Raw genomic sequence first — 120731 nt, 5'->3', positions numbered from 1 at the left:
ACAGACTATATATACACGAAAGTAACAGGAAACAGAAAACAAGGGGGTGGAGCTACACATGAACACAGGTGAAACATTTTGGAAAATGCAAACACAAGGTTGGAAATGAGAAAGAGAAAACACTGTGTACAAAGAAAATCCATCAATACTTGGCAAGGAGAAAGTGAAGTGAGGGGGTATATATAGCGGGTGTAACAGGTGAAGGTAATATTCAGCTGATTGATTTGAGGGAGCAAACATTCCAAAAACGATAAACAGTCCAAGGCTCATGCACTTCAGTCTTGGATTGAAGATACATGGAGGGCATTATTAGTATTATTACATGTTGGATAATTGACTTTAACTGTTACAATCTGGTGAAAATCTCAAGTAGGGGTGTTTCATATATCATTTCGTAAGCAAAAATATTGACAAATACACTTTAATATTCATTTTGTTGCAGTAGTGCATGCTTGAAATGACATTTTTTAAAAATTCAAAGTTTTGTCATATTGCCAAGAACATTGTTATCACAAAGAAAATTCCCTGAAATATTGTGATATTATTTTAGGGCTATATTTTGGCATCAGGGTACAACTTTCTTGCTGTTTTATACTATATTTTCATACAGGCCAGACACACAACAGACACACACAGATACCAAACACACAGTTACTAACAAAAGGGCATGGCTTACAGAGGCAGTAAGGGACAGGCAGGGTCAGTAACAGTAAGGCAGCAAATATAAACAACATACGAGAGAGTAATCAGGCAAAACAGGGTCATACAAGGTAAATCCAGCAGAAAAAGAACAAAGGCAAAATAAAAGTCAAAAATACAAAAAAAGATCGGCAACGGTATTATAGACCATAGAGAGGGCAAAGCAAAATCGGTAGTCAGACAAAGCAAACAGAGTGGTATTTATACAAGACAGACCGGGTGAAAGCAATCAGTAACTGGGCGAGCGGGAACGCCAAAGCGTCATGTAATCAGCAGAGTCAGGGAAGTCTGTTAAGAATGCATGCTGGGAATTGAAGTCATTGAGTAGTTCAGAATCTGCTAGAGACAGATTATAGATTATATCTGTCCAGTATATTTTATTTTACTTCAATCTTGAATTGAAAATATAAAAAGCGCATTATTAGTATTATCACATGTTGGATTTCTGTATCACTGTTACAATCTGGTAAAATTCTCAATTAGGGGTGTGCCATATATAATATATATATCATATTGTATGCAGTAATATCGACAATTACACTTTAATATTCATTATTGCTGCAGTAATGTATTTTTGAAATATATGTATATATACATTTTTTTTTCTAAGTTTTGTCATATCGCCAAGAATATTGTTATCACAAGGAAAATACCCTGAAATGGGCTATTTTAGGGCTATATTTAGGGCATACTGTTCTCCTATCTTATTATATAACATCTACTGGAGACAGATTATAGATTATATTGGTCCATTATCATTTATTTTACTTCAATATTGGATGGAAGATAAATAAAGTGCATTATTATTGTGCCATAAATCATATCGTATGCAATAATATAGACAAATACACTTAATTAACAAAATTATTTTGTTGCAGTAGAACATGCTTGAAATGTTGGCAAAAATATATCATTATCACAAAGAAAATAGCCTGAAATATTGAGATATATTTTTAGGGCCATATTGCACAGCCAAGCTGTCCTTTTATTTATAAATATTTACTAATTTGTCGCCATATAGATACACTTCTGTAGTAACAAAATACGTTTGACTGATATTTAATAGTTAATTCTACTGGAGGAAATGGAATAGGCTGCTGAAGAATGGGGTCAGGGCAGCATTTGGTTATTCAATTTATATTAAATTCACTTTAAAAGGTTTCAGAAAGTCCAGTACTGAAGGAAAAAGACTCTAAACACGGTGTAAAACAGTCATAATTTAGAGATTTCTGATTCAGTTTATGCAGTGAGGCCTTCTTAAAAAAGAATACACTCACCTGCTGCTCACTGCCACACTGCGCTCTGACTGTCAGACAGCGCTATCTTGTGGCCACGTATGGTACTGCAACACAAGAGCTCAGATTTCCCTCCAGCTTCATTTGTCAAAATCACTAATGTGTGTCTAGTGGATCCTGGTGATTAAAAAAAGTGTCTAATGGTCACTAATTGCATTTGGGTCTATAGCAATATAATATTAAATTAAATTGTGCAACATTATTCAATTAAATTCAATGTAACCTAATTGTTATTATACTAATACTAAAACTGGGTTATAGGGGCGTGCTATATCATAAAGTTATCCAAAAGCAGTGTGTACAACTGGTGGAGGAGAACATGAAGCCAAGATGCATTAAAAAAACTGTGATTCCTGCAAATATTGATTTCTGAACTCTTAAAACTTTTTGAATATGAACTTGTTTTCTTTGCATTATTTGAGGTCTGAAAGCTCTGCATCTTTTTTGTTATTTCAGCCATTTCTCATTTTCTACAAAAACAAAATGCTCTAAATGACTTAAATATTTTTATTTGGAATTTGGGAGAAATGTTGTCCGTAGTTTAAAGTCCTCCTTTAGAATAAATACATAAATAAAAACACAAAATATAGTATTTTTCGTGTTTATTGCAGTGGAATAATTGTTTGTATTCTGTGTTCTATAACTTTTATACAACCTTAATTTTGCAAATCATTTCTATGCATAATGGAAATAAATTAAAATAAATAAAAATTAATTCTAAGTTTCTATTAGTTCTATATTTTTCTGACATTTATAAGGATTTATATTTATGTTCAGTGCCCAGACTTAATTATTGTAGCTTAATATAGCAGATATTATTATAGCAGATATTATTATAGCATATATTAATATAGCAGATATTATTATATCAGATATAAGCTGCTGTTTGATAATTTTATGTCTATGAGAATGGATGCAGATTCTGAAAGGATTAATATCATTTCAGTGAAATCTCTAAACTCGCCACCAGAGGGCGCTTACCCACCCAGACGGTTACCATGGCAACTAGACGCCCAACAGCGGCAGTAGCAGTAGCAGAGCGAGGTGAAAATAGTGAGAATGGTGAGTGCGGGTTATTAATATTATTATTAGTGCTGTTTTATAGGATACAGTAGTTTTATAACTTTATATACAGGCAGTAATACTGTTCAGTACCTTAATGCACTTATTTGTTAAACCTGCATAATAATATTAGCTGTTTAGTTTTAGCTGTTATTTAGCTACCAAGCTAAATAACTTATCTATCATCGTGTTCTGATTACTGATAACTATCAATTAGCTAACAGATAGCTCTTTTCCACTCTGAAAGTACTGGCTCTTAAAATACCTATTGCATGAACGTTATAATTGCGGGAATTACAATATATTACAAAATATATGTCAGTTTAAACACTGGTTCCAGAAAAGAATAAAAAAAAAAAAAGTTTACGCTAACTTTAATTTTATTGACTGTAACTAATATATAAACGATCTCTTATGAACAATAGATGTCAGTATAATAATGTAGCTAAGCTACGTGTCCTTCACATTTAAGGTAATTATCAGGATTAGGGATCATAAAAAACAGAGCTGATGAAACTGGTGTTACTCAGAATAAGAGTTTAAATTGTCTTAAAATTTAAATGAAAAATAATTGACATGTTGTAATTTTTTGACTAGGATTACATTTATGCATGCTATGGAATATAACCTAGCTATAACATTAAGACAATTAAGGTTAGCTAGATAAGGTCCATTTCTTTCTATTCTTTCTTATACTAGTTCTTGTCATTGAAAATTTAACTTAGTTTATTTCAGTAATTCAGTTCAAAATGTGAAACTCATATATTATATCGATTTATTTTAAGCGTTTATTTCTTTTATTGTTGGTGATTATGAAGCTTACGGCCAATGAAAACCCAAAAATCAGTTTCTCAGAAAATTAGAATATAATATAAGACCCATTGATACTTTTGGCAGTAGTGTGGGCAGTGTGCCAAGTCCTGCTGGAAAATGAAATCTGCATCTCCAAACCACATATCATCTGCTGGTGTTGATCCACTGTGTTTTATTATTAAGTCTAAAGTCAGAGCAGTTTTGTTTTCCCGCAACATCTTACAGCACTTCATGCTTCCCTCTGCTGGCAGCTTCTTTCATGAAGATGTGAATTTCATTTTCCAGCAGGACTTGACTTTTATAATATTCAAATTTTTGGGTTTTAATTGGCTGTAAGCCATAATCATCAACAATAAAAGAAACGAACGGTTAAAATAGATCACTCTGTGTGTAATACACCTCTATAATATATCATTTTCACATTTTAAACTGAATTATTTAAATAAAGTTGCAATAGTGAATGTTTTTGTCATATAGCTGCATTTTCTTTGCTTTTCCCTCTATTTTTAAGACACAGCGAGGCTAGGTTGAGGTATGAGGGCTACTCGGAAAAAGAGAGTAAGTAGGAATAGGTCAGGTAGTCGTCCGTCAGTCAGGTATTGAACAATTATACAGTGTAATTTAACTAAATCCTTTACCTGTATTTTAATAATCTCCTCTCTCATGATTACCTCGGTTCATATGAATCAAGTCTGCCAAGAAGAAAGATGGCAGGACCAGCAAAGCGGAGAAAGAAAGGCTACAGAAAGAGGAAGAGGAGCGGAGGAGGAAGGAGGAAGGTATGAACGTACAGTGATGTTTATTGATAAAACCATTCTTTTTTTAGTGTTTTATCTTTAATACCTGATCAGCTGTTTCTGTATCCCTCTGTGGCAGAAGAGGCTCTTCTCATCGCTGAGCAGGAAGAGCAGGAGAGGCTGGAGAGAGAGCAGAGAGAAGAAGAGGAAAGACAGAGGCTTGAGTTAAAGGTTAGATCCGTTAGAAGCCGTTGAAACCCTGCGTCCATTACAAAATACACTGTATGAACATCATGTATTTTTTTTAGTTTATTATTCACTGGTAACTAAAACCCCAAAACTGCAAAGTACATATGGTTATTGTACTGTAACTGCACACCATCTTCATGGATCATAGGAGCAGTTTCAGTGGCAGGTTCCTGTCACAGAGCTGCTCTACAGACAGACTCAGGAGATCCTTTGTTCCGAGAGCCATCAGACTCTTTAACTCCTCCCAGTGGAGCCAGAAGAGAAGGAGGACGGATGAGGAACAAGTCTCATTTCCTTTTTAATCACAGCCTAATTTTATCTGTAGAATAACCACACTCTATACAACATGTACAGGGGTTGGACAATGAAACTGAAACACCTGTCATCATTTTAGTGTGGGATTTTAGGTTTCGTGGCTAAATTGGAGCAGCCTGATGTTCAATCTTCATTAATTGCACATTGCACCAGAAAGAGCAGAGTGTGAAGGTTCAATTAGCAGGGTAAGAGCACAGTTCTGCTTCAAAAAGAGGACAAATTGTTGGTGCAAGTCTTGCTGGAGCATCTGTGACCAAGACAGCAAGTCTTTGTGATGCATCAAGAGCCACGGTATCCAGGGTAATGTCAGCATACCACCAAGGAGGACCAACCACATCCAACAGGATTAACTGTGGATGCTGTAAGAGGAAGCTGTCTGAAAGGGATGTTCGCGACACTATTTACACTTAACTTAAATACAATACTTGCACTGGTTTATGTTCAGTATTTGTCGTATCTGCTGATACCTGCTATCTTCTATACTTAATTTATATATGTATATTATATTTCTATCTATCTGTCTGTCTATCTATCTATCTATCTATCTATCTATCTATCTATCTATCTATCTATCTATCTATCTATCTATCTATCTATCTATCTATCTATCTATTAATTACTATTCTTATTATACAGTAAAATGCTATAATCTCTCTGTGGTTTTACAATCCTTTACTGGGAACTTTTTTGCTGTAAACTTGCTGTAAAGATTTACAAGAAACTTTTTACAGTGCAGAATATATTATGAACCAGCCAATGAAACAGTAGCTTCGCTCCACCCACTGCTCTGGAAAAAAAAAAAAAACAGCAACTCACATATTAGAGTCTGGCAGCACTATAGGGCCAACGAGAAAAAGTGAGAGCTCGTTTTTATAACATTTATGTGATTTAAAACACATTTAACCATGTTTATTATACTGTTCAGGGATACTGTAGCATTTACACACTTATACACATCAGCACATTCACACTGTCATTATCATAATAACTAGAAAAAGACAAAAACAGAAACAAAGAGAACTCTGTAACTATTAAAAGTAGAAGTCTTATTTTCTTTAGAGAAATTACAGATACAGAAGCCAGAGAGCGGTGAGTACTGTTTCTACACCTTTAAATAAACAAAAGACTCTTGGAAACTGGAGAAAAAAACTGCTACAGGAAGACGTCTGGCTGACCCACATGGAAACAGCAGCTTTAGCCTTTTTTAACCGATAGTGTATCTATTCTAAATCATCGATGTCTCTTACGGCTCCTCTACAGGACAGAGATCGTAGGGAGGAAGAGCTTAATGAACTGCGTTTTAAGCTGGAGGAGAACCAGTCTGCAGTTAACACATGGGAGGCTGCATCCAGGGAGCAAGCAGAGGTAGGAGCTTTATAAAACTGACATAAAACAGTGTACATCATTAAATGGATTGACCATTTTCTGAATCAGTTTCTCTGATTTTGCTATTTATAGGTTTATGTTTGACTAAAATGAACATTGTTGTTTTATTCTATAAACTACAGACAACATTTCTCCCAAATTACTAATAAAAATATTCTCATTTAGAGCATTTATTTACAGAAAATGAGAAATGTCTGAAATAACAAAAAAGATGCAAAGCTTTAAAGTATAAAATAAAAAATATATATAAAACAAGTTCATATTTCTAAAGTTTTAAGAGTTCAGAAATCAATATTTGGTGAAATAACCCTGGTTTTCAATCAAAATTTTATGCATCTTGGCATCATGTTCTCCTCCACCAGTCTTACACACTGCTTTTGGATAACTTTATGCTGCTTTACTCCTGGTGCAAAAATGCAAGCAGTTCAGTTTGGTTTGATGGTTTGTGATCATCCATCTTCCTTTTATTTATATATTTATTATAAAGGTTTTCAATTTGGTTAAATTAAAGAAATTCATAATTTTTAAGTGCGCTCTTATTAATTTTCCAGAGCTGTATTATCACATAATGTTGTAGTAGAGCCTTATTCAAATTCTCAAGAACATTACATGTTATAAACTGTAATGCAGCAACAGCAACAGCTTATTTGCATAAAAGTGACAGAGCCCTTAAACGGCTCAGTCTGAAAGGTACTAAAACTGGTAAGAGCAGATCTGGGGAGATTTCTTTATGTAAGAATGATTTTGTGCAAAGAACTTGTGTAAAAAGAGGTATAATATGTTTCCCTTTACATTTTAGACCAAGATGATGAAGCACATGTTAAATCCAGCAGTATTTTTCTTTTTGATAAATACTAATATACTAATCCTGGTCTCTATAGTGGGATCAGTACATGCTTTGTGATGGCAATCCAAACCCTGCTGTGCAACCGGAGATCAATACCTTTATCAGTCTGTGGCAAGATGACCCAGAGCTGCAAATCCAGCCAATCATGCAACAGTGTGCTTTGGCTCTGCGGGTGAGTTTTTTAGTATGTACTGTACTATATGTAGTGTATATATGTATGATTACAGGGCAGAAATTGGGTTTTTAAAGGTATTTAAGTAATAATGTTAATGCATGCTGCAACTTACTATTGTGTTTAATGGGAATTGTGTAAAACAGATGTAGGGAAACATATATTTGGTGGAATAAACCGTTTTTTTTAATCACAGTTTTTTTTTTTCATGCATCTTGGCATCATGTTCTCCTCCACCAGTCTTACACACTGCTTTTGGATAACTTTATGCTGCTTTACTCCTGGTGTAACAATTCAAGCAGTTCAGTTTGGTGGTTTGATGGCTTGTGATCATCCATCTTCCTCTTGATTATATTCCAGAGGGTTTCAATTTGGTAAAATCAAAGAAACTACATATATACAGCCATTAATGTCTAAACAGCTGGCTACACAAATTAATACATCCCTGTACAATTGCATGAAATGCCCAAATTACGCCTTAATTTTAAAAATAGATGTATTATGCCCAAAATGTCATTATTTTTTGGTGGCCACCATTATCTTGCATCACTGCTTTAACTCTCTTGGGTATGGAGATCACTAGAGCTTCACAGGTTCCTGCAGTTCCTCTAGGTTCCTTCTACTCCACCATGATAAAATCACAGAGCTGGTGGGAAATGTTTAAAGACCTTCTGTTTGAGGATGACCCACAGATGCTCAATTGGCTTTAGGTGTAGAGAAACACTGTGTCCAGTATTTCACCATTATCATTAGCTTCTTCTGCAAGGATTTTTTTCATATTGGACGTGTGATTCATGGGATTGTTATCATGTTTCTGCAAGGAGGGAATCATCCTTTGCTTTAGAATGTAATAAAATATTTTTGGTCAAAAAGAAAGAGTCTCCAGCTGGATGTAAGTAAGTAAATGATGTTGGGTTGGTTGGTTGATGCTGCAGTTGGTCTGCAGGTTTAGGTTCAGCAACAGTATGTGCTGAAAGAATAAGGTCAGCTGACTATCTAAATACACTGAATATAGACTAGGTTATTCCATCAATGGATTTTTTTCTTCATATTCCAAGATGACAATGCCAGGATTGATGGTACTGGAATTGTGAAAGAGTTCAGAGTTCAGGGAGCATGAGATCATCATTTATCATTTTCACACATGGATTGAGAGAGAGTTCACCACAGAGTCCAGATCTTAACCTCATTGAGAATCTTTGGGATGTGCTGGATGGAGAAGAGCTGCTTTGAGCAGTGGTCAGACTCATCATCAATGCTGCTGCAAGATCTTGAAAAAATTTTGTGCACTGTTACTGTATGGTATCCTATAAAATTGTCTTACATGCACTTAAGTGACATCGCTTCTTTCTCCGTGTTTAGTTAACAGATGAATTGGGCCTGTTACTGAACCCTGAGCTTGAGTCCGCTGTGGATCAGGTCTATTACAGCACACTCCTCTCTCTCCAGAACCTCATCCACAATAAATACCTGCTGGCCACTGAGGAAATACTGAATGTAAGTATTATGTAAGTAGAATGGTAAATGAGCAGAAAATAAGTGCAAGATTCCCCCGAACTGTTTTACTAAAAGTAACTGTAGAGTAACTAAAATTTAACCAGTTAAACAGCTGAGAGTTAATTTTCACTTTCTAACAGTGTTATTTTAACTCAATCAAATTTAAATGGTATTCTGTGTTGGAGTTATTTGACAGAGTTAAGCATTTATATACATAATGGGCATGTCCCTCAATCCTAGCTCACCATCAGTTTGAATTTTTGCCCACCAGGGCTTCCTTCCATTGGGTTTTCCATTATATTTTATATGATGGTTGTTTGCCTAGCTGACATGTTATAGGTTATAAGAGCAAGTTACCATCATCTGTACTGTAAATACACTGGCATACATTTGTATTGAGTATGAAATTGTTACTGTAATCAGTAATGATGACTTTTTTGTCATTTTCTGCTAAATGTTCCAGGGTTTTAAAATATTTTAAGTGTATAGCATATAACATAAAATAACAAAGAAATAACAGTGTAAGTTATGTGTTTCAGAGAGCTAAAGCTTGTGTTGACAATGAAACTGGTAACATGCAGACAGTAGTGCAAGACGACAACATCACTCTGTGCCTGTGGGCCAACCTCAACAAAAAACCCAGGTTGGTGTGATTTCCCTTTTTAATAGTAAAATTTTATTTCTAGGCCCAATCCCATTTCTTTTTAGTAGCCCAACCCCTTGTTTTCAAGTGAAACCCTTCTTCCTGGAACATAGTTATAAGAGGAATAGATGAAATCCTCCCCATAAGAATTGGGAAACCCTTTAAGCTATATCTATAGCAGTGGAGCTCTAGCTAAAGTTCAGCAACCTAACTGCTGCTTAACTGCTAACTAGTTATCTTTAGGGTATATTTTATCATATGTTTTCAGACAGAGGGGAGGAGGTGCCTTAATTAATTATTATTGTCCTTTCCTTAATTCCTCTGTAATGGGGAGCTGCAATTACCTTTTATTAGCTTTTATTTTCTTTTAATTTTTCCATTCCACCTTAAATGCGGCAGCCTCTGCCATCTGTTGCACTATTTAAGGTGGAATGGGAAAGTTACTTAGCTAGTTACTGGGACAAACTACCGGCAATTGTTTTTGTTTGCATGTTATGAAGAAAACTGCTGTAGAACATTGAAACTACATATTATTGCTGTCCAATGAAAAACAAGTATCTCAATTATTGTGAATTTTTTGTTTACTACATAATGTGTACTACAATATGTCAACATTTCTTGATAGATAGATAGATAGATAGATAGATAGATAGATAGATAGATAGATAGATAGATAGATAGATAGATAGACAGATGGACAACACAATATTATAAGAAATATATTCGACAGAAATTAAGCACATAATAATAAAAAATACATAACCTGAAATAAACTCTTTTTACATTGACTTCCATTGAAAATTAAGAATGTTTTATTTCTCTCCTGTAAAGTTCGTTTTTTTTATGAAACTATTGTAATAAAATAGTTATTGTACATTTTAACCTAACAAGAATCAGAACATCCTCTCCCTAGGGGTAGGGCTAAATGGTGAAATGGGACAGGGCCCTAGTGTATAAATACATATGGCTGGGGCAGCACTGTAGCCTCTGTGCTCTGTTTTGCTGCTTTTCTAATGCAGGTTTAAAGGCTACCACTTTAAGGATGTGGGTCTCGGCTTTGAGCTTCCCAGGCAGCTGGCCATGAGTGATATCGCTGTGCGGTTTCTGCACACCAACTACGACCACCTGTCTCACCTGAGCCACAGAGCTCAAGAAGAGAAGAGGAAACTGGAAAAGGAAGAGGAGGAGAACACTGAGACCACCCTCACCCTGCCTGAGACCCCCAGAGCTCTTGAGGATGGAGAGATGAAGGGCGAGGAGAACGGGAGGACAAGTGCAGAGCAAGCAGACGAGGAGATCCAGTCACTTAAATCTGAAAGGAAGAAGGTAAACTCATAAAGTTATACTTGGAGTTTTTTTTTTATGTACACAGTATGCAAAAATACGCAGCTTAATATACAGCTTAATATGCAGGATGTGATTTATAAAAAAAAGATTTTAATCACTTCCAATATTGTCAATCAATTCCAATAAAGCAAAATCATATAGGTGTTTGAGTTTAACAGACCCATTTTTTTTCTTTATTTTTCGCCATTTAAACCCTTCAGGTTCAGTCAATAACTGGAAATGGTTCAAAATCAAGTGCCTCATTTTAAATGCCAAGGTTCTCAGAATCTGCCAATAAAGTTTGGAGCTACTTTGAGTTTGTTAATCATGTAAAAATGGCAATTTGCTTTTTTTACCATTATTTTAGCAGTTGAAATGTTTGAGAACCATTTCTCATTTACAAACATGACCTGGCTGAGAGACCCCAACAGAAAAACCTGGTGGACCTCCCATGTACGTGTTTTTATCAGACGTCCTCTGAGATAAATAAATTACAGGCTGAATTATCTACTGTTTTTCTCTGAACTCCGTGCTCCTCCGGTAATTTTAGTCCCGTCCGGACGCACATCTCTGAGTTTCGTCTCCTGGCGTTTATTAAAATAGATATTTGTCCACTGCTGCGCACCGTTATTACACTTTGGGTGCACCATGGTTTCCACGGAGATCCACGTAAAAAACACAACAGCGAGTGGAAATGGAGGAGCTACTGAACGCAATGTCATGTGACTGAGAAAAAAAAACTCATTGGTCGTCCTGTTTTTTCAACTGCAGTCCCGATGCAAGAGTTTCATCACTGAGTAGAAGTGTGAAATATTCTTCACAGACGTCCCCCTGAGAAACTAATCCCATCCAGATAGGGCTTATGTATGTTTAATTGGCTTTTGAAAGGTATATAAAAATACAGTATATTTGGTTTGTATTCTATAAAAGTGGGTTGTGACTTAATGATCGTGAGAAAATGTGGGTACCGGGCTGAGACCAGTTGAGAACCCCTGAATTAGATCATAAGGGGCATCTTACCATGAGAACAATAGGACTTTGCCGTGTCTATATGTTACTTTACAACATGTGTAATAATGCTGAACCTGCTAAGCGCAGTTCAGCCACTGATCTAGTCTTAGAGTCTCTGTAATAAAACGCCAAATCCACCGGAGATCCTATTTAAACCTATAGTCACTTACACACTAGAGGTAGGTAATCCAGGTCCAGAAAGTTAAAAACCCCTGGGTGGATTTTTACTTCTAACTAGTGTAAACAGAACTCTTCTAAACTGTTTTTACACACACCTCAATTGTAATTGGCTGGTGGTGTTTTTCCTCCATAGACAAATTCTAACCATTTGTCCATTAGCTCTGAATAATTACTGGGTAAAGTATATAAACACTGATGTGTTATTCGCACAAATAACACAGGAATGAACTGCATGCTGTTCCTAGCGTTGTTAGTTATCTCGTATCTGACGAGACGGCGTCGCTGCCCGGCTTCAGCTCTGCCTGTGGGCGGTCCCGAGCTGAGGTGGGCGGGGCCACGAATACTAATTCACGGGTTGACGTAGACACGGTGCTTTTCCTGATTGACTCCTTTTTCTGAATATTTTATTTTACTAGCTGCTGCAGAAAATGGAGGTTTAGGAAGGAAATTTCATGTGCAGCATCATAAACAACTCAGAGAGACCTACTGTATTTCACACAGAACAAGAACAAGTGGATTTTAACATAAGGACACCTTTAATATTGATATTAAACTTTGTGTATGTGCATCTCAGAGTGCTGCCAGTGTTCACTCTGCTAAGAAGGAGAGAAAGAGCTCATCACGAAGACAGAAGGAGGAGGGAGAAGGTCAGATCGAGATCGAGACCATAGTGGAAGGTGTCTCGACCTCTGCAGGAGAAACAGGTCAGAGCCTTCTCTCTCTCTCTCTCTCTCTCTCTCTCTCTCTCTCTAATGTTTAGAATGCATTAACCCTTTGAACTCTAGGCTGTTTTGGTGTGTTTTTTCTCTCTTTCAGGTCTTATAACACAGTAATTATATCAGACAGACACATGCCCTGATCTCTTTTACTCCAGAAGACATACGGCTGCTCAAAAATATTATCATTTAAAATGTAAAAGGAAGCAGAATTGATATATTTTCCTGGAACTGATCATGTTTGCTCAAAATTTTACCAAGCGCCTGTTTTTTTTTTTTGTTTTTTTTTTTTTTTGAATGTATAGACTTTAAATATGTTCACACCTAAGATATCTTTTCAAAAATGGTGAGACTAGAGTGTTTTAGAGAGTTTAAAAGCAAAAGAATATTGATGATTTGAGTTCATTACATGGCTTATTAATCAATTATTAGTTTGACAAAATATATGGAGAAACAGCATCAGACGGATTTATTCACCATATCTAGCTTTAGTTTGAGTAAAGCTCAAACACTTTGAGGACACTTTTGAGTCTTTATTTACTGATATTATTTGGTTACTGATGAAACATCATATAAATATGTTTGAAGCACTAAAGGTAAATAATATTGGTTGGGGAAGGAGATTTTTCACTTTTTTTAGGTGTTTTTTTCTCAATGGGTTTCTTGTAGATTTAGCTTTACTGCACTGGGATGTGATCACTATTTTTAGAAAGAGTAAGCTCCGCCCTTTCTAACCATATATGGATTATGTTTATGTGTGAAGGGATTCCTGAGTAATTAAGCTGAGAACACAAGGTGAGATTTTGGATGTAAAATCCGTCCGTAGGGTTCTAAGGGCTAACTCTATTAGGAAAATATTAACATTGGTAAGCTTTATCTGGCAAAGAGTGAGAGTTTCCTTTCATTAGATATGTAAGACTTTATTTAATATGCTTAAAAACACATGGGCTTCCACTACAAGAGAGTGTCGCCCTCGTGAGGTTGTGGATCTTCAGGATCTCAGCGCTGAGTGATATGTTTTTGATGGAACTGATCGGTCTTGGGTATGTTGGAGTGTGGCTTTTGGATCCAACTTAAAACCCTTAATTCCCACCAGATGAGGCCGACTCCGCCCCCGCAGTAGCCGTGCCAGTGACTGACAGCAGGGAGGAGCATGTAGTGGATCTGCAGAAGTACACGCCCCTGGGTGGAGTCTTCTACTTTGAGGTGTTTCACTTACCTCCACAGTCTTATACAGCCAGAGGCTGGGAGATCAGACAGGTAAATATCCTATATCATCAATCAATGCGCTTTCTTTATTTTCATGACTTTCTACATTTCCTATTTTTAGAACTGTATTTGTTACAGATGCATATTTATATTATATTTTTATGTCACATCAGTCACGTTCATAATCAGTGTCATTACACATTGCACTGTACTCTGTTAATTATTTAACCATTAGCAACATCTACTGCACTGCTATCTATCTATCTATCTATCTATCTATCTATCTATCTATCTATCTATCTATCTATCTATCTATCTATCTATCTACTTAACAGCAAAAAAATGTGAAATAAAAAAAAAAGTTTTATATTCTAGTTTCTTCAAAATAGCCCCCCTTCGCTCTGATTACTGCTTTGCACACTCTTTGGCATCATTCTCTCAATGAGCTTCTTTAAAAGGTGGCCACCTGAAATGAAAAGTTTTCCAACAGTTTTGAAGGAAGGAAGGAGTTCCCAGAGGTGTTTATTAGCACTTGTTGCTCCTTTGTCTTCTTCACTCTGTGCTCCAGCTCACCCCAAACCTGGATCTGGATTGGGTTCAGGTCCGGTGACTGTGGAGGTTCAGCTCATTTTTTATTAAGTACATAAAACTCCACATGTGTTCATTCATAGTTTTGATGCTTCAGTGAGAATCTACAATGTAAATATCAGTCATGAAAATAAAGAAAACGCATTGAAAAAGAGAAGGTGTGTCCAAACTTTTGGCCTGTACTGTAGATGCAGACTGTCTGACTCTCTGTATTTGTCTGTATGTGTTCTCAGTTGCTGGATACAGGACTCCAGGTGTTTCCATACCAATCAGAACCCTCTCTGGTCCAGATCGCTGTTTCAGGGAAGCAGGACGATAACAGTACACAGTCTGGAGCTGTAGGGGTCACTGTAATCCTGCCTGATTCTGTGATCTTCCTGAAGGAACCACAGGTGGCTCGCTGGGACGCTACTGGTAACTAAATGATTTTTTTTTTATCTACAGCTCTTTAGTTTCTGAATCAGTTTCTCTGATTTTGCTATTTATAGGTTTATGTTTGAGTAAAATGAACATTGTTGTTTTATTCTATAAACTACAGACAACATTTCTCCCAAATTCCAAATAAAAATATTGTAATTTAGAGCATTTATTTGCAGAAAAAGTGAAATAGATTAAATAATAATAAAAAAAAAGATGCAGAGCTTTCAGACCTCAAATAATGCAAAGAGTTCAGAAATCAATATTTGGTGGAAGAACCCTGGTTGGTTTTTAATCACAGTTTTCATACATCTTGGCATCATGTTCTCCTCCACCAGTCTTACACACTGCTTTTGGATAACTTTATGCTGCTTTACTCCTGGTGCAAAAATTCAAGCAGTTCAGTTTGGTGGTTTGATGGTTTGTGATCATCCATCTTCCTCTTCCTTGATTATATTCCAGAGATTTTTAATTTGGTAAAATCAAAGAAACACCTGCACACTCCAGTCCAACTAAGCTTCTTTAATATATGTACATTTACTGTATTGAAAATGTATACATTTTCATATATGTGCATATATGCAGCTGAAACAGGGAACAGCCTAGAGAATCCCAAATTATATTATCAACATTATCATTTTAATATTTTAACATTATAGTCATTATGCCTTTTAGAGAAAGTCCTAAGCCTTTGTTCTTTATGGCTTTATTTTTTTCTCCTTACATTGTATTTTACTTTTGTACTTTAAGTAGTTTTGAAACCAGTACTTTTTGACTTTTACTTAAAGAGCTTGAGTTAATACTTTTAAAAAAACCCTAGTATCTATATTTCTACCAACAGAGTAATGAATGAAGATACTTTTCACACTTTTTGGTACACAATCAACCACAACAACTTAGGTTCTAAACTGTAGCTCCTAAAACTTCTATAAACTTCTGTGTGTTGGTTGTAGGGCAGCACTGGAGAACAGACTGCATCATGGACACATCGTACAGTGCTGAGACTCGCAGCGTCTCCTTCAGGATGGAGTCTTTCTCTTCCTTCACTCTGCTTCAGGAGATATATGCAAATATGCCATTCCAGTCTTGGGAGCTGAGGCCGCTGGGCCAGGATTCAGTTCTGTTTACCCTCAACACAGCTCTCTCTGAACTCAGCATCACTGTCAAGGCAAGTCTCATATGGGGCCCTGTCCTAGTGATTGATTTAGGGTGAGTCGGTGTGTCTTTGCTATCGTAACGACAGGAAAAGTACACCTTACTAATTCTCTAAATTAATCATGGGTGTGGTTAATTTTGGACATAACATGAAATAAACCAATCAGTGTGTCACTTGCTCATCATTCCCTTTAAGAGCCAGGTGAGCTCTGACTCTGGCAGATTTGCTATTTTAACAACGCAGCACCTACGCGCTTCTCAGCAAAGGAAACTGATCTATCTATCTATCTATCTATCTATCTATCTATCTATCTATCTATCTATCTATCTATCTATCTATCTATCTATCTATCTATCTACAGGAGCAGCAATGTTATTTTATTTAGTATTTGGTTCATTGTTAATGTAAAAGTTGGCCTCCTGTGTTGCCAAGATAGCAATGAACGTCTGACTGTTGGCATCTGTCTAGGTTGTATTCAGTCAGTGGAGCACCTGTGTTTTCTGTTATCAAGATAAAGATAGCAATACACCAGAAATGTACCTGAACACACCTCATTTCCAGAACACCACACCCATCAGTGTAGATATATTCAGAAGCTCTGCTGCTGTTTAAACGATGCTGAAGAAAGCTGAAAATAAGACTGACGGGGTATAAGATGTGCACCTACAAGCATTATTTAGCTTTAAACTATACAGAGATATTAATTTGACTTATACAAAGCTGTGTTTTTATCTCAGGGGAACCAGTGTATGCTGCAGATGAAGGATGCTCTTGAACTGGCTCATATTCTGGGCAAATGGATGAGTCTGTCTTCTCTACAAACAGCCATGAGACGAGCTGGAGTCAACATATTTGTTAATGAATACTCGGACAAGTACGTCACTGTCAACAAAAAGGTAAATATATTTGGTGGCGCGGGCGTTGCTGTGGCAACTGGGTTGCAGCCCTGATGAGTGCCAGTTTCATCATAACTTTTTTGATGGACTTTACAATTGCATATCAGTGTCTAAATGTGTGTTTTTTATTAGGATCCTCTGATTGAGCATGCAGTGTACGAGCAGATGGCGTTGGTGTCCTCATCCTATGCTTTCTCTTGGAGTCAGTGGAACACACAGTGTGGTCAGGAGCATCTTGTCCTTCAGGTGCACTTTCTTCTCCTCCTCCTTCTCCTTTTCTTTTTCACACACATGCATCAGTTTTTTAAACAGTCATCATTCAGTCAAAAATTATATTCTATTATATAACAGCAAAATACAGCAGTGCTTTAAAGTTTGTGAACTCTTTAGAATTGTCTATGTTCTATATTTCTGCATAAATATGACCTGAAACATCATCAGATTTTTACACTAAAGTCCTAAAAGTAGGTAAAGAGAACCAAGTTAAACATATGACACCAAAATATTATACTTATTTATACTAATTTAATTATTTATTTATAGAGAAAAATTATCCAATAGTACATATCTGTAAGTATATCTGGCAAAAGCATGTAAACCTCTAGGATTAGCAGTTAACTTCAAGGTAAAACTAGAAACAGGTGATAATGAGCATTTTTGGGTTGCCTGAAATGTGTTATGTACGGAGAAAGAAAAACACTGCATTCCAGCATAAGAACCTTCTCACATCTGTGAAAGATGGTGGTGGTAGTATCATGGTGTGTGCCTTTTTTGATGCATCTGGGCTACCAAGGCTTGTCATCATTGATTAAAAAAAACAATGAATTCTGAATTATATATCTTATTTCTAAAGATGAATGTCAGGACATCTGTCCAGGAACAGTATCTCAAGAGAAGTTGGGTCATGCAGCAGGACGATGACCCTAAGCAAAGAAGCCGCTTTACCTAAGAATGGTTAAAATATTATGAATGGTGGATAATGTTTTGAAATGGGGCAAAGTCAAAATCCTGACCCTTAATCCTTAATGGAAATTTTGTGGAAGGAGCTGAAGTGAGCAGATAATAGATAATGTGAGGAAACCATATTAACCACCAACATCCCACAGTTAAAGCTGTCCTGTACGGAGGAATGAGCTAAATTTCCTTCAAGCCGATGTGCAGGAGTGATCTATAGTTACTGGAATGGTTTAGTTATAGCAGTTATTGCTGAAAAGGGAGGGAAATCATACCAGATACTGAAAACAGCTTTGAAAAAATAAAAGGCCACTTAAAAATTATGAGTTTCTCTGATTTTACCAAATTGAAAACCTCTGGAATTTAATGAAGAGGAAGATGGATGATCACAAACCATCAAACCACCAAACTGAACTGCTTGAATTTTTACACCAGGAGTAAAGCAGCATAAAGTTATCCAAAAGCAGTGTGTAAGACTGGTGGAGGAGAACATGATGCAAAGATGCATAAAAAAACTGTGATTAAAACCCGGGTTATTCCACGAAATATTGATTTCTGAACTCTTAAAACTTTATGAATATGAACTTGTTTTCTTTGCATTATTTGAGGTCTGAAAGCTCTGCCTCTTTTTTTGTTATTTCAGCCATTTCTCATTTTTTGCAAATAAATAAAAATAAATGCTCTAAATGAGAATATTTTTATTTGGAATTTGGGAGAAATGTTGTCTGTAGTTTAAAGAATAAAACAACAATGTTAATTTTATTCAAACATTAACCTATACATAGCAAAATCAGAGAAACTGATTCAGAAACTGAAGTGTTGAAGATCTGTATGAAAATCTAATGATGTTTTAGATCATATTTATGCAGAAATATAGAACATTCAATTTTCTTTTAACATTTTAATGTTATTGGTAAAATAAACTCTTCTGCCCTCCTTTTCTCACAGGTCTGTGAACAGTTATCAGCATCACCTGTACCTGAGGAGGCGTGGTCTCTGTATCTGCTGGGAGCTCAGAGGAGTCAGCGATTAAATATTTCAGAAAGGAGTGAAGCTTTTTCTCTGGATCTCGCCGAGGGGACGGAGTTTCACTCCACTTTACTGCACATGCTTAGAGACAGCATGAGCCCCGAGGGCCGGGCCAGAATCGACCACTCCCACTTCCTGTACACCAACACCGTGCAGAAACTGCTATCAGCCACCCGGGTGCTCACTTTCACACGAAGAGACGTTTACACTGCAGATAACTAGACCTTAGCGCATGAAAGTATCTGATTTTAATTCAATAAATCATATTATTGATTTAAAGAACTTTAAATCATTTTTCCCCCCATCTCATTTCAAATACAGGGGTTGGACCATGAAACTGAAACACCCGTCATCATTTTAGTGTGGGATTTTAGGTTTCATGGCTAAATTGAAGCAGCCTGGTGTTCATTAATTGGTGATCTTCATTAATTGCACATTGCACCAGTAAGAGCAGAGTGTGAAGGTTCAATTAGCAGGGTAAGAGCACAGTTCTACTCTAAATATTGCAATGCACACAACATTATGTGTGACATACCAGAGTTCAAAAGAGGACAAATTGTTGGTGCACGTCTTGCTGGAGCATCTGTGACCAAGACAGCAAGTCTTTGTGATGCATCAAGAGCCACGGTATCCAGGGTAATGTCAGCATACCACCAAGAAGGACCAACCACATCCAACAGGATTAACTGTGGACGCTGTAAGAGGAAGCTGTCTGAAATGGATGTTCGGGTGCTAACCCGGATTGTATCCAAAAAACATAAAACCACGGCTGATCAAATCACGCAGAATTCAATGTGCACCTCAACTCTCCTGTTTCCACCAGAACTGTCCGTCACCACAATCAGTTATTGTGCTCTTAAACAAGGTGTTTCAGTTTTATTGTCCAACACCTGTATATAATACAATAAGCACAAAGTCATTCTAATGCTTATGTCCAACAATAAGCCCAAAAATCAGTGATATTTGCTTGATTTAAGTCTTTCTTCTTCACTCATTCTTTTTTGTCCCTCTTATAATAACCAGTTTCCATCAAACAGTGGTCCTCGTTTAAGGGTGTTACCAATTTTCAGGAGTATATCACTGAATTAAAGTGGATTCTACTGCCAAAACTGATGAGCAATATCTTCAAGAGAGCTTTCAGAAGCATTGAACCCTAAATACCTAAAGAGGTATATGGTTTTAACCATTGTGAAGAATTCTGACAAACCATTGTAACCATTGAAATAAAATGATCAAGCTTGGAAAATGAAAAGGAGTGAGAGTCATATTATATAGATTTTTTACACACAGAGTAATCTATTGTTTTAAGCGTTTATTATTTCTTTTTATTGTTGATGATTATGAAGCTTACAGCCAATGAAAACCCAAAAATCAGTGTCTCAGAAAATTAGAATATTATATTAAAAGACCAATTGGTACTTTTGGCAGTACTGTAGGTAGTGACCCAAATCCTGCTGGAAAATGAAATCTGCATCTCCATAGATTTTGTGGGAAAACAAAACTGCACTGACTTTAGACTTGATAATAAACAAAGTGGATCAACACCAGCAGATGACATGGACACTTTTATGGAGATGCAGATTTCATTTTCCAGCAGGATTTGGCACACTGCCCACACTACTGCCAAAAGTAGCAATTGGTATTTTATAGTATTCTAATTTTTAAATCTGAGAAACTAATGTTTGGGATTTCATTAGCTGTAAGCTTCATAATAAATCAACAACAATAAAATAAATATACGCTTAAAATAGATCACTCTGTGTTTAATACATCTATATAATATATGAGTTTCACCTTACAGTTGAATCTTACAGTTTGTGGAACTTAAATATGCATTTTCCAGCTACAAGTCAACAGTTTTATATCAAGAGCACAGACGTTCTAAAAACCCAGATTTATTGGTGGGTATAAGTCACAGTACTTTATGCATCATGTACCAAACAAACACACAACCCTAGAAAATGTGCCAAGGTCTACTACTGCAGTTCATCATTCATCTAAAAGGCTCTTAGCATAATTAACATTCAGAAATGTACATTCTTATCTAGATTACTCTATAAAAAATATATATAGCAGCACACAAGAATTACAGCATTACATTAGACTCATTAGATTACCATAGTAGCAGGGTTTGTAGAGCAGAGCCACAGGTAGAGTTCACTTTTCAGATATTTCAGGAGGGAGTTCTGTGTAAGGCACTAATCCAACATTTGGAACGTTTTTACGTAGACGCAAGTACAGCAAGTTGTAATTGCAACTGCATCTGCATCAGTTACTTTTTATTGTGCCATTTTTTTTCCCCTCCCCCAATCTTTGGAACGTACAAAAGTGTTGAAAACTCATTCATAACACAAGTGCATATTAAAGCAAGAACATTCTGGGAGAAATAGAAGAAGAAGAAGAAAAAAAACAACAATATTTGTGCAAAACCAAAGATTATTAAGAATAATAAAAGCAAAAACACTCAGATATTCACAGTTTAAAGCAGTAAAACCTTAAAAATGTTGAGTTTTAGTAAGTGATGGTTTACTTCCAAACAGAACAATTTAAAGAACTCATTTTAAAACAGCAGTTCAGTAAAGTTCAGTACTCCTTCGGTTGTCAGTAAAAGCATTGTTGTGCCCTTCTGAATATTAAATATTAAAAAATAAAGAACAAAAAAAACAGGAAAAAGGAAAAAGGCAGCCTCCTCTTCTGGAAAATCTCAAGTGCTCAAGTTCTACTCTGTGTCCATAAACCTTTAAAGGGCTGAAGGGTTCAAGAAGTGCAAACCAGCCAAAATAGCTAAACCAGCCATATGCAAATTTTCCGTTTCCTGATTGGATACAACAGCTCCTCTCAAAAAGAGAAAAAAAACAAAAAAAAAAACCCTTGAAGATTTAAAGTTTGCATGATTGCATGAGGCTGATACAGTGTACAGCAGTGTGAAAGTCAGTGAAGACTGTGATGACTGGTTTGCTTTTCCAAAATGTCCAATAAATTATATCGCAATTGCATGTGATGAAAAGAAACAAAAAAAAAAAGATATATATACACACATCATAGGCAGGCAGGCTGTCAGCAGCTGTTCTTCAGAAACCTACGTTTTATGTTACATTTCGTGTCGTTTTGGTGCTTCAGTCAAATCAGTCTGTAGAGTACTTAGTACTTAGGCCACACATCCTCCACGCATCTCCATGTAGTCGGTTTCATTTTTTTAAAAATAAAAGTGTTCGATCTTAATCCTCCAGTCTGCTAGGGGGCGCTGATGGCTCCAGGCCGCCGGCTGGTCCAGCGCTCACACAGGGGGCTGCCCGTTGTGCCGAAGCCCCGTGTAGGGCCACAGAAGCTGCTGGATGGTCATCCAGGAGTCCCCGGTGCCCACGGGCGCCGCGTCCACAGCAGGCTGCATCACCAGGCTCGCCAACAGCGCCAGGAGAGCGGCCAGAATCACTAACATGGCCAACCACACCCACAGGCTCCTCGTCACCACGGCCGACCGCGTCTCAACCAGGCAGGGGGGCGTCTGCTCTGTCGGACTCGGGTTGTTCGGACTGAAAGATGATTTAAAAAAATATATTAATATTGAGTACTGTGAAAAATGAGTGTGAAAACTATAAAAAAATAAATAAATAAATAAATTAAGTGGAGAAGAGAATAGAAGAGGCGGTAGGTTGTTAGGCTGCAACAGAAAAAAAAGCAAGACATTTACTCTTATCTCCGTCAGCACTCTGAATAGAACTCATTCACATCTTACACTGATACACAACTTTCATCAATATACCTCTACAATTTTAGAAAGCCTGTGACTGTTTCAACTTTTAACAGAGTTTATTCTTTCTTTTATTATTTAAAAATAAATGCATTAAAAGTAAGAACAATAAAATTTATTCTTTTTTTTATGATCTTAGTTCAATATCACTCATCATTTTATTTATTATTTACTTTTACTATTATTTTTTTCTTTACTTTTCGCATGTCAATTTTCTATGGTCATTTTTTTTGTTTTAGATTTTCCTGTTTATATATATATATATATATATATGCGTGAGTTGCCAGGTACACATTGGAGGTGCGTTTTTTTTTGTTTTTTTTTGGCTACTTTTATATTTATTATTTATTGTGCTCACCGTAAAGCCTTAATTGAAAACAGTTTAAAATAAAAATATACTGTGGAAGCTTTACATTATAGGGATTCTGACGGGTGGATTTTTAACAGATCTTTGGAGAGGATTTTTTGCTGAACCTGGCAACCCTGACTGCAGCCAATTACGCTTTCTTGGACTCCAAACTAGAGCGCTTGGTTTTGGAAATGTATTTATTGAAGTTGATTAGTGTAAAATGCTAATTCTACCAAGTGCTGCGACAAACTCAACACATATAATACCACAATAAAAGCAAGGTTAAAGTCAAGGTTAAATTAAGTCAGCATGGGAAACGAGTGGAAGTAGAAAACTGTTTGTCATGATCCTGAAATTAAGCAGAAGAAATGTCCAACAATGAAATATGAAGATTAGCCTAAAAAGCTGTAAAAAAAACTTCATTAAGTACACAAGCCAATACTTACCAAAGCACTGTGGTTATTTCTCAATTTGCTGACTGAACTGGAGAATAATCAATATAAAACTACTAAACCATGCCTGAGAAGGCTTTTGAGAAATACCCAACAGCGCTGCATTGTGTTACTGTGGAAATCAAGTGTGTTTAGATGTGAATACCTGCAGGGGGAGCCAAATATATTAGAATTAATATAAAAAGGCCCAATCCCACTTCTCTTTTGTCCTGTCATCACCAACTGATACAGATATACAGTATCTATCTATAGCAGTGGAGCTCTAAAAGTTCAGCAACCCAACTGCAGCTGCTGATTAACTAGTTAACTTTAGGGCGTATTTTATCGTATGTCTTCAGAAAGACGGGAGGTTGTGCATCAATTAACTATTATTTTCCATTCCTTAATTCCTTTCTCTGTGATGGTGAGCTAAAATTAGCTTTTATTAGCTTTAATTTTATTATACTTTTTGTTCCACATTAAACGCTGCAGCCTCTGCTGTCTCTGTTGCACAATTTAACCTGAATTATGTTCCAGATTCAATGCCGTTTCTGTATGTAATGCATGTAATTAAAAAAATATATTAAATATATATTTGTTTTTTAATTATTTATTTAAGTTTATTGTAGTAGACTCATCTGTTTAACATTATTTAATTGTATAAAACTTTTTGATTTCACAAATTGTTGCTTAGCAGTAAAAACTCACAAAATGATGGGGGGAAAAATTGTTGCCATGATTTACTTCAATATGTGCAGATTTCAATGTTTCCAATGTTCTGTGGGCGTGATTAAGCTGCTGTTCGATTGGCTGAAAAGCGTCCATTCTCAAAGGTCATGAAAACACTGAAACTACACATTAATATGGAGTTCACTGATGATTATTGATGATTATTGATAATTTAGAGATTATTGTACTTTTTTACAAGGAAAATACTCAACATCGTGGTTTTCTTTGGTCACTTGTGCTCAAAACATCTCGCCCGTTATTCTCATAGTCCCCTTTTTTAGAGTGAGCCTCTAAAAAATCTCCAAACCTAAAAACCTAACCCTTAAACCTAACAAGAATCGATACACCCTACTTATAGAGGTGCTTTTATAGCGGTCTCGCAAAGGGGGTAGGTCCGAAGTGGACTAAAATGGGATTAGAAATCAGTTTATTGTGCTGCTCAAGCACATTTTTGGATGTCCGATTGAGCCAGTGACTAACACAGAGGTCTCTAGACCAATCACTGTGCTCAGTGGGTGGGATTTACCATCTAGATTGGTCATTTACTGTTTACAAGACGTTTATTAGAGTTACTGATAAAATTTATGGGTTTATTTGGTCGCTTGTGCTCAAAACATCTTGCCATTGATTCTCATAGACCTCTATTTAGAGTTAGCCTCTGAAAAAATCTCAGTTTAAAGGACGATGTAGCCCCAACACTTCATCCTAACCCTAAAACCTAACAAGAATCAGAACACCCTACTTATAGAGGTGCTTTTATAGAGGTCTCGCAAAGGGGGTAGGTCTGAAGTGGACTGAAATGGGATTATAAATCAGTTTATTGGGCTGCTCAAGCACATTTTTGGATGGCCGATTGAGCCTGTGATGAACACAGAGGTCTCTAGACCAATCACTGTGCTCAGTGGGTGGGATTTACCATCTAGATTGGTCATCTACTGTTTACAAGATGTTTATTACAGTTTATGCAAAAAAAATATGGGTTTCAGTGATTCTCATAGTCCTCTTTTTAGAATGAGCCTCAGAAAAATATCTTTTTTTGAAGGACCATGTATCCCCAACACTTCATCCTAACCCTAAAACCTAACAAGAATTAAGACATCCTACCCCTAGAGGTGCACTTGCACCCCTAAATCTGTAAAAAATGGGATTGGAAATCAGTTTATTGGGCTGCTAAAGCACAGAGACAAACAAACAGGTGCTCATTTACATCTTGATTGGTTAGCTACATTTTACAGCAATATGCTAAAATTTGTGGTTTTCTTTGGTCGCTTGTGCTCAAAACATCTTGCCAGTGATTCTCCTAGTCCTCTATTTAGACTGAGCCTCTGAAAAATCTCAGTTTGAAGGACGATGTATCCCTAACACTTCCCCCTAACCCTAGAGGTGCACTCGCAAAACCTCTTTCGCAAGGGTTAGGGCTGTAGTGAAAGTGGTAAAATGGGATTGAGCCCAAATCTACTGTTTATAACACTTGAAACCCACAGTTCTGCACCATTTACCCATTAATTAGTTGTACAGAAAGAACCGCAAGTCTTTAGCAGAGATGTTAACTTAGCACCTTAGCAGCTAATTGACATTTCAGCTCAATATTCCCCTCAGAGAGCTGCTGGTTCAGCCGAAAGCAAGAGAAAAAGAGAGAGTTCAAAGCTTCGGTTAAAAGACGCAGCAAGAAACAGCAAAGCGTGCGACTGGTGAAAACATCACACTAACGTCTTGGCTGGCATTATCAGTGAGGTGATTTTGTTGCCCAGCTCAGTAAGGCTGGACTTCCTCTCCTCCTTCGGCTTCTCCTTTTGCTCCCCCTCCGAGTGAGAGTCTGAATCGTAGGCGAACCTGCATACAGTTCACAAAGCTGAATCCGCTGCTGCTGCTGACTGGTGGCCGTGTTGAAGCTATGAGGCGGCACACACTGAGGAATACTTCATCTAAACATGCAAACTCTGATAAATTACTGCTGATAAATTAGTGAGACAGGTTTAGAGCCTGAATCAGATGTCCAATGTCCATAGGATAGTAGGCCTAGATGATACTCCATGTCCAAATGTGCGTGAACACCTTTTCTAATAAACACACTCACGAATTTTATGCAAAATCCTTCTAAAGTTTGTGTGTAAAGTCTAGTTAGTTTCTATTAACAGTCATTTGACTAAATCTGGTTGCACACTAACAACTAACTCATGCGCAAAGTTACCAGTTGTCGCGTGTACATGATTAAAACAAATGTATTGCATGGCAATCAACACGTTGCCATGGAAACGTCACTATCAATCAGCACAGATGTTTTTATATTTGTGAAATTCATATATTATACAGATGTATTACACACAGAGTGATCTATTTTAAGCATTTATTTTTTATTGATAATTAATTATGGCTTACAGCCAATAATAAAAAAAAAAAAAAAGTGTCTCAGAAAATTAGAATATTATACTTAAAGACCAATTGGTACTTTTGGCAGTACTGTGGGCAGTGTGCCAAGTCCTGCTGGAAAATGAAACCCGCATCTCCATAAAAGTTGTCAGCAGTCTCTCCAAACAATCACTGATCATCAATAATTTTTGATGATACAGCACTTCAAGCTTCCCTTTGCTAAAAACAACTTTTATGGAGATGCAGATTTCATTTTCCAGCAGGACTTGGCACACTGCTCACACTTTTTAAAGGGTTTTCATTGGCTGTAAGCCATAATAAATCAACAATAAAATAAATAAACGCTTAAAATAGATCACTCTGTGTTTCACACTTTAAACTGATTTACTGAAATACAATACATTTTTAATGATACTCTGCTTTTCTTGAGATGTACTACTACATAGAGTCTAGTATGTAAGCCATCAAACATTCTGACCTCATTAACACTCATATCATGGAATGCAATTAAAAACACACGTTTTAAGGTTTTAGCTAACAGGTCGGCATCATGAGAGAAAACTTAACGTAACACTAACGAATCCTCCTAGCTCTATTCCTCCTCAGCTACATCAGCACTTCAGATGAAGTATTCCTGTATTAATGACCTTTAATAAATGAAGAGTGGTGAGGAGCAGGCGGTGGCGGCGGTCACGGTCGGGCGGAGGTCTTACCTATTAATAAGAGCAGGCCCGTCAGTCTCAGCCCAGCCTCCAGAGCTAATGAAACGCTTTAGCGGAGGCCGCTGAACACTCTTCCCCACCACGTTCCTGTGAAGCGTCACACACACAGCTCGTCTCACAGTGCTGAGATGCGCTAAACGCTGGTGCGAGAGCACGGCCCACGGGCTTTAAAACACTCTTAACCTCGGGTCTGGAGTCAGACATCCATCACTCTCATATTACAACAGTTAATACTGAACACTACATCGTTTCAGGCTCGTCATTACACAATGGAAAAATCTTATTGTCTGTGATCAATCAGTTACAGATGCAGATTACCGTATTTTTCGCACTATTAGGCTCACTTCAAATGAAGCAGTAAAGCCACTCTGCTGCAGCACTGGGGCTGGACTAGCATTAGCATTAGCTGCTAACTCCTTTTTCCCTCGTTCAGAGGTGAGTATCATCGGCCTGTATCCTGCTCCTAACCCCTGGCTAGCAATGCTGGAGCAGCATTAGCATTACTCACTAACCACTCTTTCATCGCTCTTTCGTCGTTCAGAGGTGAATATATCAGACTGTAGTCTGCGCATTTATACAGTGTTAAAACAAGCTACATGTGACGTTAGCCGCTAATGCTAATGCTCAAACCTTAGTGCTGGAGAAATTCGGTAATCTAAGATCAGTAATATAAGCGCTTTACTCAGCCAAATAAACAGTTTTCAGGAGAGAAATGATCTGTGTAAATTAACACCCAGCATTTGTTTGACTTTAAAATAAAGTATTTATTTATTACAGTTTTGCTTACTCAGCTTAGCTTTACTTAAGTTAGTTAGCCCTTAGTTACCTCTATAGTGTCTCTTAAAATGTGCCTTATCATCTGGTACACCTTATAGTGTGAAAATAGACATTTAATGACAGTGCGCCTTTTAGTGCAAAAAATATGGTACATCATTTACCTAGGCATGTCACAATAATCATTTTCATGGACGATATATATTGTCCCAAAAATTATTGCAACAAACAATATAATTGTCATTTTGAAACAATCATTAAATGCTACTAAATATAATGAAAATAGAACAGCATAGCAAAGCAGTTATAGTTAGTTATGCTCTTTTAAAGCCAACAAACAAAAGTTTGTTACTTGTATCCCAAACAAGATCTCTGTGGATTCAAAAACAGCTGCAATGCAATAATACTGACAACATCCTGATGTGAGAGAGTGCTTTCTTTTTTCTATACATATACAAATATACATTCATACATACATATATACATATATACACACTCACCAAGGTGATCTACGGGACAGTCTCTCTGCTTCCGTCTCTGTGCCGTCTTTATTCTGTAAATCCAAAAATGTACAATGTCACTTCCTTGCTCTGCAGTAAATCTATTTGAAACTGAAGATAGAACTAAGAAAGCCGACTTTTTCTCTCACCATGTCAAAGTGCAGCGGTCGTGGGATGATGCCTAGACTGACCCGACGAGGAGCCGGCTACAGAAAATAGAAAGAACACAGTAGTCACATTTTTACTCAGTAGAAGGTAGAAGTAAAGATACTAGGGCATGTATAAAAGCTTATAGTTTTTATATAGTGCACTATAGTGCACTACCCCCTCCTCCCCAAACACATTTTACTAAAAGCCACAATGACTATACAGGGGTTGGACATAGAAACTGAAACACCTGGTTTTAGAGCACAGTAATTGATTGTGGTGACGGACAGTTCTGGTGGAAACAGGAGAGTTGAGGTGCACATTGAATTCTGCATGATTTGATCTGCCGTGGTTTTATGTTTTTTTTATACAATCCGGGTTAGCACCCGAACATCCCTTTCAGACAGCTTCCTCTTACAGCGTCCACAGTTAATCCTGTTGGATGTGGTTGGTCCTTCTTGGTGGTATGGTGACATTACCCTGGATACCGTGGCTCTTGATGCATCACAAAGACTTGCTGTCTTGGTCACAGATGCTCCAGCAAGACGTGCACCAACAATTTGTCCTCTTTTGAACTCTGGTATGTCCCCCATAATGTTGTGTGCATTGCAATATTTTGAGCAGAACTGTGCTCTTACCCTGATAATTGAACCTTCACACTCTGCTCTTACTGGTGCAATAATGTGCAATTAATAAAGATTGAACACCAGGCTGCTCCAATTTAGCCATGAAACCTAAAATCCCACACTAAAATGATGACAGGTGTTTCAGTTTCATTGTCCAACCCCTGTATATATTTTGTTTTTAAAATAATTACTCCAGTAAAGTACTTGTACTTCATTGGCACTGATCAGACACTGCTCAATGTCCACTCACCTTGTAGTACTGAGAGTTTGGCTGCTTTTTGTTCCTGAAATCGTCTGCAAAAGAAGCAAATCAAGCCACATTCAGACTCAACAAGAAGCACAAAATTAGCGCTGATGGTAAAAAAGCCAATAGCATGAGTGTGTTGAGAGGCTGGCTCTTGTGTAATCGCTCGCAGGAATGTGTTTTACCTCTTTCTGTGTGGGAGCCGAAGGACCTCTCGTTCTGCATGAGGGTCTCTCGGAGCTCCATCAGCTCGGCGTGCTCTTTAGTGTACGTCCTCCTCAAGTTCTCCACGTGCTGAATCATCACCTCCACCGCTTTCCCCGTGCGGCTCTCCTACGCAGCACCAAGCATGAGTAAACCACAGACATAAAGCATGAGTAACGCAGAACACAGCCACACTGTTCTATACACATTCTGCACAACGGGCGTGAACGCTTCTGAGGAACACCACAACTGCACATTTTTAGTACCAGTGCATCTCAAAAAACTAAAATATCATTGAAAAGTTACTTAAGTTATTTAAGTAATTCAGTATCTCACACAGAGTGATCTATTATGGCTTCCAGCCAATGAACCCCCCCCCCCCCCCCAAAAAAAAAAATCAGTGTCTTAGAAAATTAGAATATTAAATTTAATATAATATTTTACGAAATTGAAAACCTCTGGAATATAATCATAAGGAAGATGGATGATCACAAACCATCAAACCACCAAACTGAACTGCTTGATTTTTTTTGCACCAGGAGTAAAGCAGCATAAAGTTATCCAAAAGCAGTGTGTAAGACTGGTGGAGGATATATATATATATATATATATATATATAAACTGATTAAAAACCACCAGGGTTATTCCACAAAATATTGATTTTTCTTTGCATTATTTGAGGTCTAAATAATATTATATAAATATAATATTATTATATTTTTAAAATAATATTTTAAAAATATATTATTGTTATTTGGAATTTGGGAGAAATGTTGTCTGTAGTTTATAGAATAAAACAACAATGTTCATTTTACTCAAACATAAACCTATAAATAGCAAAATCAGAGAAACTGATTCAGAAACTGAAGTGCTCTCTAAATTTTTTTTCCAGAGCTATATAAAACCAATTGGTACTTTTGGAGCAGTGTGTGCAGCGTGCCAAGTCCTGCTGGAAATTGAAATCTGCATCTCTATAAAAGTTGTCAGTAGCAGAGGGAAGCTGTAAGATATGAAGTGCTGTAAAATTTTGTGGGAAAACAAAACTGCACTGACTTTAGACTTGATAATAAAACACAGTGGATCAACACCAGCAGATGACAGACATGACTCTCCATCAAACCATCACTTAATCAAAGGATCAGAGTCTGGAGAAGGAAATTACCATAAAATATTGCGACACTGACCTGATGAATGGAGCCCAGCATTTCTGAGCGGCTGGACACTCTGGTCATGGACTGGATGAGGATGTCCAAATTCTTCTGCAGCCTCTGGATGATCTCCATGGACTGGTTATCATCCTCACACAGGGGGATCAAGGCCTGAGTGCAAATGAACAGACAGTAAAATCTCTGTACTGTATTTTTAACCCATGTTCAACACACACACAACCACATGATTGAGCAGGAGCCCAAGATACTGTTTCCCTTTAGCTTCTGCAGACCATTTGAGGAAGTATCTTTCACAAAAGCTTATATATATATATATTTAGTTCAGGTAATGTGTTGTTGGTGTTGGAAAGTGCAGGGGGAACCCAAACTGTTCCTATCATGACAGAAATAAACTGATTTATCTAACAAAATCTGCTACAATCCTGATCCTGATTTAAAAGTATATGTTGTATCTGGTGTGATATCAAAAAAAAAAAAAAATTACATGAGTCTAAGTCCAAAAATAGTATTAGCTTTGCCAGGTTATTTAAAGAACAGCTTCGGTACAAAACTGCGGTTTGGGATGCAATGGATAATCAATGATTTTGGCATGACTATATACTCTTTTACAGGGGGTGATTTTATTCCCGTCCAGAACGATCGTGTAGGTGTTTTTCTCAGACGTCCTTTGAGAAAATTACAGGCTGAATTATCTACTGTTTTTCTCTGAACTATTTTCCGTGGTCCTTCAGTAATTTTAGTCCAGTCCGGATGCACATCTCTGAGTTTAGTCTCCTCGCATTTAATAGAATAGCTTTTTGTCCACTGCTGTGCACTGTAGTTACGCTTTGAACATGCGTTTCCACGGAGATCCACGTTAAAAACACAACAGCGAGTGGAACTGGAGGAGCTACTGAACGCGATGTCACGTGATCGAGAAAGCAGCTATAGCTGCACAGCCGCACCAAGAGGTGCAGCGAGGGTACGAGAGAGAAACACGCAGCGCTAATGCTAATGCTCATGCTCATGCATAAAAGCAAAAAAGATGCATGAATTCTGCATGATTTGACCGTTCACATTCATGTTGAATGTCCATGTATCGGATAGGTGTCCGATTTAGGACCACATATGAAACTGACTCAAATCTGATTTGGGGAGGAAAAAAAAAAATGGATTTGGCACGTTCACACAGCCATAAAAAAAAAATAAAAAATCAGATCTGAGCCACATTGAGGAAAAAAAAAAAACAGATTTGACTCACTTCAGCCTGGTAATGTGAACATAGCATAAATTTCAACCTAGTGGCAACTTTTCACACTAGATACTCAAACTAATATTTAAAAAAAATATATATAAATTAAACAAAAAGCCACACTATCTACCTGTAGTAAGCCCTGGCAGCTGGACACCTCCCTGCGGACGTTCTCCTCAGCCAGGTCTCGCGAGCGCTCCTCCAGACGAAACCTCTTCTCCAGAGTGAACATATCACACTTATAGCCCAGAGACAGACGGTGAAACTCCGTCTAGCACAAGAACCAATCAGAACAACACGATTAATACAATTTAACCAATGACAAATAACACACATTTAACACATTTATTTAGGCCTACAATTTAAAATACATAATTAAAAGACCCAAATCTTTTTAAATGCATAATTTATCCAACAGCAGTACATAACCATGCCAGCATCAGTTCATAATAACAGGTTTTTTTTTTTTTTTGTAATTTACATATATCCTTTATGGATACACAAAACATCTTTCTCCAAATATGTCGACCTCCAATTATTGCAAATATAGAACAAAATCTGCCAAACACACACACACACACACATAAAATGTTTATAAATTAAGAATTAATAAGAGTTTAGAGTCAATAAACAATTTTACCTCGATTTCTTTGTCACTTGGAGACAAGCTGCAGATAGAGAGGAGGTTTATTCATGAGAATGACCAATCACAGACAGTACATAGCTTATATAGATTAAATATTAAACAGTAATATATATTGTATATTCCTTTAAATACATATATATGAATATATGAATGACAACCTGTTGGATTCATCCTTGGTTGAATCGCTGGCATCTTCAGAAACAACAGACACGTCACCTATTTAAAGTAAAGAATAAAATAAAAAAGGACCATAAGAAACTTTAAAAACTTTCTGGTTTTTCCTAATTTTATTCCAAAATAAAATTTATTATTAATTTATTAATTCTATATTATTTTAGTTCCATTAGTAATTGCTTTTAGTTTACTATTTAGTTAATTTGTTTTTTAACTTTTTTTCTTTTCATTTTTTATTGTCTTTTTTTATATATATATTTTTTTACTTATATACCAGTGCATCGCAAAAAAAAATTGAATATCATTGAAAAGCTACTTTATTTCAGTAATTCAGTTCAAAATGTGAAACTCATATATTATATAGATGTTTTAAACACAGTGATCTATTTTAAGCATTCATTTCTTTTATTGTTGATTATTTATGGCTTACAGCCAATAAAAACCCAAAAATCAGTGATGATCCAGTGTGTTTTATTATCAAGTCTAAAGTCAGTGCAGTTTTGTTTTCCCGCAAAATCTTACAGCACTTCATATCTTACAGCTTCCCTCTGCTACTGACAACTTTTATAGAGATGCAGATTTCATTTTCCAGCAGGACTTGGCCCACTGCCCACACTGCTCCAAAATTACCAATTGGTCTAATATTCTGAGAGACTGATTTTTGGGTTTTCATTGGCTGTAAGCCATAATCAACAATAATAAAATAAATAAACGCTTAAAATAGATCACTCTGTGTGTAATACATCTATATAATATACTGTATGAGTTTCCAATTTTGAACTGAATTACTGAAATAAAGTAACTTTTCAAAGAGATTCAAATTGGATTGCAATTGAGATGCACTAGTATTATGTCGTTTTCTCTTTTCTTTTTATTGTCTTTGTATTGCTGTATCATTTTATGAATCTTATTGATTCTTACCATTTTAGAATCTTAATTCGTTTACCTTCTTTCTCTGTGGTCACTGAAGCTTCACTCTCTTCTTGTGTTTTCTGCTCTTCTATGGCCTCCATGCTGCGGGACATCTCCTGAAAATAAAAAGAAAACATGGGTTTCAGGGCTTTATGGAACTGATCCAGACTTATTTAACCTCAGAGGAGAAGATCACGCTTAAATACATGTTGTGCGATTAGTTAAACGGAAGTAATCTGAGTAATCTGAGCGGCGGAACAAGAAAGACTGGATTTTTGCTGCAGTCGTAAACGGCGATGATATGAATGGTGAAATACTGAAGTCAGGGACTCACCAGGTCTCTCTTGAACCTGCTCCTCAGAGCCAGAGGATCCTTCTTGGAGGCTGATGTTGGTGAACCGTCCTTTGAGGAATCTGGTGGTGGGTGGTCCTTCTGTGGGCTGGACTCTGGACTGTGGGCTTCAGTGGATTCAGCTGCTGTAACTGCGGAGTCAGAGCCTGGTACTGATCCTGCCTCTTCACTAGCTGTATTGGTCATACCTCATGGTGGAGGGGGTGGAGAACAGAGAGAAGAGCGGAGAGAGAGAGAGAGAGAGAGAGAGAGAGAGAGTGAGTGCACGAAAGAGAAAAAAAAAAGAAATGAAAGTAAGAGAAGCAAAATAAAAGCTGGCGTGAGCAAAGTGTGCATCGTTTCCACTCACTTGTTGAGTCCTTCTCTGCTGATGCCACCTGTTGACCTGCCTCTGGCATCGCTTCCTCTTCCTCTGCCACGGGCAACAGACAGCTCCTGAGTGCCCACATGCACATTCACACACAGCGCGAGAGAGAGAGAAAGAGAGAGAGTGAAAGAGAGAGAGAAACAGAGAGAGACACACACACACAGGCAGTTTTAATCAGATCAAGGAATCATAATCATACATAATGGAATGCAAACTTCCAGTCCCTACATGCTGAATAGGACCTACAGTAAAACCCAGGCCTCCAGTGCGATCACAGAGATACGCTCACCTGTTCAGGTGCAAAATATTCAAATAAGACACACAGGGGCAGAGTCTCTCACCTGTCCAACACAGACGGCACATCAGAAAGCTGCTCCTGTGTCAGTTTCTGAAAGAGAGGGAAGTAACGCAGCGTAAATGACCTGCTGACACAGTTGAGCAACACACACACATACACTTACACACTATCACACACACACACACAGTCGTGCACAGCTTCATACCTGTCCCATGGCATGACAGGTGAAAAGCAGAAGCTCTGCTCTGCTGCACACAGAGTGAGGAAGCTGTAAGTGATCATTTCTTATGTAATAATAATAGAGTGTGAAAGCCCCGCAGCCGCTTAACAGTGACACAGAGAGAGAGAGAGAGGGAGAGAGAGGGTGAGTAAGAGAACGAGGGAGAGAAGAAGAAGGAGGGAGACAAGCTGAGTGGGTGAGCGATAACAAGAGCTAGAAAGACTACAAATCATGCTCAGATAGATGGATGGACAGATTGATAGATAGATAGACCGATGGACAGACAGATAAATAGATGGCTGGATGGATAGACAGATAGGTAGACGGACAGACAGATGAACGGACAGATAGATGGATAGACCGATAGATAGATAGATGGATGGATGTACAGACAGATGGATGGACAGACCGACAGATGGATGGACAGTGATAGAGGAACAGAGACAGATGGACAGAGATATATATGCATGGATCGACAGATTGACAGAAATGGATGGATGGATGGATGGACAGAGATAGATTGACCGACAGATAGATAGACCGATAGACAGACAGACAGACAAATGGATAGATAGAGAGATAGATGGATGGACAGATGGACAGAGATGGATGGATGGATGGACAGAAAGAGTTAAAAAGGACAGACAGATGATAATAAATAGATGCCTGGGTGGATAGACAGATGGAAGGAAAGGCAGATGGACAGACAGATAGATAGATGAACAGAGATAGATGGATTAATGGATGAATAGAGAGATAAATGGATGGATGGACAGAGGTAGATAGATGGACGAATGGACAGAGATAAATGGACAAACAGATAGATGGGCAGACAGATAAATGGATAGACAAGGATTGATGGATGGACAGACAGATGGATAGAGAGATAGATGGACGGATAGACCGATAGATAGATGCTTGGACAGAGATAGATACACGGACAGATAGATGGTCGAACTGATATATAGATGGACTGACTGACAGATAGATGGATGGACAAGGATTGAAGGATGGACAAAGACAGATATACAGACAGACTAGTGTACAGAGAACCAGACAGAAAGATGGAGGGAGCGAGAGAGAGAGCGAGAGAGAGACTGACTGTTCTGGAGGTCTGATTTTGTGTGGGTGGAATACACTACACAGAAACTACTCCCACAAACACACTGGAGAATTAGTGCTTCCAAAGATCTTGAGTATTAATATATTCATACTTGTGTTATGCTTTAAAGCTCTAATCAAAATTATTTCATCTCAAAATCCTGAATATATTTTGTGTTGTAATGATTATATTTATATACTCTGTACGTTTATCTGTACGTAAACCGCTTTTATGTATGTAAACTGCCCAAGGACTCTGGTTTGTGCACCTGTAGTGTTTCTGGATAGAATCTAAACAGTGATTTTCTATGATGGAGTGGTGTTATCCACTACGCTGCTCAACCACTTCCAATACCAGAACTGAAATGCTTTTCAGTTGGAGTCATTTGGACTAAGAAAAACAAACTAAGCTAAAATCTTCTTTGTAATAATTATGGAAAACATCTTTGGTCATCTTACTTCTATTGGTACCATTTTTCCCAATATACAGTCTAATGTTATATATCTCTAATGCTGTATGACATTTTTTGGTGAACATTAGCTTTAGCTACTTAGCTAACCCAACCTATTCAATACCTTTTTTCCAATATAATATTGTTCTAATGAAAACTGCGAAAAACAAAATTTGTGTCTACACTTAAATTATATAAATTATAGGAACATTTAATGATATAAAATGCTATCATTTTTGTTTTATGCCTTCACCTGCCACAGTTCACTATCCGTGTATAGAAGCAGTGTTGTAAAGCATTGATCATTGTGCCATTGGACAAAATATTATGTCAATTTTTTATATAATAACAACATTACAACTTCATTTAATCGAGACGGGCCTAAAAGCATTCCAGCAATGGGTCAATAAAACTTCTCAACCTGGTTGTTTATAATGCAGATTTCTTTTGTGAACCATTCATTCATTCATTCTGGTGTAAAACCACTTAAACAACGCAGAATTAAACAGCATTTTTTCTCCAGATGCCCACAATACAGTAAAAACCAAACACAGCCAAGCAAAAATTAAAAAGGATCCCCATTTATCATTTTAAAAACTCATTTTTTAAACACATTCTGCTCGGGGTTGTGCGTCTCCACTGATGCAGGGTAAAGAAGGAGAGAGTGGGTGTTGATGGACAAGTTCATTCTTTTCTTTGCAAGAACATCCCATGGAAACAAAGCAAAAAATAGCTGCAGGCTTCACAAAAAAATAATAATTACTCCCGAGAGATCATAGCCAAGCTTCTGGACCTCAGCGGCCATCTCCACTGTATTACATAAGGGGCGCTTAAATAAAAAGTGCCCAGCTGAGGCGTAGGACTGATCAGCATTACCATAAAGAGGAAACTTCAGCAGACTGTCTTTCTAAAAGCGTGTAAAGGAGAACTCACAAGCCACCATGACCATGATCTGTGGTGTCTCAATACCAAAGCCTATTGCTCATACCCTGCACTAATCTCACAAACTGCAATCTCAATTTCCCCAAATCGTTTCTGCAAACATTAAACACCAGATTTGAGCTAATAATCACCCAGTCTGGACCAGTCTGATCTAAAGATGAGAGAAGAGAGTCTGTATAAAGTCCATATAGAGCTAAACGACTGGTGGTAATGCCCGAATACAAGAATCAGAACTTACTAAAACAGAAATATGTGTAAAATGTCGCTTTATGAAGTTTAATTATCAGAAACAAACCAACAAGCCAACAAATCTCTAGAGCTATAGACACTCAGTACTGCAGTTATAACACTCTCTAACACTACAGACTCACAGACAATTTATTAACAGGAAGTAAGAGAGCGAAAAGAGAGAGAGAGAGAGAGAGAGAGAGAGAGAGAGAGAGAGACAGAGACAAAAAGAGAGACAGAGAGAGATACAAACAGACGAAAAAAGAAACAGACAGAGAGAGAGATAGACAGAATGAGAAAAAAAATGAGAGAAAAAGTGAGAGAGAGAGATACAAACATAACCAAAGACAAAAAGAGAGAGAAACAGACAGACAGACAGACAAAAAGAGAGAGTGCAAAAAAGATACAAACAGACAGACAGAGAAAGAGACAGGCAGACAGAGAGAAAGTGAGAGACAGACAGGCACAGAGAGAGAATGAGAGAGAGAGACAGACAAAAAGAGAAAGAAACTGACTGAAAGACAGAGAGAGAGGGGGCAGAGAAAGAAACAGCACAAAAAAGATACAAACAAACAAACAAACAGAAAGACAGACAGAAAGACAGGCAGATGGAGAGAAAGAGAGAATGAGAGAGACAGACAGATAAAGAGTGAAAGAAAGAGAGGGACAGAGAGAAAAAGAGAGTGAGAGAGAGAGAAAGTGCAAGAGAGAGACACAAACAGACAGACTGAAACAGACAGACAGAAAGAGACAGGAAGACAGAGAGAGACAGACAGAGAGAGACAGACAGAGAGAGAGAAAAAATGACAGATAAAGAGAGAGAGAGAGAGAGGGACAAAGAGAAAAAGAAAGCAAATGAGAGAGAAAGTGAGATAGAGGGACAGAGAGAGACAGCGCAAAAGAGAAATACAAACAGGCAGACAAACAGAAAGAGACAAATAAAAAGAGAGAGAGAGAGATAGACAAAGACAAATAAAGAGAGAAAGAGAGAGAACGGGACAGAGAGGGACAGTGAGAAAAAGAGAGCGAGTGAGAGAAAGTGCAAGAGAGAGACACAAACAGACAGACAGAAAGAGACAGGCAGACAGAGAGAGACAAAGACAGAGACAGAGAAAGAGAGAGAGAGAGAGAGAGAGACAGAGAGAGAGAATTAAAAGAGGGACGAATGTAATAAAAGGAAGTTAATAGGGTGAGATAACTGACTGACCTGTGAGCTGCTCATGCTGGTGGTGATGTCCTGCTCCCCCTCCCGTCTTCCCTCTCTTCCCTCTGAGACTACAGTTCCCTCAGGTGACCTGAACCAGGACAAGATAGAGAGACAGACAGATACATGAATAAATAAATAAATAAATAAATAAATAAAATAACGAAAAGAAGGAAACTTCTTACACTCCCTCCCAGTCAGGATGCAGCTGGGCTCACACCACAGAGTGTGTGTGTGTGTAAGTGTGTGTGTGTGTGAGTTAGTAAGGCAGTGCTCTGTAACCGCCTCAGCAGCCTCGGCACACAGGTGCACGCCGGCCATGCAAAGCGAGGTTTCAGCCACTAGTGATAAAACTCACTTTTAAAAAGCCAGAGCAGGACAGAGAACTCACCGCCTGGAAAAATAAAAAAATACTAAATTTGACTATCAAATGAGAGGCTCTGGGTGTGACTGGGGCACTTCAAACTCAACCAGCCCAAACACTGATACTGGATTACTGCAGAACCAGCAGTTTATTACAGTTTATTACAGTTTATGACTCTGAGGCGGCGTAATCTGCTGTTTGCAATAAGAAAATGAAGTGCTATTCTGTGCTGTGAAAGTGTGGAATAGAAAGCTGCAGGCTGCAGTTCTCACCTCTGCAGAAGAGAAACCAGCTCCTCTGTTGATTGTTCAGGCTGGTCCGGTGTGGGAGGTCCCATTTCCGAGTCCTTCGGGGGCGTGGGGTCTTGGGATGAGGGCTCCTGGTCTCGGGGTTGAGCAGTGGGGACGGACTCCACTGAGTTCAGGTCTGGTTCATCTGGAAAATGTGCATTTATGTTATTTATGAGTCCTACAGTGCAGAAATACAGTACTTTTAGCTGATGCTCCCAACAGGTTTACAATACAATAGTGATACCTTTGCAGTGCTAATGCAAAGAAATGTCTTTTTTTACACCATTAACAAAATCAAAAGTAGCTGTTTTTTTTAGTAAACTACAGGTGTTGGACAATAAAACTGAAACACCTGATTTTAGAGCACAATAATTTATTGTGGAGACGGACAGTTTTGGTGGAAACAGGAGAGTTGAGGTGCACATTGAATTCTGCCGTGATTTGATCAGCCTTTCAGACAGCTTCCTCTTACAGCGTCCACAGTTAATCCTGTTGGATGTGGTTGGTCCTTCTTGGTGGTATGCTGACATTACCCTGGATACCGTGACTCTTGATGCATCACAAAGACTTGCTGTCTTGGTCACAGATGCTCCAGCAAGACGTGCACCAACAATTTGTCCTCTTTTGAACTCTGGTATGTCTCCCATAATGTTGTGTGCATTGCAATATTTAGAGCAGAACTGTGTTCTTACCCTGCTAATTGAACCTTCACACTCTGCTCTTACTGCTGCAATAATGTGCAATTAATGAAGATTGAACTCCAGGCTGCTCCAATTTAGCCATGAAACCTAAAATCCCACACTAAAATGATGACAGGTGTTTCAGTTTCATTGTCCAACCCCTGTATCTGTGCACTTTTAAAGCTCTCATTGGCTTTCTTTGCATGAGTAACTTTATGCCCCTATTACTAGCATTGAAAGCCTGTTGGAAGCATCGGCTAAAAGCGCTGCATTTAAGACTTGCTAAAGAAATGATTTAAGTCTTATTAAACAAATGATGCATGCTAAATTGCTTAAATTATTAACAATTAACAATATATGTACATGTTTCAACCATACACAAGGATCATACAGTAATACATAATAGGGGGTGAACATGAATATTCACTGAAGCCACAGATGTCCTTTCAACAAGTGCCAGACTTGAATTATTTGAAATTCATTGGTCGCCTAGGCAATGATGCACGGATCACTTGGGTTTATAATAATAATATATATATATATATATATATATATATATATATATATATATATATATATATATATATATATATATATATATATATATATATATATATTAGATCATGAAAGCAGTTCATTTCTTTGCAAATCACTTAAAAAAAGAAAAGAAAAGGTGCATCTGTGCATCTGATGATGATGCATCAGAGATGTCTCTGCTAAAGGGCAAAGCAACAGGTAACTAAAACTAAAATAAACAAATGCATCAGAGAGAGAGAGAGAAAGAGAGAGAGAGAGATCTTACCAGCACACAGAGTGTGGGAGTGTAAAAGAGAAGTGGACTCGCTCGCTTCGCAACAGACAGCCTGCCCGTGGGTGTCCTCAGGCCCAGTGCATTCTGGGAGTCTGGCTTCTTCCTGCAGGGGCCAGAGAAAGAGTCAGAGAACAGAACTTCGGCGCTGGAGATGCGAGCAGAGCTTCGCTACACGACGGATGACCCATTCCTGCTTTGGTTGCTTTTGAATATCGACACAGGCTGAAGAGGCACATGGAGAATTTGACAGGCAAATTACTGCTAATGTCATGCATGTGACTACCTGGCTGTAGAAGAGTGTGTGTGTGTGTGTGTGTGTGTGTGTTAGGGGTGGAGTTGGAATGTATTTCTGGGATGTAAGCACTGATGGTTCTTAGAAAAGTTATATTTCCTGTCATCTGCCACTGTTCACACTGTTCAGGAAGACACATCCTCTCTTAAAACAAAAAAAAAAGGGGCTGTTTAAATCCCGCCCCTCCCCCCACCAGAGATTAATTCACAATAATTTCTATAATTTTGACGAAACAGTAATAAACGATATTTTTCACTATTTAAAAATGTGTTTGTAAAAATCTCTATATATCTATATGTATATATATATTGTACTAGCCTGAACTTAATTACTATTAACACTTAATCATAATAATTGGTTGATCAATCTATTAATAATAATAAAAAATATACATATTCATACAGCTCTGGAAAAAAATAAAAATAAATAAGAGATCACTTAAAAATTACAAGTTTCTTTGAATGTAATAAATTAAAAACCTCTGGAATATAATCAAGAGGAAGATGGATGAACACAAGCCATCAAACCACCAAACTGAACTGCTAATATTTGTTTCAAAAGCAGTGTGTAAGACTGGTGGAGGAGAACATGATGCCAAGAAATGCATGAAAACTGTGATTAAAAAAAACAAACATGGTTATTCCACCAAATAGTGATTATTTCTGAACTCTTAAAACTCTTTATGAATATGAACTTTTGTTTTCTTTGCATTATTTGAGGTCTGAAAGCTCTGCATCTTTTTTTTGTTATTTCAGCCATTTCTCATTTTCTGCAAATAAATGCTCTAAATGACAATATTTGTAAAATAAGGAATTTGGAACAATGTTCATTTTACTCAAACTTATACTTATAAATAGCAAAATCTGATTCAGAAAAGAAACTGATTCAGAAACTGACGTGCTCTCATTTATTTTTTTTACAGAGATGTACTGTATTTATAAAGCATTTTTTATTCACTTAAAACAAACAAAAACATTGAAAATCTCCCATGCAAATACTAAACAGTGCACTGTTTGAATGTGTAAACACTTGGCCAATCAGATTTTCAAAAGCTTTAAATAATGGGTATTTAAATGTAAATAAAAGAAACGGCGCTAGATTCAATTCTATTTATATTAGTGGTGTCAATTACTTAAAAATGATACAGTTTTATAATATAACTTTTATAATATAGTTAACATTGTCGATTATGTTGATTAATCGTCACAGCTCTAGTAGGAACGGCTAGAACATGTATACAATTGGATTAATGGAAAATAATAAAATGTATTTCTTTTGTTCGACAATGATATTTTTCAGTTCTCACTAACATTTCTTTTTTCATTAGCAATTAATTTGGTTTTATTCATTTTATTTTATCCATTTATTAATTTTTTATAGTTAATATAGTTTATTTAGATCTTACTTGTTCTTGTGTTTGTTTTCCTATTATCTTGGTGTTTTTTTTCATCTATCTGTTTATGTACAGCACTTTGAGCGTATAAAAGGTGCTATATAAATAAAGTGTATTATTACTATTATTATTGACTTTTTTATTAGATGTGATTTTACACAACAAAGTAGAGAAGGCTCCTTTATGAAGCGTTTATGCATTAAAGTTTAAAAATGGTTATAAAATAAGTTATAAATACTTTCAATACATTAATAAGCTTAACTTACAACACAAAGTCATTGTCACCGTTTTTGGTATTTTTGTTTAACATATCTAATAAAATATATAAAGTTAGTTTAATATGTTATAAATATGCTATTATAGTTATTTATATAAATTAATACAGTCATTCACGGAAATGTTAATGCAAATGCTGACTGAGGAATGTGGAATCACTGTTTGGTATATGTCAGGCCACTCTTGCCTTTCTATTAATGCGTTGTAACTTCTTTAAACCAATTCATAACCATTAATAAACTCCTTTATAAACCCTTTATAAAGGAGCCTTATTTTACCATGGTACTGAAGATACATACGTGTCCAGCTCCACCATGTTCCTGCAGTTCTTCTCTCTCACCACTGAGCAGATTCTCTATAATAAAAAAAGAAAGAGAAAAATAAAATATAACCTCAAACCTCCACCACCCTCACGCCCCTGCAGTGACCTCGTATCTCCGGTTCTGACAGGAGAATCCTCTAATCGTGTGCAGAGGGTCTCTGACGGCTGCTCTGCAGTCATGCGGTGAGAGGAGCTGTGGATTAGAGCCTGAGCTCTTCTCTCAGAGCCTGAGTCTCTCTGAGTGAAGCCAAAGAAGGCAGCGAGTCTGAGGAAGAACAGCCATAGAAGGCCGGGGTCTGGAGGCAGGGGTAGCAGAGCCTCCAGGCCCCGGGGTTAAGCTTCAGGGATGGCTGGCTGCTCCCTGGCTCTGGGGATTATCAGGATTATACACTCAGAGGGGTTCGGATACTGACGCCGAATAAGAGTCCTCTAGAGGAACAGCATTAGTGGATCAAGACCAGTGTTAACATCTTCATCACCATCATCATTATTAGAGGCTTTGGAGAACACACTGAAAAAAACATATTTATTGGCTCAAATTAACTCATTTATCATCTCTTAAGTCATAATTTTGCTTTGACTCAGTTAAATTGAATTAACTTAAAATTCTATATATTAATAACTTAACTGAGTCAAACCTAGATGATCATTTGAATCAGTTAAGTTTATTCAAGGAATTTAGTTGGTATTAGGATGGTAAGGGAGAGGCCACACCCAATATGCAAATATGTATTTATATATGGTTTGTGTCTTGTTCGTCACTCTTATCGTTTATTGTTTCCACTGGAGCCAAAATGCAGCCAGATATACATCTTAAAAAGGGGGTATGATGCAGCCTATGCGACGCATAGGGGCACTGCACTAAAGGGGGCGCCAAATAAATTTTCTCTCAGGAGAAACAGCCAATCAGCTTGCTGGTTTTGCAGAGCGCGGTGGGCTAGTAATGACAGAACGTATCTCCTCCACCCCCTCCCCTCTCCTGCTATGTTGCCAGATCCCGCTTAAAAAAAGTCTACACTAAACGTTTTTTTTTTCCGCGAGACAGGTTTAAGCTTGACGAGAAATATCGCAACGAGATTTTTTTTTTTTTTTATTTTCTTCTTTATTTAACCAGGCAGATCATTAAGAACAAGTTCTTATTTACAGTGATGGCCTGACATAAAACACAAATAAGTAACGCTTAAAAAAAAACAACAAACAAAAACATAAAAACAGGATAAGAAAAAACATTAAAAAACCATTAAATCAGCAGGCCTAGGTATAGAGGCAGGAAACTAAACTGAAGGATTAGATGGAGGGGAAACATTTGCAGGGATCCGTGAAATGGTGGGAAATAAAACGTTTGAAGGCTGGGACGGAGATAAAAGTAACCAGTTTGAGGTGAGTTTGTAGTGCATTCCAGTCTGTGGCAGCAGCTGACTGGAATGATGCACGGCCAAGTATAGATCTGGTTTGAGGAATTGTTAGCAAAATACGAAGAGAGGACCGAGTGTTATACATGGTAGGTAAACGGTGCAATAGACGAGACAAATAAGGGGGTGTCTGATTAAGAATGGTCTTATAGATAAGAGTGAGCCAGTGAATATGACGACGAGTCTGAAGCGATGGCCAATTTACCAGAGAGTAAAGACTGCAATGATGAGTATGTAGGGGGGCATTTGTAGCAAAATGAATGGCAGAATGATAGAGTGTGTCCAGTTTAGCAAGAGTGCCTTTAGAGGCAGTTCTATAGATAGTATCTCCAAAATCAAGTGTGGGAAGAATAGTCATTTTTATAAGCGTGAGTTTAGAAGAGAAAGTAAAAGCGTGACGGTGGCGGTAAAGGAAACCAAGTTTGGCCCGCACCTTGGACTGTAACTGAGAGATGTGATGTGAGAAACACAATGTAGAGTCTAGCCAAATACCCAGGTATTTGTAGGTAGAGACTTCCTCCAAAATTTCCCCCTCACAGGTTGAGATGTTTAGGGAAGACGGAGAGGGAACACCCTTCCTATGAAACCACATGACTTTTGTCTTGGTTGCATTGAGGGACAATTTCAATTGTGAAAAGGCATGTTGTACCTGAAGAAAACTATCCTGAAGCGTGGATTGGACAGAAGACGGAGAAGGACCAGAGGCATATAAAATTGTGTCATCAGCATAAAGATGAATATGTGAATTGCCAGCAGTTAGGGGAATATTATTGATGTAGATGGAAAACAACAATGGGCCAAGTATAGAACCCTGAGGAACACCCTTTGTAACCAAGAGGGGGTGAGAGAGTGAATTATCAAACCTTACGCGTTGCACTCGATGAGAGAGATAGTGCGAGAACCAAGCCAGCGAGTGACCCAATACCCCAATACTACTCAACCTACGGATGAGGGTGGGATGGTCAACCGTGTCAAAGGCCTTTGCAAGGTCGATAAATATAGCCGCGCAGTGTTGTTTGGTGTCTAGCGTAAGTGTAATGTCATTTAATACCTTTAAAGTGGCTGTTGTGCACCCGTACCCAGCGCGGAACCCAGACTGTACATCAGAGAGTATACCACAATTATTAAGATAGTCAGAGAGCTGAGAATTTCTTGAATTTCAAGAATTTCCCCCCGGGGATCAATAAAGTATCTATCTATCTATCTATCTATCTGGTTGTATACAAGCTTCTCAAATACCTTAGACACACAGGGCAGGATAGAGATAGGTCTGTAGCTATTTGGATCTGACTGCTCCCCTCCCTTAAACAAGGGCAGGACAATAGCTTCTTTCCAATCGGAGGGTATTTCAGCCGTATGGAAAGAAAGATTGAAGAGATTGGGTGCTGCAATAATGGGAGCTGCAGTTTTAATGAAAAATGCGGGGAGGTTGTCAGACCCAGCTGATTTTTTGGGGTCTAGAGCAGACAGTTCCTTTAAGACCTCCTCCTCTGTAAAAGGCCGAAAGGAGAAGCTGTGTATAGGAGGGTGCAGATGTGGAGCACTTTGAAGAGTACAAGCTGTGGATGGCGTTATAGTAGGACCTTTGGACAATGTATTCTCAGAGACAAAGCCAGACTTTACAAAATGACTGTTAAAAGTATTTGCCATTGCAGTCTTATCTGAGATAACGTGATCATTAACTTTGAGTAAAACAGGCATGGCCAAGGACTTATTCTGAAGTTTTCTTACTGTTTTCCAGAAAGCATTGGGATCAGAGCTACAATGTGTAAATTGAGCCTTGAAGTAACCAGATTTGGCCTGTCGTACGGCTTGTGTTGCCCTATTACGGAGTTGCCGGAAATTTAGGAGGTCAATGGGAGACTTGGATAGACGAGCTTTTCTCCAAGCAGCATTCTTTAGATAAAGAAGAGTTGTAAGCTCTTGAGTGAACCAGGGACTATGACGATTTTTCAATCGTTGTTTTTTGAAGGGAGCATGCTTATTGATCATAGCACTAAACTGGTCTTTGAACAGAGACCACGCATCATTCACATAGGGAATCAGACTGACTCTGTGCCAGTTAATATTGGCCAGGTCATAGAGGAAGGCTTGGGTGTTAAAATGCTTTAGCGATCGTTTAATGCTGATAGTAGTGGGCTGCTTGGTGAGGATATTTTTGCGTATACAGGCTATAAAACAGTGGTCACTGAGATCTCGTCACACCCCTAGAATTAATGCAATAAAGGACATCATTCTTGCAAAATCTGTACTTACTAAACTTGTTTGTATTTAAAATAACACTGCACAAATAAATAACTGTGTAAAATAAAATAATTTTAAATATAATTACTTTAAATTGCTACTTGTGTTGAAAAAAACTGTACATATTAAAGTATTAAATATTAAAATATTAAACTATAAAAGGCTTATTAACTGCAAAAAGTGTCATGTTGAATATAGTCTTGCCCCCTCCCATAGCTCTCCTATAGGTTGCTGACATTGTTCTCTTCACTATATGCGTGAGCCAATCTTAAGACTTGCGGTAATATTAAATACATTTGATCCCGACTGACTAAAACGTTCATTCCTGACCACCTTATACTCAATCATCGAGATGACGCGACCGTGATTCGACTGCAGCTCGACTCCAGCCAGACTCTCGTGATTTTATCCAGACTCTGGAAATTTTGAAAATTGCTTGAAAATCGTTAGGTGTAAGGTCGGCATTACTTATCCTTTTCCCCTTTATAAAGCTACGAGTCTCTCGTCTCTCTAATATGAGGGTTTTTGTTGTTGGTGAAGGAGATGTTTATACAGGTATCAATGTGCAGCATGTGAGACGATGTTTCAGCAACAGATTCTGTGTTCACACTACACACAAATACAGATTTAATTACATTTACAGTGAATGTGAACCGTCAAGATCTGAGCAAAAAAATCAGATTTAATTAATGTGCTTATAATGTGAACATAGCCTGAGGTTCTTACCGCAGGATTCCCCCGGTTCTCCGTTGGTCATGCAGTCTGGAAGACCTTTCTGCAGCAGTGTGGAACCTCCAAGTTCATCAGTCTCAACTCCAGAATCATGCGTCGCCTCTCTCTCTCTGCTCAATCCTCTCTTCTCTACTTCACCACAAACTCCTTCCTCTACTTTATCTGTTTCTCTAAAGTCTCGTATCTCCTCTCCCTCAGGGTCAGGATCTCTCTCACTTTTCTGATCTTCTTTTGGCTCAAGAACAGCAGGATCTTCTTCTCTAATTGGAGACGTGGGCAGCGTTCGCTTCTCAACCCAGTCCAACGATGAGCCGTCCAGATCCTCCACAACCTAATCATACATATATACATTACTATATATACAGTAAACTAGTAAATGTTCATTAGTTGGGTTAAACACATAAGAATAGAACATTGATTGGACAATGATTGTTCTGACGCCAGTTACTGTAAATATTATATTTGCAACACATACGACTAGATTTAGTTAAATACAACATACAAAAACAGATTGCAGAAAAAAACGTTAAAAGGAAATGTACACAGAATTACAAAAAGTGTGAAATTGATGCACTTTTACTTGCTAATAAAATAAGCATAAACACACACGCAAAGTTTCAGATGTGCAAAAGTGTATGCAGCTTAAAAATACCATGGATCTCAGACAAACGGCAAAAAAATACAAATAAAACATTTTAAAATGTACGAGTAAAATGTAAATGTTCATTTCTACAGATTATAGACAACACTGTATACAGACATTCTACAATAAACTAAAACTAAATTATAAACCTGTCTATAATGAGTATGAAGTTTTGGTCACACCTACTTATTTATTTACTCAATTCAGAACTTTTTTTTTAATGCAATTTTCTTTGTCACAGCTGATGCATCAGGAATTAATCTTCTCAACTTTCTTTTCTTATGTGTTAAATATTTAAGTAAATCTGTTAATGTCAAAATATAATGAATAAAATCATAAAATTTGCCTTTTCCTGAACTTTAATTTTAAACTTTGATTTAAAATCAATATTTTTCTGAATACAAATAAAACAGTTCACTTTTAGTTTTAGTTTTACTTTTAGTTGTTTTATATTTGTCTAATTTTTACATCTATTATCAAACAGAAAATGCAGAATTTTGGTTGATTCCTTATTGATTGTAATTGATCTGGATTTATTATTTAGTGGAGTAGGAAAAACAACAAGCAGCTTATTTAGGTGTCCTGTAGGAGATTTCAAATCCTCAAATTTTCAAAAAGTTAAATAACTTATTTTATGGCACAAAAAAGGAGTTTTGTATCACCTACACCTGTAGACTGTATAAGGGATAAGGCATTTTAAGGGATTAACATCCTAAATATAGAATACAATAGGAGTGTTTTCTTATGTGCTGTGGTTATTCTGAATTAGATGGAGTTTGGTACCTGTTGCACGTCGTCTGGTGTTTGACTGCTGGCCTCTCTGCTGTCCTGTGGAGTCTTCAGTTGATCCAGCTCCTCACGTAAATGCTGTTTCTGATTTTCCTGCTCCTGTACCCTAAATATATACACAAACCCACAGTTTTTTACCAAAACTACACCCAATACTTCTCATTTTCTTTATCTAAAACCCTCGATACACTATTCCCAGACAGGTTTATTAATGATTCCTCAGCAAGAAGAGCAGGACATACTGTACCCAATCCGTAGGCCCATGCAGTGTCCCATTCTTCCTCACTTCCCGTCACAGTTCTCAAGCCCTAAACAGCTGCAGCAGCAGTCCTGAACCCACTCAGAGTCCTCACACCCAGCCTGATAACAGCCCCCCCCCCCTGCATTTTATCTAAACCCCCCCCCCCCCCCCCCCTTCCTCCAACTCCAAAACCTGTGGAAGCGTGGAAACCTGCCATGTGTCAGATTAGAGATGCCTCTCTCTCCAGCTACAAACCAAAAATGGCTTTGAGGGGGAAGGTCGACTAGAAAACCCCCCCACCCTCTCAGAACTGGACCGGTTCAGATATCCCTCATTCATGCATTCATTACTCTGTAGGTAAAATAGAGTATAGATACTAGGGTTTAATAAAACATTTCTGTAGAAGTTGTAGAAGTATCGACTCAAGCTTCTTACTCTTTAAGTACTGGTTTAAAAACGACCTAAAATACAAAAGTAAAAGTAATGTAAGGGGAAAAAATAAAGAACAAAAGCTTAGGCTGCGCCACAGAGGCCTATAGTACACAATTTAGCAATTAAGTAAGTAAGTACAGAAGAAAAAATAATACTACAGTAGATACAGATACAGCATTTTAGTCCTTAAGTAGTAAAGTAAAAATAATACTTCAGTAGGTACATTAGTAAAAATAATAATAATAATACTCCAGTTGATACAGATACTGCATTTTAGTACTTAAATAATTGAGAAGTGATAAAAAAAATACCACAGTAGATACAGAAAAAAACTGTTCAGCAATAAAGTACTTAAGTAGTAAAGTAAAAATAATACTCCAGTAGATACAGATACAGCATTTAGTACTTAAGTAGTGACGAAAAAAATACTACAGTAGATACAGGAAAAAAACGTTTAGCAATTGAATACTTAAGTAGTGAAATAAAAATACAAATACTCCAGTAGATACAGATACAGCATTATAATAATTAAGTATACTTAAGTACTCAAGTAGTGAAGTAGAAATAAAACTCAAGTTGATACACATACAGCATTTTAGTTCTTAAGTAGTAAAGTAAAAATAATACTTCACTAGATACAGATACTGCATTTTGTACTCATGTTTTTAAGTACTAAAATGCAGTATCTGTATTTACTGGAGTGTTATTTTTACTGTAGTGGAGTTAAAATAATACTACAATAGATATGGATACAGAATTTTAGTACTTAAGTAGCGAAATAAAAATAATAGTCCAATTGCTAGACATACAGCATTTTTGTGAAGTAAAATAGACACTAGTAGATATAGATACTGCATTTTAGTACTTAACTAATGAAGTAAAATAATACTCCAATAGCTAGACATACAGCATTTTAGTGAAGTAAAATTAACACTGCAGTAGAGTATAGATTCAGCATTTTAGCATTTAAGTACTTACTTAAGTAAGCTCCACTAGGTAGGATTGAGATTTTGTGCTCGTGGGCTCCCCCTACAGTTGTAGAGTGTAATAAACGTTTCTGGACGATTTTAGGTTCTTTTTCTCGTTTTCTGGCTTTCACAGTCATATTCGGTCTCTTTCCAGCTTCTGCCAGAGTGTCTGTATGTTAGTTTGTAAAGAATGAACCAGTAGTTCTTGTAGAACTGTTAGAACTAAAGGTCGGAAAGCAGGTCGCAGTTCTCGCGAGCGTTGGTCGCGGTCGCCTCGGAAAACTAACAGAGTCTGGTTTGAGCTCAGAGGAGCTCCAGCACAGACACGAGAGCACCGCTATTCCTCCTATTACACCTCAATGCAGCGCTGCAGTGAGTTTCAAGCTGTAATTTTACTCCTTTAAAAAGATCAAAAATCAAGGAAATCCTACCTAGTGCTGCTTTAAGTAGTGAAGTAAAATTAACACTCCAGTAGAGTCTAGATACAGTATTTTAGTAAGTAAGTACTTTAGTAAGTAAAAAATAATACTCCATTAGATACAGATACAGTATTTTAGTATTTAAGTACTTAAGTACTGAAGTAGTAAAGTAGTTTGTTGCTATATATCTCAGCTAATAAGTATCAGACGTTTTTAAGGTTTGATTTTTAAGAGCAGCAGCAGTAACAGTTTTCGTATCTGTTTTTAGGTGACGCCCACTCACCGTACAGAGAGGTGCAGGATCTCGGTGCGGGAGCGCCGCATGTTGCTGGCCATCTTCAGCAGCTCTTTCTCCAGTGAGTCAGTGTACTGCTTCAGCTGCTCCAGACCCTGAACCCAGTCGCCCCGCCGCCGCTGCAGCTGCACCCGCAGGTCCTGCAGAGCAACCAGACGTATTACTGTTTAACTGAGCGGTCTACAGTAGTTCAGAGCTGCGCAGGGTGGCCTTGAACTGCAGCCTGAAGCTAAACCACTGTATGCAGTTATTTATCACCATCTCAAGGTCGGAGGGTCATGCAGTCAGGCGGTGTTCCTGTAGGTGGAGTTTAGTACCCATTTTTTGCAGGTGTACAGGTTTTCTAAAGGCTCAGATTTGATTATTTTAGTGAATAATCTTTTTAAAGTAAAAAATTTTAAGTCTCCTTCCACTAAAATCCACTTGTTCTTGTTGTTTATGATACAGTAGGTCTCTGAGTTGTTTATGATGCTGCACATTAGCTAGTAAAAGAAAACACTCAGAAAAACGAGTTGATCAGGAAAAGCACCGTGTCTACATCAACCCGTGAATCATTAGTATTCATGGCTCCGCCCACCTCGGCTCGGGACCGCCCACAGTCAGTGCAGAAGCCGGGCAGCAAAGCCGTCTCATCAGATAGGAGATAACTAACAGCGCTAGAAACAGCATGCAGTTCATTCCTGTGTTATTTGTGTGAATAACACATCAGTGTACACATCAGTCAGTATATACTTTACCCAATAATTCAGAGCTAAGAAACAAATGGTTAGAATTAGTCGATGGAGGAAAAACATCACCAGCCAAGTACTGTGTGGCTCAGCCAACAAAACCCTGAGATGGATTTTTACTTTCTGGACCTGGACTACCCACCTCTGTGTGTAAGTAACTATAGGTTTAAATAGGATCTCCGGTGGATTTGGCATTTTATTACAGAGACTTCAAGACTAGGTCAGTTTAGGCTGAACTGCACTTAGCAGGGTATTATTACACATGTTGTAAAGTAATAACATATGACATTGTAAAGACGGTTATTGGTGTAAAAATGTCTTTATTTTAAAACATTCACAACTGTTGTTTCGTCTTTCTTCCTCCTTGTGTCGCAGTGCTGTTAGCCAATCGAAGGCGATATGTTTGCATGTATGAATATTCATGATAAGGACTGAAATCCTATCATTTCTCCTGCCCCCACTCCTTTACAGGACTAAAACATGGGAGTTATACCTGATCACTGGAGCGTTTTTTTTTTCTTTTTTCTTGTTTTTTTTACACAAAAGAACAGCTCACATGCTATTCAATCATAGTAGAGACCACAAATAGACATTTTAAAATGAATGAAAAAAACAATGAAAGTTTTGCTTTTCTTACCTGAACTTTGAGATCACTGCTGTTGTCCTGAGTTTCCTGGCTCTTTGTAAGGCCTCGAAGTGATGTGATAACTGCAAGACTGTCCTCTTCAAACTCTTTTCTCTGAAGGAAATACATAAAAGTTAATTCCCACGCTGCAAAACAGGCGACACTTCATACAAATCACATTTTCAGAGAAGAAGAATGAGATCAACTGATAAGAGCGTAGTGATCTGTCCATCAAATCATAGCAGCAGGGTTTTTTTTTATTGTCAATATAATAAAGTGCTACTGAACAGGATTCAGTGATCTGGTGATGATCGTAAAAGCAGAACACTAATAATAGAGTAATAAATAAAATAATAATAATAATAATAATTCAGGTTAGATATCAACACTGATCTAAAACACCAGATTCGGCCAATGAATCTCTGTCTTCTAGAGAAACCGGTTGGACCAGATGTAGAGTAAGGTTTTTATATCTGTATAAAGGTAGATCTCATGATCAGGAGAAGTGTTTTTAGAAGTGTTTAGTTTTTAGTTTTAGAAGTGTGTTCTGGTTTAGTAAAGTTTAGCTTTAGTCTCTTGTTACCAGTCTATTAATCAGAGCTTTAAACTCCAGGGACATCTGCTCAGGCGTCGGTCCCTGCAGGAGGAGGAGAACCTCACGATCCAGCGTCTCGTCCAGCGGTGAAGCCAGACAGATAGAGGAGGAGAAATTATCTGCACCCTACAGACAGACAGACAGATACAGAGAGACAGACAGAGATAAAGACAGACAGGGACAAAAGACAATGACAGAGAGAGATAAAGAGAAAGACAGAAAGACAAATACAAACAGGAACAAAAGTCAGGGAAAGTGAAAGCCAGGAAGAGAAGGATAGCCAAAGAGGCAGACAGACAGAAAGACAGGCAGGCAGACAGAGACAAAGAAACAGTCAGAGAGACAAAGAGAGAGAGACATACAGACAGAGAGAAGGACAGACAACGACAGAGAGACAGGCAGGGACAAAGACAGGAAAAGAGACAGATAGGGACAAAGAGACAGAGAAACATACAAAGGCAGACAAAGATAGAGAGACAAAGAGAGAGACAGAGACAAACAGACCAAAAGACAGACAGACAAAGAGACATACAGACAAAGACAGAGACAGACAGAAACCAAGGGACAAAGACAGATAGAGAGATAAAGACAGAGAGAAACAGAGACAAAGAGAGACAAAGACAGAAAGACAAAGAGAGGGGAGACAGACAGACAGTTTAACATCAGTTTATGCACTTCCTTACATAAAGATTAACTACTAAAATGCTGTTATACATCATCATGTTATACGCTATTGGCTAATGTCAAAGTACTATAGTTATGTGATAAATGTGATATTTCACAGTATATTAAAAAAGATATTCCTGATATGTCAAAAACACTAAAATTGTATTTCTTTATTTCCAGCAAATAATATTGCAGCAAAATACAGCAGAAAAAAAAGATAACCCTAAACAAAGAACAATACTTATGACTGTTAAATAATTAAGTAATGACATTCTGACTCTATTTAAGATTGATAAATATATACATTTTCATGATTAAGAAAAAAAATGAATTGAAACATTAGTTAAAACATGTAATGATTAATAATGTCTTAATCAGTGTTAAATATTGATAAGTAGTGACATTGTCTTTAGTGCTGTGAAATAAATTCTAAAATAAATTATATATTACACGCAATTCAATACAGCAAGCCAAAAAAAAAAATACCCAAAATCAAAAACCAAACCAAAAACATTAATAAAAACAGATTTATATAAGTAATTTTGTACATTTATTTTGTCCTCTTGTCATAAAACTCTAACACAATGTGAAGGAGAGCTACAGTGTTAAAAAAAATTGAGATACACATTTTACTTTAGACAGTGATCTACAAATTTCCACTAAATTATCACATTTTGGCGGCAGCATCATTGATTCAGATGCTGTTGTAGCGGTGTGACAGTACAGTGGGAGGAAAGTGAAAAGCGGTTAAGTGCTGGTGGGAGTTGAGAGTGTGATCCACTTAAAATTATAAGCATGTAAAAATACATAAAGGAAAGAGAGGACCAAAAAAAAAAAAAAGACAAAAATCCAGTGCCATTAAAAACGCCTGATTTCCTCTTCATTTGCATATGTTGCACTAAATGGTTTCACATCCTCATATATAAGGAATACAGCTAGAAAAATTAAGAAGCAAAAATATTTACTGTATTTTTCACACTATAAAGCGCACCAAATTTTAAGGCGCATTATGCGATACTAGTAAGGAACAATGGTGCCGCCATGTTTTCCTTCTAATTCAGCAATTCTCACCGACTCTAATTGAGATTTACACCAGATTATAACAGTTAAACTCAATGATGCAACATGTCATGATACTAATAATGAACTCCATATATCTCCATATATAACTCCAGGACTGGAGTAAAATAAATGATACTGGACAGATATAACCTATAATCTGTCTTTAAAATATATATATTTTTTTACCATTTTCTCTCCAATTCACACAGCCAATCACCCAACCCACTTATTAGGACTCCTCCCATCACTAGTGATGCTCCCCAACACCAGGAGGGTTAAGAAAACTAGCACACACCTCCTCTGATACATGTGAAGTCAGACTCCGCCTCTTTTTGAACTGCTGCTGATGCTGTAGCATTGCGACTCTGTTCTGATACATCAGCTCACAGACGCAGCCTTGTGCTGATCCACATCACCCTAGAAGTGATGAGGGGAAAGAGCGCCATCTACTGTACTGTACCCACCCAGAGAGAGAGAGAGCAAGGACAATTGTGCTCTCTCGGGGCTCCGGCAGCTGATGGCAAGCTGCATGACCGGGATTCCGACCAATCGTAGAGCTATAGAGCCATCATAGAGATATATAGATATACTATTTATATAGATATAGATAGATAGATAGATAGATAGATAGATAGATAGATAGATAGATAGATAGATAGATAGATAGATAGATAGATAGATAGATAGATAGATAGATAGATAGATAGATAGATAGATAGATAGATAGATAGATAGATAGATAGATAGATAGATAGATAGATAGATAGATAGATAGATAGATAGATAGATAGATAGATAGATAGATATTTGGAGTTCATTATTATTATTATTATTATTATTATTATTATTATTATTATCATGATATTCTGAATTACTGACTTCTGTTACACATCTGATAAAATTCTTGTATTTTTTTTCATATCTCAGTTAGGGGTGTGATATTGTATGCAATAATAATTTAATTTTCATTTTGTTGCATTTGTGTAATTCTAAAATACTTTTTTTTTTTTAGTGTTTTGTCACATACTATGAAATATCGTGATATTATTTTGGGGCCATATCGCCCAGCCCTACCAAGAAGGCACCCGTGTTTTCACACATATTCTTCATATTTACATGCATCATGCACACACACATATATACAAACTAACCTCGAGAGGATGGTGCTGTGCCAGAGCCAACTCCGTCTCCAGAGATCCTGAACTCGTCTGATTCAGTGTGTACGCCACAGAGAGGGAGATACCAGGTCTACAAAATGACACAAAAAGACATAAAAATACTGTTAACTTGCAGAAAAAAGGGAATAAAACATTTAAATCGACTCAGAATGTAAATCAGACATAACTAAAGCTCACTCACATGGTCATGTCAGGCTGCATCAGCTGCATCTGGCTCTCCAGCTTGCTCTTTTCAGCTCTCAGCAACTGTTACCAACAGGAAAACCAGTTATATTCTCACATGACGGTGTGAAAAGAAGAAAAAGAGAGAGGAGTAAACAAAAGCAAGACGCTTTACTTCAATCACAGAGGAGTACTCCATAACAGCAGCCTTCAGCTCCTCCGTCTGCCGGGTTTTCTGTACGGATTAGAGAAAAAAATATAACTTCAATCTTAAATGCAACTCATCAACTCATGTTTTGCCTGCATTTCCACTTTACATATCAGCATTCATTGTGCAGAATTGTATACAGCACCTTTAATTCAATTAGAAAGTCTAATTAGCAAAAGCAGTAAGCTTAGATTCCCAGATTTCCACTAAGGCTTGGTGCAGCAGCATTAGCACTATCATTAGCATAAGAGCTAATGCGGTTAGTGGATAATGGAAATGCTGCTCCAGCAGTGCTAGCCAGGGTTAGCAGCAGGCTACAGGCTGATAATACTCAACTCTGCACGGGCGAAAGAGCTAGTGCTTAGTGCAAGTAGCGGCTAATGCTAATGCTAATGCTAATACTGCTCCAGCTCTGGTGCTGGAGAACTAAACTGAAACTCCTATATGTAACACTGTACTTCAGCTTTACTGCTTCTGAATCAGTTTCTCTAATTTTATTGTTTATAGGATTATGTTGTTTTATTCTATAAACTACAGACAACATTTCTCCCAAAGATGCAGAGCTTTCAGACCTCAAATAATGCAAAGAAAAAAACAAGTTCATATTCATAGTTCAAGTTTTAAGAGTTCAGAAATCAATATTTGTAATAACCCTGTTTATTAATGACAGTTTTTTTCATGCATCTTTCATGCATCTTCATGCAACAAACTACAGACAACATTTCTCCTAAATTCCAAATATAAATATCGTCATTAAGAGCATTTATTTGAAGAAAATGAGAAACGGCTGAAATACAAATACAAAATAAAAACGATGCAGAGCTTTTTAGACCTCAAATAATGCAAAGAAAACAAGTTCATAATTATAAAGTTTTAAGAGTTCAGAAATCAGTGGAATTGGTTTTGGAGTTGGTTTTAAAATCACATTTTTTTTTGTTCATGCATCTTGGCATCATGTTCTCCTCCACCAGTCTTACACACTGCTTTTGGATAACTTTATGCTGCTTTACTCCTGGTGCAAAAATTCAAGCAGTTCAGTTTGGTGGTTTGATGGCTTGTGATCATCCATCTTCCTCTTGATTATATTCCAGAGGTTTTTAGTTTGGTAAAACTAAAACTTTTTTCCCCAGAGCTGAATGTGTATTGCACAAAGTCTGTGAATGTTTGTCTTCAGTAACAATGATATATATATTTTTTAATGTATTTTGAAGGGAAATAGGGCGGGGAAGGCAAAATGAAGTGTTTTTACTGTGTTTAAATACTATTTCTATTGTGGAAAGTGCTCAGTACGGTAGGTGATGAATATTAATAATAATAATATTAATAATAATAATAATAATAATAATAATAATAATAATACAGTTGCGCTGTGAGTTTGTTTCAGTGCAGCCTTAATTAGTTATGAGGCGTGAAGTGTTTTCACAGCATTAGGTTTCACAACCTCACATTTCACCCCTTATTGTTCACAAGTAGCTCAAAACAGTGTCACGAAACTTCACACATGGAGATGTCAGCGTCTGTAGTCACGGTTATGAAAAACGGTTTATTGATGGTAATTATAAACATACGATTCTGCAAAACGGCTAATAGGGAAACTTGCAAAAAAAAAGGTTAAAAAAAGGCGTAAGAATGGTAGACTGACCTCCTGTATTACAGAGACCTTCTCAGCCATGACGGCATCAAACGAATGGATCTGGACCTGAAAAAAGCATAAAAAGCATGAGAAACATGAGAGCAAACACACTTCACCAGATACTTTATACACAAATCAGACTAGAACTTAATCAAATCCAAACCTGCAGGTCAGTGTTGAGCTCGTACAGCTTCCTCATCTTCTTCTGAAGCTCATCCACCTCCATAGATACTTTGAGGTTCTGTAAAAATAAAGGTGAACAATAAAACAAAAAATAAAATAAAATATAAAATAAATGTATAAAACAAACCCTTGTGAAAAGGAAGCATACTTAGGAGCATTAAAAGCATAGGTAAATAATACTAAAAGTGCATTTTAAATCTAATATGTTATGTTTTTTGGATACAATCCGGGTTAGCACCCGAACATCCCTTTCAGACAGCTTCCTCTTACAGCGTCCACAGTTAATCCTGTTGGATGTGGTTGGTCCTTCTTGGTGGTATGCTGACATTACCCTGGATACCGTGGCTCTTGATGCATCACAAAGACTTGCTGTCTTGGTCACAGATGTTCCAGCAAGACGTGCACCAACAATTTGTCCTCTTTTGAACTCTGGTTCACCCATAATGTTGTGTGCATTGTAATATTTAGTGCAGAACTGTGCTCTTACCCTGAAAATTTACCTTCACACTCTGCTCTTACTGGTGCAATAATGTGCAATTAATGAAGATTGAACACCGGATATCCACTGAGGCTGGGTGCAGCAGCATTAGCCTTTGTAGTCCACTTATGGTTAATTATAAAATACTGCATATCTTCTGTAAGTGATTATATAAATAGAATAAGAGAGGCTGTACCTCCTCCTGCAGAGAGGAAATCTTCATAATGAGATTTTGGTTCTCTCGTTCCTGTGGGGAAAACAGAGGATTAATGTTTACATTCTGAAACACACATATCTATTATATCTGTCCAGTATCATTTATTTTGCTTTAATCCTGGATATATGGAGATATTTGGAGTGCATTATTATTAGTATCATTATTCTGGATCATTGACTTCTGTTACACATCTCATAAAGCTTTTGTATTTTGTTGCAGTTGTGTATTCATTTTTTATTTTGTTTAATTCAGTGTTTTCTCATATTACCAAAAGTATTGTTACACAAAACATAGCATAAAATATCTTGATATTATTTTATTATTTTGTGATAATACATCATTATTTTCAGATACTAAGCTAGTAAGTCCTTACTTTGAGATACTAAGTCATTATTTTAAGATAAGTCATTACTTTGAAATACTAAGTCCTTATTTTGAGATACTGAGTCATTACTTTGAGATACTAAGTCATTATTTTGAGATACTAAGTAATTATTTCGTGATAATACATCATTATTTTGAGATACTAAGTCATTATTTTGATACCAAGTAATTATTTGGAGATACTAAGTCATTATTTTGATACCAAGTAATTATTTGGAGATACTAAGTCATTATTTCGTGATAATACATCATTATCTTGAGATACTAAGTTAGTAAATCCTTATTTTGAGATACTGAGTCATTACTTTGAGATACTTTGTCATAATTTTGAGATTAAGTGTGCTTGTTTTTGTTGAAAAAAAAAAAAACTTACATATTTCAACTCATGCATCACAACATAATGACACAGTTTCACAAAATAATGACTTACTATCACAAAATGAGATAGTGTATGAAAATAATAAATTAATATCCCAAAATAATGAGATAGTAAGTCATTATTTTGAGAAATACTATCTCAAAATATTGAGATTGCAGTTTACTTAATAACAATAATAAAAATGTGGTGTATTATTTTGTTTTTAGGGCTTTTATACAGTAGTGTTTGGTGTTTCACCATGTGTTTGCTCTGTGCTGAAGCTCTGGCTCTGATCTCCTCTGAGGAGCTCAGTGATAACTTCATCTCCTCCACTTCCTCTTTCAGCATCCGCTCCTTCTGCAGCAGCTGCTGCCCCCTGCAGGAGAACCAGAGAGACGAGAGATGAGTTAAAACTTCAGCAGAGAGAGGACTAAAAAAGACTGCATGGGTCCAAATAAAATGATTCAATAACGGTAGAGTTTAGATTCTCTGTCCGAACGGAAGCTGAGAATTCCAACACTTTCCTCAGGCTCTAGAAAACGGTCTGAATAGGATTCTGTTTTTTAATGCTATTTTTTATTTTATTTAAAGCTATATATATGTATATAAATCACAATATACAGTAGTAAAGTAACAAGTCAAATTGTGTTTAAAAATAAAAAGTTGCACAAGTTAGAATGTTATAAATCACTCTTCTTAATAAACATTATTTTTAAACAATAGGTCTATGCTTCTTTAGTGTTGCAATGTTAAACAACATCACTGAACAGATTTCACTCATATAAACATTTTAAAAATGTTTTTAAAAAGCTCAGTTTTAGCGTTCTACTTACTAAAAAAAAAATGTTGGGATTAAATCGGGTTCGGGCTCATAATGACAGTTTATTGGGCGGGCCGGGGTCAGACTGGATTATTTGGGCCCAATCTAAGCTCTAAAGTAACGGTGAAGTAAGACTCCGCCTCTTTTCGAGCTGCTGCTGATGCTTTAGCATTGCCGAGTAGCATCACAGCGCTAACGCTCGGAGGAAAGTGCAGCGACTCGGTTCTGATACATCAGCTCACAGATGCAGCCTTGTGCTGATCCACATCACCCTAGGAGTGATGAGGGGTAAAAAGAGCGCCATCTAAATGTACCCACCCAGAGAGAGCAAGGCCAACTGTGCTCTCTCGGGGCTCCGGCAGCTGATGGCAAGGTGCATGACATGGATTCCAACCAGCAATCTCCCAATCATTGTGGCATCACTTTAGACCACTGGAGTTTTAATCAACGTCATTGTAATCTATAGTTTTATAAATCCATATTATTTCAGTTTCAGCTTCTCTTCTGTGACTGAAAGGCATCTAAGCCTACTCTTCTCCAATTGGCTGATTTCAGCAAGGTGGCCGTATTCATTTACATGAAGTTGAGCTCTAAAACGAATAGGAATAGTTGAGGCTAAAGTTTTAGCGGTTATAGCAGATTATGTACATTTTTGCCTGAGTCTTAAGCTCTTCGTTCTCCTCAATGAGTTTCTGATTGGTTTCCTCCATCCCCTCCACCGTCTGCTTCAGCTTCCGAACCTCTTCCTGCAGTTTCTGATTATTAAACTGCAAATCGGCCACACAGAACACCAAATCCGACGTCTCTCTGTACAACAAGGAGCAACACAAACGGACAAATGTTAGCATACAATTCATATATAGCAGAATTAATAGTGTTACACACACTAGTGCATCTTAAAAACGGAAAATAGCATTGAAAAGTTACTTAATTTCAGTAATTCAGCTCAAAATGTGAACCTCATTATATTATATAGATGTATTAAACACAGAGTGATCTATTTTAAGCATTTATTTCTTTTATTGTTGATGATTATTTTTATGGCTTACAGCCAATGAAAAAAAACAAAAATCAGTATCTCAGAAAATTAGAATATTATAAAAGTCAAGAGCAATTGGTACTTTTGGAGCAGTGTGGGCAGTGTGCCAAGTCCTGCTGGAAAATGAAATCCCCATCACCATAAAAGAGATTTTCTGGACTGAAAACTCTGCACTGACTTTAGACTTGATAATAAAACACAGTGGATCAACACCAGCAGATGACAGACATGTCTCTCCAAACCATCACTGATCATCAGTAAATTTAACTTTATTTCAATTACAAATCAAGAGAGGAATCAGAGTCTGGAGGAAGAGTGGAGAGACACACAGTCCAAACTGCTCGAGGTCTAGTGTGAAGTTTCCACCAATAAGAGACATGTATGTCATCTGCTGGTGTTGATCCACTGTGTTTTATTATCAAGTCTAAAGTCAGTAGTCTAAAGTTTTGTTTTCCCACAAAATCTTACAGCACTTCATATCTTACAGCTTCCCTCTGCTACTGACAACTTTTATGGAGATGAGGATTTTATTTTCCAGCAGGACTTGGCACACTGCCCACACTGCTCCAAAAGTACCAGTTGGTTTTATAGAATATTTCAATTTTCTGAGACGCTGATTTTTGGATTTTTAAAAACAAAGATCACTCTGTGTTTAATACATATATATGATATAAGAGTCAGATTTTGAACAGAATTACTGAAATAAAGGAACTTTTCAATGATATTCTAATATTTTAAAATGATAAAAAAGTAAAGCTCACGCACACAGTCATACTTACAGATCAGCTCTGGACGCCTCCCCTCCAAAAGCCTCCAGGCTGCCTGACGTCATGTTTAACAGAAAGGATCTTTTTGCTGCTGAGAGAAATCAAACATCCGAATCACGTTATACCAAAATCTTCCTTTTTTATGAAAAAAATAATAATTCTTAAAAAAAAAAGCTTCTTATAAAAGTCACCTGATAGGTTATCCAGTAGTTTGACAGATTCCTGAGTCAGGTCCTCTTTACTGTCCTTTCTGAGATTAATACAATAATAAAATATAAATTAATCACAAAGATTATTACGCATTATAATAATCTAAGTTCAATATCAAAGCAGATGGAATACTAATACTTTAGAGAGCGCTGTACATCTATCACTTCTCAAACCCCTATATATTTATCATGTGAAAAAATCCAGCTAAATCCAGTTTAAGCCGTCAAACATTCTTAAAATCAAAAATTTGTCTCAAATGACAGCTAAACACCATCTAAACACCACATCAACCATCTAACCATTATCTCCATCTCCACCCTGGAGAAACACCAGCAGTGTATACCAGTATACCAGTGACGTTATAGTTACTTTGAAAAAGTAATCCGATTACTGATTACTGATAATCCATAAAGTAACTAAGTTACTTTTTAAAGGAGTAACTTGTTTTTAAAAGTAACTAAGTTACTTTTTAAAGGAGTAACTTGTTTTTAAAAGTATCTAAATTACTTTTTAAAGGAGTAACTTGATTTTAAAAGTATCTAAATTACTTTTTAAAGGAGTAACTTGATTTTAAAAGTAACTAAGATACTTTTTAAAGGAGTAACTTGATTTTAAAAGTATCTAAATTACTTTTTAAAGGAGTAACTTGATTTTAAAAGTAACTAAGATACTTTTTAAAGGAGTAACTTGATTTTAAAAGTATCTAAATTACTTTTTAAAGGAGTAACTTGATTTTAAAAGTAACTAAATTACTTTTTAAAGGAGTAACTTGATTTTAAAAGTATCTAAATTACTTTTTAAAGGAGTAACTTGATTTTAAAAGTAACTAAGTTACTTTACAAGTTACTTTGTTACTTTCAGCAGCTGCAGACACCACCTCCCGCCGCCTTAACATAAACATTATAACCAGTTTTGTCAAAACTCCCTTTGCATTTTAACAGCAACAATGTATCTCTAGACATTTAAAGATGAACTATTTTCTGATTTTTTTTTTTTTATAAAAATAAAAGACCATTTCTCTTGAATTAACTTAACATAAATATATATATTTTTCTTATAAAAAATAAAATATGGTCTTTCTTGACTTCACCAAACATAAATACTTGTTTTTATAAAAAATATGATATAAAGAAACATATTTAACACTGTAAAACTGAACATTGAACCTCATTGAACTTCTCTGCAGGGAAGCAAGGAGTGGTTTTATAAAACAGAACCGTGTATATGGTCGAGGCCAGGGTTCACATATTTGCATAAACTACTGAAAAGGATTTAATTCTGACAGCGTTCATTTAAGCATCAGAACTTTTCTTGTCTTTACGGTATACGCGCCCTGCAGCACAGAAAACTTACAGACCAATCACGTGTGGTGTAAAATCTTCAAACACTCTCCACTGCCAATCAGATCTGTGCAGACCGCTGCCCTGGCTAGTGAATTGGGACGCGGCCGGGAAAAAAAAACGTCTTTATAAGAGATAGGGAGCCCGAGAACTGGCGGAAACTAAAGACACGTTACTGACATCACTGCCCCCGACAGGGTAGAGCTGTATAAACAGAGTTTTGATACCCCTGATTGCGACAGTCCTCGATCCACTCCTTCATGATGGCGTGATAGGTGTCCAGGTCGATGGAGATGTCCTTGTGTTCTGGATCCAGCATGTTACACAGCTCCTCCAGACCGCTGTCCTCAGAGCTGCGGCTGGTGGTGTGTCTCAGGTAATCCACGATGTGAGATACGTAGACTTTACCTGCGGAAAACAGACCTGAGTTACCATAGAAACGGCCATCAAACGATCATCACACACACACACCACACACACACACACCACACACACACACACACACACCATCACCAGCACCCGGCGACCTCAAAGATCAAACCAGCAGATTCTACAAACAGCATCAGATACGGCACTCTCTACTACACACAGCATTTACTCTCAGTATTAAAGCAATGTCTATATTATATATTCCTGCTTTACCTTTTTGGCATTTAACAGTTTTATTTTTTATTTACCATTTAATGAATTTATTTACAATATTAATATTTATTCTTTTATTTTATTATATCACTATAAATATTTTTTATTTATTTACCGTTTTAATTTTCATCCTTTTATTCTTTAATCATTTTATTTCCTGTTTTACTTTTTGCCCTTTTACTGTTTATTTATTTATTAATTTATTTTATTTTTTTATTTCATCCTTTTATTTATTTTATTTCCTGTTTTACCTTTTGGCCTTTACCTTTTTATTCATTTTATTTATTTCATCCATTTATTTGTTTTATCCATACCAATAGCTTCAGCTATTTATCATAATTTTAATTTATAACTCTCTCTCTGGCCATATGCCATCTTATATCTCATCCTTGATTTATCCTTTATTTATTTTGTTTACTGTTTTACTTATTTTATTCATTATTATTTATTACATTTTATTTATTTTTATTTACTTACATTATATGTATTATTTATTTACCGTCTTATTTATTATTTACCTACCGTTTTACTTATTCCATCCTTTTTATTTATTTTATTTACTGCTTTAACTTTTGGCCTTTTACCATTTTATTTATTAACCATATTATTATTTATTTATCATCATATTTATTATTTATTTACCATTTTATTTATTTCATCCTTTTATTTATTTTATTTCCTGTTTCACCTTTTGGCCTTATACTGTTTTATTTATTATTTATTTACCATTTTATTTTTCTTATCCTGTTTTACCTGTTTATTAATGAATTAATTACTTTTCCATCGTTTTTCACATTTTATTTTATCCGTTTTAATGTTTTATTTAAATTCTTCTCTTTTACTTTCTTTATAATCTTAGTGTTATTTTTAGCTACTTGATTTTTAGTATTCTATTATTTTCATTTTTGTTATCTTTAGTTTACTGCTTTAAATTTCAGCCTGTCTGTTTTTTCTTATATTCTGAACAATTTTATTTCTTATGTCTTATTAAATCATTGTTGTTTGTTTGTGCAATGCTTTTCTCATTCAGCTTATTGCTCTGTTTAAAAAATTCCTTTTTTTTTTTTCATTAAACATTCAGTATTTTTTTACATTTTATTTTTTCAGTCCCTTTAATCTGTAAATGCTCGGCTACAATGAAAATGAGAGTAACCCTCAATGTATTACTGAGTGAAAATAAAGTTTGATTAATAGATCAATCATATCATTTTGAGAATAATGCTTTTAATTGATGAAAAAGATCCTGTAGGCAGATCTGTGTGCATCATGAGCTCGACCACATTCTCCTCAGTGTTTTCACAGCTGAACACAGATTATAAGTGGTAACGTTTTTTTTAAAACAGTCTGATTATAAGTAAGGTCTTTGTTTTTAGTCTTGAGGTCTTAAAAATGCATTGAAACATACAGCCCGCAAGAGAGATAATCAATCAGAAAAGATCTCTAAATGCTAAAAGTTATAAAGGACAGTTTTAAGATAACAGACAGTGATTTTATATCAGGGCTCCTTGCCATGAACACGTTGAACACTGCGTACCTCTGCACTGAGTGTCACAAGCCTGAAAAATAGTGTCCAGCAGATCTTCTTCACAGATCAGGCTAACCTCAGCCATACTCTCCTTCTTGGATTCAGATGTGAATAAACCACCTAAAATAAAAACAACAGGCTGTGAATAAACAACTTGGAGGCAAAATTTTACAAACACTGTATTTTATATGAACAAAATAAATTAGATTAGAATGACCAACCTTTGTGAAAAGGAAGTGTGCTTATGAGCATTAAAAGTAATTTGGAATTAGGAAAAGGATATTAAAAGTGCATTTATTATTTAATATACTTTTTCTGCATTTCCATAAAATGTATTTTTAAGCAATACGCTTTAAAAAAATTATACATGAATAAAAAAAATAAATAATAAATACAGCACCATTAAATACTGATTAAAGTGCACTTTTTTGCCTCCAGCATCATTAAGGTGTACACAATGTGTGTATCAATAGGCAAATTAGTATATTTACAATATCCTTCAATTGTATTAAAAATGATGTTTAAAAAAAACGCACTTAAACCTTCTTAGTTCAGAAAAATCTATACAAAAAAGCTCTCAAAAGCACAATATAACGCGTTTATGCTGTATTTGTATTTGTATAGAATGTATGGAATATATTTAATATATGTTTTACAGGCGAGACCTGTAAAGCTAAGCCAAGTTAAGTAAACAAAACTGCAATTCTTATAAAAAAAAAAACCCTTCTCTTAAACTTAAACGAGTGCTGGATGTTAATCTACACAGATTTCTTTCCTGAAAACTGTTTATTTGGGTGAGTAAAGCGCTTCTGTTTATTTACAGTGAGCTCAGATTGCCAGATTTCTGGATTTACTTGATGTTTTAATTTATGCTAACTTAAATTTTCATTACTCATTACTTAAATTCTTTAAGGCAACCGGTTTTCTCAAATTGTTTAGGTAAATTCAACTTATCCGTGCCTACAGTGTATTGTGGTTAGCAGCTAATGCTAATACTGCTCCAGCCTTAGTGCTGGAGAAACTTCACTGAAACTCCTGTATAACTCTGTACTTCAGTGGAGTGGCTTTACTGCTTTTTATAAACCTGACTGGTACTTTTTATACATGAGATGCAATGTAGGTTTTAGGGAAAATGAAAGGATTTTAAGTGCACTACTGAAAAATGGTTTACCGTCCCCCAGCGAGAGTCTTTTCACCACCAGGGCAGGATAGGCCAGTTCACTGTCCCCGATGTTGGACGTGTCTGAGGAACAGAAGTTCAGGTTGTAGGTAAGAAGTCCATGTGGGGGGGCGGAGCTCTTCTCCTTCTCTACCTGAGGCTGCACAGGTAGGGGGCATCGCGGCGTGAAGTTAATGAACCCGTCTCCGCTCCTTTGTACCGCGGGTGTGGAGCAGCTCCTCTGCCAGGGCCGAGTGTAACCGGGTGCCATGCTGCCCCTTTCTGCCAGGGTCCCCAGAGTGCTGGTGATGGAATAGGTGGCGTTGGCGGGTGTGAAGGGCACGCTGTGGGTGGGGGTTGAACGGGTAGGTAGCCGGGTCGCTGGGGTACCGGTGGGAGTCAGCATCACCGAGGACGTCTCGTGGTCAGAGTCTCCGTCGCCCCGGACGCCGCGCTTCTTCAGGATGGCCTCCAGGTTGCGCCGCAGGCCCGTGTGGGGGCTGTCGTAGCTGCTGGACTGGAGTTTGGGGATCTGGAAGGGGGAGTTAGCCTCTTGGTCGCGGCGCTGGATGGTCTGCAGCTTCCGGCAAATGCTGTCCACTGGGTTGTGCCGCCTCGGGGTGACACCAACGTCCATGGTGTAGAGGGTCGGGGGGAGAAGAAGAAGGGAAGAAGAAGAAGATCTGAGGAAGGGAGGAACAAACAAGAGCAAAATGACTTGAGTGATGACAATTTAGTTAACACCCATAAATGAACACAAAAATATATATAGAGTATTAAGCAGTTTGTTTGTTTGTTCGCGTTTTGTGCCATGTCAGCAACATGTTGTTTATTTAAAACACAGTGGACCAACACCACAACTTTTTGAGATGCAGGCTTTGGAGATTTCATTTTCCAGCAGGAATTGGCACACTGCCCACACTGCCAAAAGTACTAATAAGTCTAATTTTATGAGATACTGATTTTCTTTTCTGAGTCTGTATGTAATACATCTATATAATATATGAGTTTCACATTTTGAACTGAACTTTTTTTGGAAAAAAATCAATTGTTAAGACATAAAACTAAAAAAAGTGATGCAATGTGGTTTAGTTAATTTGTTTAGCAGTTGCTAATGCTACAAAAAGCTAAATTAAAATTAAATAAAATGAATTCTGGCAGAAACATTCACATTTAAAAATACATAACTTTGAAAACAAATCAATAAATTAAACTAATATATATATTTTTTAATTATATACACAACGATTTACTGTTTGTTCCAGAAGGCATTTTAGAGTGGGAAGCTCTGGGAGAGTCAGCTTTTAAATCATTTTTTAAATAAAACTGATGTTGAATAAGAATCTGCAAGTTGCTCTACGACTTTAACCCACTTTAGATCAAAATCACTATAAAAATTCACACTGAGAAAATCAGATTTCTGGATAATTCAGTGATGCAGACAAAACATTAAAAATCAGTGGGAACCCTTGTAAAGAAAAGTGTATTAAGTATATATTTTTAAAAAGCATACTTAACATGGAAAAGTACATATACTTTAAGTATATTGTAAATATACTACTTTGTGTATTGTTGCACATGTGTTTTACAACTTAATGCTACTGGTAAAAACAAAAAATACACTAAAGTGAACTTTAGGCAGTATTTAATGCTATTATATATTTTTCTATTAACATTACATATTATTTAAATCATATTGCTTAAAATACATTTTATGGAAATACAGATAAAGTATATTTCATTAAAAATGAACTTTTAGTTTTCTTTACCTATTTTAAACATACTTTTAATGCTCTTAATGCTCCCTAATTTTAAAGCCAGCACAAGGCCTGCATGCTGCTGTGCTGATTTTGTTAAGTTTGTTTCTAAACTTCTATTTTAACCAGCTTTTCTCCTCCTCTTACCTGTTTATAATGATCTCTCTCTCTCTCTCTCTCTCTCTCTCTCTCTCTCGATCACTCCAGAGGAAAAAAATCACTCAGATTAACCTTTTAAACTGATCTGATATCTGAGTTTAAATCCACACATTAAACAGCAGAGAGAAGCTGAACCAAACTGCACCCAAACAAACACTAAAACTAACACTTCCGCAGCTTTTTTATATTTTTATACGTGTTCTTTTTCTCAATTCAATTATAAAAGCTGTGTAATCTTTGATAAAGGCGCGAGCTGCCGGTAATAAACGCTGAACTGTGGAGATTTAAAGTCTGAAACACGCCTGACTCAGTTATCAGAGATCAGCTGGTCTGGACTCTTCCATTATAACCTCGTAAACAGCGCCACCGCGCGGCGATTTGTGTTCCTACATTCATCTGATTGAATATTGTGCAGATTATTATTTGATAATTTCTTGTCATTCTTCTTATAATTTTATTTTAGCATTTACTTTTACTGGTAGTATTTTTTTCTTATTGTATATTTTATAAATTCTTAACTTTTTATGTGTCAATTTGTCAATTTGGTAATGGTAATTGTATTTAGATTTTATTTAAATTTTAAATATACATCTTGAAAAAAATTTAAAATATATATTTTACCAAATTGAAAACCGCTGGAATATAGAGGACGTCTGAGAAAAACACATACATGGTCGTTCCAGACAGGAATAAAATTACAGAGGACCCCCTATAAAAGAGAAGATTACCCCAGAACCCCCTGAAAATCTAGTCCTATCCAGATAGGGCATTAGCTGAGCTGGTAGTTAGTATATTAGTATAATGTATGTTTTCACATGGATGAACAGTTTGTTCAAATATACTGGCCAATAAAGGGCAGCTAGGCCATAATGCTTAGATACTTTTTAAGAAACTTGGCCCGGTTATGTTTTTTAGTATACTTAATATTTTTTTATGTTTTATAAAACTGTATTGTTTTATTGTTTCTTAATGACCTTTACAATTTAGATTTTTTCAAATTATGAGTTTCTTTGATTTTATCAAATTGAAAACCTCTGGAATATAATCAAGACGAAGATGGATGATCACAAGCCATCAAACCACTAAACTGAACTGCTTGAATTTTTGCACCAGGAGTAAAGCAGCATGAAGTTATCCAAAAGCAGTGTGTAAGACTGGTGGAGGAGAACATGATGCCAAGATGCATGAAAAAAAACTGTGATTAAAAACCAGGGTTATTCCACCAAATTTTGATTTCTGAACTCTTAACTTGTTTTTTTGTTTTTTTTTGTATTATTTGAGATCTGATCTGTTTTTCTGCAAGAGTTTATCTTATTGTTTCTATTATTATTATATATTATATTTAGTGTCTTCTGTAGTGAACAAGGGGACTTTCTGAACCAATTTCCACACTTCTGAGTGAGGGTTTTTCTTCTGAAGTGTGGAGGTGGTGTGTAGAGGGGGTGTGTGGAAACGGGGTGTGTGGAAAGGGCTCAGAGCTGTCAGGAGCTGAAGTGGAGGAGGGTTGAACAATAGATCAGGAAGGTGAAAGGTCAGAACAGGAACTATCAGCTTTCTATAGACGCCTGAGCAGAAACTTTGATCTTATGGTAACTCCAAAAGAACAGGGTTGGGTTTCCCAAAAGGTTCTTAACATTAAAATGAATCTTAAACGGTGAAGTGAGCCAATCTTTCCATTACATTTTCCATATATTCTTAAATGAAGCAAGACCCAATGAGCATTAAACTGGGCATGTGATAAAACAAACCTGGTCCTTATGAGGATATGGCCCTTTTAACTGTGCCTCAATAATCAAAGTAAATGCACAGCGAATTTGCAAGTGTTAAATCAAATTTGTTTGTGTTACATGTATATTGTGTGTGAACATTCATGATGCTAATTCAGAACTAACATTCTTTGTTTAATCCTTGTAAATTTGCTGTGTATTATGAGTGGAATATTTATTAGAATAATTTATCAGAAAAAAAAGATTTTTGCTGACTTCTTCCTAAAATCAAAAAAAAAAAAAGCTAAAAAAATAAAAATAAAAACCAGAGAAGTAGTTTGGGAGGGCACTGGGTGATGTATGGGTTTAGAGGTAGGGCAGAAGGCAGAGCTGATTGGCTGAGCTGCAGCAGCAGTGTGCCTGAGACCCAGATGATTGGATGTCAGCAGGGGGCGGTATTATTGATAGACTGATCTGCATATTGTAATTTGTCTGCATACTAAAGTAGCCGGACACATCATCCTTGCCTATAGCACAGTTGAACCTGAGACTGGTCTGCAGAGGTGGAAATTACCACAATTAAAACATTTTTTAGGAACGTATTTCAGCTATTAATGAAAAATATATATATAGTTTAGGGCCATGCAGAAATGAAATACCCTATACTGGTCAGGAGCTGGATTTTGATTTTTTTTAGCAGGTAAATCATATAATAATTAATGTTAATTCAGCAATAACATTTGATGATTGATTTTATACTGATTAAAAATGTGCTGTGTGTTATGAGTGTAATATTATGAATTGTACTGCAGATATTGAGTTTAGATTTAGTCTAGTCTTTAATAAAAATGTGCTTTGTTGGCTATATACTATGTAAATAGGGCATGCATCTATTTATAGGCTGTGCTGTCTGTCCCTCAGGCTAGTGGAGGTATGTAAGTACGAATGGAGGAGAATGGCGGCTCGCATGGGAACACGTGACTAAAGCTCAGCGCTACGTGTATAATTATATCCACATGCGCGTGCCTTATAAATTATTATTTTTTCTTTCTGTTTTTTTTTGCAGTTTATTCTTCAGTAAAAACTGTATATATGGGGGATTTTGTATTTTTATTTTTTGTTTTATTTTTTTATTAAAACGCTAAAGCTCCGTTCTTTCTCTCTCTTGCGCGCGCGCTCTGTGTGTGTGTTCCCTCTCTCTCTGTCTCTCTCTCTCTTTCGCTCGCGCTCTGTGTGTGTGTGTTCTCTCTCTCTCTCTCTCTCTCTCTCTCTCTCTCTCTCTCTCTTTCAGATCTGCGAGTGTTTCTTTGCAGCAATGGCGAGCGAAGCAGCAGCAGCGGGAGCCGCGCGCGCGCCACGTCGCGAGGTAAAGAACGCTACCAGGAGAGATAAAACGACGACCGTCCTCACGCGCTCCAGGTGTTTATCATTACCTGGGGCGCGCGGGGCTGCGGGGATTAATGCAAGCGTGTGTGTGTGTGTGTGTGTGTAAACACAGTCTCTCCGCGTCCGCGAGGCCATGCAGCAGATATATCCCCCCTTTCTGTTCTGACTGTGTGGAATAATGCGTGGCACGTGAAGCAGATGGAAGAAGCTACTGTGTGTGATATTATCTATCTTTGATCTGTGCTCATCTCCATTAATTTAATTTGATGGGATGGGATGAATGCTGATGAGACAATGATGCATTTTTAAAGAGATTTGAGGGGACACACGTAACAGTTAGCCTTCCCATATTGTTTGTATTGACTAACTCGGGGAAAAATGAGAAAAATAACTAACGCTATCCAGGGACTGGGTTGCATCAGCTGTGCACGCGCGCGCGTTCAAACGTAGGCTAGTTGTAAGATGCAACGTAACGTAAGTGAACGTAAAATGATAATAGGGATGGTTTGTCTTAAAAGTAGTCAATTATTTACTGTGAAGCTTTAAGTGTATTTATTGTATAATTGTTTTAATTTATAGTTTTTGTTTGCAGTTTATATGCATGAAAATATTCTGCAGTATTTTTTGCCACATTATGATTATACTGTTATACTATTATGCTATATTCCTGAAATTAATTAATTATTTTTCTGTTTTCCTATATTGCCAAGTATATCGTTATCGCAAAAATACCCTGAAATATCGTGATATTATTTTAGAGCCATATCGCCCACCCCTACATAAAACTGTAATTGTTTTCAAAATACTAGATAAATTCATATTTATGCATTACTAATAAATCAAAACTAGTATATACGTAGGAGACATTATCTACTGAATATATTGAGCAGTAGTAGAAGTAAGCTGTAGGTAAACCAATGAAAAATAATGTATTCAAGCAGACAAACAAACAAAAATATACAGGGAACATTAACAATAGTAATATTTCACTCATATACTAGCTATATGCTATACTATACTATATTATAGCAATTAAAATATCATATTGAAATATCGTATATTGTATTGAGATGAAAGCTGAAAATGTTGTAATGGCTCTGATAGACAACCATGTCTCCATGCCAGTACGTTGATTGACGTTTTATACTTTTGTCCATATGTAAATTAGTTATGAGTTAGTTAACGCTATTTGATACTAGTTACAACACGTATCTGGTTGTGGTGCAACCAGATTTAGTAAAAGGATAGCTTAAAGATAATAAGTAACTATAAGGGTTTTGTAGAGACTTTAAACACAAACTTAAGAAGAAACTCACGCTAAATTAGTGTTAAACTAGTGTATATTTGACTGTAAAAAAAAAAAAAAAATACAAAGAAGCATCATGTTATTAGAGCATGTTCCCAGTCCCAGTCCCTGTAGATGTAGCTAGTATATTTGGATGGCATATATCACTGTGTCATGGTAAAGTTATGGTATGGCAATGAGAGACATTAGAGAACGAGAGACTGTCATTAGAGACTGCTTTTGTCTTTTTTTTTTTAGTAGTAGTAGTAATTATTGTATTCATTATTATTCATTTCCATTTACACTTTTGTTCAATGACAATTTGATCAATCCAGGTTGTTTAATGCACAAAAAAACCCTAAAACAGATGTATTATAAAAAAATGTTAACATAGATAGATAGATAGATACTTTATTTATCCACAAGGAAATTTGACTACTAAATCAAATAGCGCTATACAAACTAGTGTATGTGTAATATACGTGTGTCATATTCGTTGACATGTTATACACTTGTCATCTGTCACTTTGTGCACAACACAAATTGAGTCAAAAAATCAAGTTTTTAACCAGCTAGTAGTAACTAAATGCTTAGTAGAGACTAGAGGTGGGCGATATGGCTCTAAAATAATATCACGATATTTCATGGTATTTTCACAATAACGATACTTTTGGCGATATGACAAAACACTGAATTAGAAAATTATTTAGAATTTTATTATTGCATGCAATATGATATGGCTAATTGAGATATTTAAAAATAATAATTTTATCAGATTTGTAACAGAAGTCAATGATCCAGAATTATTAGTCATGATACTAATAATAATAATGCACTCAAAATATCTCCATATATTCAGCATTAAAGTAAAATAAATGATACTGGACAGATATAATCTATATCTCTAGTAGATATATAATAGGAAATAAGATCAGTGTGAATTTTTATTTAGCTAAAAACAGCAAAAAAAAGTAGTACTTTGATGTGATAATTAGGGGTGGGTGATATGGCACCATATTTCAGGGTATAGAGACTTTACACACTAAGTTAGGAATTAACTTTTGGTGTTAAAAAAAAAAATGGTGCAACTCAGCCCAGGACACATTAGAGATAGTAGACTCCCCATCTCCCCCCCCCCCCCCCCCCAATCTTTTTTTAGCTGGGCTTGTTGTATATTACGACATCCTGTAATGATACTCTGTGGCCTGGTAGGAGAGCGAGGTTAAATAGATAGACAGAGTGAGAAGAGCACAGGCTGTTCCACTGTGAAGAAGCTGAGGATCTGTGAAGAAGTGAAGACGTCGTATTTGGCTGTATTTTAACGTTTTTCCAGCAGCTCAGACTGTCTTTAGTCTTTAGTTGAGTGTTCTTCCCTGTGCTGAGATATGCCGGTAAGATTTAGGTCCTAAAATCTTTAAATCTTTATTTTAGCATTAGGTTTAGTTTAGGAGGTCATGGTTTAGTTAGAATTTAATCCAGAGCAAAAACCTGCTCTGCTAAAAAATCTCTTGACCAGCGTAGGGTATGCTTTTTTTATGGATGACCTATTTTTATAGCCTTGAGCTGAAATAGAAGTAGAAAATGACCAGTTTTGTGATGTTTAATTATGGGTTTTGTGTGATGTGTACAATGGAAATAAGCCTTTAGAGCTTTATTGTGTTTTAATCCTCAATTATTTGAAATAAGTAGTGTCTGTGTTCTGTCTATGTGCTTTTTGAGTCATTAAATAAGTTAAATCAGTCAGTTTTAAAGTTAAAAACGAGTCTTCTTCCTCTAAAACAAATAATTGAAATTTGATATTGAAGTTTTTCTTTTCCATTTTTTTTTTCTTTTTTCAGGACCAAGGTGAAGATCCTGCTCTGAATGATGTGGGCGTTAACAGCGTTCCTAGTTTTAAGGTAAACTTCTAACCTCTAAAACAGCTAAAGTGTACTGTTTCTACTGTAATCAGCTACCTATATCCGTACTGCTCTACTACTTTCTATTGCTTGTCTACCTTTAATTCATTTATTGTTCATTCATACTACATATAACTACATAAATTAATGATATTACAGATATAATAAATATATCCCAATTGATTCAGCACTTGCCTGCATTGTAGAATCCAAAGGCAACATTTTGATGTTTCACTGTTTTACCAAAAAATAAGGAAAAACGCTCTTCTTCAGTGAAAAAAAAAACAGTGTCTCTCTCTTGTTAGTGTCCTTATGTCCTTATGTATGTCCTCACTGCATCCGAATGTATGCGTCCTCTCGTAGAGCTGAAACTCTAACGTCTGTGAACGTCTAGAATCTTCAAGGAGATCTTTTAAGAAGCCATATCATAAAAAAAACAAGAAACATGCAAAAAGCAAAAATTTTAAGGGTTTGGATTATTTTATATCCTCCATAATTAAAATATTCATGCAGGAAGCCCCCATTTCCGATTTCCCTTTTAGCCGCTTGGATCTCAGCTGGTCTCCTGCTGTAAGTCTTTGGTTGAGGTTGAGCTGAAAGAGAAGCCAGATCTCTTTAAGCCCTGTCAATCAAGCTTCCTCTCCGTATTCTCTCTCTCTCTCTCTCTCTCTCTCTCTCTCTCTCTCTGTTTGTCTGAGTCAGACAGGTGATTAGAGGACAAGACTTCAACATGTTCACCTTTACTCATGCTACCTGAGTGCGCTTGAGGGGGGTGTTATGCACAGTCAGAAGTCAAAAGCCATGTCCCACATCCTAATAAAATAAAAAAAAATATATAAAAAAAATAAGACATACAGATAGCTTTATAGTATAACACTATAGACAAATATTGCACAGAAAAATGTTAAGTAAGTCTGAATAAGTAAATATACGATGCTATGTAGATATGCAGATATCTAGAGTTTGTGTGTGGAAGTGAGGAAATAGTCCAATAGGTGACAGAATGGGAAGGAATGAGTTGAGTGGGAAGTGGGAAGTGCAGGGGGCAGAATGCTGTATACTATGGGAAAGTCTGATAGATGCAGTGTAAAGTAAAGAAAATACAGATCTGGAAAAAAATAAATAAATAAGTGAGCACTTAAAAATTATGAGTTTTTCTGATTTTATCAAATTAAAAAAACCTCTGGAATATAATCAAGAGGAAGATGGATGATCACAAACCATCAAACCACCAAACTGAACTGCTTTTTTGAATTTGTGCACCAGGAGTAAAGCAGCATAAAGTTATCCAAAAGCAGTGTGTAAGACTGGTGGAGGAGAACATGATGACAAGATACATGAAAAAAAACTGTGATTAAAAACCAGGGTTACTGGACTCTTAAAACTTTGTGAATATGAACTTGTTTTCTTTGCATTATTTGAGGTCTAAAAGCATCTTTTTGGTTATTTCTAAATATAAATGCTCTAAATTACAATATTTCCATTTGGAATTTGGGAGAAATATTGGAGAAATTGATGCACAGTTCAGTTTCCTCTGCGTTGATTAGTTTATTTTAACTAATGGCCAAAACTTATCCTTGATTAATTATTAAGAGAATTCGTTTATGCCTTTTGTGCATTTCGAGCTGCACAAGGAGTATTTTTTGTGCCAAAAATTCAGCTGCATGATCCGCAATTGAAGTTTCACCTGTAGATTGCTTTAGATTAAGATTTAGCCCTTTGACTTTTTATAATGAACAGTTTATGATTGTTAAGTTTAATAAAATTGTATAAACTGTGCACAACTAAAATCATGTATGAACCAGGATAGAGCACAGTGAGAGTAAACAGACAGAAGAGGCTAATCTGTTGGTGTATCCCTCTATGGCTCTACCTGTACGCTGGCTCTGCTTCCTTCAGTCTGTTGCACGATTAGATCAGTGTATTTACAGTAAGCTAGTTGACTATTGACATGTAGAGCTTGTGTGGCAAGAATCCACATAACAGATCAGGGAGGTATTGGTATAGGTGTTGTACAGAACACGACCTATATGTTAAAAACTGTATTACATATATACACTTTACACAATGGACATAAAGCTCTGACAAAAAATGAAGAGAGCACTTCAGTTTCTGAATCAGTTTCTCTGATTTTTCTGTTTATAGGTTTATATTTGAGTAAAAAAAATAAGATTATTGTTTTATTCTATTAACTACAGACATTTCTCCAAAGTTCCAAATAAAAATATTGTCATTTAAAGCATTTTTTGCAGAAAATGAGAAATGACTGAAATAACAAGTGAAATAACAAAATAAGTTCATATTCATAAAGAGTTTTAAGAGTTAAGAGAAATCAATATTTGGTGGAATAACCCTGATCTGTTTTTTAATCACAGTTTTTTTTTCATGCATCTTGGCATCATGTTCTTCTCCTCCACCAGTCTTACACACTGCTTTTGGATAACTTTATGCTGCTTTACTCCTGGTGCAGAAATTCAAGCAGTTCAGTTTGGTGGTTTGATGGCTTGTGATCATCCATCTTCCTCTTGATTATATTCCAGAGGTTTTCAATTTGGTAAAATCAAAGAAACTCCTCATTATTTCTATTTTAGTGACTCAGTTCAAAATGTGAAACTCATATATTATATAGATGTATTAAACACAGAGTGATCTATTTTAAGCGTTTATTTCTTTTATTGTTGATGATTATGAAGCTTACAGCCAATAAAAAAAAACCAAATCAGTGTCTCACAAAATTAGAATATTATATATTATAAGATCAATTGGTACTTTGGGCAGTGTGGGCAGTGTGCCAAATCCTGCTGGAAAATGAAATCTGCAACTCTATAAAAGTTGTCAGCAGAGGGAAGCATGAAGTGCTGTAAGATTTTCTGGAAAAACACAGCACTGACGATGAAGATGGTGCTCCATCCAACACTGTTGGGATGAGTTGCACAGTTGGGGATTAGGTTAGGTGATAATCTGACATCTGACATTATAAGTGATGTGATTATTAATGGTTAATCACCTCACAGATACTCTTGTGCTTCAATAGAATCAAATCCTTGGACAGGGGTTACTCCAACAGAAGCAGGTTTTATCAAACTCTTTATTCTGGAAGAAATTAATGAACAGGCATCTCAATACTACAGTAAAACAGTATATATTTTATAGTTAAGTTAGCTGTGAACAACATATTGTATGAATTTTACCAGTCAGGTATTAAGGAGCAGTAAAGACACTCCACTGAAGTACAGAGTTATAAGCGCTAGCTCTTTTGAAGTTCAGAGGTGAGTATTATCAGCCTGTAGTCTGCTGCTAACCCCAGCTAGCACTGCTGGAGCAGCATTAGCTGCTAACTGTGCTAAGTGCTAGCTCTTTGGCTGTTCAGAGGTGAGTATATTGGACTGTAGTCTGCGTGTTTACAGTTTTAAAACGAGCTACGTGGGACGAACCGCTAGCTAATATCGCCCTAGCTTACTGGAACAGCGACTAACTGTGCTAGGTGCTAGCGGTTAGCTGCTAATGCCTTACTGAAAATCTGGAAATCTAAGCTTACTCTTATTAAATGAAAGCTTTTTACTCACCCACATAAACAGTTTTCAGGAGAGAAATCTGTGTAGATTAACATTCAGTGCTCGGTTGACGTTAATAGAATTTATATATATTTTTTAAGAATTACAGTTTTGTTTACATAGCTTAGCTTTACAAGTCTCCCCACTCAGCGGTGAGATCTGCTGAATGAGAAGGAAAACATTGCGACACCCCTGTTCCTTACTAGTGTCGCATAAAATTGCATTTTATAATCCAGTGCATTTTACAGTTTGAAAGATACGATAAGCTGTGCATTTGCTGCACTGTTGACTAGATTAAAATGAGTAAAATGCTGCCGGTTGCTGAAAGTGACCTTTGCTGTTAAAGAGGATGAGTATGTGATGGTGATGTCAGCTCTATCTGAGTGTGAAAGGAAGCACGAGGGTTCCTCGTGTTTATTGATGTATTAATGGAGGTTAGTGAGGCGGAGGAGACGTACTGTAAATCAATAATGCATGCTCAGACGTGTGTTTTACAAGATCCTTATAGGATTTAATAGACAAAACCTTTCCAGCTTCTCTGTTCTAAGATTACCCACAACTTCACCATTTGTTCCACTGTTGTGTTGCCGGAAAAACAACCAGTCATTTCAGACAAAGGGGTTATTTTTACTTTGTTCTGGTGGCAGGGAGCTTGTGGCAAACTGCAAAGACATTTCCTTGAAACACAGCAACCGGGCGTCCCTTCATTCATCACTCAGGCAACACTTGAGCTTGAGATATAATTACTGTTAACTATAATCCTGTGTATCAATTATAGAGGCCTGTATAACCTGTCTGTGTGTTTATCTTCAATTATATTTATATATATATATACAGTTGAGGACGATATTATTAGCCCCCTTACAAAATAGTCCTTGTTTTCTAAGGATTTTCCAAGTGATATTAACCAGAGCAAAATAAACTAAAACACAGCTTTTTTAGACATCGTAGTTTTATTTTGGATGCTTACACTATATTGTATTCCACTCAGAAATGAAGATATTACACAAAACACAAAAACTATCAGGGTCAAAATTATTAGCCCCCCACATCCTAATAGTTAATTGTGTATCCTTTTTGCTGGATTACTGCCTGTAGACGTTTGTTGTAGTTTACAACAAGTCTCTCACACTTCATTTGAGGAATCCTGGCCCATTGTTCTTTAGCAAATCTCTCAAGTTCCTCTAGATTCGATGGTTGTCTTGCATGGACATTTTTCTTTAGGTCACCCCACAGATTTTCTATTGGATTTAAGTCAGGGCTTTGTGCAGGCCATTCAATGACATTCACTTTGGTCATCTGGAGATAGTTCTTCACCAGGAGGGATGTGTGTTTAGGATCATTGTCATGTTGGAAAATGAAGTGACGTCTCAGACCCAGTTTCACAGCTGACTGCTTAAGGTTCGCTTTCAAAATAGTCACATATTTTTCTTTATTCATGATTCCATCCACCTTGACAAGATTTCCAGTTCCAGATGCACTGAAGCATCCCCATAGCATAATACTCCCACCACCATGCTTCACTGTGGGGATGGTGTTCTTTGGGTTGAATGCCTGTCCTTTTTTTCTCCAAACATAAGCAGTGTCCCTGTGGCCAAAGAGCTCTAGTTTAGTCTCATCAGACCATAAGACACGCTTCCAGTATGAATAATTTTTCTCCAGGTTGTCCCGAGCATACTTAAGTCTTGCTTGAAGGTGCCTCTTCCTCAAAAGTGGAGTTTTTCTTGGTCTGCACGCTCGCAGGTCATTCCTGTGCAGAGCTCTAGTGATGGTCTTCTTAGAGACTATGATTCCCGATGTGGCCAAGTCATTTGCCAGTGCCTTGGAAGTTAATCTGGGGTCTCTAGACACATTTCTCACTAGTATTCTTTCCAGTCTCTCTGAAATCTTTCTCTTTCTACCTCTGCCAGGCTTGTTCTGCACTGTGTTGCTGTCTTTGAATCTCTGAATGATGCCTCTCACTCCAGTTCTTGACACTTGGAAACGCTTGGATATCTTTGTATATCCCTCTCCTGCTTTGTGTGCATCAGTAATTCTTTTTCTCAGGTCCAAACTGATTTCCTTTGTTTTTGGCATGTTGCTTCCTCAACTGCCAGCTCCATAATGAGGCTTTTATACCATGTTTTAACTTAAATGAGTTAATTAACTTAACTTAATTGAGTGCAGTCATCTGTTTCACCTGATCACCTTTATGCACATCACCTGAGAAGGTAAAGCACATCACTGCACAAAAGTGGCTTGTGTGATGACTTAATAAATGTTAATTTCTTAAAGGGGGCTAATAATAATGTCCCTGGTCATTTTAGCTTATTCTTACATAATAATATTTTGGTGCACAAATATAAATATTTTGGTCCTTCTAATGAAAAATTGTATGTTCAGAAATGCTCTGTTAGAACTGCCTTGCTCTGCTAAAAAGGATCTTGCCAGAATCTTGAGGAGACTTAAAATTTCATAGGGGGGCTAATAATATCGTCCTTAACTGTATATATATATATATATATATATATATCATCACAGCGCTAATGCTCGGAGGAAAGCACAGCGACTCGGTTCTGATACATCAGCTCACAGACGCACGCAGCCTTGTGCTGATCCACATCACCCTAGGACTGATGAGAGGAAAAAAAGAGCGCCATCTACCCACTGTACCCACCCAGAGAGAGAGAGAGAGAGAGCAAAACCAACTGGGCTCCGGCAGCTGATGACCGTAAGCTGCATGTCCGGGATGCAGCCAGAGATCTCCTGATTATAGTGGCAGCGCTTTATTCCGCTCGAACACTCGAAAGGTGTCGTGTCTTATTATTATTATTATTTACAAGGGCAATTACCCAACCCGCTCATCAGGACTCCCCCTATTTTGCCGAGTAGCATCACAGCGCTCGATTCTGATACATCAGCTCACAGACGCACGCAGCCTTGTGCTGATCCACATCACCCTAGTAGTGATGAGAGGAAATAAAAAAGAGCTCCATCTACCCACTGTACCCATCCAGAGAGAGAGAGCAAGACCAACTGTGCCCTCTCGGGGCTCCGGCAGCTGCTGACCGTAAGCTGCATGACCAGGATTCGAACCAGAGATCTCTCGATTATAGTGATTATAGCACTTTAGTCTGCTCGAACACTCGAAAGATGCCCTTTCTTATTACTATTATTAAAGTTTAACCTGTAGTCTGTAGTTCGTGACAGTGGGCTCTTGTGTCACAAATTTCAACATTTTTTAAAATTCTATATTATAAGACTGTATATTAATCTACATTGCTTTATTGTATTGCTGATTTATAGTGCTATAAACATGACATTGGCTCACCTTCTCTCAGTAATCTGGGATTATGCAGCAGAGTGGAGGAAGGCTGTAATCTGTGCGCTGTTAATCTCAGGCGGTGTCTGCTGGAGAGAAGTTTAAAGGCCTGGTGTTGGTGGTGTATTACTGTGGGCATGGTGTTAACTCACAGGGTTCTCTGTTAGTAGTGGTAATTCATTGATTGATTGACTGATTGACTGATTGATTGATTGAATAATGTTGTTGTACATCTGTGCCTTTTTCTAAATCCACAGAATTAATTTATAAATATATATTTTTTCCTATTCTACCTATTCATTCGTGCTAATGGAGTCGACTTATCAGGCTACGTTGAGCTTGTTAATGATGTAAAAGTAGTGATTTTTTGTATGGGTAGCACCCTTGCTTATGCTCCTATCACTAGCATTGTTAGTCTGTTGCGAGCATTGGCTAAAAGTGCTGTATTTTTGGGGAGAATGCTGTGGGAGAATGGAGGTGGGCTTTTAAACAAAAGTTTGTACTTGTTTTCATATTTCACTGATACAACCCAATTCCATTTTACACTGGATTTCTCCTTTAAAACAAAGAAAGCCTTTTTTTCAGCCTCTCTGTCCAATGATTACCCTTAAAGGTCTCCTTCTGCTAAAATCATCTTTTCCTTCATTGTCTGCAGTAGCTAAGAAAAGAAAAGCCTCAGAAAAACGAGTCGATCAGGAAAAGCACCATGTCTAGGTCAACCCGTGAATTAGTATTCATGGCCACGCCCACCTCTGCTTGGGACCACCCACAGACAGAGCTGAAGTTAGCTAAAGAGCTTACAGCTCTGTTTACACAGTTAGTTAACGTTGGCTATCTTGTGTAAGTAACTATAGTTTGAAATAGGATCTCCGGTGGATTCTGCATTTTACAGAGACCTGAAATATAAAATAGGGAAGCACGGTTTGACAAGATAGCACAACTCGACAGAACCCCAGTCAAAACAGGCGTTGTTTGAGTCAGATTTTATGATATAGAGTGATTCTGGGGCTTCAACGTGGTGAAACTTACCCCAGACTTGGTGATTCGGTGCTTGGGCAGAGTTTAGTAGCGTTAGTTTAGCTAAAAGAAACATTATCAAAACATTATCAACATGTCTTTTAGCCGTCTTTTAGCATTACCTAGCACTCAGTGCGGTATCTTTATAACTAAGGCTATATCTCTGAAAACATTATGTCCTTTGAGTTTTAGAGCTGTAAAATTGACTGTGGGGGAGGGGTTGAAGGCAGGTAGGAATGAGCTCTTTAACTTTTTAACTTTTTAAGGGTCATTTTTACTTTATTCCAGTGGCTGGGTTCTCTGTTACTGTAAGTGGCTGAAATTCATACATTGATTGTTAAAGTTGCTGAATATCTGTGCCTTTTTTATGAATGAATGATTAATGAATCCTTATGAAATAGAACTAATCTTTACTTTCAGTAACTCGTGTGTGTTCAGACGTTTCACAATGTTTTCACAATTCTTTTACACATTGATAGAGTATTTCAGTGACACTCTCTTTATCACACAGAGCGAATGTGTTTCCCCAAGATGTGTCAAATATATTTTCACACAATTATCTAAACTTTCTACTCCTTACTTTTTATAAAAAAAATATCCTAGTTACTACTGTTTCATTTTTAGCTCATTTTTAGCTTCTCATTGTTCAATAAAAACCCTATCCAGATAAATCTCTCCTGTTATATCATGGGTCAAATTGAAGTTTAAAGATTTAGGAAAAATAGTTAAAAGTATTTTTTTTGTGTGTGTTAAACTTCTTCTGCTTGCATTAATTAGTGTAATCAACATATCATATGAAAATGGTTCATCTCACATATTTGCAACAACCACCCCCTGCAAAAACTACAAAAAACTAAATTGCAATGTTATGTAGTTTTATGAAAACATGTGAACTATCCTAATTAAACCACTAATTAGCTTAGCTAGAGGTAAGGAACACCATTGCACTAAATATTAATAGAATAATATTCACACTGATTATTAGAGTTTTTTTGGTTTTAGATCATCTTTTAGATGATTAAAACATGCACACCCTTGCTGTTCCTAAAATCTAAATATAATAGGAGTGTTAAGTAGTTTTGAAACCAGTACTTTTACAGTTTTACTTTCTTTCAGTAAAAACATATAAGTTGATATTTAAAGTATTTAAAACCCTTTAGAGGTATATATATATATATATATATATATATATGTGTCTACCTACAGAGTAATAAATGGAGATACGATTAATAACCTTAGTTTTTCTTTATTTCTCTTTAGGCAGAAGATACAGTGCTCCAGCTGTCTGATGCTAAAAAACCCAAACCTGAGTTGGAGGGGCTTCAGTTCGGCACCGTGTTCACAGATCACATGTTGGTGATTGAGTGGAGCAGTGAGGGCGGGTGGGAGAAACCTCGGATTCAGCCTTTTGGAAACCTGAGCATCCACCCTGCCTGCTCCGCCATGCACTACGCTGTTCAGGTGTGCTCCAGAAACACTGACGTACACCTTTTACCTGCAGCTCACCACTTATAGTGTTTAAAAACTGTGTTTAAATTCAACTGAAATTAACAAATATGTCATCATTACACTGGTAATAATTATCTGTATTAGCTGATATGATTAATATACTGTAGTTTTTTAAAGTTACATTAATGCAATTTTTAAAACTCACTGAAACACTTGCATAAATTCTTAAATTGGATCATTTTTGGAGATCTCAGCATTGCTTATATATTTTTGTTTGTGTTTCTGGTTTTTTGAATTGTATAATTTTTTTTCATTGATCATAAAATAAGATGTAGGTTATTTCAACTTAAAGCTCTGAAAAAAAGAGCTGAACTGCTTGAATTTTTTCACCAGGAGTAAAGCAGCATAAAGTTATCCAAAAGCAGTGTGTAAGACTGGTGGAGGAGAACATGATGCCAAGATGCATGAAAACAAAAAACTGTGATCAAAAACCAACTGAGTTATTCCACCAAATATTAATTTCTGAACTCTTAAAACTCTATTAATATGAACTTGTTTTTTTCTTTGCATTATTTTTTTATGTTATTTCAGACATTTTTCATTTTCTGTAAATAAAAGCTCTAAATGAGAATATTTTTATTTGTAATTTGGGAGAAATGTTGTCTGTAGTTTATAGAATAAAACAACAATGTTCATTTTACTCAAACATAAACCTATAAATAGCAAAATCAGAGAAACTGATTCAGAAACTGACGTGCTTTCTTCATTTTTTTTCATTTTCCATGTTTCTTTTTTGACTATCAGCTTTTTGAGGGAATGAAGGCCTACAGAGGAGCAGATGGAAGAGTGCGACTGTTTAGACCCATGCTGAACATGACGCGAATGCTAAAATCTGCCAACAGAGCCTGTTTACCTGTGAGTTAAACCTTCTTACATTCTTTCTGCTTTTCCTACGCAGTGTTGAGACACTTTATAATAAGGACACATGTAAAGACATTTAAACAGCAGCAGTTCTTCTGAATATATCTACACTGATGGGTGTGGTGTTCTGAATATGAGGTGCGTTCAGGTACATTTCTGGAGTTTTGCTTTTTGGTTTATTTTGGCAATGAAAAAACACAGGTGCGCCACTGACTGAATACAACCTAGACAGAAGTCAAGAGATAGACGTTCATCGCTATCTTGCAATGCAGCAGTGCACAAACCCAAATTTTACATCAACAATAAACAGAATACTAAATAAAATAAGATTGCTGTTCACGTAAATGATGGATCTCCATGGAAACATGCGCCCAAAGTGAGGAGATGTGGTTCCGGACGGGACTAAAATTACCGGAGGACCACAATTACAGAAGTTTAGCAAAAAACAGTAGATAATTTAACCTGTAATTTTCTTCTCAGAGGACGTCTGAGAAAAACACCTACATGATCGTTCTGGACGGGAATAAAATCACAGAGGATAAAAAAAAAAAAACATAAAAGTGAGATAAAATTACCCCAGAACCCCCTGAGAAATTAATCCCGTCTGGATAGGGCTTAAGTCACCCAAACAATTAAATAGTTTTCGGACTCTTTAAAATGTCTTTACAAGCTGTGGCCAATAATTCAACTTAATTTCTGTTAAAAATCAGATCAGTATTTACTCTGTAGAAATTCAGCTACCGAAATTTGGACCAAGCTTGTCCAGATTTATGCATGTATCACTGCTATAGCCATGTTCATCTGTGTTTCAGGGTTTTGATCGTGGTGAGCTGCTGGAGTGCATCAGGAAACTGGTGGAAGTGGATCAGGAATGGGTTCCTCAGTCTGAATCTGCTAGTCTTTATATTCGTCCCACTTTTATCGGGACTGAGGTGAGTACAGTATGTTTTTGCTTTATCACAGTCTAAATGAAGCAAGTCTATTCTATCAGAGTCTGTTCTGTCTGTGACTCGCTGTGTTATTTAGGCTATGTTCACATTACCAGGCTGAAATGACTCAAATCTGATTTTTTACTTAATGTGGCTCAGATCTGTGTTTTTCATGGCTGTGTGAACGCGCCAAATCCGATTTTATCAAATCAGACCTGAGCCACTTCCATATGTGGTCTTAAATCGAATACTTATCTGTTCCACGGACATGCGTGCTTTTCTCTCGTACCCACACTGCATCTCTTTGTGCAGCTGTGCAGCTATAGCTGCAAAAAAACAGCAAAAGCAAACCACCTGTCCTTTTTTTTCACCTCCTCAACCTTAACATGAACTTCAGAGCAGCTGTTTACTCTCCACTCCAGCAAGTGTGTCACTCCAGGATCTTATTGTGGTTCTTCTATACCACTCCCTTGTGGCCTTGGCTGTATGTTCTGGGTCATTGTCATGCTGGAAGACCCATCCACAACCCATCTTCAGTGTCCTGGCCAGGAGGTCCTGTACCCTTAGAAAAGAATAGGGAAAAAAAAAAACACTGCAAGTTGAGTCGACGCCAAATATCTTAATTTTGGTCTCATCTGACCACGATCACATTCTCCCAAGCCTCCTCTGAATCATTCAGGTATTCGGTGGTAAACTTCAGACAGGCCTGTGCATGAGCTTTCTTTAAGAGAGGCACTGCAGGATATCAATCTTTTACAGCAGAGTTCGTTACTAATGATTTTCATGGTGTCTTGGTGTCTTCTCTTGCTCCCAGCTACCTTGAGATCATTAACAAGCTCATCAATTCTTCCTCAGACTCATCCTTACCCCTCATCCTGAGGCGAGATCTTGCATGAATTGAATTATTTTGCCAAACAGGGGTCTTTTTCTCACCAAACAGCTTCTTGCTGATTGTCTTGTAGCCCATTCCAACATCATGCAGATCTACAGTCTTGTAGCTGAGGTTTCTGGACAGTGGTCTTTTATACAGCTTTTTTAAAGAGACAGGACTGATTGTTGGGCCTCTTGTGCACATAACCAGTCTGTTGGGGTCTGAAATGTTTGATAGGGGATCCGTTACATATCTTACCTAATTAAATATAAATAAATATAATAATAAAATATATAATGTATAAAATATTATAATATATTATGAAATGTATATTATAAAATATATAATAAAATAAACCAACAAGGGTGCCAAGTAGTCCAGCAGACTAATGCGCTGCCACTGTAATCGGGAGATCACTGGTTCGAATCCCAGTCATGCAGCTTGCCATCAGCTGCCGAAGCCCTGAGAGAGCACAATTGGCCTTGCTTTCTCTGGGTGGGGTTGGAAAAATAAAAATACCCAGAAAGTTTTGCAAAAGTCATGGAAATTTGATGTGCAAATCTTTGTGTTTCAGTTTATTGATGGAGAAAATCTATTTTGAGCTAACAAAACACATCAGCTCAGTAATTTATTCCTTAACAATGGAGCTCTCAGGATCTGACACATATTTTATTATTAAAGATTGTGCATCACATTCATTTTAGACTCACTATAAACTGTTTTAATTATAGTTTTAGTTGTTTTTTGTTTAGTTTGTTTAGTTTAGTTTTTGTTTGGTTTTATTGTCCATGGCATGAAAAAGTCATGAAAAATTATGGAAATGTATTGATTAAAACGTGTATGAACCCTGTATATATTGCAGTTTGCACTTAAACTCATTGTATATTTGTATGTGTGTGTCTGCAGCCTTCTCTAGGTGTAAAGAAGCCCTCGAGAGCGATGCTGTTCGTGATCCTCTGTCCTGTCGGCTCGTACTTCAGCACAGGGACCAAACCGGTGTCTCTGTGGGCCGACTCTAAATACATCAGAGCCTGGAGAGGAGGAACAGGAGACTGCAAAATGGGAGGGTGAGAAATATATATATATATACAGAGAGAGAGAGAGAAAGAAAATATAATAGCTCTGGAAAAAAAATGAAGAGAGCACTTCAGTTTCTGAATCAGTTTCTCTGATTTTACTATTTATAGGTTTATGTTTGAGTAAAATGAACATTATTGTTTTATTCTATAAACTACAGACAACATTTCTCCCAAATTACAAATAAAAATATTCTCATTTAGAGCATTTATTTACAGAAAATGGCAGAAAAATGGCTGAAATAACAAAAAAGATGCAGAGCTTTCAGACCTCAAATAATGCAAAGAAAACAAGTTTTCTTTGAAATCACAGTTTTTTTTCATGCATCTTGGCATCATGTTCTCCTCCACCAGTCTTACACACTGCTTTTGGATAACTTTGTGCTGCTTTACTCCTAACTAACTGTTTTTATGTAAGCTGAAAATTCTTCTTCAGCTCAGGAGCTTTTTTCTCTGTTGAAACCTAAATGCCTCTGCTAGAGATTAAACAAGTGATTTATTTTTTGTTTTTCAGTCCAGCTTAATTTGTAAGCCATTTGTAATCCCCATTCTGGACAAAGAGAACATTTTCAGGCATTAAAGTGTAACTAGTGTAAATAGTGTTTTCTGCCTGCAGTGCTGGTGGTTGAGAGGTTTTTCTCTAAGCTGTGGTTTATTGGAGTTATGACCTCTGATTTCTCAGTATCAATGAATGTACTGTAGACCTGCCGGGCAACAATTTAACCAAGATTTGTTTTAAAATAATAAAAAATTACCTCAAAAATGCAAATAGGTTTAGTTGATTTATAGTAAAATGTAACACAATATATATTGTACATGTTTGACTATAAGGCGTACTTAAAATTCTGAAGTACAGAGTTATAAGGGTGAGTTTTCAGTGAAGTTTCTCCAGCACTAAGGCTGGAGCATGCATTACATTACATTAGCCGCTAACCACAGCGTGCTAACTCTTTTTTTCTCTAACGTGTTTACTGTGTTAAAACAAGCTACGTGGGCTGAACCGTTGTTGTAAAAAAGCTAATCCCTTGCAAAAAGAAGTATACTTAAGTTATGTTATTTTGAAAACAATCATTTGTACTTAATTACTACTTATTTGTAATTAAAACGATATAAATTTGCACTAAATTCGTACTAAGTATACTAGTCGTATGTTCTTTTCGCCACTGTTTAATATAATTTAAGTATGAATCCTCAAAATGAATGTGATGTTAAATCTATATTTTATTTACATTTTTTAATAGATTTTTAATGTTCAGTCGTACAGCTCACACACATATACTTAATTATATTAAATTAGTATGAATTTAGTGCAAATTTATATAATTTTAATTACAAAAACTAGTAATTAAGTACAAATTATTGGTTTCAAAATAACATAACTTAAGTATACTTCTTTTTTACAAGGGATATCATCCAGCATTAGCATTACATTAGCCGCTAACCAGTGGTGGATGCTGGTCTTTCAAGGAGGGGAAGCTCAATTTCGGCCTACATCTTAACATATGTCGTTTTATTTATACCTAAATTCTACTCTCCCTGAGATTATTTTTTTTTTTGTAAACAAAAGGCATTATTTTCAAGTTTTCACTACACAACAAAAAGGTACCCATTCTTTACATTGAACAATTACATAAAAAAGACGCTATGACATGAATAAACATAAAATGATCAGTAAAAAAAAAAAACATTACGCGAAATCTTTAAAGTTGGTAAAGGAAAAAAATGCAGGTAAATTTATTTCCTTTTTGAACAGTTTTAATTTCCTTGAATAATCCCTTTATTAATTTAAATTATTTTTAATAATAACACAATACTTACTACTGGCCCCTGTTTATTTATGTCCTGAGATAGTTTCATCAAGAGGAATGGCCATCAGTACATTTTATTTCTTACAGCACTTCCAGTCAGCCAGCTCACTTTATCAAACCAGAACAGCTGAAAATACCTGTTACTTTTCCCCACCTTTTACACCAAATTAATCTGAGCAGTTGATCTGCCCTGCTGCTGTTTAACTCTAAGTTTTTCTTTGTAAGGAAGACTATGAAGACTAAGGAAGAGTAACAGAAGTTTTTAATAAAGAAAATGCCGCTATAAGGATTAGGAAAGTCTCCGGTTCAACTCAGAACAGAATTAAAATGCTCCCAGCTTGCATGTTTACACCCAAAGATCGCTGCTTGCTCCATAGACCCCCAGAGACGCTGAGCGTCCGATGGGCGGGACAAAGCCCAGCATTTATCCAATGACTCGTCTGGTTTGGCCGCACGCTTTGCTCCGCTATTGAAGTCTGTGCACTGTTTAAAGCAGCGCTGTGAAGCTGCGGGAATGAGTGAGAGGAGAGCCGCGGCGTAGCGCATATTTAATCAGTGACATGTACACACAACAGTATATATATTTAATCACTTATTTTTTTTTTACATTTGAGGGGAAGCTGATCTTCCCTTGCAGTCTTAGAGCAATCGCCACTGCCGCTAACCACAGCATGCTAACTCTTTTTCTCTTTCATTTTTCATAGGCGAGTATATCAGACTGCAGTCTAACGTGTTTACTGTGTTAAAACAAGCTACGTGGGCTGAACCGTTGTTGTAAAAAAGCTAATCCCTTGCAAAAAGAAGTATACTTAAGTTATGTTATTTTGAAAACAATAATTTGTACTTAATTACCGTATTTTTCGGACTATAAGGCGCACCGTATTATAAGACGCACTATCAAAGAACGCCTATTTTCTGCTATTTTTCCATACATAGGGCGCATCGCATTATAAGGCGCGTTAAGTGACACTAGAAAGGGTGCCTATATCAAAGTGAACAGGGGTGGCGCCATGTTTCCCTTCCCCCACCGGGGGTGGTCGCTTGCCGGTGGAGCGTCTCAGTATACAAATCTAGCTCTTTCAAAGTCAAACGAGTGCTGGATATTAATCTACACAGATTCCTCTCCTGAAAACTGTTTATTTGGGTGAGTAACGTGCTTCAGTTTATTTACAGTAAGCTTAGATTTCCAGATGTCCACTAAGGCTTGCTGCACCAGCGTTAGCATAGCTATCCGCTAGCACGCTAGCTAGTCACCTAAACTAGTAAAGTTAACCCAAACTTAAACGACAGCGTTACACTGAGTAATCCTGCGTGTTCTGGTAAGACAGTGAGATATTAGCTAGCGATTCGTCCCCCGTAGCTTGTTTTAACACGGTAAACAAGCAGATTACAGGCTGATAAAACTCACCTCTGAGAGAGTTAGCGCTTAGCATCTAGCTAATGCTAGCCAGGCAAAGCAGCACAGACTTACAGGCCGATAACTCACCTCTGAACGGTGAACGCTTAGCGATTAGCATCTAACTCTAATAATACTGCTCCAGCAGTATTAAAAGTGCTAAATTTAGAAAATACTGATCTCTGAACAGTGAAAAAGCTAGCTAGCTAAGCGGTTAGCATCTAGCTATTGCTGCTCCAGCCTCGGAGCGGCACGGCTCTGCACGGAGTGTGTGTTTACTGCTCCTTACACCTGACGGGTAAAATTTAGATAATACTGATCTCTGAACAGTGAATAAGCTAGCTAATGCTATTTGCTGCTCCAGCCTCGGAGCTGCACGGCTCTGGACTCTGTATAGCACTGAAACTCTGTATAACGCTGCACGGAGTGTGTGTTTACTGCTCCTTACAACCTGACGAGTAAAATTTAGATAATACTGATCTCAGTGAATAAGCTAGCTAGCTTAGCGGTTAGCATCTAGCTAATGCTATTGCTGCTCAGCCTCGGAGCTGCACGGCTCTGGACTCTGTATAGCACTGAAACTCTCTATAACGCTGCACGGAGTGTGTGTTTACTGCTCCTTACAACCTGACGAGTAAAATCCATACAAAAGGCGCACCGTATTATAAGACGCACTGTCAATTTTTGTGAAAATTAAAAGTTTTTAAGTGCGCCTTATAGTCCGAAAAATACGGTACTACTTATTTGTAATTAAAACGATATAAATTTGCAGTAAATTCGTACTAAGTATACTAGTCGTATGTTCTTTTCGCCACTGTTTAATATAATTTAAGTATGAATCCTCAAAATGAATGTGATGTTAAATCTATATTTTATTTACATTTTTTAATAGATTTTTAATGTTCAGTCGTACAGCTCACACACATATACTTAATTATATTAAATTAGTATGAATTTAGTGCAAATTTATATAATTTTAATTACAAAAACTAGTAATTAAGTACAAATTATTGGTTTCAAAATAACATAACTTAAGTATACTTCTTTTTTACAAGGGATATCATCCAGCATTAGCATTACATTAGCCGCTAACCAGTGGTGGATGCTGGTCTTTCAAGGAGGGGAAGCTCAATTTCGGCCTACATCTTAACATATGTCGTTTTATTTATACCTAAATTCTACTCTCCCTGAGATTTTTTTTTTGTAAACAAAAGGCATTATTTTCAAGTTTTCACTACACAACAAAAAGGTACCCATTCTTTACATTGAACAATTACATAAAAAAGACGCTATGACATGAATAAACATAAAATGATCAGTAAAAAAAAAAAACATTACGCGAAATCTTTAAAGTTGGTAAAGGAAAAAAATGCAGGTAAATTCATTTCCTTTTTGAACAGTTTTAATTTCCTTGAATAATCCCTTTATTAATTTAAATTATTTTTAATAATAACACAATACTTACTACTGGCCCCTGTTTATTTATGTCCTGAGATAGTTTCATTAAGAGGAATGGCCATCAGTACATTTTATTTGTTACAGCACTTCCAGTCAGCCAGCTCACTTTATCATACCAGAACAGCTGAAAATACCTGTTACTTTTCCCCACCTTTTACACCAAATTAATCTGAGCAGTTGATCTGCCCTGCTGCTGTTTAACTCTAAGTTTTTCTTTGTAAGGAAGACTATGAAGACTAAGGAAGAGTAACAGAAGTTTTTAATAAAGAAAATGCCGCTATAAGGATTAGGAAAGTCTCCGGTTCAACTCAGAACAGAATTAAAATGCTCCCAGCTTGCATGTTTACACCCAAAGATCGCTGCTTGCTCCATAGACCCCCAGAGACGCTGAGCGTCCGATGGGCGGGACAAAGCCCAGCATTTATCCAATGACTCGTCTCGTTTCGCCGCGCGCTTTGCTCCGCTATTGAAGTCTGTGCGCTGTTTAAAGCAGCGCTGTGAAGCTGCGGGAATGAGTGAGAGGAAAGCCGCGGTGTAGCGCATATTTAATCAGTGACATGTACACACAACAGTATATATTTAATCACTTATTTTTTTTTACATTTGAGGGGAAGCTGATCTTCCCTTGCAGTCTTAGAGCAATCGCCACTGCCGCTAACCACAGCATGCTAACTCTTTTTCTCTTTCATTTTTCATAGGCGAGTATATCAGACTGCAGTCTACCGTGTTTACTGTGTTAAAACAAGCTACGTAGGCTAAACCGCTAGCTAATATCACCCTGGCTTACAGGAACACTCAGGGTTCCTCAGTCTACAGTCCGCTCGTGCTACGATTAGCGGCTAATGCTAAAGCTAATGCAGCTGCACCCAGCCTTAGTGCTGGAGAAACTTGACTGAAACTCACCCTTAGACAAAATATTGGACATCTAAGCTTACTGTAAATAAACGGAAGCGCTTTACTCACCCAAATAAACAGTTTTTAGGAGAGAAGTCTGTGCAGATTAGCATCCAGCACTCGTTTAACTTTAAAATAAAATATTCACTTGTTCACTTCGATGTAGGCATCATTAATACATAAACCTGTATTTTTAAACATATTTTTAACAAAAAAAAAGAATATATAATATGTACGCAATAGATAAGAAGTTTTTATATTTCCAAAAATTAGTTCCAAAAATTCATATTTATTACTGCTTTTATTACAGCATTGGCTTCCTGTAATTAAAACAGTATTAATAAGGAGATTGGTGGAGGCTGATATATTTAAATATGATCATCATGCCAAGATCCATAGAGCTTTCTGTTAATTATCTTTAAAACAGAAAAGAGTCTCTACAAAAGATTTTTGGACATTTTTAGTAGTAATTAATGTTGAAGTGTCCTAATTGTTTAATTTTAGTTAGTTAGTGTCCTAATGTTTAATTTTTCTATTAGAAAATTGCATTTATATTAATTATTCAATTCATTTTGCACATTATTTATATAAATAAGGATATAAGAATATAAAATATATCCTTAATATTAGGTAGAACCTCCATATCTCTCAGTATTTTGACTATAGCTCAGTTTATTAGTTTATTGATCCTGCATGTAGTTTGTAAGGGGGGAGGGGGGTGTTGTTTGGGGTATTTGGGGTAAAGGTGAAATGTTATGAAACTTAACTCTGTCTCACAGCCAGGAGATTTCCCAAGTGACCTAACATTTGCTGACCTTGTGCTGAAAGGCAACTTTAGTTCAGACGTGAAAAACAATTGTGTTACAAACTGTTAAAGGAGAAATCTGGTGTGAAATGGACTTGGATTGTAGTGAAACATGATAATGAGTAGGAACTTTTGTTTAATAGCTCACTTCCATTTAACCCCAGCATTCCCAAATATAGCGCTTTTAACCGAGGCTCCCAACAGGCTTACAGTGCTAGTCATAGGGGCATAGAGTTATAGCCCATACAAAGAAATCACTACTTTTAACCCCTTTCAGACTTGAATTATTTCTGTAATGCACAGACAAGAAGAAAAAATGCATATTTTGCTATAAAAACTATACAGCAAATAAATTCAATTAACTAAAATATTTATTAGTTTTTTATTCCCATTGCATTAAAAGCCTGAGTGTTTTTTTTATTTAATAAACCATCCCTAAACAGTAAAAAACATGATAAACATAATAAAAATGGTTCTAAATCACATCAAATTAGTAAAAAAGCTGTTACTTAGTCCTTCCAGTGCAATATGTGGGGTTTTATTGGTTTACAAACTTGTTCATTGGCTGGTTCTGATCTTTGGTCTGTTCTGATGGACAACAGCTCTTATAGGCAATAAATAAAGAAAATACATGATGTCCATTGTAATGGATGCAGGGTCTGAAAGGGTTAAACCATTAACAAACTCCACACTTCATTCTGAGGGCCCTGATATTTAGAATTAGGTGTTGAGAACTTGTGAAGTGCGCTGATTTTATTATGAGTTTAATTTTGCAGTCTGTATTCCTATCCAACTTATTTATCTGTGCTCATCAGCTGACTTATCGTGACTTAATTTCAATATATAAAGTGTTTTAAATGAACTATCTGTGCACTTTTTTAAGCTCTCAATGCCTTGTTTTAAATGTTAGGACTTTCTAAATTCTACCAATGAAGTGTGGAGTTACTTTGAGTTTGATAATAGCATTGGGATAGGAATATCAGAAATTGTTTAAAAATAAAAACTTTTATTTTGAAAACCCAGCGTGCATCATCTGCACCCCTGCCATGAAAAGCACCCCCTCTCGAAAGCACGTTTCTAATTGAAGTTAGCTAAAGCAATTATCTATGCTTTTATCAAAAAGATGAGAGGTGGTGCTTTTTCTGGCGGGGGTGCTGAATTCGGCACAACACCAGCTTGACCAACACGCGAGGTCAGTGATGAGAGCAGTGAATCCCAACAATACTAATATACTGCAATTAAAAAAACGACTTCTGGAAAATGTCTTGTTCTGCTAACAGACTGGGAGAGTTTGGGTTATTTAACATTTATATAAACTGCTGCAAAAAAATTCTATAAAACGTAAAATTGCAATCTTTTCATAAAAGGACACCATTGTTAGAAGAGCTTTCAGTAAAAATAAAATAAAATAAAATAAGAATAAAACCACAGGACGCAACGCTACAGAGTTATTCTTTTAAAAAAGAGTGGAGAAGATGTAATAATAATAATAATAATAATAACCAAATATGTTGTTATATTATTTTAAATATATAAAAAAAAAAACTGATCAGTTTTTGTCATATATCTATATTATTCAGATTCACACATATTTTTTTTTTAACAGCAGTAAATGTAATGTAAAGTAACATGTTTATGTATAAAGTGATCTTTGGTTGGATTTACCTAATAATAAATATATATATATATATATATTTTTTTTTTTTTGTGATTAACTGTAATTCCGCCCAACCAAATGTCAAATCCACTCCAAGTTTTTTTGTTGTTGCATGGCATACTTTATGCCCCTATCACTAGCATTTGTAAGCCTGTTGGGAGCATCGGCTAAAGGCGCTGTATTTGGAAATACTGGAAAAGAATGGATTTGGGCTATTTTATATAAATTTATTCTCGTTTTCATGTTTCTCTTTAACCCAAGTCCATCTCGCACCAGATTTCTTCTTTTAAAGATTTACAAAAGCTGAATCACTGATAAGGGTGATGATTGAAGCGAGTCACTCCAGGCCGTGGAGGATGCAGTAGAAATGTGTACAAAGCCTCTTTCTTTACAGGAACTATGGAGCTTCTATCTACGCCCAGTATGAGGCCGTGGATTACGGCTGCCAGCAAGTGCTGTGGCTGTACGGAGACGACCATCAGATCACGGAGGTCGGCACCATGAACCTGTTCCTGTACTGGATCAACGAGAAAGGAGGTAAAATTCGCTCAGAAAAATTCATAAATTCAGTTTTTATAGGTTGATGTGTGGAGATTGGAGACTTTAAGTTCTTTTTCTGGGTTATTTTTCTTCTGTGTTCATCACAGAGAAGCTCTTGTGAGCTGAGTGTGTGTGTAGAGTCATGAAAAATGTTTTTCAGCTTTTTTTTTTTTTCGGGGTGGAGACGCATGTGAAGAAATGCTGCTCAGTTCAAAACTGTTCCTGTTTTTTTTTTTTGTTGATAGAAAAACTCTAGTTTTATTAGGAAGTGTGATGGTGACCTCTAGTGGTGAATAAACTTAAAATCAAAAATCAAGTTTGAGAGAAATAATATCAAATCAAGAAATGACAGTAAATCTCTGCTCAGTCTGCTAAAATTATAGATATGCGATTTTTATTATTTTCATTAAGTTTTATTTTATTTGAAATTCCTTATATTTAATTTGAAAAAAAAAATACTTTACTTGGGTTTCAATTGGTGCTAATTAACAATAAACCAAATTAAGAAGTTGGCCAAAATGTTAGCATGTAAAACAATTGCTTAAATGTTTAACCAAGCATCAGACAGGATATATACTAAGTTAGTGTGCCAAATCCTGCTGGAAAATGAAATCCGCATCTCCATAAAAGTTTCAAATCTTTGGACTTGATATAAGTGAACACAGTGGATCAACACCAGCAGATGACATGTCTCCTAAATAACCAGTTTACCAGATCAATTTAGTACTACTAGTTTTATGTACCTTTATTTACTCAGAATAAGAAATAATTCATAGAAGACGCTCAAACATGGTAAAGGGCAATTTTTTTAGTATTTTAAATATGTCTTAAAGTCTAATGTCTAAAAGTCTAATAAAATGTTGACATTATTAGCTGAAATATTTTGCTCTGTAATAATAAAATATACCAGCCCTGCTTAAAATGTTTACAAATTTAAAAGCTTTAAAAATTGTAAAAAAAAATAAATGGATGCTCTTTATTGTTTTTGGGTTCGAATTATTTAAGCTGGCTTGAGGGCTTTTATTATGAAGCCCACAATAGCTAATTAGCAACAATGGCTAATAGCTAACTGCTGATGCTAACGGTATTTCCGAGCTGAAATAATCACTGTTTTCTTAATTAATTGTGTTGATAAAAGAATGCTGTTAGAGTAAGTTCTGCTGTTTGATATGATATGTGTATTATATCTGTACATTACTTCAGTTTCCCGTTATTAATGATCGGCATCAGAATGTCAGCATGAAGTTACTGGCTTAATTTATCGTGATAAATATTGATTTCAAATTATTGTCCAGCTCTAACTGGAATGATGAAACCAGGACACGTTTTTTTCAGGATGAACACTACTTTTTTAAGGTGTTTTAACTGACAAGTTTTCCTGGTGAGATATATCAAAGAGTAGTCTGAATATGCAGGGTCAATGCTGGTAAACAGAAGCCATCAGGAAATAACATAACGGAAATAACAGTCCAGGTTCAAACACAGGCAATTAATAATGAAGGGCAGGCAAAAAAGCTGAGTCGAGGTACAACGAAAAAATGTCCTGGAAAACAGGACGAACCGAACAATACTCAGCAAAGAGTGTGTGTTCTGAATGATCTTTAATACTGAGTCCCCAGGTGTTCAGTATTCTGGTGATTGGCTTCCTGGAGGTAACATGTGCAGTCATGTGATTGTGTGTGTGTGTGATGTCATTAACGTAGTTCTTTCTTTTTGACATAATAGTATGTTGTAATATATTGATGTCTTGTAGAGGAAGAACTTGCGACGCCTCCTCTGGATGGGATCATCCTGCCAGGCATCACACGGCAGAGCATCTTGGATATTACACGGCAATGGGTAAGAACTGGATTTATTAATTAAAGTAAATAATAATGTTTTTTTCTGTAACCAAATTAGACCTAGTGTACTCAGAAAATGTTTGGACAGTAAGGAAAATACAAAAAATAAATGCAGCATTTCTTACATTTACTCTGACTTTCACACATTGCAGAGAGCCAAATAATTAATGTTTTATCTGTTTTATTTTCTTATTTCATTTTATTAATATCCACACATTCCTGCATTTCACACTCAATATTTACCACTTTTGTAAAAAAAAAACAAAACAGTCCTTCTCACATATGTAAAAAATGTAGATTTTGTCATCTACATAAAATTAAGGTCATGATTATAATCACCTGTTGACATATGTCTGTTAAAAATCACATTTTTTAAAAGTTTTTTTTACCTCATTAGTAGCTCTAAATTTAATCCACTCTTGAAAGGCAGAAATGGATGTATATTAACACATCAAATTAAAGTTGGAAACAAAAATTGGCACTAAAGAGGCACTAAACCCTGCTCCTTAATACCTGACTGGTAGAATTCATACTTAATGTGCACCTGATTATAAGATGCACTCTTGATTTTTGGGGAAAATTAAAGGATTTTAAGTGCACCTTATAGTGTGAAAATGTTACTTTATGTTTATACTTCTCTACATCCAACAACAATCAGATTCACTCTATCTGGATGAAGAGATTTGTATAGATAGGGGTTTTATTTACGATGATAATGATTGGAGTAGAAAGTTGAGAAAATTGTGTATATAGGTATAGATAACCTACATTTCTACTTAAGTAAGGTTATGTTGTATTTGTACTTTCGTACTTGAAAATTCAGCTTTTTTTGTTACCTGAGTATACAGACTAGACAGAGCTACTTACAGAAGCGTTTGGCTCTGAAATGCTGCAGAAATGTTCTTTACCCTGCGCTCGTCCTCATTTTCCACATCATTTACTGTACACATGAGCGTCTGTATGTATATTTGTGTCTGCAGGGGGAGTTTAAAGTGTCGGAGCGGTACCTGACCATGGCTGATCTTCGTCTGGCTCTGGAGGAGGAGCGTGTGAAGGAGATGTTCGGTTCAGGAACAGCGTGTGTGGTCAGTCCGGTTGGCCGTGTGCTGTATCAGGGAGAGGTGAGTGCAGTGATCCATTCGAGTGCTTAACCCTGCGTACATCCAGGAACGCTGCATCTGTGAATACAGTGTAGTAGAGCTGCAGCTCACCAAATTTTTCGCACTATAAGGCGCATTATGTAACACTAGTAAGGAACAGGGGTGTCGCCATGAGGGGCAAGACCTTTAAAGCTAAACTAAGAGTTGAGCATAGTGGGCCATTCGAGTGTTTAAGTGTTTTATACACTGTCATATAATTCCATTAAATTACATATACAGCTGACTAGCATCTAGCTGAATGGGTGGGACAATCGGCTGTAAAGCTAAGCTAAGTTAAGTAAACAGAACTGTAATTCTTAAAAAAAACATTTTCTCTCCTGAAATAGTATTTGTTTATTTGGGTGAGTAAAGCACATCTGTTAAGTTACAGTAAGCTTAGATTTCCAGATGTCCACTAAGGCTGGAGCTTTAGCTTTAGCTGCTAACCGCTAATGAGTGTTCCGATAACCCAGGGCGCTTTTAGCTAGCGGTTTGTCCAATGTTGCTTGTTTTAACAGGGTAAACACACAGACTACAGTCCAATATACTCACCTCTGAACGGCAAAAGAGCTAGTGCTGCAGTTAGCGGCTAATGCTAATGCTGCTGCACCCAGCCTTAGTGCTGGAGAAACTTCACTCCCTTATAACTCTGTACTTCAGCAGAGTGGTTTTGCTGCTCCTTTATACCTGATTGGTAAAATTCATATATAAGGCACACTGATGATTTTTGGAAAATTAAAGTATTTTAAGTGCGCCTTATAGTGTGAAAAATATGGTGATCATGCAGTCTGCATATATGACTCAGTACTAATTGTGCTGTGCTCTTTAGTATTAAATTCACAATGTAAAAAAATTCTGTTTCTATTTCTGTTTCCGTACAGAATCTTCAGATTCCCTGTGAGAGTAACTGTCCCCCACTCGTCTCTAGACTTCTGAAGGAGCTCACAGACATCCAGGTGAGCCAGTTTACATATTTACTTTTTTATTTTATAAACAGATATTAAAGGAATTTGAGGAAAATCTGTTATGCTTATTTTGCTGATGGGGTGTTTATGTGTGTGTGAAGCAATGCAACTATTATTAATGTTATTACTTATTAATATGAAGTATAGAGAGACTCTGCTCACATAGCTGATGATGATGACGAAAGCAGAATTAGGGCTGGGTATCGAAATTTGATTAAAAAAAAAGCTATCGACCGAATTGTCTCGGTAGTACAGAGTACGAAATGTAAAAAAAAAATAAAAAATTGGTGCCTTTTTTCAATACTTTGCATAAACATGCATAAACGTAACATAAACGTGGAGAGCGCGCACAAGGTAAATACAACCATGACGGTGACCTGACGCACAGAAACTGACAGCATGCACAAACGTATGTATTTATTTATTTTTCTATATAGTTTCTGGACTTTTTTAATAACCATGCATTTATCTGCATCCGTAAAGCCGTGTTCCTGTAAGGGAGCGTGCTACTGTCACAAATTATACAGTGAAAAACACCCATCTAAAACAGGCTGTTGGAATCAGATTCAGTGAACAGGTGGAGGACTTTATATCTGAAGCCGTTTCTCAGCAGCTCTGTTTCCTTCATTTGACAAAACTCAAAGCTGTAATAACTGGTGCATTTCCCACTGATTAAAACTTTGCCAGTAAGTCTCATACTGACAGTGCCCTACAGCACAGATGCATGTTGGGAAGTCCCAGCTGAGCATGTGTTCTTACTGGAAACGGAAGAACTTCCTGTCAGGCGCCGCTGTGATCGCATGGCTGTTATATTGCACTCTATGAACTGTTCACTGTATCTCCTTTTAGATACGCTTATCTTATAAGCTTATAACCTTATTTAATCAATTTTAGTCAAAAGTTTGAGGAAAAAAAACCATTTTAGCTTGTCAGGTCTAGTCAATAAGAAAATGGAATTGGTGCAAAATATTTATTAACCGGTTGTGTAATTTGTTGTGTAATGTTTAAATATGATTTTTTAAAAATATTTATATTTATTTATAATTTAAAGCATTTTTTATTGTAGGTATGTGACTGTAAATATTTTAATTTAATTTATATTTAAATTATTTTTAATTATATATAAATATAATAATTAGAGGAATGGAATGTATCGCAATGTATCAGAATGAATCGCAAACAGGAAACAGGAAACAGGAAATACTCCGTATAGGGTAGACAGTATTGCCATTGCAGCCCACCTGTTCTTGGAACGATGCAGCCCCTGAATTTGGACACACTGTGGGTCTCCAAAATTGCCCAAACACAACAGATTACATATTTACTCACTAAATATCAGTACTTTCCACGCCTTTTAAATCTCATGTTCAGCTGTTTTTATTGTTTTTAGAGATGGAGAACATGGCAGAAAAAATCGCTGACTAATCAACTAATCAACTAATCGAAAAATGAAAATAATAATAATAATCGCCAAAATGATCATTAATTGCAGCCCTACAGTATTTTTTTATCCATTTATTGTGATTATTTAGGGCAGAGCAGATCCGCTTATAACTATGATATCTTTATCTATCGCTCTTATTTCCCTGTTACTCCCACTCTTATGTCTTAATCTCTTCTTCCTCTCCTCTCTCTCTCTCTCTCTCTCTCTGTTTCTCCGTGTCTCTGGTCATGAGGCTGACAGCGCGGGGCTAATGTGGGATTAATGGTTACCCATAGAGAGGCAGCGAGCAGATAGGGCCAGACATCTCTCCTGAAAGCACTCATTACGCTCTCCCCGTAATTACACTAAACCTAATTATTGTCCCAGCCTTTTGTGATCTTCAAAGCCAAGACGTGACAAATAAAGCCGCTTGAGAGTTGCACGACGCGGAAAAAAGCTTAATGAACAATAAAATCGACAAAATGCACGAGGCAGTGGGAGAGGAAGAAAAAAAAAAGTGCGAGGCGATGTTAAATCTGTTGACATTTAATTTGTTGGTGCAATGGAAGCATGTGTCCCGCTGGAACACAACATCGCGCACAAACAAACGCGCGACGGCCGCGAGAGCGCAAGAGCGAGAGACTGCAGCGGAGGGATGAAAGATTGGTTTACTAACACGTCCCTCCGTTTCTCTTTCATGTTAATTAGAAATCGCGTCCTTTTGTTTCCGTACCCGGGTGCTTATTTATTCTCCCATTCCGTCCATTAGAACAAATTTGCAACATGAGATGCAAATAATTGGATTTGTCTCCGCGGCTGTCACGGACAGGGGAACATTTTGTTCTGAATTGTCTCGCAGTCGAGTTCACATATCTGCTTATGGATATTTGCTTGTTTAGGACTTTTTTCTGATTGTGTTTTGGCTGCTGTAAATGTGCGCAACCATCAACCCCTCAACCCCTCAACCCCTCAACCCCTCAACCCTTTAACTCTTCAACCCTGACCTTCTACTAGAGCAGGGGTGTCCAAACACGGCCTGCAGGCCATTTTGCGACCTGTCCTTTTTTGGGGTTGCACGCAAGGTATTTTAGAAGTAAAATTAAATTTCGCCCGTTATTAAGCAGCTTTTAATAATGTGAGATTCAAAGTTTGAACGCTGTGTCCGAAAACGGGCCAAAGAGTCTAAAAGCGCTAAGAATGCTCAGTTGTAGCGCAGAAAAACAGACCAAAGAGTCTAAAAACGTTGAGAGTGCGCAGTTGTAGCACAGAAAACGGGCCAAAGTGTCTAAAAGCGCTGAGAATGCTCAGTTGTCGCACAGAAAATGGGCCAAAGAGTCTAAAAGCGCTGAGAATGCTCAGTTGTAGCGCAGAAAATGGGCCAAAGAGTCTAAAAGTGCTAAGAGTGCTCAGTTGTAGCGCAGAAAAACAGACCAAAGAGTCTAAAAGCGCTGAGAGTGCACAGTTGTAGCACAGAAAACGGGCCAAAGAGTCTAAAAGTGCTAAGAGTGCTCCGTTGTAGCGCAGAAAAACAGACCAAAGAGTCTAAAAACGTTGAGAGTGCGCAGTTGTAGCACAGAAAACGGGCCAAAGTGTCTAAAAGCGCTGAGAATGCTCAGTTGTAGCACAGAAAATGGGCCAAAGAGTCTAAAAGCGCTGAGAATGCTCAGTTGTAGCACAGAAAACGGGCCAAAGAGTCTAAAAGCGCTGAGAATGCTCAGTTGTAGCGCAGAAAATGGGCCAAAGAGTCTAAAAGAAGTGAAAAATTACATAGACCGCAAATGCAGAAAATTTCATGCACATTGGAAAAATGGCTGTTTTTTAACTGAGTTCAGAGGTAAAAGTGTATGTTAAATTTATCAGTTGCCGTAGTGATGGAGTATAATATTAAGAGACATATTATGTTGTTATGTTATTATGTTATGAAACGTCAACTTGAAAAATCTGGGTTTGAACAAAATCGTCAAAGATGGATAAAGATAAAGTAACTCAAGTAAAATGGTGTGTAAATGATAGTAATCAAGTAAATGTATTATTATAAGTGGTATATTTCATATTTTTTTTTTTATTACAGAGTCTGTGGCCCGTGACTGCACATATATTTCTCCTTTTGGCCCCCAACAAAAAATGTTTGGACACCCCTGCACTAGAGCTTAGATCAGGCCCAAAAAATCTGACCCGACCCGGCCCGAGCCCGACCCACACCGCCCCATAAACTGTCTGTTTTCTCGCCGTTTGAATGAGCAAAATCTGTTCAGAATTATGTTAATTAACATTGCAACACTGAAGAAGCACAGACCTATTATGTACTAAAAATGTTTTTTTAAGAACAGCTAAACACAGCGCTGCAAGTCAAACGTGTACAAGTGGAGGAGCTCACGTGTGCGTGAGCCCCAGAGCTGCGTGATTCTAACATTCTAACTGGTGCAACTTTCTTTTAAACAGTTTAATTGTAACTTACAAGGTTATAATAGTTTTTTATTTTTGTTATAGTTTCATTTTATTTCGTTTTCCGCTGCCGCTGTTGTGCCGAATCCGACTCCCCGCAGAATCTACCTCCGCTTCAAGAGCACCGCCCGCTGTAAAACTGCTGGAGTGGCTTATAAACAGCGCTTATACATAAAATAACAAACACAAAAACGAAGGGTATTCTATCAGTAATTTCAGTTGGTTTTAGTTAGTTTTATAAACTCTCAATACAGTTCCAGTTACATTTTTTTTCTTTAAAATACCGTTTTTATTAGTTTCAGTTAACAAAAATGTTTTTTCACTTTCAGTTATAGTTATTTCATTCGTTTTCGTTAATATACAGTAATAATAATAATAATAATAATAATCGGTTACTTAGATACATTGTGATTATCAAACCAGAAATTTATATTAAATAAATATATAATAAAACAAATTAGATAAAGAAAATATAATTAGATACGTCTCAGACTATTTTCTGGAGACTATTTAAGCTGGTGGGAAATCTCGGCCCGACCCGAACCGAGTTCTAAGCTCTACCTCGTACTAGTGTTTATTTTGACCTAAAATTTATATTTAGTTCGATTTAATTACTGTGTTATAAGACCTGAAAGAGGAACTGAAAACAAAAACGGAGAAAAAACACATAAAAACAACGAAATGAACACTACATCTGCTTTTCTTCTCTTCTTTTTTGCAGTACGGCCGAACACCAAGCGACTGGTCTCTCCTCGTGTAGACGGATCTCGATTTTGAGTTGTTGGGTTTCTGCAATGATACGACAAAAAACTCTTAACGCACATGTATAACTAAATACACACACAGGGTACAAAACCAAGACCATTAAAACATGAATATGAACTGATTAGAAAATGAACGGATTATTCTATTAAGTAATGTGCAAAAATGTGAAAATATGATTATAAAATGTAATTGCAATATTCCCTTTACTTTCCTTAATGTACTTAATGCAATAAGGTGTCCTTCATAATTAGTGCCATTCATTGTGCATAATATAATATTACCCATATATATATACATATATACAGCTCTGGAAAAAATGAAGAGAGCACTTCAGTTTCTGAATCAGTTTCTCTGATTTTGCTATTTATAGGTTTATGTTTGAGTAAAATGAACATTGTTGTTTTATTCTATAAACTACAGACAACATTTCTCCCAAATTACAAATAAAAATACTGTCATTTAGAGCATTTATTTTATTTAATACCTCAAATAATGCAAAGAAAACATATTCATAAAGTTCAGAAATCAATATTTGGTGGAATAACCCTTGGCATCATGTTCTTCTCCTCCACCAGTCTTACACACTGCTTTTGGATAACTTTATGCTGCTTTACTCCTGGTGCAAAAAACAATTCAAGCAGTTCAGTTTGGTGGTTTGATGGCTTGTGATCATCCATCTTCCTCTTGATTATATTCCAGAGGATTTTAAATTGGTAAAATCAAATAAACTCATCATTTTTAAGTTCTCTCTTATTTTTTTTACCAGAGTTGTATAAATGATAAATGATCTGTTTTAATCCTATACAGTACATATAAGCACAAAGTGTATTGCACATAGATTACAGATTATCAGCTGTTTTTAAGGTTACTTTACCAAAATATGAAAAATTACAAAAGACCCAAAAGCTTCGATGCTCTAAAGAGTGAGAATCAAGAGAATCAAAATTAAATTTGCTTTTAAATAGAACAAATAAAAAATAACTTTTTTTAAATATGGAGATTTTAATTTGATTGGATTTAGAGTGATTTTGTATTGATGGGTTCTTGGGTTCATAAAGTTTTTTTTTTCTTTTTAACTAAGATTTAAACTTCAACCATAGATCATCAATTGTTACACACTTACCTAAGACAGACCTATATGTACTAGTGCATCTCAAAAAGAGTGTTACATTATTTCATTAATTCAGTTTTAAATGTAAAACTCATATATTATATAGATGTATTAAACACAGAGTGATCTATTTTAAGTGTTTATTTCTTTTATTGTTGATGATTATGAAGCTTACAGCCAATAAAAACCCGAAAAATCAGTGTCTCAGAAAATGAGAATATTTTCTGAGATTATATAAGATCAATTGGTGCTTTTGGAGCAGTGTGTGCAGTGTGCCAAGTCCTGCTGGAAAATGAAATCCACATCTCTATAAAAGTTGTCAGTAGCAGAGGGAAGCTGTAAGATATGAAGTGCTGTAAGATTTTGTGGGAAAACAAAACTGCTCTGACTTTAGACTTGATAATAAAACACAGTGGATCGACACCAGCAGATGACAGACATGACTCTCCAAACCATCACTGATCATCAGTAAATTTTACTTTATTTAATTTAAAGGAAATCAAGGGAGCAGAGTCTGGAGGAAGAGTGGAGAGACACACAGTCCAAACTGCTCGAGGTCTAGTGTGAAGTTTCCACCAATCAGTGATGGTTTGGAGAGTCATGTCTGTCATCTGCTGGTGTTGATCCACTGTGTTTTATTATTAAGTCTAAAGTCAGTGCAGTTTTGTTTTCCCACAAAATCTTACAGCACTTCATATCTTACAGCTTCCCTCTGCTACTGACAACTTATTTTATGGAAATGAGGATTTCATTTTCCAGCAGGATTCTTGGCACACTGCCCACACTGCTCCAAAAGTACCAATTGGTCTTTTGATATAGTATTCTAATTTTATTCTACACTGATTTTTGGGTTTTCATTGGCTGTAAGCTTCATAATCATCAACAATAAAAGAAATAAACGCTTAAAATAGATCACTCTGTGTGTAATAAATACATTTTCAATGATATTCTAATTTTTTGAGATGCACTAGTACATGTGTATATATATAAAAACTTGGAGAGTTCACATGGACGTGTCCTTCTCTTCTTTGGAGAGTTTGATGTGTGCATTGTATGGAGCCTGTAGGGAGCTACAGGTACAGGTGTGCACTCAGGAGACACGTGGAGCAGAAGTTGAGATGTTGAGATGTTGCAGAAGCTGCATGTTTGCACTACAGAGGGCACAAGTGCTGGGTAATGACTCTGCCTAAGTACCTTTGGCTGGTAATTGATGAAAAAACATTGCATTTAAAAGCTTCACACTTGTTTTTCGTATTAGCTCAAGCACTGGAAGGGAACGTACTGTAGACGTCCACCACTTCCATGTGATCTCAGTGACTCCAGCGTTATCTCAATGTCTTAACCTTAAAGTACTTTAGACCTGTGTTGCCTTGAATTGAATTTTAGCGATTAGAAGAAGAAAAATGCAGTTTGTTGGATTATAGGTCTATGTTTTATACTGTAGATGCCTATATATTTGTTGTTGTTGTCGATGTGTCAAAGTGCACTACATGAGAAAAATAAGAAATGTCATGTCATGTTCTCCTCATTAAATAAATGTGCGAATCAACAGTTTGTCTGTGTGTCTTTCAGTCTGCTATAAATACTGCACAGCTAAAAATCTAAAAAAAAAAAAAATAAATCAAAGCAATTAGTGATTGTTCACTTCTTTATCTATTAGTTGGAAATAAAGTTTTAAAGTATTATTATGAGAATAAAGTTGTAGTATTTTGAGGGAAATGTAGTTCTAACTGCGTGGGAGGGAAAGGAATGATCATTTACAGGGCTGCTGTGATTACCATCAGTCATCTACATTCATAATCTGCTGATTATTAATGCTCTGTTGTTACAGTTAGTTAGATAATACAGTGTCCAGATTTTGCTGTTTTGGCATCCCGGTAATCTAGCTTTCGGCTTTATGAGATTTCCGCTGTTCAGTTTTTTGCGACCAAAGGAACATAAATACAGTAAACTCCTACATCATGCATAAAGAAAATAAAGCTGTTACTGATGCAGGATTGACTGTATGTATATTTTAAAGAATATCTAGATTTTAATAATCAATGACATTTTTTAGTTAATTTAAGAAAATATGCATGTTATATGTAAATCATTCATGATAATGGCTGTTAATTACTTGTTCATTTTATGATTGAAAAATAATAAAATAATAATAATAATAATAATAATATATATTTTTTTTGCTGATTTCGTGTAATTTAGAGTTTATTTTACTATGTAGGAATGGTTTGTGACATAAAAAGGTCAATATCAAATATTGACCTTTTTATGTCACAAATGGAGTCTTCTTTTGGGTCCATTTCAGGCAGAAAACAACATTATTATATTTTTTTTAACTCAGGTCTGAAAGGGTTAATAAAAGACGCATATTATATGTAAATAATTCATGATAATGGATATTTAGTACTTGGAATGTTTTGATACTCTTGTTTCTATAATAGTATCAAATAATAAATAAAAATGTATTATTGCAATGCCAAAGTATCGGATCGTGGATCGATATCGGCAAATACTCAAAATTAAATGACTCGGATTTGGGGGCAAATAAATGAGATTGGGACATCCATAGTGTTGAGTGGGCAGCGTAGCTACAAGAGGCAAAGTGTGTGTGTGTGTGTGTGTGTGTGTGTGTTCATTGGAGAGATAGAGAACTGGGACTGGGTATTGTAATGATGTATGAGTAGCTTTGTTAGGAAGAGTTGCTGGGTTGGGGTGGTGTAGGGGGTGTTGGGGGGGGTATTGGGGGGTGTATGGGGGTGTTGGGAGGGCTAGGTTGCACGGTTGCAGCCCTCAGGGCTGAAGGCTTCCCCTACTCTTCCTCCGTCCCAAACTTATTCATCATGTCAACCTGGCCTACTTGCATTAGGCATCATTAATTCATACACGACTGTAATAAAACAGTATATTCACACATCTACACACACAGATCACTTCAGTTTCTGAATCAGTTTCTCTGATTTTGCTATTTATAGGTTTGAGTATATGTATATGTATATGTTTGAGTAAAATGAACATTGTTGTTTTATTCTATAAACTACAGACAACATTTCTCCCAAATTCCAAATAAAAATATTGGAATTTAGAGCATTTATTTATAATATGCAGAAAAATGAGAAATGGCTGAAATAACAAGAAAATAAAATGATGCAGAGCTTTCAGACCTCAAATAATGCAAAAACACTTCATATTCATTTTAAGTTGTAAGAGTTCAGAAACAATCAATATTTGGTGGAATAACCCTGGTGGTTTTTACACAGTTTTTTTTTTCATGCATCTTGGCATCATGTTCTCCTCCACCAGTCTTACACACTGCTTTTGGATAACTTTATGCTGCTTTACTCCTGGTGCAAAAATTCAAGCAGTTCAGTTTGGTGGTTTGATGGCTTGTGATCATCCATCTTCCTCTTGATTATATTCCAGAGGTTTTTAATTTGGAAACTTATCATTTTTAGGTGGTCTCTTATTTTTTTCCAGATCTGTTCTATTGAATCAACCCAAAATGTTGGGTTGATGCACCCACTTGCTATAAAATGTAATTTCCTGGGGACAGAAATGGCACCCATTTGGCGGAATATGCCATAATCATTGGCGTAGGAACCAGGTTGGATATTAGAAATAGGTGAATTTGTTGCCCCCAAAAATAATACCGCAAAAATGAAAGTGCGCCGGAATCTCTCATAAGCGCATTTCTAATTAAAGTTAGCTAAAGCAATTATCTCCTCTTTTATTAAGAAGACGTGGGTGCATGCGCACAAGAGGGGGTGCTTTTCATGGCGGGGGTGCAGATTTAGGCACCATTTCTATGGTGCTGAACTCAGCACCCCAGCCAGGAAAAGCACCCCCTCTTGTGAGAAGCTGCAGGTGATGTATCTTTTTCTTTATTTCTTATTAGCCAGAAAAGATTAGAACAGTATCTTGTGTATTTTCATTTTTATTTTACAAAAGAGAGAGAAAGATAAATTTGATTGAAGCAATTGAGGAGCTTTTTAAAAAAAGGGGTGATTTGGGCGGGTGTGAATGCAACCATGTTGGAATTCAGATCAGGTGTGACTGAGTGACAGAGTGTCGCCTCGTTCGGCGCAGGTGACTACAGTGTCTGCCAGAACTCTCTCTCTCTCTCTCTCTCGTTTTCTCTCTCTCTCTCTCTCTCTCTCTCTCTCTCTCTCTCTCTCTTTCTCTCTCTCTCTCCGAGTGTGAAGGCACCAACGGCCCTGGAACGGAGTCAAACCCCGTCAGCATAATGGATCAGATTAAAGCTGCGAACGCTTGGCAGCTTCGTGCCCACGGGCCGTCACGGTCTGCACACTCCTGCATATCTCTCTCTCTCTCTCATTTAACAACACGGAACGGATACCCCCGTGTAGAGCGCACCGCCGCTTAGCTGAGGATCAACCACACGTCCATCACCGGTTGAGTGATTTCTATTGTTTGGAGAGGGATGTCTTTATTTCCCAACGTCTTTCTAAGGACCATTCCACCGATTTGGTGCCGTTTTCTTGTTTTAACTCTTCCAAATTAAACGTATTCTGATAACACATTTATTTAACTCTTCAAAACATGTTCTGGTCAAACTCAAATATGTTTACAAAACTCGTGACATTTAAAAATCACATTTAAAAGCAAGTCCACTAATTCCTTTGATTTTCTCAATTTTCTCTCAAGAAAGAGAGAGGGTGCTTTTCCTGGCGGGGGTGCTGAATTCGGCACAACACCAGCTTTACACACGAGGTTAGTAATGAAAGCAATGAATTACAACAGTAATATAGTATATAATATAGTATATAAACTGCTGCCAAAAATTTCTTTAAAATGTAAAATTACAATATATTAATAAAAGAACACCATCGTAAGAAGTGTTTTCAGTAGAAAATATTAAAACACAGAAGACGGAGAAAATGTAAGTATACAAAATAATTGACATGCAAATACATAATACTACTAATAATAGTAATAATAACCAAATCTGTTGTAATATTATTTTAAATATTAGGTGATAACTGATCTGTTTTTTGTCATATGTATATAATTCAAATAATTCAGTAAATGTAATGTGTAGTAACATGGTTTGGTTGGAAAGTCACCTTTGGTTGGATTAAACTAATAATAAACAAAAGTATGTCATACTTTCCAATGCCTCTACTTGTTTATGACTTCACAAACCTTCACAAACTCCAACACCCAGAATGCACCTCCTAGTCATGTGTATCAGCCAGCCAATCAGCACCTGATTGTTAGATCAGCCTCACCTGAGTTCTGAGTATTTACTGGTGTTTTTCCATGTCTGTTTGTCCTGTTTTTTGCAAAGTGTTGCCCCTGTTTTTCCGTGTACACATTTCCGTGTTTGTCCTATTTTGTCTTGTAGTTTTTTGGTTAGTTCTCTTGGCTGTTTTTTTTTTAAATCTGGTTTTTAATTTTTACTGCAAGCGTCTTACTCTTGTCTGTGGCGTCACAAATTTTTTTTTTTCCTACGTCTTTGCTCATAATCATTCCCACCTTCACCCTACAGCTCTACGGCTATGGCTTTCTCTCTGTGGGACTAATTTCAGTGCTTAAAGACCTTTTCATTGACTCTTTCGGTCTTTTTACTTGTTCTTTTGTTGAGAATGACCTCTGCTGAAGTTTTTAAGGACTTACCTGAGACAGTTTTACACTTTTACACTTTTTTTTTGTATTCTGCTCTGATTGGCTCGGCTCCTAAATGAGAAAGAGTCTTTAGGGCAGGGCACTGGCTGGCTAGCTCTGTTCCGTCTGAAGCCAAAGCAGTCTGGCTGCAACTACACACACTGACTGACCTGGTCTACTGCCCAGACAGCCTCTCTCCATCTCTCTCTCTCTCCAGCTATCTATCTCTCTTTCTCTCCATCTATCTCTCTCTCTCTCTATGGTATAAACCCAGCCAGCCAAAGCCTCTCTGCTCTCCCTCAAAGGCGCCCCCTGTCATTATCTCCTCCCTGACTCCCCTAACCTCTAGCCTCTGGTAGGAGGACCTCACGCATCTCAGCATCTCCTCATCCTTGCATCTTCTCCAGCCTTTACCCGAGAGCGCAGCATCGCCTGCAGAGGGCCATCTTAGCACCTTAACCTCTGGTGCCCTGCCCACCGACCCTCCAGCACTGTGTGTACGTCCCCTCCACCCGTCCCCTCGCTCGCCCTGGCCCCGCGATGCCCCGCGTACGGCGGAAGCCCTGGCGTCGCGCCTTTGCCTCAAGAGAACGTTTTGTCACTTTTCATTCGGGAGGAAAATGACATCGCTGGGCAAGGAGAGAGAGAGAGAGAGAGAGAGAGAGAGAGAGAGAGAGAGAGAGAGAGAGAGAGAGAACGACCGTCTACGGGTTTCCGAGAAGATGATGAAGAAGAAGAAGAAGAAGAAGAGCTTGCACACTCAGTCATTCAGCGCAAACAACCAACAAATCCTCATATGTGTGTGTGTGTGTTTATACTGTAAGCCCATTTGTTGTTTCAACTCAAATGATTTAAGTCTGTTTTACATCATTTTTTTATTTTTCTAAACAATACTCAACTATATTTTTTGAGTTAGTTGAACACTTGTGGGCACATTTACTGTAATGCATTCAAACTGAGGTTTTTGAACCAACTTAATAATAATATAACTGAGTTTAGTCTGTTTTGCCATTAGCAGCTTCTTTTCCATTGGCTTCTGTCACAATCTATTTGCATACTGGGGGTGTGTCCAACAGTTTCAACTTCCCCTTTAGTTGTAATAACTTGATGTTTTAATTTTAGCTAACTTAAGTTTTCATTCTCCATTACTTGAAAAACAAATTGAGCAACCGACTGCCTTAAAAAAGTTAAGTAAACTCAACGTATCAAAAAAGTTAAATAAACTTTCCCCTTTAGTTGTAATAACTTGATGTTTTAAGTTATGCTAACTTAAGTTTTCATTCCTCATTACTTAACTTTTTTAAAGCAACCGGTTTCCTCACATTTTTTGAGTAAATTCAACTTATCCAGGAGCACTTAGTGTAGGGTTCCTCAGTGTAGCTCTGTTGATCACACTTAGCAGCTAATGCTAATGCTAATGCTCCAGCCTTAGTGCTGGAGAATTTTTTTTGCGAATCTAAGGTTACTGTAAATAAGCATTAGAGCTTTTCTCATCCAAATAAGCAGGAGTTTTTTTATGTAGGTAAACATCCAGAGCTCTTTTGACTTTAAAATATATATTTTTTTATTTCTTTTAAAAGGAGACAGGCCATCTACGGTATTTCTGATTTACATGAGAATTTGGTGGTTATTTGCGCTGAACGACTCTCTGGTGGAATAACCCTGGTTTTTAATCACCATTTTTTTCATGCATCTTGGCATCATGTTCTCTTCCTCCACCAGTCTTACACACTGCTTTTGGATAATTTTATGCTGCTGGTGCAAAAATAATTTAAGCAGTTCAGTTTGGTTTGATGGCTTGTGATCAATTTGGTAAAATCAAAGAAACTCATCATTTTTAAGTCGCCTTTTATTTTTGCACACTATTTTAGAACACTAATTGTTATTGTTGCCAATCAGAAAAGGACATAAATCAGCCAATGAAACGGTAGCTTAGCCCCGCCCACTGCACTGGACTAAATAAATCGGCAACTCAGACATTAGGACATGTCTTTTTGTACTAATTCTAATTCTTTGTGATTTATATCACGGTTTATCATGTTTAGGACTAAAAGTTTAAGTGAATTTCATATAGATATTTTATATTATGATTATTTATATTATATTATTAGTTTCACAAATATTTGTCTTGTTTTTTTTTTTGTTTGTTTTAAAAGGAGGAGGAGGCCGTCTACGGTATTTCTGAGAAGATGAAGAAGAGCTTACACACTGCAGTCATCTAGCACTAATACACACACACACATATGAGGATTTGTTGGTTGTTTGCGCTGAATGACTCTCGCGTTTTGCGCTCTGGGCAGTGTGTTCCTCTCTGCTCCACCGAGCCATGATCTGACTTGACAAGTGCGCCGCTGTCATCTTGAGTTTGTCCGATTTGAAATTCTAATTAATGAACTTGCAGTCACTTTGTGTTGAGTGTGTTTGTTCTGTTTGTTTCTGTCTCCATTCTGTCTTCAACTTGCTGTTTGTCTCCTTCGCACGGTTCGTCTTCTATTCGTCTTTTCTTTAACGTTTCGCGTCTCTTAACGCGTCTCCTTACTTATCTCCAGTGTTTGACGACTACAGAGCCTCGTTTTCAGCTTTTGAATGCTGACCTCCGCGTTATAGAGCAGATTTTATCTCTGGAAGTCGATGATGATCCGTGGTCTCGTAATTAAGTTCATGCATTTCTCTCTGTAAAAGCGCGCCGTGGCATAATGACCTCCTGAGATTGTAATTGTTGATGGCTTTGAAATGATGAGACTAAAGATATCATCATTTAATGGCTGTTTTTCTTTAGCCTTCGTCAACACATTGTTGAGTTTGAGACTCCAAAAGAGAGAAATTCCAAAATTCACCTTCATTACACCACATAGCATAGCATTTAAGTCAAATAAATCGATGGACATCATATACAGCTCTGGAAAAAATGATTTTGCTATTTATAGGTTTATGTTTGAGTAAAATGAACATTGTTGTTTTATTCTATAAACTACAGACAACATTTCTCCCAAATTACAAATAAAAATATTCTCATTTAGAGCATTTATTTACAGAAAATGAGAAACAGCTGAAATAACAATAAAAAAGATGCAGATCTTTCTGGTTTGTGATAAGATTCCAATAATGTATCATAATTAGTTATGTATAATAGTCTATTGTGTTCAACTGCACTACCTCCATTCTCCATCTCCATTACACACACACACACGAAGACTGTACATTTACACTGTATATTCTATTTCTTATTTGATTGTATTTATATGTATCTTTATATTTTATATTTTATCTTTTTTAACTTTGTGTATTGTGTAACCTGCTGCTGGATGCCAAGAATTTCCCCCCGGGGATCAATAAAGTATCTATCTATCTATCTATCTATCTATCTATCTATCTATCTATCTATCTATCTATCTATCTATCTATCCATCCATCCATCCATCCATCCATCCATCCATCCATCCATCCATCCATCCATCCATCCATCCATCCATCCATCCATCCATCCATCCATCCATCCATCCATCCATCCATCCATCCATCCATCCATCCATCCATCCATCCATCCATCCATCCATCCATCTAATATTAATAATTTTAGGAGCTGCAGATCCAGGCCAGTAGGCAGATGGATGCAGGTTGGAGGAGATTTGGGGCTGGATTTGGCCCATGTCTACAAAACCAAATCTGTACACTGCAAAAAAAACTAAATCTTAGCAAGTAAAATTATTTTTCTTCTCTGATAAGACCTTTTTCTCTTACTAAGCGTATAAGTCTGTGTGAGATTATTTTGCTTATTTTAGTGATAATTATCTTAATCATTCTAACTTAGAATGTGTACCTTATTTTAAGTTATTTGAACTCAAAATGATAAGCACAATCAAGCAGCAATCAAGTTATTCTGATTCTTGTGTCCAAAAACAGTGACTTTCTTTGCTTGATTTAGGTGTTACTTCACTCATTTTAAAACTTTGACATTGCTTTTTGTAAGAAATCTTACTAAAAAAATTTAGCTTACGCCATTGGCAGATTTTGTTGCTTAATATACATATATTTGTCTTAATTTGCATATATTTTGTCTAGTTTTTGCCAATGGATTTTTTGCAGTGTACCACTATTGGCCCACCGTGCAAAAGGACACTGGGCCTGAACATTTGGATGATTTGCGCCGGATTTGGGCCAGATCATTTTTGCTATGTGTGTTGTCTAGATGTGAGAGGGTGTGAGAATTCAGTCTGTTAACCCTTGTGTGGTGTTCATATTTTTGTTACTCGTTTACTTTGTTACTTGTATTTAATTCAGCAAAATTAAGCAATTTTACATTAAAATGCTTTACACATGCTCGCTTCACCTAAATTGCAAGCAATATAAACAGCTTACATGGTTAATATTTGCCCTTTACCTTTCTTATGTTACATTTCTTTTAAAAAGTGCTACTCTTTTTTTATTAGTTTTTAATAAAATGTAAAAGAAAATGAATTAAACTCAAGATATGAGTAGATAATTTGTTTAGTTTCAAATTTACAAATGAAGCAATGTTTATTAGGCCTTGGCCAAACATACTGTATGTAATATAAATGTGTAGGGGGGGGGGGGATGCCAATGCCAATGAGTTTGAGTTAGAAAAAATATTTTTTTAGTATCATTTGATGAAAAATGAAAACAGGTCCCACAGACCCGAACACCACACAAGGGTTAAAAGTCTTTAGATTATGGACAGCGTAATGCCCGGATCAGACTACACGACTTTAGGCCGAATTTTTAACCCGATTTTGTTGGGCCGACAAATTGCGACGCGCTCCCTGGCGCTGACCAATAGGAAGACGGTGCACCTGCAGTTCTCTGGACGAGAGAAACAGAAGAATAACCTAATAATCATCTAATAATCTACTTTATCCATGAAATATTCTGTTTACAGGCACTGAAACCTAAGTAGCCACATCTTTACTATACCTTAAGTTCTCTCTGGAGTGCAAAAATCATGTAATGTCCATTTGGGACACCAAAAAAATGAGCCCACAGTTGCTTTTCCCTCTTTTTTAACATTTTTTCCTGAGCACAAAAGCGCTTCCATCACGTAAAGCGCTTCTGTAGCATGATTGTCAGATTGTCTTCTCCCCCACAATGACCTACGAACTCACGTGAGGACGTGCACGATGATTGGTCGGTAACTAACGTGTAGTTTGTGTTGCCAGTCCCCCGAGAACGACACAAAACGAAGATATCTGCTTAATCTGACATAGTGAACATCGTGAGAGACAAAAATGTGGTGTAGTCTGAAAATCGGATCCGACGCACGCAATGTGTGGGCGCCGACAAAATCGGGTCAAAATCAGGTCTGATCCAGGCATCGGGTCTCACACCCTCTCACATCTAGAGACAACCCAAAAAGCAAAAATGATCTGGCCCAGATCCGGCGCAAATCATCCGAATGTTCAGGCCCAGTGTCCTTTTGCACAGTGGGCCAATACCGGTACAGATTCGGTTTTGCAGACATGGGCCAAATCCGGTTCAGCACCGTGCCAAGTCTTCGGCATAAGAGGAGGCCTTTAGAAATGGCCTGAAAAACATAAAAAACAGCACATCTCTTTCTTTCCCAAGACTTTCCTTTTTTTATTCACTCATCCACCACCAGGTGGCAGTACAGTATCCTTAATGCAACCCAATGAATCCCTTCCTTCATTTCTTCCTTCCTTCCTTCCTTCCTTCATTCGTTCGTTCGTTCACTCATTCGTTCTTTCGTTCCATCTGTCACAACACGGCCCTCCCTCTCTCTCTCTCTCTCTTTCTCTCTTTGTCTCGTTCTTCATTTCTTCATCTCTGAGCATTTTGGATTCCTGCCAGTCAGAGTGAAAATGGATGTAGAACTAATCTATTTCCACGGACGTCTTAATCCCCTAATACAGTGATGAAATCATTTAATCGCAAATCATCAACATCATCATCTTCATCATCATCATCATCATCATCATCATCTTCTTCTCCCGCCCCCTCCTCCTCCTCCTCCTCCCTCCACTGTTGCATTAAATGTTTAAATAACAGGGTGTGATTAAGAGCAGCTTTGCGGGAGCCGTGTGACAGGCAGGGCGCCGGGTGCGGTTTTGTTTGGCTCGGCCCGGCGGACGCTGGGTGTCAGTTGCGGCGCAGTGACATTAGATGTTGGTTTATCCTCGTCTCGCTCGTGTTATCTGCCTCCGCCGAGTTTTAGCCCTGTCTTTCCCTTTCAAACACAGCCGTGCTTAAAGGCTTAAGGGCCTGTCTGTAATGGAGGGATGGAAATCGCACTTCACTCATTTCTGCTGAATTCCATCAGCGGACTGAGAACTTCAATCCTTTGTCTGTCGCATTTAAATATTCCTCTTTTTTTTTGTCGTTTGCAGAAGGAAAATGCGGATGCACTGCGAGAGAAACTCAGTTTCGGTGTGAAAACAGCCAAGAAATCTAATCTCTGTGGCTTAATGCTAAAACACAATTTTATAAACCTGTGTTGACGATGATTTATGTATGTTTTGATACCCTTGTGTCAATAGTAATGGTTATAATAGTAATAGTGTCGCATTTAAATATGAAAATGCAGATGCACCCTGAGAGAAACTCAGTTTCAGTGTGAAAATACAGTAACTAAGAAATATATAATATAACATACGCAGCTGTAATAATACTCTAGCTAAATATATTTCACTTCTAATCTCGATGGCTTGATGCTAAAGCACGATTTCGTAAACTTGTATTTATGATGATTTTAGTTCGATAATTTAAGAAAAGATGTATATTTCAATGGAAATCCTTTATGTATCTTTTGATACCCTTTTTAATATTAATGTGTCTGTTGCATTTAAAAAATCCTCTTTTTTTTTGTCGTTTGCAGAAGGAAAATGCGGATGCACTGCGAGAGAAACTCAGTTTCGGTGTGAAAACAGCCAAGAAATCTAATCTCTGTGGCTTAATGCTAAAACACAATTTTATAAACTTGTGTTGATGATGATTTATATATGTTTTTTGATACCCTTGTGTCAATAGTAATGGTTATAATAGTAATGGTGTCGCATCTAAATATGAAAATGTGGATGCACTGTAAGAGAAACTCAGATTCAGTGTGAAAATAGTTAAGAAATATATGATATAACATATGCAGCTGTAATAATACTCTAGCTAAATATATTTCACTTCTAATCTCGGTGGCCTGATGCTAAAGCACGATTTCGTAAACTTGTATTTATAATGTTTTTTTAGCTTTTAGATTTTTTTAGTTGGATAATTTAAGAAAAGATGTATATTTCAATGGAAATCCTTTATGTATCTTTTAAGACCCTTGTTTTATTAGTAATGTGTGTCGCATTTAAAAATTTCTCTTTTTTTTTAGTTGCTTGCAGAAGGAAAATGCGGATGCACTGCGAGAGAAACTCAGTTTCGGTGTGAAAACAGCCAAGAAATCTAATCTCTGTGGCTTAATGCTAAAACACAATTTTATAAACCTGTGTTGATAATGATTTATGTATGTTTTGATACCCTTGTGTCAATAGTAATGGTGTCGCATTTAAATATTTCTCTTTTTTTGTCAATTGTGAAAATAGCAAAGAAATATATAGTATACATATATAGTATAAATATACAGCTGCAATACTCAAACTACATTTATTTCAGCTCTAATC

The 120731-nt window shown here is 36.7% G+C and overlaps 3 protein-coding genes across 10 annotated transcripts; 2 read left to right on the top strand and 1 right to left on the bottom strand.

Annotated features, from left to right (window-relative positions):
- The first annotated feature begins 2993 nt into the window (after nucleotides 1–2993).
- On the top strand, nucleotides 2994–19473 carry dnai7 (dynein axonemal intermediate chain 7). 3 transcript variants are annotated; one of them, XM_049475002.1, is made up of 16 exons: nucleotides 2995–3056; nucleotides 4381–4427; nucleotides 4561–4648; nucleotides 4749–4837; nucleotides 6431–6535; nucleotides 7438–7575; nucleotides 8938–9072; nucleotides 9612–9715; nucleotides 10735–11041; nucleotides 12807–12936; nucleotides 14045–14208; nucleotides 14979–15159; nucleotides 16116–16330; nucleotides 17056–17214; nucleotides 17347–17460; nucleotides 19117–19473. In XM_049475002.1, the coding sequence occupies exons 2-16, from the start codon at nucleotides 4404–4406 to the stop codon at nucleotides 19417–19419; spliced, it is 2256 nt and encodes a 751-aa protein (XP_049330959.1). In that variant the 5' UTR covers nucleotides 2995–3056; nucleotides 4381–4403; the 3' UTR covers nucleotides 19420–19473. The 3 variants fall into 3 exon arrangements, with proteins under 3 accessions (XP_022527483.2, XP_049330959.1, XP_049330958.1); XM_049475001.1 differs by having other exon boundaries at nucleotides 4746–4837; XM_022671762.2 differs by lacking the exon at nucleotides 4381–4427 and having other exon boundaries at nucleotides 2994–3056; nucleotides 4746–4837.
- A 1603-nt stretch (nucleotides 19474–21076) lies between these two features.
- LOC103039775 (lymphoid-restricted membrane protein) lies at nucleotides 21077–70157 on the bottom strand. Of its 5 annotated transcripts, none has more exons than XM_049474990.1 (38): nucleotides 69827–70157; nucleotides 67935–68605; nucleotides 66773–66883; nucleotides 64824–65004; nucleotides 63238–63296; nucleotides 63059–63137; nucleotides 61889–62047; nucleotides 60679–60796; nucleotides 59658–59708; nucleotides 58964–59041; nucleotides 58810–58866; nucleotides 57135–57194; nucleotides 56979–57043; nucleotides 56771–56867; nucleotides 53880–54017; nucleotides 53309–53410; nucleotides 51932–52083; nucleotides 49583–49694; nucleotides 48151–48487; nucleotides 43746–43801; nucleotides 41477–41588; nucleotides 39977–40139; nucleotides 39344–39431; nucleotides 35237–35283; nucleotides 34878–34963; nucleotides 34511–34716; nucleotides 34211–34292; nucleotides 33249–33306; nucleotides 33085–33112; nucleotides 32575–32715; nucleotides 31229–31363; nucleotides 30026–30173; nucleotides 29847–29890; nucleotides 28973–29029; nucleotides 28824–28876; nucleotides 27541–27636; nucleotides 26168–26290; nucleotides 21077–22730 (listed from the first exon to the last, which is right to left on the bottom strand). In XM_049474990.1, exons 2-38 carry the CDS (start codon nucleotides 68557–68559, stop codon nucleotides 22475–22477), a joined length of 4560 nt encoding a protein of 1519 aa, XP_049330947.1. In that variant the 5' UTR covers nucleotides 68560–68605; nucleotides 69827–70157; the 3' UTR covers nucleotides 21077–22474. The 5 variants fall into 5 exon arrangements, with proteins under 5 accessions (XP_049330947.1, XP_049330949.1, XP_049330948.1 ...); XM_049474992.1 differs by having other exon boundaries at nucleotides 34511–34701; XM_049474991.1 differs by having other exon boundaries at nucleotides 63059–63134.
- Nucleotides 70158–72784: 2627 nt separating this feature from the next.
- On the top strand, nucleotides 72785–109029 carry bcat1 (branched chain amino-acid transaminase 1, cytosolic). Of its 2 annotated transcripts, none has more exons than XM_022671759.2 (11): nucleotides 72785–72910; nucleotides 76054–76113; nucleotides 85246–85446; nucleotides 86239–86349; nucleotides 87168–87287; nucleotides 89062–89222; nucleotides 97644–97786; nucleotides 99543–99628; nucleotides 100611–100751; nucleotides 101651–101725; nucleotides 106324–109029. In XM_022671759.2, the coding sequence occupies exons 1-11, from the start codon at nucleotides 72860–72862 to the stop codon at nucleotides 106360–106362; spliced, it is 1188 nt and encodes a 395-aa protein (XP_022527480.1). In that variant the 5' UTR covers nucleotides 72785–72859; the 3' UTR covers nucleotides 106363–109029. The 2 variants fall into 2 exon arrangements, with proteins under 2 accessions (XP_022527480.1, XP_022527482.1); XM_022671761.2 differs by lacking the exon at nucleotides 72785–72910 and adding an exon at nucleotides 75458–75606.
- Nucleotides 109030–120731: the final 11702 nt, after the last annotated feature.

This window comes from Astyanax mexicanus, chromosome 2 (assembly GCF_023375975.1).
Source record: "Astyanax mexicanus isolate ESR-SI-001 chromosome 2, AstMex3_surface, whole genome shotgun sequence".
Classification (NCBI taxonomy): domain Eukaryota; kingdom Metazoa; phylum Chordata; class Actinopteri; order Characiformes; family Acestrorhamphidae; genus Astyanax; species Astyanax mexicanus.
The sequence above is the reverse complement of the archived record's forward strand: the minus strand, read 5'-3'. Positions and strand labels throughout refer to the sequence as shown.

Bases quoted from the DNA above. Each gene is read 5' to 3' on its own strand.
- LOC103039775 (XM_049474990.1), bottom strand. From the start codon at position 68,559: ATGGACGTTGGTGTCACCCCGAGGCGGCACAACCCAGTGGACAGCATT. The intron at 54,018-56,770 runs GTTAGTTTGTAT...GTCTGTCTGTAG, and splicing joins CACAGCACCATCCTCTCGAG to GGTGCAGATAATTTCTCCTC. The intron at 48,488-49,582 runs GTACCAAACTCC...ATGTATGATTAG, and splicing joins CACCAGACGACGTGCAACAG to GTTGTGGAGGATCTGGACGG.
- dnai7 (XM_049475001.1), top strand. From the start codon at position 4,404: ATGAGGGCTACTCGGAAAAAGAGA. The intron at 4,838-6,430 runs GTTAGATCCGTT...GCTCCTCTACAG, and splicing joins GACAGAGGCTTGAGTTAAAG to GACAGAGATCGTAGGGAGGA. The intron at 11,042-12,806 runs GTAAACTCATAA...TGTGCATCTCAG, and splicing joins TTAAATCTGAAAGGAAGAAG to AGTGCTGCCAGTGTTCACTC.
- bcat1 (XM_022671759.2), top strand. From the start codon at position 72,860: ATGGCGAGCGAAGCAGCAGCAGCGGGAGCCGCGCGCGCGCCACGTCGC. The intron at 86,350-87,167 runs GTGAGTTAAACC...TCTGTGTTTCAG, and splicing joins CCAACAGAGCCTGTTTACCT to GGTTTTGATCGTGGTGAGCT. The intron at 87,288-89,061 runs GTGAGTACAGTA...GTGTGTCTGCAG, and splicing joins CCACTTTTATCGGGACTGAG to CCTTCTCTAGGTGTAAAGAA.